Source organism: Barbatula barbatula, assembly GCF_947034865.1.
Source record: "Barbatula barbatula genome assembly, chromosome: 20".
Classification (NCBI taxonomy): Eukaryota; Metazoa; Chordata; class Actinopteri; order Cypriniformes; family Nemacheilidae; genus Barbatula; species Barbatula barbatula.
In genome coordinates this window covers 9,625,999-9,750,072 of record NC_136783.1, presented here as the reverse complement: position 1 = coordinate 9,750,072, position 124,074 = coordinate 9,625,999, and the positions used below count along the sequence as shown (strand labels likewise).

Here is a 124,074-nt window from a genome sequence, read left to right as displayed (position 1 = left end):
AGCTTATATACACACACACATTTGATGTTTTTTTATTGTTTGTTTTTAGACCTTAAATGCTAAGTCTGCTTATATAAGAGGGCACGAGAACTGTTTTGTACCTCAGAACAATACAAGTATTCACTAAAACAGCCCTTTTGAGTGTTAAATTGCTTTAAACTCTCAAATACTTTAACAAAAACTGCAAAAAGTTCATTTAGCTCCCAAGCTCTTGCCGGGTGCAGTGGCGCGCGCCTGTAATCCAAGCTACTGGGAGTCTGAGGCTGGTGAATCGTTTGAACTCAGGGGTTCTGGGCTGCAGTGGACTATGTCGATCGGGTGTCCGCACTAAGTTCGGTATCGATATGGTGCTCCTGGGGTAGCCTGGGACTACCAGGTCGTCTAAGGAGGGGTGAACCGGTCCAGGTCGGAAACGGAGCAGATCAAACCCCCTGTGCGGCTCAGTGGTGGGGTCGCGCCTGTGAATAGACACTGCACTACAGCCTGAGCAATAGAGTGAGACCCAGCCTTTTGTGCTTATTATACCAAAACATGTTTTTAAGACATAAATACTTTGTTTTTAATGAAGCTTATATACACACACACATTTGATGATTTTGTATTGTTTGTTTTTAGACCTTAAATGCTAAGTCTGCTCATGTAAGAGGGCACGAGAACTGTTTTGTACCTCACAACAATACAAGTATTCACTTAAACAGCCCTTTTGAGTGTTAAATTGCTTTAAACTCTCAAATACTTTAACAAAAACTGCAAAAAGTTCATTTAGCTCCCAAGCTCTTGCCGGGTGCAGTGGCGCGCGCCTGTAATCCAAGCTACTGGGAGTCTGAGGCTGGTGAATCGTTTGAACTCAGGGGTTCTGGGCTGCAGTGGACTATGTCGATCGGGTGTCTGCACTAAGTTCGGTGTCGATATGGTGCTCCTGGGGTAGCCTGGGACTACCAGGTCGTCTAAGGAGGGGTGAACCGGTCCAGGTCGGAAACGGAGCAGATCAAACCCCCTGTGCGGATCAGTGGTGGGGTCGCGCCTGTGAATAGACACTGCACTACAGCCTGAGCGATAGAGTAAGACCCAGCCTTTTGTGCTTATTATACCAAAACATGTTTTTAAGACATAAATACTTTGTTTTTAATGAAGCTTATATACACACACACATTTGATGTTTTTTTATTGTTTGTTTTTAGACCTTAAATGCTAAGTCTGCTCATGTAAGAGGGCACGAGAACTGTTTTGTACCTCACAACAATACAAGTATTCACTTAAACAGCCCTTTTGAGTGTTAAATTGCTTTAAACTCTCAAATACTTTAACAAAAACTGCAAAAAGTTCATTTAGCTCCCAAGCTCTTGCCGGGTGCAGTGGCGCGCGCCTGTAATCCAAGCTACTGGGAGTCTGAGGCTGGTGAATCGTTTGAACTCAGGGGTTCTGGGCTGCAGTGGACTATGTCGATCGGGTGTCTGCACTAAGTTCGGTGTCGATATGGTGCTCCTGGGGTAGCCTGGGACTACCAGGTCGTCTAAGGAGGGGTGAACCGGTCCAGGTCGGAAACGGAGCAGATCAAACCCCCTGTGCGGATCAGTGGTGGGGTCGCGCCTGTGAATAGACACTGCACTACAGCCTGAGCGATAGAGTAAGACCCAGCCTTTTGTGCTTATTATACCAAAACATGTTTTTAAGACATAAATACTTTGATTTTAATGAAGCTTATATACACACACACATTTGATGTTTTTTTATTGTTTGTTCTTAGACCTTGGATGCTAAGTCTGCTTATGTAAGAGGGCACGAGAACTGTTTTGTACCTCAGAACAATACAAGTATTCACTAAAATAGCCCTTTTGAGTGTTAAATTGCTTTAAACTCTCAAATACTTTAACAAAAACTGCAAAAAGTACATTTAGCTCCCAAGCTCTTGCCGGGTGCAGTGGCGCGCGCCTGTAATCCAAGCTACTGGGAGTCTGAGGCTGGTGAATCGTTTGAACTCAGGGGTTCTGGGCTGCAGTGGACTATGTCGATCGGGTGTCCGCACCAAGTTCGGTATCGATATGGTGTTCCTGGGGTAGCCTGGGACTACCAGGTCGTCTAAGGAGGGGTGAACCGGTCCAGGTCGGAAACGGAGCAGATCAAACCCCCTATGCGGATCAGTGGTGGGGTCGCGCCTGTGAATAGACACTGCACTACAGCCTGAGCGATAGAGTGAGACCCAGCCTTTTGTGCTTATTATACCAAAACATGTTTTTAAGACATAAATACTTTGTTTTTAATGAAGCTTATATACACACACACATTTGATGTTTTTTTATTGTTTGTTTTTAGACCTTAAATGCTAAGTCTGCTTATGTAAGAGGGCACGAGAACTGTTTTGTACCTCAGAACAATACAAGTATTCACTAAAACAGCCCTTTTGAGTGTTAAATTGCTTTAAACTCTCAAATACTTTAACAAAAACTGCAAAAAGTCCATTTAGCTCCCAAGCTCTTGCCGGGTGCAGTGGCGCGCGCCTGTAATCCAAGCTACTGGGAGTCTGAGGCTGGTGAATCGTTTGAACTCAGGGGTTCTGGGCTGCAGTGGACTATGTCGATCGGGTGTCTGCACCAAGTTCGGTATCGATATGGTGCTCCTGGGGTAGCCTGCGACTACCAGATCGTCTAAGGAGGGGTGAACCGGTCCAGGTCGGAAACGGAGCAGATCAAACCCCCTGTGCGGATTAGTGGTGGGGTCGCGCCTGTGAATAGACACTGCAATAGAGTGAGACCCAGCCTTTTGTGCTTATTATACCAAAACATGTTTTTAAGACATAAATACTTTGTTTTTAATGAAGCTTATATACACACACACATTTGATGTTTTTTTATTGTTTGTTTTTAGACCTTAAATGCTAAGTCTGCTTATGTAAGAGGGCACGAGAACTGTTTTGTACCTCAGAACAATACAAGTATTCACTAAAACAGCCCTTTTGAGTGTTAAATTGCTTTAAACTCTCAAATACTTTAACAAAAACTGCAAAAAGTTCATTTAGCTCCCAAGCTCTTGCCGGGTGCAGTGGCGCGCGCCTGTAATCCAAGCTACTGGGAGTCTGAGGCTGGTGAATCGTTTGAACTCAGGGGTTCTGGGCTGCAGTGGACTATGTCGATCGGGTGTCCGCACCAAGTTCGGTATCGATATGGTGCTCCTGGGGTAGCCTGGGACTACCAGGTCGTCTAAGGAGGGGTGAACCGGTCCAGGTCGGAAACGGAGCAGATCAAACCCCCTGTGCGGATCAGTGGTGGGGTCGCGCCTGTGAATAGACACTGCACTACAGCCTGAGCGATAGAGTGAGACCCAGCCTTTTGTGCTTATTATACCAAAACATGTTTTTAAGACATAAATACTTTGTTTTTAATGAAGCTTATATACACACACACATTTGATGTTTTTTTATTGTTTGTTTTTAGACCTTAAATGCTAAGTCTGCTTATATAAGAGGGCACGAGAACTGTTTTGTACCTCAGAACAATACAAGTATTCACTAAAACAGCCCTTTTGAGTGTTAAATTGCTTTAAACTCTCAAATACTTTAACAAAAACTGCAAAAAGTTCATTTAGCTCCCAAGCTCTTGCCGGGTGCAGTGGCGCGCGCCTGTAATCCAAACTACTGGGAGTCTGAGGCTGGTGAATCGTTTGAACTCAGGGGTTCTGGGCTGCAGTGGACTATGTCGATCGGGTGTCCGCACTACGTTCGGTATCGATATGGTGCTCCTGGGGTAGCCTGGGACTACCAGGTCGTCTAAGGAGGGGTGAACCGGTCCAGGTCGGAAACGGAGCAGATCAAACCCCCTGTGCGGATCAGTGGTGGGGTCGCGCCTGTGAATAGACACTGCACTACAGCCTGAGCGATAGAGTGAGACCCAGCCTTTTGTGCTTATTATACCAAAACATGTTTTTAAGACATAAATACTTTGTTTTTAATGAAGCTTATATACACACACACATTTGATGTTTTTTTATTGTTTGTTTTTAGACCTTAAATGCTAAGTCTGCTTATGTAAGAGGGCACGAGAACTGTTTTGTACCTCAGAACAATACAAGTATTCACTAAAACAGCCCTTTTGAGTGTTAAATTGCTTTAAACTCTCAAATACTTTAACAAAAACTGCAAAAAGTTCATTTAGCTCCCAAGCTCTTGCCGGGTGCAGTGGCGCGCGCCTGTAATCCAAGCTACTGGGAGTCTGAGGCTGGTGAATCGTTTGAACTCAGGGGTTCTGGGCTGCAGTGGACTATGTCGATCGGGTGTCCGCACCAAGTTCGGTATCGATATGGTGCTCCTGGGGTAGCCTGGGACTACCAGGTCGTCTAAGGAGGGGTGAACCGGTCCAGGTCGGAAACGGAGCAGATCAAACCCCCTGTGCGGCTCAGTGGTGGGGTCGCGCCTGTGAATAGACACTGCACTACAGCCTGAGCGATAGAGTGAGACCCAGCCTTTTGTGCTTATTATACCAAAACATGTTTTTAAGACATAAATACTTTGTTTTTAATGAAGCTTATATACACACACACATTTGATGTTTTTTTATTGTTTGTTTTTAGACCTTAAATGCTAAGTCTGCTTATGTAAGAGGGCACGAGAACTGTTTTGTACCTCAGAACAATACAAGTATTCACTAAAACAGCCCTTTTGAGTGTTAAATTGCTTTAAACTCTCAAATACTTTAACAAAAACTGCAAAAAGTTCATTTAGCTCCCAAGCTCTTGCCGGGTGCAGTGGCGCGCGCCTGTAATCCAAACTACTGGGAGTCTGAGGCTGGTGAATCGTTTGAACTCAGGGGTTCTGGGCTGCAGTGGACTATGTCGATCGGGTGTCCGCACTAAGTTCGGTATCGATATGGTGCTCCTGGGGTAGCCTGGGACTACCAGGTCGTCTAAGGAGGGGTGAACCGGTCCAGGTCGGAAACGGAGCAGATCAAACCCCCTGTGCGGATCAGTGGTGGGGTCGCGCCTGTGAATAGACACTGCACTACAGCCTGAGCGATAGAGTGAGACCCAGCCTTTTGTGCTTATTATACCAAAACATGTTTTTAAGACATAAATACTTTGTTTTTAATGAAGCTTATATACACACACACATTTGATGTTTTTTATTGTTTGTTTTTAGACCTTAAATGCTAAGTCTGCTTATATAAGAGGGCACGAGAACTGTTTTGTACCTCAGAACAATACAAGTATTCACTAAAACAGCCCTTTTGAGTGTTAAATTGCTTTAAACTCTCAAATACTTTAACAAAAACTGCAAAAAGTACATTTAGCTCCCAAGCTCTTGCCGGGTGCAGTGGCGCGCGCCTGTAATCCAAGCTACTGGGAGTCTGAGGCTGGTGAATCGTTTGAACTCAGGGGTTCTGGGCTGCAGTGGACTATGTCGATCGGGTGTCCGCACTAAGTTCGGTATCGATATGGTGCTCCTGGGGTAGCCTGGGACTACCAGGTCGTCTAAGGAGGGGTGAACCGGTCCAGGTCGGAAACGGAGCAGATCAAACCCCCTGTGCGGCTCAGTGGTGGGGTCGCGCCTGTGAATAGACACTGCACTACAGCCTGAGCAATAGAGTGAGACCCAGCCTTTTGTGCTTATTATACCAAAACATGTTTTTAAGACATAAATACTTTGTTTTTAATGAAGCTTATATACACACACACATTTGATGTTTTTTTATTGTTTGTTTTTAGACCTTAAATGCTAAGTCTGCTTATGTAAGAGGGCACGAGAACTGTTTTGTACCTCAGAACAATACAAGTATTCACTAAAACAGCCCTTTTGAGTGTTAAATTGCTTTAAACTCTCAAATACTTTAACAAAAACTGCAAAAAGTTCATTTAGCTCCCAAGCTCTTGCCGGGTGCAGTGGCGCGCGCCTGTAATCCAAGCTACTGGGAGTCTGAGGCTGGTGAATCGTTTGAACTCAGGGGTTCTGGGCTGCAGTGGACTATGTCGATCGGGTGTCCGCACCAAGTTCGGTATCGATATGGTGCTCCTGGGGTAGCCTGGGACTACCAGGTCGTCTAAGGAGGGGTGAACCGGTCCAGGTCGGAAACGGAGCAGATCAAACCCCCTGTGCGGATCAGTGGTGGGGTCGCGCCTGTGAATAGACACTGCACTACAGCCTGAGCGATAGAGTGAGACCCAGCCTTTTGTGCTTATTATACCAAAACATGTTTTTAAGACATAAATACTTTGTTTTTAATGAAGCTTATATACACACACACATTTGATGTTTTTTTATTGTTTGTTTTTAGACCTTAAATGCTAAGTCTGCTTATATAAGAGGTTACGAGAACTGTTTTGTACCTCAGAACAATACAAGTATTCACTAAAACAGCCCTTTTGAGTGTTAAATTGCTTTAAACTCTCAAATACTTTAACAAAAACTGCAAAAAGTTCATTTAGCTCCCAAGCTCTTGCCGGGTGCAGTGGCGCGCGCCTGTAATCCAAGCTACTGGGAGTCTGAGGCTGGTGAATCGTTTGAACTCAGGGGTTCTGGGCTGCAGTGGACTATGTCGATCGGGTGTCCGCACTAAGTTCGGTATCGATATGGTGCTCCTGGGGTAGCCTGGGACTACCAGGTCGTCTAAGGAGGGGTGAACCGGTCCAGGTCGGAAACGGAGCAGATCAAACCCCCTGTGCAGCTCAGTGGTGGGGTCGCGCCTGTGAATAGACACTGCACTACAGCCTGAGCGATAGAGTGAGACCCAGCCTTTTGTGCTTATTATACCAAAACATGTTTTTAAGACATAAATACTTTGTTTTTAATGAAGCTTATATACACACACACATTTGATGTTTTTTTATTGTTTGTTTTTAGACCTTAAATGCTAAGTCTGCTTATGTAAGAGGGCACGAGAACTGTTTTGTACCTCACAACAATACAAGTATTCACTTAAACAGCCCTTTTGAGTGTTAAATTGCTTTAAACTCTCAAATACTTTAACAAAAACTGCAAAAAGTTCATTTAGCTCCCAAGCTCTTGCCGGGTGCAGTGGCGCGCGCCTGTAATCCAAGCTACTGGGAGTCTGAGGCTGGTGAATCGTTTGAACTCAGGGGTTCTGGGCTGCAGTGGACTATGTCGATCGGGTGTCTGCACTAAGTTCGGTGTCGATATGGTGCTCCTGGGGTAGCCTGGGACTACCAGGTCGTCTAAGGAGGGGTGAACCGGTCCAGGTCGGAAACGGAGCAGATCAAACCCCCTATGCGGATCAGTGGTGGGGTCGCGCCTGTGAATAGACACTGCACTACAGCCTGAGCGATAGAGTGAGACCCAGCCTTTTGTGCTTATTATACCAAAACATGTTTTTAAGACATAAATACTTTGTTTTTAATGAAGCTTATATACACACACACATTTGATGTTTTTTTATTGTTTGTTTTTAGACCTTAAATGCTAAGTCTGCTTATGTAAGAGGGCACGAGAACTGTTTTGTACCTCAGAACAATACAAGTATTCACTAAAACAGCCCTTTTGAGTGTTAAATTGCTTTAAACTCTCAAATACTTTAACAAAAACTGCAAAAAGTCCATTTAGCTCCCAAGCTCTTGCCGGGTGCAGTGGCGCGCGCCTGTAATCCAAGCTACTGGGAGTCTGAGGCTGGTGAATCGTTTGAACTCAGGGGTTCTGGGCTGCAGTGGACTATGTCGATCGGGTGTCTGCACCAAGTTCGGTATCGATATGGTGCTCCTGGGGTAGCCTGCGACTACCAGATCGTCTAAGGAGGGGTGAACCGGTCCAGGTCGGAAACGGAGCAGATCAAACCCCCTGTGCGGATTAGTGGTGGGGTCGCGCCTGTGAATAGACACTGCAATAGAGTGAGACCCAGCCTTTTGTGCTTATTATACCAAAACATGTTTTTAAGACATAAATACTTTGTTTTTAATGAAGCTTATATACACACACACATTTGATGTTTTTTTATTGTTTGTTTTTAGACCTTAAATGCTAAGTCTGCTTATGTAAGAGGGCACGAGAACTGTTTTGTACCTCAGAACAATACAAGTATTCACTAAAACAGCCCTTTTGAGTGTTAAATTGCTTTAAACTCTCAAATACTTTAACAAAAACTGCAAAAAGTTCATTTAGCTCCCAAGCTCTTGCCGGGTGCAGTGGCGCGCGCCTGTAATCCAAGCTACTGGGAGTCTGAGGCTGGTGAATCGTTTGAACTCAGGGGTTCTGGGCTGCAGTGGACTATGTCGATCGGGTGTCCGCACCAAGTTCGGTATCGATATGGTGCTCCTGGGGTAGCCTGGGACTACCAGGTCGTCTAAGGAGGGGTGAACCGGTCCAGGTCGGAAACGGAGCAGATCAAACCCCCTGTGCGGATCAGTGGTGGGGTCGCGCCTGTGAATAGACACTGCACTACAGCCTGAGCGATAGAGTGAGACCCAGCCTTTTGTGCTTATTATACCAAAACATGTTTTTAAGACATAAATACTTTGTTTTTAATGAAGCTTATATACACACACACATTTGATGTTTTTTTATTGTTTGTTTTTAGACCTTAAATGCTAAGTCTGCTTATATAAGAGGGCACGAGAACTGTTTTGTACCTCAGAACAATACAAGTATTCACTAAAACAGCCCTTTTGAGTGTTAAATTGCTTTAAACTCTCAAATACTTTAACAAAAACTGCAAAAAGTTCATTTAGCTCCCAAGCTCTTGCCGGGTGCAGTGGCGCGCGCCTGTAATCCAAACTACTGGGAGTCTGAGGCTGGTGAATCGTTTGAACTCAGGGGTTCTGGGCTGCAGTGGACTATGTCGATCGGGTGTCCGCACTAAGTTCGGTATCGATATGGTGCTCCTGGGGTAGCCTGGGACTACCAGGTCGTCTAAGGAGGGGTGAACCGGTCCAGGTCGGAAACGGAGCAGATCAAACCCCCTGTGCGGATCAGTGGTGGGGTCGCGCCTGTGAATAGACACTGCACTACAGCCTGAGCGATAGAGTGAGACCCAGCCTTTTGTGCTTATTATACCAAAACATGTTTTTAAGACATAAATACTTTGTTTTTAATGAAGCTTATATACACACACACATTTGATGTTTTTTTATTGTTTGTTTTTAGACCTTAAATGCTAAGTCTGCTTATGTAAGAGGGCACGAGAACTGTTTTGTACCTCAGAACAATACAAGTATTCACTAAAACAGCCCTTTTGAGTGTTAAATTGCTTTAAACTCTCAAATACTTTAACAAAAACTGCAAAAAGTTCATTTAGCTCCCAAGCTCTTGCCGGGTGCAGTGGCGCGCGCCTGTAATCCAAGCTACTGGGAGTCTGAGGCTGGTGAATCGTTTGAACTCAGGGGTTCTGGGCTGCAGTGGACTATGTCGATCGGGTGTCCGCACCAAGTTCGGTATCGATATGGTGCTCCTGGGGTAGCCTGGGACTACCAGGTCGTCTAAGGAGGGGTGAACCGGTCCAGGTCGGAAACGGAGCAGATCAAACCCACTGTGCGGCTCAGTGGTGGGGTCGCGCCTGTGAATAGACACTGCACTACAGCCTGAGCGATAGAGTGAGACCCAGCCTTTTGTGCTTATTATACCAAAACATGTTTTTAAGACATAAATACTTTGTTTTTAATGAAGCTTATATACACACACACATTTGATGTTTTTTTATTGTTTGTTTTTAGACCTTAAATGCTAAGTCTGCTTATGTAAGAGGGCACGAGAACTGTTTTGTACCTCAGAACAATACAAGTATTCACTAAAACAGCCCTTTTGAGTGTTAAATTGCTTTAAACTCTCAAATACTTTAACAAAAACTGCAAAAAGTTCATTTAGCTCCCAAGCTCTTGCCGGGTGCAGTGGCGCGCGCCTGTAATCCAAACTACTGGGAGTCTGAGGCTGGTGAATCGTTTGAACTCAGGGGTTCTGGGCTGCAGTGGACTATGTCGATCGGGTGTCCGCACTAAGTTCGGTATCGATATGGTGCTCCTGGGGTAGCCTGGGACTACCAGGTCGTCTAAGGAGGGGTGAACCGGTCCAGGTCGGAAACGGAGCAGATCAAACCCCCTGTGCGGATCAGTGGTGGGGTCGCGCCTGTGAATAGACACTGCACTACAGCCTGAGCGATAGAGTGAGACCCAGCCTTTTGTGCTTATTATACCAAAACATGTTTTTAAGACATAAATACTTTGTTTTTAATGAAGCTTATATACACACACACATTTGATGTTTTTTTATTGTTTGTTTTTAGACCTTAAATGCTAAGTCTGCTTATATAAGAGGGCACGAGAACTGTTTTGTACCTCAGAACAATACAAGTATTCACTAAAACAGCCCTTTTGAGTGTTAAATTGCTTTAAACTCTCAAATACTTTAACAAAAACTGCAAAAAGTACATTTAGCTCCCAAGCTCTTGCCGGGTGCAGTGGCGCGCGCCTGTAATCCAAGCTACTGGGAGTCTGAGGCTGGTGAATCGTTTGAACTCAGGGGTTCTGGGCTGCAGTGGACTATGTCGATCGGGTGTCCGCACTAAGTTCGGTATCGATATGGTGCTCCTGGGGTAGCCTGGGACTACCAGGTCGTCTAAGGAGGGGTGAACCGGTCCAGGTCGGAAACGGAGCAGATCAAACCCCCTGTGCGGCTCAGTGGTGGGGTCGCGCCTGTGAATAGACACTGCACTACAGCCTGAGCAATAGAGTGAGACCCAGCCTTTTGTGCTTATTATACCAAAACATGTTTTTAAGACATAAATACTTTGTTTTTAATGAAGCTTATATACACACACACATTTGATGTTTTTTTATTGTTTGTTTTTAGACCTTAAATGCTAAGTCTGCTTATGTAAGAGGGCACGAGAACTGTTTTGTACCTCAGAACAATACAATTATTCACTAAAACAGCCCTTTTGAGTGTTAAATTGCTTTAAACTCTCAAATACTTTAACAAAAACTGCAAAAAGTACATTTAGCTCCCAAGCTCTTGCCGGGTGCAGTGGCGCGCGCCTGTAATCCAAGCTACTGGGAGTCTGAGGCTGGTGAATCGTTTGAACTCAGGGGTTCTGGGCTGCAGTGGACTATGTCAATCGGGTGTCCGCACCAAGTTCGGTATCGATATGGTGCTCCTGGGGTAGCCTGGGACTAACAGGTCGTCTAAGGAGGGGTGAACCGGTCCAGGTCGGAAACGGAGCAGATCAAACCCCCTATGCGGATCAGTGGTGGGGTCGCGCCTGTGAATAGACACTGCACTACAGCCTGAGCGATAGAGTGAGACCCAGCCTTTTGTGCTTATTATACCAAAACATGTTTTTAAGACATAAATACTTTGTTTTTAATGAAGCTTATATACACACACACATTTGATGTTTTTTTATTGTTTGTTTTTAGACCTTAAATGCTAAGTCTGCTTATGTAAGAGGGCACGAGAACTGTTTTGTACCTCAGAACAATACAAGTATTCACTAAAACAGCCCTTTTGAGTGTTAAATTGCTTTAAACTCTCAAATACTTTAACAAAAACTGCAAAAAGTTCATTTAGCTCCCAAGCTCTTGCCGGGTGCAGTGGCGCGCGCCTGTAATCCAAGCTACTGGGAGTCTGAGGCTGGTGAATCGTTTGAACTCAGGGGTTCTGGGCTGCAGTGGACTATGTCGATCGGGTGTCCGCACCAAGTTCGGTATCGATATGGTGCTCCTGGGGTAGCCTGGGACTACCAGGTCGTCTAAGGAGGGGTGAACCGGTCCAGGTCGGAAACGGAGCAGATCAAACCCCCTGTGCGGATCAGTGGTGGGGTCGCGCCTGTGAATAGACACTGCACTACAGCCTGAGCGATAGAGTGAGACCCAGCCTTTTGTGCTTATTATACCAAAACATGTTTTTAAGACATAAATACTTTGTTTTTAATGAAGCTTATATACACACACACATTTGATGTTTTTTTATTGTTTGTTTTTAGACCTTAAATGCTAAGTCTGCTTATATAAGAGGTTACGAGAACTGTTTTGTACCTCAGAACAATACAAGTATTCACTAAAACAGCCCTTTTGAGTGTTAAATTGCTTTAAACTCTCAAATACTTTAACAAAAACTGCAAAAAGTTCATTTAGCTCCCAGGCTCTTGTCGGGTGCAGTGGCGCGCGCCTGTAATCCAAGCTACTGGGAGTCTGAGGCTGGTGAATCGTTTGAACTCAGGGGTTCTGGGCTGCAGTGGACTATGTCGATCGGGTGTCCGCACTAAGTTCGGTATCGATATGGTGCTCCTGGGGTAGCCTGGGACTACCAGGTCGTCTAAGGAGGGGTGAACCGGTCCAGGTCGGAAACGGAGCAGATCAAACCCCCTGTGCGGCTCAGTGGTGGGGTCGCGCCTGTGAATAGACACTGCACTACAGCCTGAGCGATAGAGTGAGACCCAGCCTTTTGTGCTTATTATACCAAAACATGTTTTTAAGACATAAATACTTTGTTTTTAATGAAGCTTATATACACACACACATTTGATGTTTTTTTATTGTTTGTTTTTAGACCTTAAATGCTAAGTCTGCTTATGTAAGAGGGCACGAGAACTGTTTTGTACCTCACAACAATACAAGTATTCACTTAAACAGCCCTTTTGAGTGTTAAATTGCTTTAAACTCTCAAATACTTTAACAAAAACTGCAAAAAGTTCATTTAGCTCCCAAGCTCTTGCCGGGTGCAGTGGCGCGCGCCTGTAATCCAAGCTACTGGGAGTCTGAGGCTGGTGAATCGTTTGAACTCAGGGGTTCTGGGCTGCAGTGGACTATGTCGATCGGGTGTCTGCACTAAGTTCGGTGTCGATATGGTGCTCCTGGGGTAGCCTGGGACTACCAGGTCGTCTAAGGAGGGGTGAACCGGTCCAGGTCGGAAACGGAGCAGATCAAACCCCCTGTGCGGATCAGTGGTGGGGTCGCGCCTGTGAATAGACACTGCACTACAGCCTGAGCGATAGAGTAAGACCCAGCCTTTTGTGCTTATTATACCAAAACATGTTTTTAAGACATAAATACTTTGATTTTAATGAAGCTTATATACACACACACATTTGATGTTTATTTATTGTTTGTTCTTAGACCTTAAATGCTAAGTCTGCTTATGTAAGAGGGCACGAGAACTGTTTTGTACCTCAGAACAATACAAGTATTCACTAAAACAGCCCTTTTGAGTGTTAAATTGCTTTAAACTCTCAAATACTTTAACAAAAACTGCAAAAAGTTCATTTAGCTCCCAAGCTCTTGCCGGGTGCAGTGGCGCGCGCCTGTAATCCAAGCTACTGGGAGTCTGAGGCTGGTGAATCGTTTGAACTCAGGGGTTCTGGGCTGCAGTGGACTATGTCGATCGGGTGTCCGCACCAAGTTCGGTATCGATATGGTGCTCCTGGGGTAGCCTGGGACTACCAGGTCGTCTAAGGAGGGGTGAACCGGTCCAGGTCGGAAACGGAGCAGATCAAACCCCCTGTGCGGATCAGTGGTGGGGTCGCGCCTGTGAATAGACACTGCACTACAGCCTGAGCGATAGAGTGAGACCCAGCCTTTTGTGCTTATTATACCAAAACATGTTTTTAAGACATAAATACTTTGTTTTTAATGAAGCTTATATACACACACACATTTGATGTTTTTTTATTGTTTGTTTTTAGACCTTAAATGCTAAGTCTGCTAATGTAAGAGGGCACCAGAACTGTTTTGTACCTCAGAACAATACAAGTATTCACTAAAACAGCCCTTTTGAGTGTTAAATTGCTTTAAACTCTCAAATACTTTAACAAAAACTGCAAAAAGTTCATTTAGCTCCCAAGCTCTTGCCGGGTGCAGTGGCGCGCACCTGTAATCCAAGCTACTGGGAGTCTGAGGCTGGTGAATCGTTTGAACTCAGGGGTTCTGGGCTGCAGTGGACTATGTCGATCGGGTGTCCGCACCAAGTTCGGTATCGATATGGTGCTCCTGGGGTAGCCTGGGACTACCAGGTCGTCTAAGGAGGGGTGAACCGGTCCAGGTCGGAAACGGAGCAGATCAAACCCCCTGTGCGGATCAGTGGTGGGGTCGCGCCTGTGAATAGACACTGAACTACCGCCTGAGCAATAAAGTGAGACCCAGCTTTTTGTGCTTATTATACCAAAACATGTTTTTAAGACATAAATACTTTGTTTTTAATGAAGCTTATATACACACACACATTTGATGTTTTTTTATTGTTTGTTTTTAGACCTTAAATGCTAAGTCTGCTTATATAAGAGGGCACGAGAACTGTTTTGTACCTCAGAACAATACAAGTATTCACTAAAACAGCCCTTTTGAGTGTTAAATTGCTTTAAACTCTCAAATACTTTAACAAAAACTGCAAAAAGTTCATTTAGCTCCCAAGCTCTTGCCGGGTGCAGTGGCGCGCGCCTGTAATCCAAGCTACTGGGAGTCTGAGGCTGGTGAATCGTTTGAACTCAGGGGTTCTGGGCTGCAGTGGACTATGTCGATCGGGTGTCCGCACTAAGTTCGGTATCGATTTGGTGCTCCTGGGGTAGCCTGGGACTACCAGGTCGTCTAAGGAGGGGTGAACTGGTCCAGGTCGGAAACGGAGCAGATCAAACCCCCTGTGCGGCTCAGTGGTGGGGTCGCGCCTGTGAATAGACACTGCACTACAGCCTGAGCAATAGAGTGAGACCCAGCCTTTTGTGCTTATTATACCAAAACATGTTTTTAAGACATAAATACTTTGTTTTTAATGAAGCTTATATACACACACACATTTGATGTTTTTTTATTGTTTGTTTTTAGACCTTAAATGCTAAGTCTGCTTATGTAAGAGGGCACGAGAACTGTTTTGTACCTCAGAACAATACAAGTATTCACTAAAACAGCCCTTTTGAGTGTTAAATTGCTTTAAACTCTCAAATACTTTAACAAAAACTGCAAAAAGTACATTTAGCTCCCAAGCTCTTGCCGGGTGCAGTGGCGCGCGCCTGTAATCCAAGCTACTGGGAGTCTGAGGCTGGTGAATCGTTTGAACTCAGGGGTTCTGGGCTGCAGTGGACTATGTCGATCGGGTGTCCGCACCAAGTTCGGTATCGATATGGTGCTCCTGGGGTAGCCTGGGACTACCAGGTCGTCTAAGGAGGGGTGAACCGGTCCAGGTCGGAAACGGAGCAGATCAAACCCCCTATGCGGATCAGTGGTGGGGTCGCGCCTGTGAATAGACACTGCACTACAGCCTGAGCGATAGAGTGAGACCCAGCCTTTTGTGCTTATTATACCAAAACATGTTTTTAAGACATAAATACTTTGTTTTTAATGAAGCTTATATACACACACACATTTGATGTTTTTTTATTGTTTGTTTTTAGACCTTAAATGCTAAGTCTGCTTATGTAAGAGGGCACGAGAACTGTTTTGTACCTCACAACAATACAAGTATTCACTTAAACAGCCCTTTTGAGTGTTAAATTGCTTTAAACTCTCAAATACTTTAACAAAAACTGCAAAAAGTTCATTTAGCTCCCAAGCTCTTGCCGGGTGCAGTGGCGCGCGCCTGTAATCCAAGCTACTGGGAGTCTGAGGCTGGTGAATCGTTTGAACTCAGGGGTTCTGGGCTGCAGTGGACTATGTCGATCGGGTGTCTGCACTAAGTTTGGTGTCGATATGGTGCTCCTGGGGTAGCCTGGAACTACCAGGTCGTCTAAGGGGCGGTGAACCGGTCCAGGTCGGAAACGGAGCAGATCAAACCCCTTGTGCGGATCAGTGGTGGGGTCGCGCCTGTGAATAGACACTGCACTACAGCCTGAGCGATAGAGTGAGACCCAGCCTTTTGTGCTTATTATACCAAAACATGTTTTTAAGACATAAATACTTTGATTTTAATGAAGCTTATATACACACACACATTTGATGTTTTTTAATTGTTTGTTCTTAGACCTTGGATGCTAAGTCTGCTTATGTAAGAGGGCACGAGAACTGTTTTGTACCTCACAACAATACAAGTATTCACTAAAACAGCACTTTTGAGTGTTAAATTGCTTGAAACTCTGAAATACTTTAACAAAAACTGCAAAAAGTACATTTAGCTCCCAAGCTCTTGCCGGGTGCAGTGGCGCGTGCCTGTAATCTAAGCTACTGGGAGTCTGAGGCTGGTGAATCGTTTGAACTCAGGGGTTCTGGGTTGCAGTGGACTATGTCGATCGGGTGTCCGCACTAAGTTCGGTATCGATATGGTGCTCCTGGGGTAGCCTGGGACTACCAGGTCGTCTAAGGAGGGGTGAACCGGTCCAGGTCGGAAACGGAGCAAATCAAACCCCCTGTGCGGATCAGTGGTGGGGTCGCGCCTGTGAATAGACACTGCACTACAGCCTGAGCAATAGAGTGAGACCCAGCCTTTTGTGCTTATTATACCAAAACATGTTTTTAAGACATAAATACTTTGTTTTTAATGAAGCTTATATACACACACACATTTGATGTTTTTTAATTGTTTGTTCTTAGACCTTGGATGCTAAGTCTGCTTATGTAAGAGGGCACGAGAACTGTTTTGTACCTCACAACAATACAAGTATTCACTAAAACAGCACTTTTGAGTGTTAAATTGCTTGAAACTCTCAAATACTTTAACAAAAACTGCAAAAAGTTCATTTAGCTCCCAAGCTCTTGCCGGGTGCAGTGGCGCGTGCCTGTAATCCAAGCTACTGGGAGTCTGAGGCTGGTGAATCGTTTGAACTCAGGGGTTCTGGGTTGCAGTGGACTATGTCGATCGGGTGTCCGCACTAAGTTCGGTATCGATATGGTGCTCCTGGGGTAGCCTGGGACTACCAGGTCGTCTAAGGAGGGGTGAACCGGTCCAGGTCGGAAACGGAGCAGATCAAACCCCCTGTGCGGATCAGTGGTGGGGTCGCGCCTGTGAATAGACACTGCACTACAGCCTGAGCAATAAAGTGAGACCCAGCCTTTTGTGCCTATTATACCATAACATGTTTTTAAGACATAAATACTTTGTTTTTAATGAAGCTTATATACACACACACATTTGATGTTTTTTTATTGTTTGTTTTTAGACCTTAAATGCTAAGTCTGCTTATGTAAGAGGGCACGAGAACTGTTTTGTACCTCACAACAATACAAGTATTCACTAAAACAGCCCTTTTGAGTGTTAAATTGCTTTAAACTCTCAAATACTTTAACAAAAACTGCAAAAAGTCCATTTAGCTCCCAAGCTCTTGCCGGGTGCAGTGGCGCGCGCCTGTAATCCAAGCTACTGGGAGTCTGAGGCTGGTGAATCGTTTGAACTCAGGGGTTCTGGGCTGCAGTGGACTATGTCGATCGGGTGTCTGCACCAAGTTCGGTATCGATATGGTGCTCCTGGGGTAGCCTGGGACTACCAGGTCGTCTAAGGAGGGGTGAACCGGTCCAGGTCGGAAACGGAGCAGATCAAACCCCCTGTGCGGATTAAGGGTGGGGTCGCGCCTGTGAATAGACACTGCAATAGAGTGAGACCCAGCCTTTTGTGCTTATTATACCAAAACATGTTTTTAAGACATAAATACTTTGTTTTTAATGAAGCTTATATACACACACACATATGATGTTTTTTTATTGTTTGTTTTTAGACCTTAAATGCTAAGTCTGCTTATGTAAGAGGGCACGAGAACTGTTTTGTACCTCAGAACAATACAAGTATTCACTAAAACAGCCCTTTTGAGTGTTAAATTGCTTTAAACTCTCAAATACTTTAACAAAAACTGCAAAAAGTTCATTTAGCTCCCAAGCTCTTGCCGGGTGCAGTGGCGCGCGCCTGTAATCCAAGCTACTGGGAGTCTGAGGCTGGTGAATCGTTTGAACTCAGGGGTTCTGGGCTGCAGTGGACTATGTCGATCGGGTGTCCGCACCAAGTTCGGTATCGATATGGTGCTCCTGGGGTAGCCTGGGACTACCAGGTCGTCTAAGGAGGGGTGAACCGGTCCAGGTCGGAAACGGAGCAGATCAAACCCCCTGTGCGGATCAGTGGTGGGGTCGCGCCTGTGATTAGACACTGCACTACAGCCTGAGCGATAGAGTGAGACCCAGCCTTTTGTGCTTATTATACCAAAACATGTTTTTAAGACATAAATACTTTGTTTTTAATGAAGCTTATATACACACACACATTTGATGTTTTTTTATTGTTTGTTTTTAGACCTTAAATGCTAAGTCTGCTTATATAAGAGGGCACGAGAACTGTTTTGTACCTCAGAACAATACAAGTATTCACTAAAACAGCCCTTTTGAGTGTTAAATTGCTTTAAACTCTAAAATACTTTAACAAAAACTGCAAAAAGTTCATTTAGCTCCCAAGCTCTTGCCGGGTGCAGTGGCGCGCGCCTGTAATCCAAGCTACTGGGAGTCTGAGGCTGGTGAATCGCTTGAACTCAGGGGTTCTGGGCTGCAGAGGACTATGTCGATTGGGTGTCTGCACCAAGTTCGGTATCGATATGGTGCTCCTGGGGTAGCCTGGGACTACCAGGTCGTCTAAGGAGGGGTGAACCGGTCCAGGTCGGAAACGGAGCAGATCAAACCCCCTGTGCGGATCAGTGGTGGGGTCGCGCCTGTGAATAGACACTGCACTACAGCCTGAGCGATAGAGTGAGACCCAGCCTTTTGTGCTTATTATACCAAAACATGTTTTTAAGACATAAATACTTTGATTTTAATGAAGCTTATATACACACACACATTTGATGTTTTTTTATTGTTTGTTCTTAGACCTTGGATGCTAAGTCTGCTTATGTAAGAGGGCACGAGAACTCTTTTGTACCTCACAACAATACAAGTATTCACTAAAACAGCCCTTTTGAGTGTTAAATTGCTTGAAACTCTCAAATACTTTAACAAAAACTGCAAAAAGTACATTTAGCTCCCAAGCTCTTGCCGGGTGCAGTGGCGCGCGCCTGTAATCCAAGCTACTGGGAGTCTGAGGCTGGTGAATCGTTTGAACTCAGGGGTTCTGGGCTGCAGTGGACTATGTCGATTGGGTGTCTGCACCAAGTTCGGTATCGATATGGTGCTCCTGGGGTAGCCTGGGACTACCAGGTCGTCTAAGGAGGGGTGAACCGGTCCATGTCGGAAACGGAGCAGATCAAACCTCCTGTGCGGATCAGTGGTGGGGTCGCGCCTGTGAATAGACACTGCACTACAGCCTGAGCGATAGAGTGAGACCCAGCCTTTTGTGCTTATTATACCAAAACATGTTTTTAAGACATAAATACTTTGTTTTTAATGAAGCTTATATACACACACACATTTGATGTTTTTTTATTGTTTGTTTTTAGACCTTAAATGCTAAGTCTGCTTATGTAAGAGGGCACGAGAACTGTTTTGTACCTCAGAACAATACAAGTATTCACTAAAACAGCCCTTTTGAGTGTTAAATTGCTTTAAACTCTCAAATACTTTAACAAAAACTGCAAAAAGTCCATTTAGCTCCCAAGCTCTTGCCGGGTGCAGTGGCGCGCGCCTGTAATCCAAGCTACTGGGAGTCTGAGGCTGGTGAATCGTTTGAACTCAGGGGTTCTGGGCTGTAGTGGACTATGTAGATCGGGTGTCCGCACTAAGTTCGTTATCGATATGGTGCTCCTGGGGTAGTCTTGGACTACCAGGTCGTCTAAGGAGGGGTGAACCGGTCCAGGTTGGAAACGGAGCAGATCAAACCCCTTGTGCGGATCAGTGGTGGGGTCGCGCCTGTGAATAGACACTGCACTACAGCCTAAGCGATAGAGTGAGACCCAGCCTTTTGTGCTTATTATACCAAAACATGTTTTTAAGACATAAATACTTTGATTTTAATGAAGCTTATATACACACACACATTTGATGTTTTTTTATTGTTTGTTTTTAGAACTTAAATGCTAAGTCTGCTTATGTAAGAGGGCATGAGAACTGTTTTGTACCTCACAACAATACAAGTATTCACTAAAACAGCCCTTTTGAGTGTTAAATTGCTTTAAACTCTCAAATACTTTAACAAAAACTGCAAAAAGTTCATTTAGCTCCCAAGCTCTTGCCGGGTGCAGTGGCGCGCGCCTGTAATCCAAGCTACTGGGAGTCTGAGGCTGCTGAGTCGTTTGAACTCAGGGGTTCTGGGCTGCAGTGGACTATGTCGATCGGGTGTCTGCACTAAGTTCGGTGTCGATATGGTGCTCCTGGGGTAGCCTGGGACTACCAGGTCGTCTAAGGAGGGGTGAACCGGTCCAGGTCGGAAACGGAGCAGATCAAACCCCCTGTGCGGATCAGTGGTGGGGTCGCGCCTGTGAATAGACACTGCACTACAGCCTGAGCAATAGAGTGAGACCCAGCCTTTTGTGCTTATTATACCAAAACATGTTTTTAAGACATAAATACTTTGTTTTTAATGAAGCTTATATACACACACACATTTGATGTTTTTTATTGTTTGTTTTTAGACCTTAAATGCTAAGTCTGCTTGTGTAAGAGGGCACCAGAACTGTTTTGTACCTCACAACAATACAAGTATTCACTAAAACAGCCCTTTTAAGTGTTAAATTGCTTTAAACTCTCAAATACTTTAACAAAAACTGCAAAAAGTTCATTTAGCTCCCAAGCTCTTGCCGGGTGCAGTGGCGTGCGCCTGTAATCCAAGCTACTGGGAGTCTGAGGCTGGTAAATCGTTTGAACTCAGGGGTTCTGGGCTGCAGTGGACTATGTCGATCGGGTGTCCGCACCAAGTTCGGTATCGATATGGTGCTCCTGGGGTAGCCTGGGACTACCAGGTCATCTAAGGAGGGGTGAACCGGTCCAGGTCGGAAACGGAGCAGATCAAACCCCCTGTGCGGATCAGTGGTGGGGTCGCGCCTGTGAATAGACACTGCACTACAGCCTGAGCGATAGAGTGAGACCCAGCCTTTTGTGCTTATTATACCAAAACATGTTTTTAAGACATAAATACTTTTATTTTAATGAAGCTTATATACACAAACATTTGATATTTTTTTATTGTTTATTTTTAGACCTTTGATGCTAAGTCTGGTTATAAAAGGGGGCAGGAGAACCGGTCCAGGTCGGAAACGGAGCAGATCAAACCCCCTGTGCTGATAAGTAGAGGGATCACGCCTTAGACACTGCATTACAGCCTGAGCGATACAGCGAGACCCAGACTTTTGTATTCAGAAGCAAGCTTACATTCGCAATGATTTGCAGTGAAGCGAATTAGCATTACTTTCTTTGTGACACACCAGGTGTGTGGTATTAGTACTGATTGCTCTGAAAAATGTGTAGCATTTGTGGAACATTTTTCTTCATTATCAGTATCTGAATTTATTTACCAGCCAGGGGCGTCATCACACTATAAATAATGCTTTTCCTAAAGTCATGCCAGGCTGGCCTTTCTCAAAGTAAAAAAGCAGTCTGGGCAAGTTTCAGCACACAGAATACGTATTGTTGTTCATGTGCAGCATTGGTATCCTAGATGTGTCTCTAGGGAACTATATATTTAGGAAACATTCAACTACCATTATTCAAAGACAAAGCCAAGGTTGCATAACACTTTTACGAAGAGTTTTACAAGATTTCTTTAACTAAAAGCCTAAATTATGAAATGTGTACAATAGACATGCACATAGTTTAAGCTTAGGTTTGCATAATGCTTGTGAAAGATAATGTTAAAATATCATATGATATCACAGGGTATATACAGAAATCATGGAGCTAATTGTAATACTTTTTAAGACCTTTTTCAAGACTCTTTCCACACATTTTAAAACCTCTTCACCACTTCAAGTTTTAATCGGTTACATTGGCAACGCTTTAACTTACATTACTGATTATAACATAGCACGACTGAACCGTCTTAGTTTGTGATAATTTTTTAATAATGCAACTAATTAAGTGACTAACCCAATGCAAGTTTATTAGAAAGAGAAACAAGGCTACTCTAATAGCCTTCCAGCTCTAAAACTTGCATTTTCCCATTAGTCAACATGTTGTTTAACAACAGGTTGTAAATGGACCTATACTATTCACCTATGCAATGTTTAAATCTAGGCAAACTTTAGCCTATGACCTCTTTGGACAAATATGAAAAGATGATACAAAATGTAATACCTTGGAAAATGGCATTCAAGGGCCTTCATTTTCTCTAAATTTATTTATCAATATGTATTACTTTTTAGACCCGCAGACTATCTTGTAATTATTTAATGAAGCACCTTTATACAAGCTATTTACATAAACAGTCATTTATTAGGGGGGCTGTGAAAGAGAGAGAGGGAAATTAAATGCTTTAAATAATGATTTAAAGAGCTCACAAAAACATCTCTGCCAACATGCACATTCTTTCCTAAAAAGCATGATACAAATATTATCACTATTTTTGGAGGTCCAGTATTTAGCATTTTTCACATCATGTTGTGTAACTCAGATGAATTTATACACTGCTTTTGGTCCACACACACTACCTAAACACGGCATACAGGACAAACTTTTTTTTAAACTATAATAGCCAAATGCAATTGTGCATTCAAATATATTTCCAAGTATTGGAACACACATTTTCATAATAGATGTAGTGCTGCTCAGATGGAAACTGTATTTAATGTTTCTGATACGTTCTTCTTTTTCATTGTGAAATATTTGAAAACAGCTACACTTTTAAAAATAAAGGTGCTTTAAAGGTTCTTCACAGCGATGCCATAGAAAAACCATTTTGGTTCCACAATGGAATGGATGGTTTATAGAACCATCTCTATCTTACTTGTTTTATACTCTAAGAAACTTTTGTCACCACAAAGAACCTTTCGTGAAACAGAAACATTCTTCATGTGTTAAAGGTTCTTAATGGAACTTAGTGGCATCGAAGAACATTTTGAAGCAACTTTTTAAGAGTGTACATGAATATTGCAATATTGCAGTGTATGAGTGTATATAGACCATCAGTGTATGACAGTGTTTCGCAACCCGTTTCTCAACTCTTAACAAACTTCCATAATAACTCTAAATTATTTAAAATGAGACAAATAAAGCATTATAATTATCTATAGCAAGTTGGTGCTTGGTTATTTGTGTAACTAATACACTACTTTGCAGGTTGTATATAGACTAGAAAGTTGTTGAAATTGGCTCGAATATTTATTTGCGTAGAAATTGTGAGAGGGGCTTCAAACATTGTTCTGTATAAGGGTGATGGAAGTATTATATTCTATGAATTGCCTCCGGTGTTTGAGAAACTAAAAAGGTTGAGACCCACTGGTGAATGAGATTTCTAGAACCCTTGAGCTGTGTGGCGCCCTCTATGGCTCAAACTGCACATCGACAGTATTTTTCCTGTCCAGGGTCGATTACTTCAGTTGGTTGTCTTCGCTGTGTCCGTCACAGAGAGGGGCGGGTTGCAACGAGGACCATCTCCAACGGTTGTATGTTGTTTTCCATGAGTTGTCGGGTGTCTCTGTCACTCATACGGCTAGCCCTACCACGCAATCCGACTCCACTATCGAAGCCCGCGTCTCCGACTCTCCGAGCAAGCATACACATAATCCGCAGTTTTAATTCGGTTCACAGCGCATCGACATTATTCAGCATGCCCGAGCGGAGGCCCTTCGTGCGGTTGCCGACCGAAGTCTTCCCCGTCAACTACGGGCTGCGCCTCAAGCCCGACCTCATCGACTTCACCTTTGAGGGCAAACTGGAGGCAGCCGTGGAGGTAATATTGAACCGTATGTCATGTAACGTCACGTTAACTAGTCCCTCTGGACCGGGCCGCAATGTCGTGTCATGTTCACGTGAAGTCTGGGTTCTTCAATTTGGGTTTAGAAGGCGCTGATAACGATGTTGCTGCTAACGTTGACGAGTTCCCTGCTCGTGAACCGAACAGCGACTTCGCACTAGACGTCCTTAACCTTTACGAGTCTCCCGAGGTTTGAATTTGATCGCGTAGGGTTGAAATATATAAACCCTTGCGGACTTTAAAGTCGACTTTTCCCAATAAAGAGAAATGAGCGGTTTGTTGCCCCGCAAGCTAAAGCGCTAACTAGCGCCTCGATGCTAGCGTCGGCTAACTTAGCCTGCAGAGCAGCTGTCATAAACCACGTTTACAGTCTATTTCTAGTGTAAATGCACACAAATGTCGTTTGTTTTAACCTGGTTCGAGGTCATAGTTTTCACCTGCATGACCGAGACGTTGAATCAGTTCTGTCTGCAAGCCCCTGAGTCACTCCGAGCCCGTCCGACAGTTTAAATGTATACTTTATAGCTTACTATAATCACAGTGTGGTCTCGAGGAAGGTTCAGTGTGGACTTTGTGCTCGGACTCGGAAATAAAACAGTTCACCAACGCCTTCATTGTCAAAAGATCTAATTAAACCTAAGATGTGAAGGTCGTGCATCATTTTATGTGAGTTATATATTATTATACTTATTTAATATGATATGTGATTTGACTTTAGGAAGCAAATGTTTTTTTTTTTAAGTTTAGGCTGAAAGATCATCCCATACATTTTTATGTGTATGTATATGTCTAGGGTGGAGAGCACGCTCTTATAACTTACAACAGATACCTGGGTAAACAGACAAGAAAACCAGTGGTGTGGGGTAGATGTGATTATATCGAGGTCTGGCGTCTAGCAATGACCTTTACTCAACATTGTTTTTGTAGCCTTTAATAGACCAACACATGTGCACGTTAACTCATTTAAAACCTCACTGTAATGTAGACCTGTTGTGAAGTCACCTTGCTGTTGATGTTATCAAGACACCAAGGCTTATTAGAGCATGAGATTAACCACACGCACACACACACAATTCCATTAACCATTATGACCATCATATCCACTCTGATATGGCTCACGTTTATAAATGCAAACAGTGGCTGATAGACCTGTCTGAAGCTTCCCTTTTATAGCTTCGAGCCTAGCACAAAGCATATTGTCATCTAGCACAGGGGTTTCCAAACTGTATGATGCTGAGGACCCCCAAATAAGATGAACCTATTGTGAGAGACCCTTTTCTAAAATACATAACCATCTATACATTTTGTTTAAGGAAACAATAAACAATAAAATCATCATTTTCAGTTTGAAAGTCCCAGTTTGATAACCCCTGATCAATTGCTGTTAAACATATTTGGTGAGTTTTCGAAGGATTTATTAAGCAATTTTGGAATGCAAAGATCTAGTTGTATTTAAGCAGCATATGAAGACTTGAGTATGAAAGTTACCGACTGTCCCGGGAAAGTTTCAACGCTGCCTTATGCACTTAATGCGCTCTTAAACAGTCTTTTGCAATACAAGAGGCCATGGGAACTGTTGTTCTTTGTATTCATAATCTGATTATATATGCGCACGTCAGATTTTCTTAGCGGTAAGCAGCAGGGGATGGCCCTTGAGCCGCAGCAAAGCTTTGAGCACGGTTGTTTTTCCTGTGTGTTATATCCAGTCTCGATAGTAAAAGAGAGAAAGTGCATTATGAATGAAGATTAACAGGGCTGTTGAACATGTACTGTATACACATTGTCTATGGATTTACAGAGCTGTATTATTTCATTTATTTGTATGTTCTTGTTTAATTTCCTTTATATTCCTGTAGTTCAACTGGTGGACCACCACACTAGCAAAATCAAGGTCATGGGTTTAATTCCTAAGGAATGTACTGATAAAATATATACCTTGATGGTGGCTTCCGATGAACATCTCTGCTGAATACTTAAATGTAAATGTTTGATGCTTGTATCGGCTCTTTACTAATAAACCATCAACAAAACTTGATGATGTTATAAAGTCTTTTAAACTGAACTTCCGCCCTGATCAAACCTGAAGGTGTATGTGTGGCTGTAGTGAAACACTTGCTAATATTTACAGTAGCATCTTCCTGCAACATTGTTCTCTGCTGCATGTACGTAAAGAGTGCTTGTTCCTTTTTCACGGGTGTTATCTGATACAGTTTGAGACATAGGCAGTGTCAGAAAGCATTTATACAAGCTATCTGGTAACTATAAAAGACTGAAACTCTAGATCATAAAACAACTGGATGTATATAAATGATGAAAACATAACGGTGTGTCATTGTTCTTGGCAGGTTACACAAGGGACAAATCAAATTGTGATGAACTGTGCAGATATTGACATAATTACTGCTTCATTTGTGCTTGAAGGGGGAGAAGGTCAGTAAAAACCTCACCCGCATTCAATGGTTTTTTCTTCACTTTTGTCTGATTGCTGGTTTAACCTGCATTTAATGCTTCATAGTGGGTTTTTACTGTTTGGATTAACTGTGCTCATTCTCTCTCTATTCATTTAGAAATTAATGCCACAGGATTTAACTATCAAAACGAGGATGAGAAAGTGACCCTATGTTTTCCCAGCACTCTGCAGAAAGGTAAAGAACTCACGATGTGGCCTGAGAAAAAGCAAAGCAGCTGTCAGGCCAACAATCGTTGTGTAATTAGTTGCTATAGTCAGTTCGTTGTCATGAAAAAGGATTTATCCACTTCCTGTTAATGCATGAATGGGCCCTTATTGCTCTGGCCCCCTCTCTGTATTTGTTTTCACAGGCTTCTTGTTTTTCAGGATCGGGGTCTTTGAAAATAGACTTTGTCGGAGAGTTGAATGACAAAATGAAAGGCTTTTACAGGAGTAAATATACAAGTCCTTCTGGAGAAATTCGCTATGCAGCTGTTACACAGTTTGAGGTAAAGCCGAATCGGTGCGAACCAGAAGGACAGACATTCTTTGAAGCATCGTGATTCTTTTTGATGATTCTGAATCGATTCTCCGATTTATAGCTCAGCTTGGACCCGCAGAAAATCTGGTTTCCGTGCTACGGGTACTTAGACCAAGATACAGTGTATAAAGAGCATGTATATCTGCATAACAGTAATTGGAGTTATTGTCAACGAAATGAATATAATAAATTATTATTGTTTTTATTAATACATGGTTTTGGGATCAGATTGTGATTTAAATATTCAGATCACATTGTGAAGTTCTCAAGCATTCCCACCCCTAATTGATACTGGCAAAGAACAGGGAATCAGAGAGAAAAGACAATGTGTTTTTATGTTCATATATGTGTGTTTTTTTGTCTATGATGCTGTGTGGTTTTTCTTGCATATGGTTGAATCACGCAAATGCAGCTCCCACACTCACCCCGAGTTTTTCTCTCTCGCTCTCACACATCTCTCTGTCTCACACTTTCTTAGGCTACGGACGCACGTCGAGCTTTCCCTTGCTGGGATGAACCAGCTATCAAAGCCACTTTTGACATCACCCTCATTGTCCCTAAGGACAGAGTAGCTTTGTCAAATATGGTATGTGTCATATTCTTTTTTTAATCTCTCCCGCTGGAAGCAAACGTACCGAAATGACTTGATTGACATTACTGTTATTATCTCACCCTGGTTTAAGGCATTGTAGCCAGCGTGCACTATCTGTCTGAGTTATGACCCTTGGGGCTCATGTAGTTGAGGTAGATTTGAGTCTGGCCTGTAGCGTGTCCTTCATATCGGTTGGTTCTCTCTCTCCCCAGGGACTGGATCTTATCTAATAGCCAGTTATAAAAGTTTTACATTTCTTCAATGTTTCAAACCATTAAGGTAGTTTTTTGAAGTAATCATTTAAGATTTAAGAGCAAATGTGCTATACAAATATTTTTTAAAGCTTCCTCCCAAGGTCAAAGAGTCATTCATGAAAATCAGCTGTAAAGATTTGCATGTCATTGACACACACTAGACATTGAGAAACCCGTCCTGCTAAGTCATGATGAGGAAATGGGAAGATGCTTTGTTAGATGTTATTATTTCTGAACACCAGAGGAACTAACATTAACATAAAATATTATTTTCTAACAGCTACAATATATGTTGTTCCTGGCAGTGTGCAGAACTTTGAAATCTGCATATCCTGCAATGACAGATTGCAATGTTTGAAACAGGAAAATGTTATTTTAACAAGGTGTCCAATCATTTCAGTTTTCCTCAGGAGCGCAGCAGCAAAAACAAAGTTGTTTTTTGATGTTGTGAAAGAGAGAGGGTGGAAAATACTTCAAATATGAAGAGTAAACATTGTGATACGATCCATTTAAATGCTATTTTGGTTTAGTCATAGTTGACTCCTTAACAACAGGATTCTGAAGGGGAGATTTTGATTTGCAAATGTAGAAGAACTAGTGGCTGAATCAGCAAAACGTTTTTGTACTCTAAATATACCTGTTAATAACACTGGGTATTTTATTTGACAAGTATGCCAATCTTGTTTTTCTGTCGGTGCAGAATGTCATTGATCGAAAGCCATATCCAGAGGAACCAAATCTGGTGGAGGTGAAATTTGCAACTACTCCCATCATGTCCACCTACCTGGTGGCGTTCGTCATCGGAGAGTATGACTTTGTGGAAAGCCAGTCGTCGGATGGCGTGACGGTCCGTGTCTATACGCCTGTTGGAAAGGCAGAGCAGGGGAAATTTGCTCTGGAGGTACTGGAGCTACCCTGTCTGTGACTGTGGACCAGAGACACGGTGATCTGTGACTAGACAGGCATCAAAATTGTTTAGTTGTTTTCAGTGTAAACAGCAAAACAATCCCCCCCACATCTACATTTGAATTTCAGTCAAAACCTGAGTTTGGATTTTATTGCCATTTTATTAATATAATTTATTAAATTTATTTTTGTTTTGGTACACTAAAATAACCTTGGACATCCCTTATGTTTTCACTGTAACAGTTCTATGAATGAAAATGTAATGATAGACATGATAAAAAAGACACAAGGGGAGTTGTAGCAACAAAAGTAAAAGGTTGCTGTTTTAAGTTATCTTCACAATAGCTGGGTTTCCATTCAAAGTTTACTTCCAACTAGTCAACCGTCACTTTCTTATAAACTGCCACTAAATATCAGTAAGAGAATAAATTGAGAATTACATTTGTTTTTCATATATAATAATTACTTTCGCAACCAGATGAAACACAATAAATAGGGTGGTTTTGTGGATGCCTGCTATTTGGAAAACGCAGTTGTGACAGTAACAACAATTCAGATGCTTCAAATACGCTTCCATCTCCCATTATTCACATCAACCCTTTTTCGCAAAAAAACTTGATGTTTCGAATGCAAAACTTCAAAATGCGCATAAAACCAGAGCTATGGATACCATTATGGATGTCCCATAAGTTATTACTATAGTAACTAAAGTAAATATATCAGATATTGCTTACACTGCCTGCACAAACATACTATATTTGATTACAAAGTGATGTTAACTCAAACAAATTCACCTATTTTAGTTTTTTTCTTGTCTAGTTTTAGTCTTGTAAGAGTGATTATTTAATGCTGACTGTGGTTCTAATCTCCTTTAAAAGGTTAAGTGTTAACCTATGGGGAAACTAATACTTTTCTTGTATTTTTAGGTTGCTACAAAGACCCTTCCGTTCTACAAAGATTATTTCAATGTTCCTTATCCGTTGCCTAAAATTGATCTAATTGCTATTGCTGATTTTGCTGCCGGTTTGTATTATTGTTTTGTATCCAATTTTAAGTCTTTTTAGTTAATAGACTTTAGCCAGTTTTTAACTTTTTGTGTTTTGTAGGTGCCATGGAAAACTGGGGCCTTGTAACTTACAGGTGACATTTTCTATTAAACGTTTATAGCAAACCTAAAACCTGGTAAATCTTCATGGAAACGGAAGCATTTTCAAAGCAGCCATTCAGGAGATGTTCATAAATCATTAGTAGCACGTTGATGGCTTTGGGCACCTCAAAGATATGAGATGCATTCAATTCTTTTTGTTTGTTTATTTTCTGTTTTATAAACTGATATCTGCTTTCTTGCAGGGAGACTGCTCTTCTGATTGACCCAAAGAACTCGTGTGCATCGTCCCGCCAGTGGGTCGCCCTGGTAGTCGGCCATGAACTGGCACATCAGTGGTTTGGGAACCTGGTTACCATGGTGAGTGTGATGCATTCTTTTTGGGTTAAGACTGCGCGAGTGGCAGCTTTTTACCATGATGACATCAGGGTTCCCATTTGGAAAAACGTCCTGGAAACAACCTGCGGCATTTATGTTTGCAGGCCTGGAATTGTTTTGCTGTGCTATCAAATATTTAATTGGTTGTGTATTGCTCACCGGGGCACTTAAGCCGTTTAAAACTTTCCTGTTAGCCACATCACTTTGTCCATTTATCCAAAATCTAAGTAGAGTAAGAAGTATATAGATTAATCTATTAAAACATTAATTTTGTGATTCCAGAGATGGGTACCAAACATCATTGTCTTTAAATCTCTGTTAAATAATTAAATTATTTAAATCCTTATCAAAAATACTTGAAGAGTCATAGAAGAGTAGTAATTACTCTGAGACTGATGCAAAGATCTGTTTCTAAAACTGTAAGATACACACCAAAACAGGCCATTTTCTATTTTGTGTCTCATTTGCTATCATGAAATGAATGACAAACATTATGTTTTACTTTGGTTACACTGCTCTTTATATACCTGTAGCTGAAATACGGTAGTTTATTTATAGTACTGAGAGATTGTGTCTCTGTGCAGGAATGGTGGACTCATTTGTGGCTTAATGAAGGCTTTGCGTCTTGGATCGAGTACCTCTGTGTGGACCATTGTTTCCCTGAGTACGACATCTGGACCCAGTTTGTATCTGCAGACTATACCAGGGCTTTGGACCTGGATGCGTTAGATAACAGCCACCCTATTGAGGTCCGTATGATGTCTCCATTCATCTCTTTGCTGTTTGTTGCTTTTGGAGTGTTTGTGGGGGCAGCAGGAAGTTTTGATTTGCACTTTGTCAGTCTGTTTGTCTATTCAGCTGTATCATTTACAGCGTTTAAATTCCAGACCCTATTGATATGTTAATCTCCGAGTCATGTCTCAGAACACGTGTGTGTATTGTGACTGGCAGGTTGACGTTGGACATCCTTCTGAAGTGGACGAGATATTTGATGCCATATCGTACAGCAAAGGGGCGTCTGTCATTCGCATGCTGCATAACTACATCGGAGATGAGGTGAGAGGTCAAATGTCCTTGCAGGGCCTTGAAGTCTGGAGTGTGCAACACTCTAGATTTATTGAAACATTGTTAAAGTTTTGGATTAAAATTAGTTCTGCTTATCTTTTTATAGGATTTTAGAAAGGGAATGAATGCTTACCTTTTGAAGTTTCAGCACAAAAATGCATCTACCGGTGAGTCTTTTAGGTTTAGGCATTTCTTTCATATGAATCCACTTTTTGACAGATGATTCAACGCTGTTTTTTAAATGTATTTTAAACACTGCAAAACTTACAGTGTGTGACATAATTGTACAGAACAATAGGAATGTTGTAAAGTAAATATTTTGCACAAAAACAAACATAATTTATGTGATCTGGCCCGAGTGTTGCATTTATATTGCTAATTGTTGTGAAGTCCGGAAAAAAGGGTGTGTCACTGGCATTCATTCATTCATTCTTCCCAGAGGACCTGTGGGAATGTTTGGAGCAAGCAAGTGGAAAGCCTATTGCAGCGGTGATGAATTCCTGGACCAAACAAATGGGTTTCCCTATTATAGTTGTGGATCAAGAGCAGGTAGAATTTATAAAAAGGCTCGTTCTCATGAACAGTCACTGATCTTGTTTTTGTTTCATAAAACCTTTGTTTTCACATTGCATCTCTTAATAACAGGTGTTGTCTTGGCAATAACAGTGCTGAAAATAATTAATTTTCCTTTTTTTCCAGCACGGCAGTGACCGTGTTCTGAAAATCTCCCAGAAGAAGTTCTGTGCTAGTGGACCACACAATGGTACTTCCAAAAACTACGCCTTAAACTGCTGGCTTTGTGTTTGACAAATTATAGCCTATTTAGAGCTATACTCTATTCTTTTTTCTGTGTTTTAGGTGAGGACTGCCCCAGTTGGATGGTTCCCATCAGCATCTGTACCAGTGAGGACCCGAGCTGCACCAAGATAAAAGTTCTATTGGACCAGCCTGAAACCACGGTTATCATCCCTAATGTTGAGCCTGATCATTGGATTAAGGTCAGGCTGCAGTGTGTGTATTTTCATGGTTATGTCTGTGCTTTACATGTGCTGCATAACATAAAAAGTAGGGTGTACTCAAAAACAATGAGCCGTATTGTGGAAAAACTGGATTTTCTTGTTACTTTTGTACCTGTATTTGTACATATACTGAGACATGAAATTAGCATTTAGTAACGGCCCACCCTATTGAACAATACTGTGAACTATACACATAGAAGTGAGTCAAACAGTGTTTATTTTAAACATCTTAATGCAATGAATACAGCCTTAAGGGTTAGTAAAATGACACAGTGTGGAACCCATTTCAAGGATGTGTTTGATCTGTATGTTAAAAGCGTGCTCTCGTATGTGCAGATCAATCCTGGAACAGTGGGATTTTACAGGATCCAGTACAGCTCAGCCATGCTGGAGAGTGTGCTGCCTGGCATTCGAGACCTCACGCTGCTGCCTGTGGACCGTCTGGGTCTTCAAAACGACCTCTTCTCTCTGGTGAGTCGCCACGCATGCCTTCAAGTCATTGTTTAGCCAGAGTCAATGTGCAGGTATGTCTTTTAGTCTTGAGTCTCAAGTAACAACATCTTATGGAAGTTAAATTGTTAAATGCATTGATAATGTGTTCATTGTGTGTTTCACTTTATAATTTTCCATCTAGTCAAAAGCTTTTATATTGCTATTCTACAAATGGTCTACTGTATATCAACACCTTCTGTTTTTGTTAGTGTTGTCTCACACACCCCATGTCACTCTCTCACACCCTCAGGCTCGTGCAGGTATGATCAGTACTGTGGAGGTGTTGAAAGTGATGGAAGCATTTGTGAACGAGCCAAACTACACGGTGTGGAGTGATCTGAGCTGTAATCTGGGTGTTCTGTCCTCTCTGCTCTCACACACTGACTTCCATGAGGACATCCAGGAGTTCATCAGAGACCTCTTCACCCCTATCGGCCTGAAGCTGGGCTGGGATAGCAAGCCTGGAGAAGGTGAGTGAAAAGAGAAATATCCTTTCAACGTTCACGGGAATGTTTAGTTGTTTTTATAGCGAGACGCTCACTGACCTACTTTGTTCTGTCTCTTAGGGCACTTGGACGCCCTGTTGCGAGGTCTGGTGCTGGGGAAGCTGGGTAAAGCAGGGCATAAGGCCACACTGGAGGAGGCCCGGCGGAGATTTAAAGAGCATGCGGAGGGTAAACAGATCCTTTCTGCAGACCTCAGAAGTCCAGTGAGTTCTTCAGCGTCCCTCTGATACAACAGTTTGTAATACAGATATGTGTCCTAGATCTTAAGTGCACTTACACAAGCTTTTGCTGGATCTACATGTGCATGTAAATGCACAATGCTGATTTTTCGCCATCTTTCTAGGTGTATTTGACAGTTCTGAAGCACGGAGACAGCACAACACTTGACACTATGCTAAAGGTAATGATTACCTCAATTCTGAAGGTTTGTCTAATGGAATATCTGTGCATTGTGTGAGTTGAAATGTCAAAATTCTCTTATGTTGTCAGCTTCACAAGCAAGCAGACATGCAGGAGGAGAAGAACCGCATTGAGAGAGTGCTGGGAGCCATCCCTGCCCCTGACCTCATCCAGAGAGTGCTTAGCTTCGCCCTGTCGGTACGCACACACGCACCCTCACTCGAGTAAATAGGTCAGCTTGTGGGGAATTTTAAAGCATTAGTATGGGGTGTGAAATATTTGACCAGATCAAGGGAAATTGCAGGAGGCATTGAGGCAATAAAGCATTAGGTGGCGGCAGTCAGGACTTTTTCCAAGGTCAGTTAATCCACTATAACAACTGCTCAAAACTAACAATGCATGGTCATCAGGGTACGGCACGTCATTTTGACAGGTGCAGTTTAATATTACATATAAATTAAACTGAAAGCTACCTTTGTTATAACGTTACATATTCGTCTCATTTGGCTTGCCTTAAAACTGAAAGAGTTTCCCTGCAGAAGGTCTGCATTCGTTACAAATGAGGTAATATTTCAAATCAATATTTCATGTTCACTTACTTACTTATAGTATGAGATAAGTAGCCATGTAATAAGCGGGATAATGGATAGCTAGACAGTTGATATCATGGAATAGATGGCCATATCTCAGTTGAATTATTCTGTATGTGTAGCTTATTCTTTGCACATATACTGCAACAATATTTGCAGTGTATTTTTTGCATAATTTTCATTGTGATAAAGCAGTGTAACAAGATTCATAAAAAGAAGGAATGAGACGGGAACCAGCGGACATTTAAACAATAAAACTTTAATTAAACAAACAATAAACACGGAAGTAAAGACCGGCAGCCACCTCACGGTTGACTGCCGGCCATAAAACATAAACACAAACGTGACCTGTCCGGGCCCGGTCCTCTCTTGTCAACAGTCCTGCCGGTCGTCCTTTTAAGCTCCCGATCTCCTCCGTAAGATATGCGGGACCTGTGCGCGCACAGCTGATTGCAAATATCACTCACGCCACCGGCCCCGCCTCAGGGCTCTCGTCCCGCCTTCCTCACCACAAGCAGCTCTACAAGAAAACATATTGACTATAAGCAAAACATATAAGGTTATGCAAGTCAAAAAAGGTTAAAACACAGAAGGCAGACACAGATTCACACCCACATACAAAACACTCCACACACAAACGCACAGAGGCCATCACCTGCAACCACACACCCAAGATAAGGAGAGGGAAACACAGGTCAAATATGCAACGGACTATAAATTCCTATATGCAGTGTTAACTAAATAAGTCTTTAAAATTCTTTGTGACCTATTGCATCTATTACATTACTTGGTAACCTATTGCACAATAAAAAAGTACTTTCTGTTCCATTTTTCTTGTTGATTGATTAAGGCCCTATATTGCTTCTGTTCTTGTGATTTGTGTTTATTTGGACATTTATGCCCCAGGACAAAATGTAATTTTAATATAAAGGACATAATTTCTCTCATTGAATTCAAATTTCCCCCAAAAAACGAAGTCAAATCTGACATCGGTCAGAACTAAGGCCTAATCTGAGGCTGTTGAAAACATCCTCAGAAGTATGAACACTTGTGTTTATTTTTAGGAAGAGGTTCGGCCCCAGGACACCGTGTCAGTTATCGGTGGAGTTGCTGGAAGCAGCAAACATGGTCGCAAAGCTGCATGGAAATTTGTTAGGGACAACTGGGAAGAACTACATAACCGCTACCAGGGCGGCTTCCTCATATCAAGGCTCATCAAGGTGAGACAAATGCAGTATATGAACAGAGACGCAATAAAAAGACATATTAAAACTTATGTCACTTATATAATTGTAATTATTTCTATATTGTATATGTATAAATACAGCCGAGGAAAAAATGTAATGACCATTTCATTTATTTTTCTGAAATTCTATCTATAGGTGGGTCAAAGACGAAAAAGGAATTAAGCATAAAAACAATAAGTCTAATACTGCTTAATTTAATTGCATTTTGGTTTTTCTGAGCAAAAAATAAAAAGATTTCCCTGATGTACAGGAGATACCCACTAAAATGTCATTCAGTGTCACAATCTTGTCAGGCATATTTACAACAAAATCAATTCATGGCATATTAAAAGACTAATAACTTTTACCACAAATGCTAATTTGTTCTAATTAAAAAATATATATTTGCCATTATCCTAGTTTTTAGCCATTTGTCAATAAGAATTTCTTATTTAAAACACAATAAAATGTAATATACTCCCTTATTATTTTATATAAAATAATATGTCAGAATAAGAATGTTGTTTGATTTTGTGCATAAATATTGTGTTACACTGAATGACAATGTAACATTATTTCAACCAAATTGTGACATTTTATTCTCCAAAAACTTAAGTTGACATTTTACTCACATTTAATGTGCTGTTTTTAGACAAAAAAATCACTTTTGTAAATGTCTTTTGATGGGGACATCTTTGACCCAGGTATTTGTTTAGGTAAAATTAACAATATTTCTCCCAAAGCATTTATTTGTAGAAACGAAAACTGGAGAAGCAGGTCAAAATAACAGAAAAGATGCTCTGTATTTTTCAGACCTCAAATTCTTCAGTATATAGTTCATATTCACTTTCAAGCAAGACAACAGTAATATTTCTACATGTTTTTAATTTTAATAAAATTATTTTTTACGTGATAAGATCACTTTGTTACTCCTGAGGTTTGATTTTGTTGAAATTCAACAGACACTGGCCACAATATATCTAGAAATGCTGATGAAATGTACCTTTGGAACGATCTCTTAATTTTTTCCACGGCTGTATGTGCATTATTATCTGTATACATATATATGTATATGGTAGCAGTGTTGATGATTGATTGTTTTATGTCTCTTCACTGCAGTTGACAGTGGATGGATTTGCGATAGATAAAATGGCTGCTGAGGTTAAAGTGAGTCATTTGCTATTCAGTTGCTCTCTTGAAATGTTAAAACTTGCACATATTTACCTTTACATTCTCAAATATATTTTATAAATGATAAGAAGCTGTTAACCCCTGCAGGTGTTTGTTCTTAGTTAACAGAAATGTTGTGATGTTTTCAGAGCTTCTTTGAAAGTCATCACGCGCCGGCAGCCGAGCGTACGGTACAGCAGTGCTGCGAGAACATTCTCCTGAATGCTGCCTGGCTCAAGAAAGATGCAGACGACATCCACCACTACCTGCTGCAGCGGAAAGCGCCCCCCGTCTGACCTCTGAACTCTGACTTTCCCTGACCTGCTCACTCACTCCAAAATGAGCATCATCTGGCTAACTTAAGCAAAAACGGAAATGATTACAAAACTGCAACTCCATCTTAAGAATTACCCAAGAGTCGATAAAGAGTCCAGGAAGCGAGACTGTTACTCACTCACGAGTGTGGAATGGTTCCCCATTCTGCCAGCGGGAGGCACAAGTGCGCTCGAACAGAGCTGTGACTGAAACGTGATTCTCTGTGTGTTGTTTTTTGAGCTGGTAATGCATGTACATCATTTCTTCAATATGGCACCAATCTCTTACATTGGTATTATGACACAATCCTATATTTCCTGTTCACCAATAGAAAAAGCATGACGTTAATATACACTGTTTAAGTTTGTTTTTTATTCCGTACAAAAATGACCTCCTGTTTAATTAGTCTTGACTATATACACAATTTACCCAGAATCCTCGGCTGTGACTGGGCAGAATGGGGTTTAAAGGTTGGGATGCACTGATGATTGAATGGACTCTATGGTAACGGCTCTGAATCCCATCGTTAGGAATGGTTAGGACAGAAGACGCATAAGCATGGTACTGTGTGTATATTGTATACTGCAAGCATTAGTTCTGAGACCTTCAGTAATCTGAAATGTGATTATATATATATATATACATGCGTATGATCTCCGATCTTTACCCTCGTCTCCTGTACGTCTATACAAACTGTTCTACAGCACACCTGCAATGACTCATACCTTCAGAAACAGCAGAAAAAATCAATAAGGGGAAGATAAATTACACAAAAATACATACATGTCATTAGCATCTATCATGATGAAACAACGCTGTTAGAGAAACAATGATTTATTTAATGATTTAACGGTGGTGGCAATCACACTTGAAGAGCATGTGGGCCTCGGTTCCGAATTTAGGACCCACAAAATCATGATTCAACCTGTTAGCAAACCCTGAGGCCTTAAATTGGTTATTCTGATTGGCATAAGTGATTATTAAGGACATGGTCACAGCCGTATATGATGAGATGCAATGGGCTCGTGTTGAATGGTAGACACAGAGAATTAATTGTGACATGACTTAACGTGAGATCATGATTATCCAATTTTGTTTCTGAATCCTTCCCTGAAATGTGCTTTTGTTTAAAAATACAATTGATGTTCATTAAAGAAGATGAGAAAAGAAGATAAAAGATGGGCACAAATGTACTGTGAGAATGGAATTTGGTGAGGTGTGGCTATTATTACTTTATACTGTATTTGTGTGTTGTAGTCAGACGACTTTGCTCCCTATGCACGAAGAATTGCATCAAGATTCAAAAAAAGTCTCATTTTGAAGACACAATTTATGAATACAAATATCTATTATTTTAAATTGTGTGAAAAAAGATTAGATGATATTGGAATTATTTATCAGCCACTGAAGAGAAAGGAGAAGCGATAGATAATTATTTGAAAATGCATGTCTTTAAGTTGAATAATAGTGATATTTCACAAGATTTTAAATAACACTATTGCACAAAAAAAACACATGAAGACAGAATAGAAAGTAGGAAATAAAGAAATCATAATGCAAGAGAGAAATCTTGTGCAATGGACTATTTCTGTCTTTCCTGTAACTTTCATGACTTTACTGATGAAAAGTCACCGACTTGATTTGTTCGTCCCTTTCTCAATCTTGACTAAGAATTACAGTAAATAAATCAGCAGACCTTTCGTCTCACATTATCAAGATGTAGCCTGTGTATTCAGTGTATGCACATTACAAATGCCTTCCACTGAATGGACTCCATTCCCCTGAAAAATTACTCAAAATGCCTTCATGTACACGTTTTACTGCGATATGAGGGTGAATAAATGAAGAAAGGATTGCTATTTTTGGCTGAACTCAAGTCAAATACTGTAGTGCCTCTCCCCGGCTCCGGGGGCGCACCTAACAGATTGGCACGACCTTTCATTTGCTCACATACGCGAAGGAGTCAGGAAAAACATGGCGACGTCCATATGTAGGACATTGAAATCCCTACATTTAACAACATGTCATAATATTAAGGTATGTTATTTTTAAAATTTCTAGCGAGGGAGCTGTCTGAAATATACACAGTCTGTGTGTGTTGCGGGTGGATAATAGCATTAATTATTTTGTGGCAGTCTGAACATTTGTATTGGGTGTTCATGAATGATTCGCTGATTATTTTGTTCATATTAATTTTATTAGTTTCCCTTGTTGAGATCGAGAATGTGAGGAACCAACCGTGATTGTAAAATATACAATTAATCCTGTTGTAACGTTAAAATCGTTTCAGTATGTCGCGCCGCTGCTGGACGCGAGGTTGTCACGGCCGATGGTGGTTCCGATCCGCACCAAAAAGCGCCACTTCATTCCTCCGGCTGTGAACGTGAAACAGAAAACACAAGCCGATCAGGAAGCTCAAGCCCGGGCTGCGGGTTTGGTGGTCCGACAGGAGTACATGGAGAGAGCCATCAACATCGCGTGCACAGGTGAACATATAAACGTGCTTACATTGACATCAATGTAATGTGTGGACAAAGCACCATATTCAATATTGTTCTACAAATGTATGTGATTTTTCTCCCAGCGGGTATTTTTGATCCTTATGTTCCGCCTGAGGGAGATGCTCGTCTGTCCACACTGACTAAAGAAGGTTTGAAACAGCGCACAGAACAGTTGCGTCAGAGCGCAGCGTCACAGCTGGCGTAAGAAGCATCTCTCTGGCTCACTGCTTCACTGTAAACTGCTTTCATGCGTCTAATTTAACAGGATTAGGTTTCACTAATGTTGTTATGGCTTCCCTCTTAACAGGATTCGTAAAATAAAGGACCATGACCCTGAGTTCACCACGAAGGAGTTCCCAGTACGAGCTCGGGAGATTTTTATTGAGTCTCATGCAGCACTGGCACAGTAAGATTAAAAAAAAGAAGTGATTTACTCTCTTATGTACAGCATTGTTTGCTTGGTAACTTCACTGTTGTTGTGTATTTTTGTAGTAAATTGTAGGTTGTCATTAATGTTTTTTTAACATTCTTTACAGGTTTAACAAAGAAAAGCTTCATTCTTTGGTGACTGAGAGATGTTACCCTGTAAGTTTAGCAGCTTAGCTCATTGTTTGCCCATAATCTAAACCAGCCATTGACATTGTTTCACACTCCAGCGTTTTAGTTTATTCACCTGTGCATGTTTTGTAGGAGATGGTTCGGGGAAACCGTTATAAGACTCTGCGCTGGCGTTTCATAGAGTCATTGGAACCTCCGCGGGTGGTACATGCTCGATGCCCCGACATGATCAGTAAGGGCAACCTGTATGGTCAGGTGACCCTCCGCATGCACTCGAGACAGGTGCGCCAAGATGAATATTAACTGTGTGTAAAGTAAATGGGTGTATGTTTGTGTGATGCTCATCAGTTGACGTCTTCCGTCTGCTTTTGGCATCTTTCAGACATTAGCGATATATGATCGTTTTGGTCGACTGATGCTTGGGGATGAGGAAGAACCCAGAGATGTTTTGGAGTACTTGGTGCTGGAAAGGCATCTGGTCAACCCTTATGGACGGTGGAGACTTCACGGCAAGATTGTCCCAGCATGGGCTCCACCAAAAGATCCTATTATTAAGGTCAGTGAGATGCATTCTATAACTTGGATTTAAGCATGAAATTGTTCCCATGTAGCTTGGACGCTTCATGTTTGCTGTGGTCTTATTTATGTTAAATACCGCCTTTTTTAACAGACGGTCATGATTCCTGGGCCTAAACTCAAGCCCGAGGAGGATTTTGTGGATCTGAATTACCAGATACCAAAGCCGAAGGCAGTCCAGTGGTATAAGTAATTCTGAACGGTGTTGCCTTATTCCACCACAGCCCCTCTGTGTACATATTGATTTCTACTGTGCATCTTCCACAATAAATGTTATTGTATTTAAGAAAGCTAAAAATGTTGTTTGTGAAATCTTTTGAACTGCCTTTTTGAAATTGATTTATCTTTCAATAGACAGTGGTATAGAGGTAATGTTGACAAATCGAATTTGAAATGTCTACACATGCTGTTACTTTAATTGCTGATGAATTTGAAGTTAATGCTGATCTGTGCAGTTGAAAAGTTTATTTCCGGATGATCAATTCACAGATTTTGTAAGAATATAAAAATAAAGTGATGCATATTTTACATTGACAGAATTAAATGGAAACTTCATTCGATTACAGTTCAAATTGACTGAACAAAAGCACTGTATTAATGCTCCTGCTGTAAAAAGCTACTGTAACATTGTGGGTCGATGTAAAATGACAACCAAAAACATCAAATCATTTTCAGGAATTAAGTGCATTTGAATAGATATGTTAATATTTTTAGAAAGCTGCATTTAAGCAGTTTTAATAACCTTAACATGTTAACAGAACACTTTTCTAAACCCTTGTACACAAAGGGACGTAAAATACAAATTTTTCAAAACAAAAAGAACATTTATCAAATGTAATTATTACTCAGCTTAGAAAACATTTAAAATATTTAAGGATTTGGCTTCACTTGCATTTTAATTCTGTATAAATCAAGAGTAGACAGTAAATTTATCTTTTAATGTGAATGTTACTTGCATAAACAATCTACATAGCCTTACCAACACAAAGACACTGATAACATATTAAACAAAGGTTTTGTAAGGCAAAAGGGGAAATTGCGTTGTGGCGAGCTCTGCATTGATGATGTCTCTTACAAAGCCGAAAATGAAAGTCTTTATAGGTCAAACCCTCAAATTGGAATGATAGAGGGACGTTCTTCATCAGCCTGTTCAGATCATTGATTTATTTTTGAGTCACAATAAATGAAGCACAATAAAACTGCCCTCAGGTGTCACAAGTCTGGAGGGAAGATGAAGGCCTCTGCAGCACTTTCTGCATCACCATCATCTTCCTCTAGTATCGTCTCCTCCCAAGTAAACACATCCATATTATCATGCATTGGTATAGATTCTTGTCTGCCCCTTTCCATGTCCCAAGGGCACAATGCGTCAAAACGGGCCAGTTGAGGGTTAAACCTCATCTCATCTCTGGTATCTGTGCTTTCATCTCCAGGCTGAATCCCACATCTGTCTCCCATCTCTGTAGGAATCGGGGTGTCTTCTGGTGTTTTCATGTAATTTTCTTGAATGCTGTTTTGCCTTGTTGATGTGCTGGCATAAATGTGGCCTTCAGGTTCTTTGAGCGATTGTGTGGTGTCCCATGGACAGACATCTGAATACATGTTTTCTTTTTTCTGCAAGGCCTTGCTTGGCTCACCGGTTTCCCATGTATGGACATCTTCACGAACACTTTCTTGCTTCTGCAAGGTCTTGACTGGTTCATCTACTTCCCATGGACAAACTTCTGAGCGAACACTTTCTTGCTTCTGTAAGGTCTTGACTGGTTCATCTGCTTCCCATGGACAAACTTCTGTGTGAACACTTTCTTGCTTCTGTAAGGTCTTGACTGGTTCATCTGCTTCCCATCGACAAACTTCTGTGCGAACACTTTCTTGCTTCTGCAAGGTCTTGACTGGTTCATCTGCTTCCCATGGACAAACTTCTGAGCGAACACTTTCTTGCTTCTGCAAGGTCTTGACTGGTTCATCTGCTTCCCATGGACAAACTTCTGTGCGAACACTTTCTTGCTTCTGTAAGGTCTTGACTGGTTCATCTACGTCCCATGGACAAACTTCTGTACGAACACTTTCTTGCTTCTGCAAGGTCTTGACTGGTTCATCTGCTTCCCATGGACAAACTTCTGTGCGAACACTTTCTTGCTTCTGCAAGGTCTTGACTGGTTCATCTGCTTCCCATGGACAAACTTCTGTGCGAACACTTTCTTGCTTCTGCAAGGTCTTGACTGGTTCATCTACTTCCCATGGACAAACTTCTGTGCGAACACTTTCTTGCTTCAGCAAGGTCTTGACTGGTTCATCTACTTCCCATGGACAAACTTCTGTGCGAACACTTTCTTGCTTCTGCAAGGTCTTGACTGATTCAACTGCTTCCCATGGACAAATTTCAGTGGGGACACTTTCTTGCTTTTGCAAAGTCTTCCCTGGTTCACTTGTTTCCCATGGACAATCAACTTCATGGACACTTTCTTGTTCTTTGGCACATGCCATGTCTCCAAACTCATCCTCTCTCCATAGACATTCAGACACTTTTGTAGTCGCAGTCTCTTGTAAAGAGCTATTGTAAGTGTCTTTTGTATTTGACTCCCAAAGACTTGTGTCAGTTATGGGTGAAGGTGGTTTGGGGAAATCACATTCTTGTATCTGTGTTTCATGCGCTTCCGGGGAGCATGTACCACTCTCGGCTGTTTCGTGTTCTCCAGGACTGTTTTCTGCTTGAACATAAATTACCCTTTCACCTGGTTTTATTGTGTCACTTGGATTTTTGATGTATTCCTGTCTAACATCAGAGTCATTCATGTCGAGTACGAAAGAACGACATACTTCAGGCTTTACATTTGCCTGATTTTGAACAGAGTCATTACATGTATTGTCTTTAGCGTTACTTGATGGGATTGAATCCATTTCCCAAGGACAAACGTCGGTTTGTACGCTCTTGATTTGCAATTCTTCCACAACCTCCCAAGGACAGACTTCAGAAATGCTGGTTTGATGAAAAGGTTTCGGGACGTCCCACGGACACACCTCTGTATTTGGAACTGATAAGAAAGATTTAGGTTGGAACCCAGAAGGTTTGTAGCAGTCTTTGCTTAGTGTCCCAGAGAGTGCCTGCTTGTCACTATATTGTCTTTGTAAAACATCTTCATTCTGCTTTTTGACCTCCAAGATCACCTCCTCTGACTCCCATGGACAGATGTGAACAGGAGCGCTGTGTTTAGGACTCCTCTCAGTGGAATCTGTAGATGGTAATCTTACTGCTGCTTGTTTCACAAGGCAAGGTTTGGTTCCAATGGTTGTCATAGCCCGTCTCTGTGGCTGTGGGGTTCGCTTGTTTGAAGCTGCACTTCCCAGGGACCATCTCATGGATGTGGACAGGGATTTTTGTAGTGTTCCCTCTTTAACATCACTTTCTTGAAAGCTTTTCTCTCTACTCAAACTTCTTCCAGCCTCCCCTATGCCCTTTGCCACAAGGAGGCTCTGAGTTGCATTGCGAAAAGAAAACACTTGAAACTCTTTTGGCTTGCCGAAAACTGTACTTGGAGAACCTGGAGCACTACAGGAGATCAAAGGGGTAGGTTTTGTGGAATTAGCATCTGTCTGTATCCCATTTTCTGTCGCAGGGGAACTAGGAGGTGGCAGGAACTCCCATGGACAGACATATAATAGTGTTGGTGATGATGGAGCACCAGGTGATTTGGGTTCTTCTTGGTTTGCAAGAGAATATGTGACATGTTTTTGATTCTTGTTGGAGATTTGCTCTTCTGGAACCTCCCAGGGGCAGACCTCCGCCTTGTCAAATGACTCGGAGAGCAATGCACTTGAAGTCTGCTTCTGTATGTCGACGTTCACATTTTTCTGCCGCTTTTCTGCCGGAGCTGCTCTGGCACCAAATGACACATTTTCAATGCTTCTGCATGGAGTCAGAGACCGATGACCGTTGCGTTCTATGACGCTGAGAGACTTTTGAAACCTGGTGGGCTCTGGAAGTAGAAGGTTAGTGTCTGCGGTTAAATTATGTGCACTTGCGGACTTGCAGACCAGCAATGTCGTGTTAATTGATCCTGCATCAGAAAGTTGTGAAGCCCTCTTGTCTGCCGTGCTTTTTATAGGGGAGTTTAAAAGCGAGTCTCTCCTCGGGGCACATGTGCTATGGGACTTCCGCAGTTTTGGCGAGGGCTGCATTAACGATTCATTCGTCCTATTAATGCTTGTGTTATTAGGACTTTTGTAGTAAGATCCCGCTCGGCTTACAGTCCCAATTGCAGAATTGATATCCTTATCTTCACGGCTGCATTGCCTACTCAAGCTTTCTGGGATCTCAGTAATTCTTTTAATGAGCGAGCGTCCGATACTTAGGCGGGAGCTGCGCTTTTTTGGCAGATGGGGGTTGTTGTTTGTTATTCTCTTGGTCTTGTGGACCTCCAGCTGAGCATACAGTTTCTTCAGCTCATCCTGGTGCATAGGAGAAAAACGGTTTCAGATGGGGAGCGTTGAAGGGGAAAATACAGATGGACAGTGTTTTAATGGTGCATAGACAAAATGATGTTTAGAAAACGTACGGGTAAATATTTAAATCGAGGGCAAATGAAAGTGGATGAATAAGTGGAAAACGCGGTAATGTGATTATGATTAAAATTATTTAAACTTCAAAGTTACGTACTGTAATAAAAAAAATTAATCTGTTTATGAAGTGTTATTGAGAAGTTTTAATTAGTCAAGTCTTTATGAAAGCTCCTTATATTCTAAAGTGTTTAGGCTTTGTTTATATGGAAAAATATCAAAATGGACAACTTGGGAAGATTAAGGGTCTGTGTGTGTTAGTAGGGCTGCTGTGGGGCAAGGGAGTTTACCCGAATGTCATCAGGGTCCAGACTGTGGTCGCTGCAGCAGTTGGAGGTGAAACTGCTGTTAAGATACGAGCATGAGCGTCGCAGTTCCACCTCATCCTCATAAACCTCTGCAGCTATTTCCTCCCGGCCTGACCGTGACATGTAAAGAAACTGCAACACAAACACCACCTGATTATTTGTCCATTACTCAGATTAAAATGCAAATATCATTGAACACAGTAAACAATGATACTGACAGTACCTTAGGTATGAAGAGCAGGCCGAGTGTTACTGATATTGTTACATGCGTGTGAGTGAAGAACAACAAGAGCATCCAGTCAGGATGAAGTGATGGCTGGACAAATCTGAAGAGGAGAAGGGTGGATAAATAACAATAGGGTAGTGTTCTCTGCTTTAAATCCCCTTTAAAATACTCCACTCGCAAACCTGAGAAGATGAAATAGGGAAGAAAGCAGTAGCTCGTTGTGGATGGCGATGGTCATGTATCGTGGTTCGTGAAACGCTGAGGGAACAGTCTTTACTGCACTGCACAGGAAACTTCCCCAGCACAAAAACAACAGCTCCGCTGAGAGAAAGCCAAACAGAACTTTACAATTTCATTTAAGACGGGTCTTTAAATTGAATTGGCCATACACCACAGGGATGTAAACTGGATGACTGTAGAATTGACTAATTTGCTCCAATCTGCTCCTTAAATTAAAAGTTTACATTTTTTTACATTTTTTTTTAAAAGTAAAGACATTTCTCAAAATACATATACATTGATATACATTTGAACAAAATGAGTTTGACATTTTTTTGACAAACTTGTTCTTTTTGTGTAAACACATATTCAATATATATTTCTACATTTCAACTATAGTTTATAACTCATTTATTTGAATCAGGATTCAAAATCAACGTTATTCTGAAAAAGTCTGCAACCTTCCTAAAACCTACAAAAACATTTGTATTTTGTCTTTAAATGGCACATTTAGTGTGCAAGAACAGTTCAGCAAATCAGTTTTATCTCCTGGCATTTATCTCCGCCATTTCAGTTTAGGACATCATTTACTAATTTATTCCCTAGCAGCACAATTCCTATTATGATTTGTCATGCCATATTATTAGTATTGTAGGTGGTTGTTAATGCTAAATCATTTTCAATGTTTTTTAGTTTTCAAATCATCAGCTAAATGCTTAAAAGAACATTAAATTTTCCAGGACCATTCATCCTTTCATTTGTCTGATCTACTAATCTGCCCCAATTTCAATTAATCTCTCTGCCAGACACCCAAGAAAACCCATGGACAACATCACTCACCCACAGCCATCATGTAGTCCCACCGGTCCAGATCACACAGATTGAAACCTTGCCCTTCTGAGGTGGTAGATATGATCAGTAACGGAACATTCCGGTCTCGATTCTGAAGGACGCCTACTGTCCATGCACAGAGAAACCAGCTGACAGTAAGCACAATGACTCCCAGCATCCTCAGCACACCTGTGGTGGTGATGTACGGCACTCGCTGGGCTGTACGCGAGAGGAACACCTTCAGAACCCTGGTGACACGGAAATGCATTCATAGAATGTTATTCTCTTCTGATTGTTTTCCAAAATCATGTGAAGCAAATGGGAATTGTTTGCAGACATATCTAAGGCTATACACATTATATTATATGGGGTAGATTTAAAGAAATAGTGCACTCAAATCTTTATAATTGTCTAAATTTGTAAACATTTAGAAGCTTTTGCGGTAAAGAATGACCTGAAGTTAAATTTATTGCGAACACAAAGATATCTTATTTCCGAATTGTTTACTATGAATTTTCATTGTACCAAATAGTGATGCATACATTCGAAATTCTTATAACAGTTTTTTTCTTAATAGTCTTTCGTGTACAGCTTCTGTTGCAATTGCTGTTTAAGGACAGATCTGAATGTGAGGCGTTTAGTAGGGATGAAACATGTCAGAACTTAAGTGTTACAAACCGGTACATCTTGAGCATCACGGTTCCATAAACAATAGCAAAGCCAAGCAGACGGACCCAGCGGAGTAGAATACAACGAAACGTACTGGGTTTGAAACACAGAATGAAGACCTAAAAACAAGGTCAAGGACATCCATGAGTCTAATAGAAATTGTTTATTATTAGTTTTAGTTCATGAAAAGGAGATTTTTGTAGCACACTCACCGGGAAGTAAAGCAACAGAGAACCGCAAAGGATCATCTCAAGCAACAAAAAACCAGACGTTCGGATCCGCTGAGAGACGGAAAGATGGGGATAAAAAGAGGTGAGAAGTGGAGAGGACAGAAATTGCAGCTGTCTAAAAGCTAACAATCCTTGTGTTTGATATATTCCAATATATCAATGTCAATATTTATATCATTACTTATTTACATTACTTTACTATTACCTTATTTTAAATTATTCTACAATGCCGACCATCAAAAGAAAAATATAAAATTGTACAGCAATTATACAGTCTTTCAAAGTGTCAGAATATTATATGTGAGTATATATTTTGCATTATATATAAAAATGTTACCTTGGTTCTTCTGCACTGATACGCCACCAGCATGCTGATGAGAACGATGGCCATGAAGAGTCCCTGCACAGCCAGGACACCGGATCTCAGGAACCAGTCTTCCTGCACCCAACACGGGGCTCCATCCTCACACTGATCACAGCCAGGCCAACACGGCAGACACACAGGGATTTCTGGGTAACACTCTTGGGTACCATTCACACTGCTCCCCTCTCCCACTGCTCATACCATACACAAAAAGCCAAATGTCACTCATGCGAGATGAACATAAAATATGCTGAAGATAACGTTAATCCTACTCTCTACTGTAACTTTGTCCCTTGACCTATCGTTATTTCCGTTATAGCAATACATTTGTTGAATGTTTTTTAAACAGACAGCTGTATGCTTGTTTGAAAACTCTTACTTTTGCTTTGTATGTCTGGAACCGGGCTGTAATAGCCCTTTTTACATCTGCAGCAGTACTGACCCATCCGGAAGCCCTGTTGCGGGATTGGCACACACTGAGGAGAATACAGAGAATATGTAAACCACATGTCATTTATTTTACAATCTTTAGTAAAACCAAATTGCTCCTGGAAAAGAGACTTCTATGTTTTTGCTGGTTGTGTAGGAGTATGTGCGTGCGTGTGCATGCATGTGTGTGATTGTTTTCTACCATTAATTGCATGTGCGGTCTCTCATCAGCGATTTATCTTCGAGTCAGCTGACCCACACATCAGACTCACTCTGAGTTAATCTAACTTAAATCCTTAATGGAAGAGTAAAACCTCTATTGGCAGAGCTTGATGTTTTTTATTCAGGCACATTCAGTCGTTTTCACATGCATAAAGACATACAAAATATATATTCATATATTAATATTACATTTTTATTTATTGGGTAAAATTTATCAGTAAACCCAACCCTCTTTTTACTCATTACATTAAAATATGTAACTTTAGTGAAAGATTGTGCTAAAATGTTCAACATCATATCTCAATCTAATATATAGTACGTGTCAAATCATTTTTATGAACGCCATTGTTATGAAACAAAACTGTTCTTTTGTGTTGTTAATAACTCAATTCTCATTAAATTGGGTGGGACATTCTTAACACTGGCAGCAGTATAGATGCTGGTGGTGGGGGTCTGCCCTGTCGGATGAGAGTGTGAGCATCCCAGGATTATGATCCTAATCCTTCACATCATCCTGCGCTTACATCTTTAAATAGAAGGACTGTATGAAAGTAGGAGCTGGGTGATGAAAAACAGCGGGAAAAGGAGGTAAGCAGGTGATGTATTCATATACAACAAAAGACTTCTGTGTAATAATATGTAAAGGTATTAAATTGTCCGATTCTGAAGGCAACAGGGCATTATAATGATAGTGTAGTGTTAAAATGTCATAAAGTGTCCAAACAATATCAGTGAATACCTCAGATGATGATGTGAGGAAAGCCATAATCTAGTATGCTGTAATCTTTTCAGTTGACCTCAGTAGCAGTTATATCATGATGATAACTCAGACAAGCTCACAGACACACAGAGACACGAACAGAATCCCCTTACATCACTCCACTAAATGTCTACTTGACATTCAGTAACAGAGCATTTCAAATGGGTCTCTCTATGCGTTCTGGCACTGCTTGTCCTTGGTTAGTGGAATCCACCCATACGCAGTTTCTAAAATATTGTTGTGCCTCTAATGGGTAAAAGTCTTTAAATGGTCCCATTTGTCCCCAAACTATGTCACAAGGCTGTAAGACCTATGAACCTACAGTATACCAAGTGACATAATGATCTTTTAACATGATAGTTCACCCAAAAATAATTTCAAACCTGTATGACTTTCTTTCAGCAGAACACAAAAAGATATTTTGAAGAATGTTGGTAACGGGAACACATTCACTTGCATTGATTTTGTGTCCATAAAATAGAAGTGAATGGGGGCCAGTGCTGTTCGTTTACCAACTTTCATCTAAATATCTTCTTTTGTGTTCTGCGGAAGAAAGAATGTCATACATGTTGAAAATGACATGCAAATTAATAAATGATGACAGGATTTTCATTTTTAGGTGAACTATAACTTTCTATGGGAAATAATTGTATTTTAAACTATCTACCTATCACTTTTTATTTCAAATTATTATAAACTGGACACTATATCCTTTTGGAGGTGTGTACAATATATCCTACAGCAAGTCTTTCATAAAACGAATTTATTCTTAACCTATTAGGTCAGTTTACACTCACCTCCATGCTGGTACGATTACACTTGTGTGTGTTTGCAAACCAGAAGTCTCCACTGGCACACTGATCCACATTGAATTCCTGGATGTTCACGTCGACACGGATCACACCCCTACCATCAGAACAGACAGAGAACGACAAACACGCGGTAATAGCAACAAATGCAACAGTAATGATGAAAGACTTGGATGAAGTAAATAGACACAGCGAGACAAACATCTAGACAGCAAGCACCCAAATGAAAGTTTACAGACCTGAACTCGGGGCTGAGATCTGGCTTCAGCCCATAAAATGGCATCGATAGGCTGATCAACCATCCTGGTAAAAACCGACCATCCACACACTCGAGGAAAGGAGAACCTCCCCATTGAACCCCACTGCTATTCATCACATAACTATCGCCGCGGGCCCATTTAGGTGTGTCTAGGGTACTCAGATCATTTAAAAGAATTCGTTTAGATAAAGCGGGTGGGGGGCCAGATTTGAAGGAATTAAACCAGCTTTGGCCAGGAGCAGGAGGTAGAAGACTGCTCCAGACAGAGGTGAGGTCCTGCAGGAGGATGTTCTGTGTGGAATCCTTAGACGCTCGGAGCACCAGTTGGGGCTGTTGGATGGTGGGGTCAGCATCGAACGTCAGGAAAGCTCGTCTGACCAGGCCTGGCCTGTCTCCTTCGAGCAAGGCCCGGACCAGAGCGTGATACCATTCGATATCCTCTCGTACGCTTGTTTCTCTCAGCTCGCTGGCTTGGAATATCAAGTTGAGGAAGTTGGCAGCGTTGGTGAGAGATGCTATGGCTTGGTGCACATATGGAAAAAGCTCTCTGGGTGGAGATCCCTGCTGAACGTGTTGTAAAGTCTGCATGCAGGTAGATCCAGCCAGGGATGACGACTTGCCAGTGTAGAGATAAGTCTCCGCTGGAGACCGGTTCTCGTTCACTTTTACAGTCGGGCCTTGACCAGTAGGCAAGATGCTGGTGTACAAACTCTCTCCTGTTGTGCTGCTTGTATTTGGGACGGTAGGAAAAGGTGTTGAGGTGAGATCCAGGCTGGATGGGTCAGGCCCAGACAGAGTGCTGAGTTGAGCAGAAAGTAAGCAGGGAAGTGGAAACAGTAGCAGCAGGACTCCTCCCTGAGAGCCCATGATAGCAATGGTATCCTTCAACAAAGTTCAGAATCCTGCGATACCTTACATTCTAGGATGCCTTGAACTACTTTCATTTTATTTCTCTTTTTGTTGTGTGATTCTCTTTCTTCTCTTCTGTTTTAGAATCACAGGTTTGCCGCTGCACACGCCGCACGCACACTTCACCCTAAAGATGAAGTTCAAAGGAGGCGGCAACGTTTACATTCCACCCATCCTGCCCTCAGTCCATCACTTGGTTACTTCCACCCAGCATGAAACTCGCTGTTGAAAAGGATGAAGCTGTTGAAAAATCGAGACACAGATGCTCCCGTTGTACCGAGGACGCTGATCGCCAGCTTACCTTTTGACTTACTCTGCAGTCCTCCTGTAAACCTCTCTCACTGTTTCTCTCTCGCTCTCCCAATCTCTCGGCTGTGGCGGGAACTGAGAGAGGCACATCTGTTAATGTTGGATTGTTATGATGATGAGTTTATGTGTATGAGGATGGCTTGATGGATGAGAGGATGGGAGGGTAATCCTCTCTGTCAGAATATCACCGCTTTGTGGATTAACCCAACACTCTCCGGCTGAGTCAGTTATGAGTGGTCTTTTATGGACTCTGCGTGTGTGTGTAAGTATACGATTGACAAGCCTTCAGCAGTCTGCAAATGCAGTGACAATTTATTCTATAATAAACATTTGTAAATTGCGCAATAGTCAAGATAAAAATACTAAATGAGTGAGCATTTGTGTGTGTGTGATAGAGAAAGATGATTCATGTGATTCAGACAAATCCAGTCATACTGGGTGATGCAGGCAAACCTGTTTTTCGGTGCCATGGCAACAGGATTCTGAGATTCAACACTCATTCCTGTGGGGCCCCACCCCCACCCAGGACTGCAGAGGCTGTAGCATGTGTATCTATGCACACAATTCTCATAACCTAAAGTGTTAAAGTGAACATTATACTGCATTAAGATTTGTGTTTTCAGTTTATTTTCCCATTTTACACAGGATTGCATTCAAGTATGGTATTGCAAAAGCATATTCCTCAAATAAAACGAAAGCACACTGCTTATCTGTCTAACCCCCTAACTACAATAACGTCCACAAACTCCATGTTATGTGTCATGGTGGGTTTAAATGGCTCTTTGGGCTTGCCAATATTTGTAAATGTTTGTGAACAGCGACATCATTCGGCCTGTCAATGAAGCTGCATCACGAATGCAATAAATATTACGCACATTAAATTCCTTCACCACAGAACAATGAATGAATGTAAACAATAATAATTGGTGGAGTGATAATGTGTATAAATCCATAAAATCACGTGTTTAAATTTATCAGAGTTACTTTAATCAATATGTATGAATATCACACATAAGGGTATATTTTTTATTTTATTTATAGGTCTATTGAATGACGTATTTTGAGTAAGTGTGTTATGTTAGTATTTATTGTTAATATAATGAAAATCATACGTTCAAAATAGTCAAAAGCCTAGAGATTCCGCTCACAATGCCAAAATAATTTGCAAGAATTGTTTTTTGCGAGAATTTGCCGAAATAATTGTTGCGTCAAGTGCTGCACAGAAAAGGCGATGCCACAACCAATCATATACATCAGTTGACAGACGCATGGCATATTCCAGACAACAACGCGGTAAATGACATCTGTATGACCAGCAGGACAAAAAAAAAACATTACAGCACGGTGCACGTCACTAAAGGGGACAACACATAGCCTGCAGCCAAGTGGACAGCAATGGAACCGATAAGACCAAACGCGAAACGCATCGCATTTGCGGAAGTGAGCGGGCGGGTGGGGCCTCGGTGTGCGCCGTGGAGACGCTAGTGTGACTACAGACGCCTTTAGGATTTCGCGAAATGAAGCGTTATGTATGACCCTACAAAGACCCGTGGATGTTTTTGAGGTCGGACATTAAATGGCGCTGCCGTTCGGAAATATGCGGGGTCACCGCGCGTAATGTTGAAGGGACGCCTGACAGAGAGTTGATATTCTCTAATTGTCTAGCGGCCAGTGAGTGCGCTAACTAACAGCAAGAGGATTAGACTCCCGTTAACCGATATCATATGACTGGAGCAATGTGAAACGCCGATATCGCTCGTTCCTTCAGTATATTGAGGAATAATAATGAACAACGCGCAAGATATGTCTCCCGATTTTGTCTTGATGCGCCTGGTCTCCGCGGCCGAAGATGACCGCTTGGATGAGGAGAATGGAAATCTGTCGTCGGGAAGCGGACTGACAGTGCAGGAGGTCTTGGCTCATGGGGGTATTAAGGGTAACTTTGAATGCACGCAGAATCAAATGGCCCGACACGGCCACATTTCGGCGGTGAACAAAGCTCCGCAAGCCAGCGGAACGGATGCACCTGACACTGGAGTGATGGCGACTAGACCTTCGCTGTCTGTACCGCCTCCGACGCTTCACACAGCCGAGGCCCACGGGTACGATCTCACCCACAGAGGGGGAATGGGGCCTCAGCTGTTGGTGTTCAGAAACATCTCGAGAGACTCTGACGGATTTTCTGAAAATAATTCGGAAGATCAACGTACAGTCAGGGTTTTCGAGGACCAAGACTCCGAATCTAGCGGCAGCATCAATAACAACATGCTCGGTGCCGTGGACGCTCAGCATCCTTCTGCGTGGACGCTGCATCCGCAGCTCATACCGTCAGCGGTTGCTACAAACGCGGTCGCTACAAAAGCAGAGTTCTGCCACCGGCACCGTTTAATAACGGACAAAAAAGACTGGCCGCCTTTAGTGGATACAACCCACCCCGTTTCGATGACGGAGCCCGGCTGGGGCTGCACGACGGCACAGCGGCAGCTCCAGCTCCCCGAAGGTCCAGTGTTGGAGCTGGCCAGGAAATTCGGCGAGCTTGGGGTCGCTCCGTTACCCGAATTTTTGCTCAAGGACGGCGAGCTCCCGCACTGCTCGTGTCAGAGCGTTCTCGGTTCGGCGGTGGCGGGAATCAGGCAGGGGGAGGACCCGACCGAGACCAGCGATGCTCTCTTGGTGCTGGAGGGTCTCGGGTCAGAAGAGGTAAAAGGCTTGGGTATCAATACGTGTCAAAAGTCTGAATCGCAGAATGCGGGACAGGGGGACGTGGTGAACGCGATGCCGGGTGCGTTTACGCTCAAGTGTTTCCCGGCTGTGCTGACCGGACAAGCCATGGGGGTGTCCGGCGGACTTTGCTCTCCGGCCTGTGGTGAATCGCGGCTGTGTTGTTTGTTGCGAGATTCGGTAAACACCATGGCTCAGATTGATACCACAGACAAGCGGACTCCCGAGGTCCTGTCGCCACCAGTAACATCCCAGGCTGAACCCAACCAGCATACACCGTGTTCCAGCCAGGTGTCCACTCCAAAGGCCCGGCAGGACAGGAGCGCGTCCCGTGCGCATCTGTCCTGTGCGTCGAGCGGTGGAGAGAAGACGCTCAAAGTACCTGGAAAATCCAGGAAGGGGTCGCTTAAAATCCGCCTGAGTAAACTTTTCAGAACTAAAAGTTGTAGTGGGTCTAACAACCTTTTGGACAAGAGACCTTCAGTTACGTTTTCCATATCCTCAGCTGGCAGTTTAGTTGACATGTCAGGGGCAACCGGTGGAGAACAAGATGCAGGGGGGTGAGTTTTTATAAAATATGTAACAGTACCATTAAACAGCATACAGTTTATGTGATAATATTCATAATAAACTTGAAAGTAAAAGACATTGATACAGAACATAATCAAGACTGCATTACTCTCTGCTTTTCTGTTCTAAATGTCTTATTCTAAATAATTACCCTAATAATTGTCTTTCCACAGCCAACCTCGACTAACAAGGGCACAAAGTGCCTTCTCCGCAGCTTCTTTTACTCCTCTTTTCACAGGTAAAATTAGATTTTTTAGCAATGGAAGATTTAAGGGTGGAAGCTTAAGGAATCTTTGAAATATTAAATGAAGGCACGTCGATTAATACCGGCAAACCGCTAATGAGCTTACACCGTGCATGTGGAAATATAATAACACAGACACATGATTTGGATGAGATTATTCTCATTTTAGGCCAATCTTTGGAATTAAGCTAAATAATGTCATTAATGCCATCCTTATGACTCCAGTCATTAAGTTCTGTTCTCACCATCGGTCTGCTGTTAGGAGAGACTGTGTCTCTGGTGGATGTGGACATCTCTCAACGAGGGAGAAACTCCCCTCACCCTCCCACCCCTCCGCCTCCTCCTCGTCGGAGCCTCAGTCTGCTAGGTGAGCCCCGCTACAGATGTTCACACGCCTCCTTTGATCACCCTCATTTCTTTTTTTTTTCTTTTTTGGCTTTGACATCTCCATCGGTTGAACACTTTTCAAATATTCAAGTCATAACCTCCCCCCATACTCCCTGGTATACTCCCTTTACCCCTGATTCTCCCATTTGTATCGTCTGTATCGTCCTTGAATGACCCTGTTTACATATGGGGTTTGTTTCTACCTGTTCAATTGTCAGTAGTCGGAACGTTGGTTGTAAATAGTGTCCAGTGTTTTGAGAGCAAACCATTTAGAGGTTAGTAGGAAATGTATGTGAAGACAAGTATTGGGATGAAATAGGGTTATAAACTTTGGCAGTTTTGTGTCAGCTTATGCTTAGGAAACCACAAAAATTAATTCAACTTCTCCTGAAACAAAGAATGCACATCTTACAGAAACACATCTGACAGAGTATGCAGGAGTTAAACTAATATCAATATTATATAAATCAAATATGAAATAGCATTGAGATCAAAATTTGGAATTATAGTTGGAGACCAAAATTAGTTGTTTTCATTTGATTTAGCTATATACTCTAAATTTGCGGTTTTTCATGTTATGGAAAAAACTTTTTTTATTGAAATTTGTAAATGATTAAAAACTGAGTTGTCAAAGTGGAAAAGCTAATTGTTTTGTTTGCTAGATATTTGTAGAACCCAGTGACAAACATAAAGGATGAATATTACAAATATTTAGGGCAAACCGTAGTGCATTTAGGTCTCAAAAGGGTAGCATCAATATGAGATATATGATACTGTATTTTCAGAGATATCTTTCTACAAACATGCTTATTCCTTCATTTTTTTATTTTAACTAGCCAATTTCTTTCTTGTGTTTTCATGCATTCTGCAAGCATTAAAAATATTGATGCATCACTTTACATTATTATATAAGGATTTGTTGTGGATACCCATGTATGCGGTTTTATTTCGAGTGAAGCGTGTCAGGTGTAGGGTTTCTCCAGGATTGTACGTTTATTTTGTTTGTTTGCTAAGTGTAAAAGTGTAATTTTTAGGTTTGAAGTTAAATAATGTGGCTATGTTGACATTCCATCTGAATATTATGTGTGATGAAGCTGTTTGTGAAGTGGTGAAGATGATTTATTATATGTGATTATTCAGGCCACATTTCAAATTCATGCCATTTTGATATAAAAAAGTAAAGCTCGGATGGGAAAACTCTTAAAAGTAAATAATTTCAGACAGAGACACATTTCATCTCTAGTTTGCTGTTCACTATGTTACTGGCACCTTTATCTTTCATGCTTTAGAACAGCACATTGTTAATACATGCATGCATTCAACATGTATGTGTTTGTGCCCTGGTTTTCAATATATAATACCCATGTTTGTTCTGATTTGAAACTGGTTTTGCACAGTATGTAAATCGGAAATGTGCCTGCATTTGGTTATACATGCAAGGTAGAGTTTACTGAATAGCATTAGTTGAGAATTCAGTCATGTTCTGTGTCCTATTCATAGCTTTTGGTATCAGCATTCTTTTCAACTATACAACTTTGTAGACAAATTATTTATGTTAATAAATATTAGGAATTAATTTAAACCTTGTCTATTAATTTAACTATTTATTTATTTATGGTTAGAAGGTTCAACGTTATTTTAAGTGTATGTTTTTTTTTACATTTATTTGATGCCGATATATAGTATTTATGTTCTTAAAGGAACAGTTCCCCCAAAAATTGAAATTCTGTCATCATTTACTCATCCTCGATTGTTCCAGGTCTGTATAAATATGTTTGTTCTGATGAACACAGAGAAAGATATTTGGAAGAATGCTTATAACCAAACAGTTCTGAGTCACCATTGACTACCGTAGTAGGAAAAATGACAGTGGTACTGAAAAGTGCCCCAGAACTTTTTGCTTTCCTACATTATTCAAAATATCAAATTTTGCTTTCAACAGAACAAAGAATTGTATTATGCCATCTTTCCTACTATGTTAGTCAGTGAGGTCCAATAGCTGTTTAGTTACAAGCATGTTCCAAATATCTTTCTCTGTGTTCATCAGATCAAGACAGAATTTGAATTTTTTTGAGTGAACTATTTCTTTAAGGAAGTTTCCCGCAGAGCTTTGAAGATGTGCTTTAAGCATGCCACAACACACCATCGTTCGCGTTAAACATAGACACGTGTCACTCCTGTGTACCGCTCCATTTCTTTATCTATTCCATTTCCTTATTCTCCTGGCTCTGATCCCTCCCTCCTGCTCTCTTCCAGACGATATAGGTGGGCCGCAGCCCGGGCCTTTCCTAGTGAGTGTAATGGGGGCTTCCCTGCAGTCTCTCCCTCTGCCTCTTCCTCCTCCTCCCCCTCTCCACGCTACCATCCAGCATAGTCTCAGCCTCAATGGTAAGACTTGGGTGCGTTGGAGGGGGCTTGTGCTGGTGTTTTAGGGAGCCATTCTGGTTCTGAGAGCAGACTCCAACCCGCCTGCCTGTCTTTGCCCTCAGAAGCACTTTTACTCCATGAAACACTGGAATAAACTGTGAATGTGATGTTCTTGTGAAAGGCCACCTTGTTAAACGGAGGTTTCGGCCAACTGCACGGTTTCTTTTTTCAATTCCCTTTTGCAGTTTGGTGGTAGTGTGACAGGAAGTGTAAAAAGATGGTATCGCACTGCAGTACATAATCTATGCTCTAGTTTTAGATATTTTGTGTCAATGCAATTTAAGATATAAAGGACACCTAACTTAGACTGTTATTTTGTCTACAGGGAGACAATAACAGTAATTTACTACTATTCACAGTGACCCTAATAACAAATTAAACATCTGAAAAGATAGTTCACTCAAAATGAAAATTCTGCCATCATTTGGTTCCGTGTGGTTTAAACCAGAATGGGTTTGACAACTGACCTTGTACTGACGCTGTTAGTCACCCACATTTTGCCTAACATCTCCTTTTGTGTTTCATTAAAAAGAGGAAAGCCTTGCATGTGGGTAAGTGATGACAGAATATTCGTTTGTAGGTGAACTGTCACTTTAAACCTTAAAAATTTAATTACATTTTATATCAAACTGACATTTATATCAGGAAAATAGTAAGTGCAAAGTTTTTAATTGAAATAAGCGTTAGGTAAAGTATCACTTTTAACGTATTGCCCTAAAATTTCAAAACGCAAACCAGAATACAATTGGTTGTCAAACATTAGTCAAAAGTCCACATTGAACACTTTTTTAAGACAAAGTGTGATCATAAAAAATGTTTGCTGATATATATTATGGTCTATTTATGTCTTAGATGCTTTCTTCCGGGCACTTCCTCATTCGACCCCATCACCAATGGAGACTCCAGCCCCTGCCAGATTGGCCCCGCCCCCGGTTATGTGTCCGCTGAGAGGGACTGATTCCAGCAGCTTCACTGCCAGCCTGAGAGAGCTAGAGCGGGTACGAGGAGACAGAGCCACGTCCAAGACTACAAAATAAATTGTAGTTATATGATAGTAGTATCATTGGGCATGTTGCTTTATTTATGACCTTCTAAACAATGATTGTGCCTTTTATGGTTATCTTCATGGATTTATGGGTTTTATGTGGTTTCTCTATAAGCAGCTTTTCAACAATGTTGGAAGGTCATTGTGTGTTTGTGTATGTTTGCAGTGTGGCTGGTATTGGGGGCCAATGAACTGGGAGGATGCTGAAATGAAGCTGAGAGGAAAGCCAGATGGCTCATTTTTGGTGAGGGACAGTTCAGACCCGCGATACATCCTCAGCCTCAGCTTTCGCTCGCAGGGAGTCACGCACCACACGCGCATGGAGCACTACAGAGGTACGCATGTGCATTAGATCCAGCTAAAATGTATTTTAAACACATATACTGTATACCTTAAGTCTGCTGTTTGTTACATTGGAAATGTAAACAGTGTAATACACTTTATTTTTGCATACTTTTTTTGCATCTGATATTCACATGTTTATTTAGTGTATAGACAGTTTCATCAGGCACACACGCCTGGCCCGAAGTTAACTTCCTGTCTGTGTTTGTTGATCAGTCTGGCTAGTGGCCAATGATATAACTATTTATATTCAATCCATATTCATATTGTTTTATATGAATACTTTATGTTTAATAATTGTGTTAAATAATCAATTTGTTGAATAGTTTTTTTAATAAACAGTTTGTTGTGTAACTTTGTTGGATTTAAGTTTAGCCAAGTAACGGTTGTTCTACTGGTAACCCCAAAATAATACTGGCTAGACATACTTTTAACTTACTAGCTAATGTAAGTTACTTATTTATTTTGCTATCTACAGGGACTCTATTCTTTGCAGAAGTGTACCGGATGTTAAGTTTGGGCCACAAAAGCATGCATGCGCATTAACGTTTGATTATGTCGTTGCTTTGAAACCGTCTATAGTAAATAAGTGAAGAGTCAGTGGTTCAGAATACCGTACTGAATATGCATTAATGCGTAAAGTGTCATTTATGTCACTCTAAGTACAACAGAACAAATCTTCTATTTTCGTCCTCTCTTTCCACACTGACAGCAACTTTCTGTTGATGTATGAGGAAGTCTCATTGAAACTTGCTGATGCTTGTATTATTAATATACTGTATGTAGCTACCAATGAATATTAATCTGATTTGTGTATAAACCAGGCACCACATGGGGAATTCACACATGCACTTTTTTGTATCTCACTCTTTAGGAACCTTCAGTTTATGGTGTCACCCTAAATTTGAGGACCGCTGCCATTCTGTAGTTGAATTTATCGAGCGAGCCATCATGCACTCTAAAAATGGGAAATTCCTCTACTTCCTGCGTTCACGTGTACCCGGTAAGACTGCTCATTCAAATATCCTGCTCATCTGACACTGCATTGTATGAAAAAACTTTATTTATATTTTTAAATTAATGATGTATATATTTGTTACACTTAATTTACATTTAGCTGATTCTTTGATCCAAAGCTTAATCATTTACAGTAGTGAGCCAAAAATAAAGTGAATAATATAAATATAAAGTACACAGACATTCTTTTTGTAGAGAAAGGTTAGATGTGTGAATAATGAAATGTGTGGTGTCTATATCAGGGCTGCCCCCGACCCCTGTGCAGCTGCTCTATCCAGTATCACGCTTCAGCAATGTGAAATCCCTCCAACATCTGTGCCGTTTCTGCATCCGTCAACTCGTCCGCATAGACCACATCCAGGAGTTGCCCCTTCCCAAGTATGACTCACTCTTTCTTCACATAATTTTACTGATTTATAGGAGATATATAGAAGCTAATGGTGTGCTCCAAAATAAAACATGTAATGAAATGAATACATCTGAATACTCATACTAAAGAATACCATAGTCATATTAAATACGTATTTAATCATATAAAAATACTATACTAATACGATTGTTAATGATATAGTTATAATAATAAAGAAACTGTGTAAATGACAAAATGTAAATGAAGTCTAAGTCTTCTTTTCTGTCCTAGGCCACTCATCATCTACCTAAGGAAGTTTTATTACTATGATCCAGAAGAAGAGATGTACCTGTCAATCAAAGGCATGCGCCAGGCAGCAGGTGTGGAACAGGGAGCCGAATCTGAAACATAGCCAGATCTGTCTTGTTCACTGTAAGTACTATACGAAGTGAGATTGTTATGCATGCAACTTTATCAATGTTCTGTATTCCATGAGGCACATTTAAAATAAAACACATATAATTTTTTCAGGATTTCTGTGTGTGGATAATAGATGGACCAGCGCATGGACACCTCCTGGTGAACAGCTCTGCTCCAACTCCCTGCCAGTCTTCCAGCAGCAGCCAATCAACATCAGCGGACTGGCTCCTCCTCTTTGACCGAAACTTGGACAGGGGGAGTTCAGAGGAGTGCTGGAATACTGTCTATGTTGAGCAGGCAAATAAATCCAGAGACTGAAATGACTAAAAAGACTTGAAATGTCACTGGACGGCATACAGTGGACTTGAAAAAATAATAAGTTAAACAAAACGGTACAAGGACATTTGATTTGGGGTATAGCGAAAGCCTTCATCTGTCGGTAATATTACACTGGAGTTTTTAAACTGGCCAGTTTGTGAATCCGTCTCTTGTTTTTGTTCTTCTTACTTTCCTCATCAGGCCCTTGTCCCTGGGTGGAGTGTGTGACTCCTTTATTTGTCCTTTCTGTAACTCCTTCCGTATGATCAGGCCAGACAAACTGTATTTTGAGTAAAAGACAAAGTAAACATGAATTTAAGTGGTGGTACACTTCATGATTTTGTTATATTATTAATTTAAAACTGCAATTTATAGAACGTTATTTGTACTCTCCATTGGACACATAGCTATGTTCCCTAACAGCACAATGGGATATTAAGGTTTAACACCATTGTCTTTTGAACATGTACCATTGTATTTCCACTATATTTTTTAAAGTAACAATAAATTCAGGGTGTATGAATGGGGTAATGACCCAGAACAAGCGTAATTACCCTGACACACAATTTAAGAAAGAGAACAAGTAAGAAAATACTTTAACTTACTTTACCAAAATAATTATCACTAACAGGTATTCTATTTTGACTAGCAGCATAACTTCACTCGTCAAAATATTTTAAATCAGTTGGAGCAATAATTGTGTAATACAAAATATATTTGAAGAGTTTGTTTCCAAAATGCGAACTCATTTAAAAAAATTCATGTTTTTTATTGTCGATATGTTTTTATTGTGTAAGTTAGCTGTGTTCTTTAAGTTATTATGGTTCAAGACAAACCAACTTTGATTTATATTAAATGGGCTGCACGTGAGTTATCTCATTTTGGAACCATCTCGTCATATGATAATTTGTATAGGTGTGGGTTGCACTATAGGTTGCATAACTCGTTAGATAACATTTATATTCTGAAAATACCGAAACTGCATCATTACAGAACAAGAAACTAAAACACTCCGATCGATCGAAACAGCTGTCAATTACTTTTGATTGATATGTCTTATATTTTTCTAACTGGGCGAACTAAACGTCAGTGAAATTCAAGGCTCCGCGTAATTGGTTCAATTCATCAACGTGATTTTCTGGTAAAGCCCGCCTTTTCTCTGAAAATTCGACAACCTATTGGTCGAATATATATCCTTCAACTGTCATCGACTGCTAAACATATCTCACTGGTCGGAATAAACGTCAGTCAAACATACGTTTCACTCTGATTGGTCACGATTGTTATCTCGAGGTGATTGACGCGTAACCGGATTGGCCAGGGGTTCCGAGTGGGGCGGTATCTCGTGGGGGCTCTTCGAGGCTTTACGGACAGTGAATGTCGTCATGAGCGGTGGGTAGGAATTATAACGTTGGTGTTTATATTACTTGTTACTTTTTTTAAACCTTTCCTCCGGCGACTGAAGCGAATTGTATTTTATGCATATCTTCTACCTATGTGTTATACAAAGCAAGCGTAGTACTGCGTTTTTATCAAATGCACTTCCGTAATCCGGCTTGTTTTCCGCAGCGAAGAGTTTATCTGGCTAGTTAGCGCTTTAGCATGCTAAGCCAGCAGTTTCCTCTAGCGCACTACGACTGTCTCTCTGGTCGCTTATCCCTCACGCACACTCCCCCCGAAGCGTTTTGCATGTCCCCGGAAAAGCTCAAACACGTGGAAAGGTTATTAAAATGGGTTAATACCGAATTGCACATATTGTTCTAGCACTAATGTAGATTAGCTCAACCACTTGCAGGCGTCTGAGGGTTTAGCCTGCTAACGTTAGCAACTGTAGCTTTAATGTAATGTAACTGTTAGTTTGATTTTATGCAAGCTGAAAATTGTTCCAACCTTGAAATTTACCCGAAATGCTGCTTTAGCCAAACTCTTGTTCCGATGTGTGCTATTTTTTATTATTAATCTGGTAACGAGGGCAAGTTTCAAACCAGAGAAAGTTGCAAACTGTTGAATTTATTGTTAAAGTGATCACTGTAGGATATGTATATCTTATTTTAACTCTATACTTGCTACGTACCAATTTAATTCAATCTACCGCCACACGCAGTGCGTTTTGCTAGCTCTCTCAGCCAACTGGCAAACATCGTAACATCAAGTGTTTATTAGGGTTGGGATCTGAGGTTGTGTCAATGGGGGCAGTGCTGCGTGTTCATTACTTAAGTATATATAGTAGAGCATTTCAATGTATAGTGCTACAGTGTGCTATTGGTGGATATACTTTAAAGCCTGCCTGCGAATGTCCCACCCAGTGAATAACTCATCTCTGAGGTTTAGACTCGCACAGGTAACGCCTCCTCAGATGCGCTGACATACGTGCATGACGTTTCTAAATGATTCACCGTTGCTTAGACGTCTTGTGTATTTACGGTTCTGCAAGGTTTCTTTGGTAACTTAACTAAGGTCATTCCAGGCTTTCAAAGTGTGTTAAATGTGCAAAGAGTTCCAGTCATATGAATCGATTCACTTAACTTTCACAGATCAAAGGGACAGTATGGCCGCCACTGTCGCAGTCAGCCCAAGTGAATATCTGCAGCCCTCCACCACCACTTCTCAAGTAAGATCCCTTTGATCCTTTTAGACAAGTGTGAATCTAAAAGTTTAAGCTGCGGTTAAATCACTTTTTTTCATTCTATTATCTGGCGTGTTCTGTTATACTTTTTTGCAATGTATGTGAAATGAGGCTAAAAATGAACTTCGACATTGACAAAAATGTGTTTCTAATTATTAGGATTCTCAGCCTTCCCCATTGGCCCTTCTGGCAGCTACTTGCAGTAAAATCGGGCCCCCCGCTGCTCAAGCCCCGGTGAGCACACAGCCGGCTCAGCCAACCACACGCCGTCTGCACCCCATCAAGCCCGCACCTATTGCTCCGGCTCCACCCAAAAACCTTGGGTTCCTCTCTGCAAAAGGGAATGTTATCCAGCTGCCCGCGGGTCTTGGGTCCTCAGGAGCCAGCCCCATTGTTTTTACTATTCAGAGTCCTTCACGTCCAGCAGGCACATCCACTGCCAACATCCAGTACCAAGTGATCCCTCAGTTCCAGGGGTCTCAGACCATTCAGATGATGCCTCAGGGAGGACAGATCCAGATCATCCCTGGAACCAACCAGGCTATTATTACTTCACCCATGACCATTCAGGCTTCCACACCTGCCCAGCCACCTTTGGCACCGGTTCCCCAGCCGAAGAGTGTGGCGATCAAGCCATCCTCGCAAAAGCGTCGGCAGAATAACGCCAATGCAAATACCAACGTTGTACGACTTCCTAGCGGACTCACGCTGCCTCTCAATGTCACCACAAGTGATGTGGGAGGAGCTCATGTTGTTACAGAGCCTGTTGCGGCTCCAGTGAAGGGCAAGAGGGGGAGGAAGAGACAATTGGCTTTGGCCCTGCCCGCCCCTCAACCAGCCTCACCGTCACCTGTGGCTGAGCAGGTCGAAGCATTGGTAATCGAGACCACAGCTGACAATATAATTCAGGTATGAATTTTTGTAATTCTGCTGCTTTTGCTTTTTTAAAACCTTGTATAACAGTATAGGATCAAATTTCTTACACAGTGAGGTGCTGGGTTACTGGATATCTTAAAAACACCAAATTCGATCAGATGTGATTGCTTTATGTAGTGCAATTGCTGCACTCTCAGTGTAAAATGTATATCTAAATGGCTGCTGCTATTAAAACTGTTCTGGTATGTGGCTATTGTGGTATTTGGCTATTGAGGCATGTTATAAGCACAAAAGAAAATCTAAATCATATCTGTCTTTATATCATTTAGATAAAACTTTTTACCAAGAACCATTTGATCTCTTATTAGTTTCAAATCCTGTATGCAGTAAGAGTGAAACTCACAAAACTTCCTTATCATAAAATCAAAAGAAAGAACTGAGAAATGATGATGTTGTTTATAGAAGTAGTCTGTTTTTTAAAAAAACATTAAGAATACAAATCAGAAGAAATTGTTTATTTTCTTGCATATATTTGCGTTTGATAATAGGTAGCTCCGTTTGTTAATTCGGTTTGTTTGTCATCATTTCTGATTTCAGGCAGGAAACAATCTCCTGATCGTACAGAGTCCAGGAGGGAATCAGCCTGCTATGGTACAGTTGGTTCAGCAGAAATCGGATCAACAGGTTGTTCAGATTCCTGCACAGGCTCTAAAAGTGGTACAGGCTGCTTCTGCCACACTTCCCCCTGTACCACAGAAACCAACCGTCACACCCAGTGTGCAGGTGTCCTCCCAAGAACCCACACAGGTACTGCTGAAAACCTTATTTTATTCATATTTTATTCAGAGTGTAAATCGATAACCTGGGATTAATTTCTCTCTCTTCCAGGTGCTGATTAAAACGGCCTCAGGTGAGTGGCAGGCTGTACAGTTACAGGAGACAACAGTTACCACGCCGACCACACCTACAAACAACCCCATACCTACAGTGGGCACGAAGAAGGCTCAAACAGGGACACGGAAAGAGAGGACGCTCCCTAAGATTGCCCCGGCTGGAGGAGGTCTGATAACGTTGAATGCAGCTCAGCTAGCTTCTGCTGCTCAGGCTGTTCAGACCATTAATATTAATGGTGTCCAGGTCCAAGGTGTTCCTGTGACTATCACCAACGCTGGGGGTAAGTGTGTTAGTGCATGTACTTTACACATTTAGACAATCTGTCTTCAAATAAACCACAAACTATTGTCTCTGTCTATTAAAGGAAAACTCCACCCAACAGTAATGTTCTCATTTATCACTGCCATGTTTTTCCAAACCTGTATTACTTTCTTTTTCAATGGAACAAAAATTTGTGTCTGACATTGAGTGGCTCGTGCACCTTTAAGAAACTGAAAGCATGTGTGCACACATTGCTAAGAAAACACAGACATCAGTTTAAATTACCGCGTGCGGTTCATGTCCAGCATCTTTTAGCGCTGCCACCGCCGTTCCATCTATCTGTTTCAAATGATCTCCAAATCCAGCGTTACATCCACCGTTTATATAACATTCATCACCCTAATGCAGCAAACAAACAACACAGCTGAACTTCGCGAACATAGTGCTCTCTCGCTCTCATTCTCTCTCTCTCCTGCACGCAAGGGAAATTGACTTGTGCGCATCCTCCTCCCTCTCTCCGTGGTTGATGTATCGGTGTGCCGCATGCTTTTCCTGGAGAATTTTCAAATAAGGGACTAAGAAAAGTTTCATGTTCAAATTAAACTTTCCGAAACTTGTACGAACTCTGGGGGAGTGTATCTAGTGCACCGTTAAGCACAAGAAGACGTTTAACACTATAAAGTCAAAATGCATAACACACCGTTGTACCACCCTTTAAGGCTACATTTTATCTGCGAATACGTAAAAAAACCAAAAATGAAAATTCCGTCAGTATTTACTGACCCTCAGATTGTTCCAAACCTGTATAAATGTCTTTGTTCTGCTAAACACAAAGGAAGAATGTCAGTGAACAAACAGATCTCATCCTCTATTGACTCCGATAGTATTTATTATCCCTACCATGGCTGTCAATGCGGATGAGATCTGTTTGGTTTTGATTGACTTTGTTTTGTAGGCCAGCAGCATCTGACAGTGCAGACAGTTCCAGGTGGGGGTCTGCAGCTGGGAAGTGTTCAGACACAAACACAAACAATGCAGGTAGAGCCAACACAGACACTCGCACTGGAACTGCAGAGTCAGCCAGGGGAGAAGAAACGACGCATGGCCTGCACCTGTCCAAACTGCAAAGATGCAGAAAAGAGGTGGGAAATTCCACCAATACCTTTAGCAATGGACTGGAGTTTAACAATGACAATTTCTTTCATCACATTATCATAGTAATTATATACTGCATGTGTGTTGTCAAGAAAACATTAACATGTGGTCCTTTTGTGCTACAGGCCAGGCGAGGTGGGGAAAAGAAAACACATCTGCCACATTGCAGGCTGTGAAAAGACCTTTCGAAAGACCTCCCTGCTCCGAGCTCATGTCCGGCTGCACACAGGAGAAAGACCCTTCGTGTGCAGCTGGGTTTTCTGCGGAAAACGATTTACACGCAGCGATGAACTGCAGCGACACGCTAGGACACACACAGGTCTGTAAAATGTATCCACACTCAATTTATAACACCTTTTTGGTTATTGTATTGCATCCATGTTTCAATTTAAGATTAATTTTGAACTTGGTTGCTCTGATTGTTTTTGTAGAAATGTATTTTGAAATTGGTTGATTTTTCTGAATATGAAAATTTCACTTGAGTGTGATTTGTTGTGTCTGTTTTCAGGAGACAAACGTTTTGAGTGCAATAAGTGTCAGAAACGTTTCATGCGGAGTGACCACCTCACAAAGCATTACAAAACACACATCAACACAAAGAACATGTGAATAATGTGTTTCAAGAACTTTGGGGCATACTAAAGGAAAAAGCTCGTCCAAGGGCTTTGAAGGATAGAAGGTCAACCCCACTTCATGTGTACAATATGGCCCTGGATAGTCGCCTATTCGTACCAGCCTTTCAGGCTTGAGGACACTCCTGCTGTCCCTTTTAACTCATCCTCATTGTCAGAGGAGGGCTGGCAGGCCCAAAGGTTCAGTAAGACCTAAAGCGTGCTCATCTGAGATTTATTAACATGGTTATAAGCAGTTAGAGGATGTTTTTCAGGATGAATTTCACCACTAACAGGCACTCCAGTCAAATATGGGAGATTTTCTTCTGTTCCCTAATTACAATTTTTTTACATGTTCTTTTAAGAGATCATGCTCCCAACATGACGTGTAGCAGCTATTGGACAGGGTTTTTTGGCTTTTATTGTGTAAATGTTTGTTTTCATACATACAAACATACATGTACATACATCGGCACATTTGAATACAAAAGTAATGCTTTGGACATCCTCTAACCCATTCTCATGGAATTTCTATTGTTTAATGGCTTATAACAAGTCAGGTTTTACATGGAAAGCTTAATGTTTGCTTGGTTGCTAAAAGTTCAGTTTGTTATTTTAATATTGAAAATAGTGACGCTTTGAAAGTTAAAAAAAATGTTTTAGCTTTTACATTTCCATGGTTAGACAATCATGTGTGTACAGAGGAGATAAGATAAATATCAACAGGTGTTAAGATGGCCACCTGTTTATTAACTATATAAATTGAGGAATAAGTTATTAAGAGAAATACTTATTAAACCAATATGAGTGCACATATGCTGTGTAAAGATTGCTGATTTGTCATGCATAAATGTAGATAAACAATGTTTTCAGTTGTAAACTCAAAAGAGGAAGGCATTTCCATGGAGCTGAAGTTAACTAAAATGAGAACCAGTGAGGGTGTTTTTATTTAATCTTCAATACAGGTACGCCAGCTACAGACTGATCAATTCAATAGTTCTATGTAGTCATTCCATTTGTTTTGTCCAAGCTCTCTGAAAGAGGCCTTACAAAGAAAAAATATCTGTGCTCATGTATGTTTGTAAAGTATTGTGTTTTGAGTGTAAAATGTGGGATAATTGTTACACAAATGTGTATTGGCTGGTGTTGCCAAGCATAAGATGTGGACTGTGTACAGTGTAAATGAGAAGGAAAACAACATTGTATATTTTCATTTCTATAATACGCGAGACTAATAGATTACCCTTTTTATTGACTAAAAGTTGCCTTAGTCTGCAGCACGCCATATTTAAAGAGATTTGTCCTTTTCCAGAGAACTGCATTTGTAGACCTGCTTTTTTTTCGTGTCTAATTTATAAAGTGTTAAGAAATGCCAATTTATGTGCACTGACCAAATTCAGGGTTTTCACTGAATGTATAATTTAATTACTTGGTTCATGTACCTGCATTTGATTTGACCGAATTAAAGTTCTTTATCTGTCCTTGGTATACGTCGCATTTTAAGAGCCCCGGCTTTGAAAATTGGTAGATAAACCTGTGTTTGTACTTGTATTAAGGAGCTTAGACCCGAGAACTTGGTATCTTTTTCTACAGTCAGACCACCTCTTCCACTCACCTAATAAAGCGTAACACAAAACAGTCAGCAATCAGTGTTTCCTTCTTTTTGATGTGATCCAAACTGAACATTCTCTTTAGAAAGAGGAAAGCATGGACTATTGTTTTAAAAATTAAGCATGGTTTTTGTACAGTTAAACCATAGTAACCAGTTTGCAAGTTTGTTATAGCCTATAGACCACTTCCTAATACAAGAAATTCCTGTTTCAGTTTATTAACACCACACAACGTTTGAACAAAATGCAACTTATTCAATTTTATTTATATAGCGCTTTTCACAATGTGTATTGTTCCAAAGCAACGTTACAGGAGACAAGGTAAAACACAGTAGGCTACAGTGCATGGTGTTTAGAGAACGAGCAAGATCATTCTAATAAAGCGATGTTAACAAATTTACCGAAACTTTAAACTAATCTAATATAGCAGTCTCCCGGTGAGCGGTCCTGTAGTGAGGAACCCAAACTCCAACGATTAGTAAATGGAAATAAAAACCTCGGGAGAAAGTTGGGAGGACCAGGTCCCCTCTGACGTGTCATGACTGCACTCTAATACTGAGTAGATGTTTATGAATAATAGGCAGGACTTATTAGTTAGGATTTAGGAAATGAACAAAACATTTTAACTACATTAAAATGTAAAACAAATATCTTGTAGGTTTTAATTATATATGTGAGATTAAAAATAAAATAAATAAACCTAAAACAAAGTGTTTACATCTTTTGAAGTAGTCTATATCAGAATTAACTTTATTTGCAGAGTCACAAGGATTTTTGTGGGGTTTCAAGAGCATAGAGTATGCATATAAACACAAGTAAAGCCAAATTATAAATATGCCTAATTAAAAATAAAATGTAGGTAATATTAAAAAGTATGTAAGTGGAAAGCTATTCACAGATATATACATAGTAAGTACTGTAGCCTATATTATAACATTATACGTCATAAGAATATAAACATGTATTTACATAGCCCAATTATACATAAACCTTAATGCATAAACTAACCAATATTCAAAGGGAGTTGGTTGTATTACAAATGGTTCCCAAAGGGTACATTTGCTACCAGTTTTTTGCAAATTTTCATCACAGTTTGGATGTGCTACGAACCTCCTATTTTTGTGATACACCCACGAAAGAAGGGCAATTATTCATAGAAATTGTATTTAGGTGACACGCTTCTAAAAGTGTAGTTGACTGCCAGGGGACTTTTATTTTAAAACTGACAGCCGTCGGAAGTTCTTCGCTTCACAGCTCTCGCTGATCTGTCTGATGCCTGGAGAATAAATAAACATTTGCAGTCACTTACAGCAGGTAACGTTACTAAACGTTTATATGACTTAACTACTAAAAGCGTTAGCAGCGCTAAAGTCAGCGCTTATTTCTAGTCACAATGTCTCGTGTTAGTATCAGAAGTTTTACATTTACAAACACCTGCTGACACAATGTTTCTCTCCATATATAGATTGAAAATAAAAAATTGTGATAATATTCCCAACGTTCCTTAAGCTAAGAGATGTCAGATATTGGTTGTGTCGTCAAAGCATATAGGAAGTGTATAGCTAAAGCTCTTGTCTCTGCCATCGGCTGATACAAACCTTGACAATCGTGTTTGTCTTAGGGCTGCCTTTCAGTCCACAGATGTTCACAGAAGGTCATGGGAGGAAGCACAGGTGGATATGGACCTGCTGAGCTCATATCAGAGCTGTGTCACATTGATGTGGACAGTCCATTACCTGTGTGGCAGAATGGGACCATCAGTCCATGCCTGAACCAGCTGCTGTTTGGGTCACTCTCACATGCTGTTATTGCAGTCATCTGTGCCTGTTACATTAGTGTGCCCAGGTACGTGTACAATTATATGATCTACATAAAAATCATTATTCACGCTGTTAAATTTTTTTTTTTCATATAATATTTTTTTAAAACCCTTGTCTTATTTCCCCACAGACTTAGCCATATCGCATCCTCCCTTCCCATTGGCTGGGGCTTCAGGTCTGCATCCGCCCTCCTGTCGGCTCTTCTTTTTGTAGCAGACTTGGTCCTTGTTTTTGAGCTTCACGCCCCAGACATATACCTTGACGTTTTGGCCGATGGATGCGGCGTGTTGGCCTGGTTGGTCCATTGCGGTGCACTTTTGGCCTTACAAAGATCCATTTACAGAAGAACTCGAGGCCCAGCTGCTCTTCCTGTGCTTGTTGTTCTTTCAATCCCTAACCTTGCGTTCACCCTCGTTGTTTACATCCAAGAACACATTTACTTTGATATCTCAACGCCTCTGCAGGTTGTCCGGTTAGCGTTGACTGTAACCAGGGCTGTTCTGGTTCTAGTCTACCTGCTTGGCTATACCTTCCCCTGTTACAGAACTCAAAGGGACGTCTTCTCCTGTAATGCAGAGGATGTGGCTCCTTTGATTGTCTTAGAGGTGGATGAAAGCGTGAATGTAGCAGAAGACGGCTGCAGCTGGCTGTCCAGGTTACTGTATCTGTGGTTGAATCCCTTGCTGAGGCGAGGCAAACGTGGAAAGCTGGAGAGGCCGTCGGACGTCTTCCAGCTTCCCCATCGACAGCGTACCAAAGAGGTCATTATACGTTTCCAACAATGCTGGCAGAAGTGTCTGAAATCTAAAGGTTCGGAAAGATCTGCGAAATGGGATCGGCTTCTTAGAGGAAACCTACAAGACAATTCCTGGAGTGAGGCGCAGCCAGAAGGAGTATCTGAAGGAGTAGGACAACAGGAAGTCCGGCTGTTTCAAGTGTTACACAAGGCTTTCAGTCTGCGTTACTACCTCCTGGGTGTGTTGAAGTTAGTGGCCAGTATGCTGTCTTTTGCAGGGCCCCTGCTTTTAAGTACACTAGTAGGTTTTATGGAGAAAGAAGGAGCACCAGTGAGCCAGGGCATGTGGTGCGCTTTTGGACTTTTTGCCAGCACGTTTGTTGCTGCTGTCTTGAGAAACATCTTTGTTTATGAAGTCTCAAAGGTTGCACTGGAGGCTCGAGCCGCCGTGATATCCGCCATATACGGAAAAGCTCTGAAGGTCAGTGCATCCGCTCTGGCACGCTTCAACATGGGTGAGGTGGTCAACTTCATGAGCACTGACACAGACCGTCTGGTGAATTTCTTCAACAGCTTCCACGAGGTTTGGAGTCTTCCCTTCCAGTTTGTCCTCGCACTTTACCTGCTTTACCTTCAGGTTGGCGTGGCCTTTTTGGGAGGGGTGGGTGTTGCCCTACTGCTTGTGCCTTTGAATAAAGTCTTGGCATCACGGATTTTGGAAAACAACAAACGTATGTTGGTTCACAAGGATGCAAGAGTGAAGGTGTTACTTTTTTTTAAATCAACATTTCCCACTTATTTTATGATTTGTTAAGTGAACATAAAATCAATATGTATTGTTTGCTTTCTTAAAAACAGTCTGTGTGATAATAGACTGTTAACAATGTTGAACAGATACTTCATCTAAGAATGAATATTCATTTACTCACCTTCGAGTAACGTATCCCTTTAACCAACTATCAAACAACTGAAGCTTCTTGTTTTTATCCTAAGCTCATGACAGAGATCCTTTTAGGGATTCGGGTCCTGAAGTACTACAGCTGGGAGGAGCACTTCTCTCAGAAGATTGCTGAGGCTCGCAAAAAAGAGCTACACCATCTGAGAGTGCTGAAGTACCTGGATGCTGTGTGTGTCTACACCTGGGCTGCTTTACCTGTGGTCATCTCTATACTCACCTTCATCACATACGTCCTGCTGGGAAACAGTCTTACAGCTGCAAAGGTGTGTAGCTCCCTTCAGTTTTAATACAGTATTTCAGATTAAAGTGATAGTTCACCCAAAAATTCTGTCCGCATGTTTCAATTCTGCAATTCTTCAGAACATGAAAGAAGATATTTTTGAAGAACGCTGGTAACTAAACAGCGACGGTACTCATTCACTTCTATTGAATGGACACAAAGCCAGTGCCATGTCAATGGGTACCATCGGTTACCAAAATCTTTCAAAGTATCTTCCTGTGTGTACTGGAGAAGAAAGTCTAGTGAATTGCATGGCTTAATATTATAATAAATATAATAAATATTTTTGTTTTTCATAGGTATTTAGTACTCTAGCTCTAGTAGGGATGCTCATCTTACCACTTAATGCTTTCCCGTGGGTGTTGAATGGAACTTTGGAAGCTAAAGTGTCGTTGGACCGTATTCAGCGATTCCTTACACTACAAGACCAAGATCTCTCTGTCTACTACAGTCAAGGTAAATAACCTTTTTGATATATTTACTTTACATGGAACATTTGGTGTTTTGCTTGTGATTATTTAAAATATTTTAACGGTAAATTATGCCACTGCTGGTTTATGAATTACATTTCATATAAAAAATGTTTTAATAATATTACTCTTCAGTGTTCCCAGAAGACCCTTCCTCTGTAGTTCAGATGGACCAGGCAAGTTTTTCTTGGAAAAAATCAGAGGATTTGAATTCTGTTAGCGTATCTGATGGAAAAGTGGATGACGGGTCGTCTCCCAGGAGCTTTTACCTGCATTCACTCAACTTAAGCATCAAAAGGGTATGTGACCATCGCCAGCTGAATGGTTTATTCATATTATCCTGTTGATTTACAGGGTTTGTAAATGTCTCTGTCGCTCTATGTTCCAGGGCTCTCTGGTGGTTGTGGTGGGAAAGGTTGGCTGTGGAAAAAGTTCCCTGCTGGCTGCCATAACAGGAGAACTTGACAGGTACAAATTCATGGTATCCAGCATTATGAAAAACTTAATAAGCAGATGTTAATATTTACATTCATGATGAGTTAGAGGTTTTGTCTCCTGCAGGTGTGGAGGGGATGTGTATGTTGAGGGAAGAGAGCAGGGATTTGGATTGGCTGTCCAGGAGCCGTGGATCCAGCATGCAACAGTGCGGGACAACATTCTTTTCGGCAGAGAATTTGACAACACTTTCTATCAGACTGTGATTGATGCCTGTGCCCTTGCTGATGATCTCAATGTGGGTCTATATTTATCTCATTATTACATAAACGCAATTTTATCAATATTTTACTAAAAACGACTTTTATTAGTTACCTAGATTCCTAGAATAGGAATGCCACGATATTCTGGAATTGTCCATAATTTTGATATTGATAGCTATGATTGTTGATATTATGTTAATATTACACTTGATACCTGAATCTGGTTGACACTCGCATATACGGTGGTGAATCTGCCTTAAAGATGAATTTCATTACATTTATTTATTGGAAAAACAAAATCAAGAAATTGTGACAAGATGTTTTTATGAATTCATTTGGCCATAATGGGTTATCATGACAGCCTTGGTATAGAATGGACAGTAACGGAAAGCTTATTTTTTTAATGACAGGTCTTTAAATATTAGTTTTTTCCTGGTACAAATAAAACCCTGTATGTTTGCAGGCCTCGGCTATGAATTTTGTCATTGTGTCAATGCCATTGCAGTGTTATGAAACAGACTGAATTGTGGTGTGTTTCTTCAGGTCTTGCCTAATGGGGATCAGACAGAGGTTGGGGAGAATGGGGTTACTCTGAGCGGAGGACAGAAGAGCCGGCTTGCTCTAGCTCGAGCTGTTTATATGGTGCGTGCTTACCTAGAAATACCAAAGATGATGCTTTAATAGTTCAGATTGAAGGTTTTTAGTGGTCTGGGAAGAAATATGATGTAGATATTACAGAACATTCATTCTCATATTTCAGGAGAAAGAAATCTATCTGCTGGATGATCCTTTAGCAGCAGTGGATGCCGACGTTGCCCACCATCTCATGGAGAAATGCATCTTGGGAATTCTCAAGAACAAGACCACAATTGTTTGCACTCATCGGGTAGAGTTTGCGTATAAAGCGGATGTGGTGGTGCTGATGGACGATGGGAAGATTGTAAGAACAGGTACGGTCTTTCTGATGACTTTAATAGTATGTAAGTTAATATGCAAATACAGAAAGAGTCATAAGTTTGTTGATTTATGAAAGGAATAGATACATTCCTGACAATCATAACAAACCTTAACAGGGGTTTATTCTGTAATGGTGATTGGCCGACTCATGAAATCACTCTTTTTTTCTGTTAAGGGACACCAAATGAAGTTCTGTCTCTAGTTAAATCTGTCCCTAAAGACAGCAAGAACAACAGCAATGCTAAAGAAAAAGGTATTTCCTTTTCAATTTGAAGTGACTTTGCCAAAGGCACTCTGTGTTTTCATAATACACATATATTGTAATTATGCAAACAAACTTTCTCTCGCAAGATGGGTTAGGCGGAAAGGAAGAGGCATCCAATGAGCCAGAGCCAGAGGCGGAGTTGAATGTGCTTGGGGAGGAGCAGAAGCAAATGGGCCAGCTTTCCTGGGCTGTATACCGCTCCTATTGGAGAGCAGTGGGTGGATGTATGGCTGTGTCAGTCTTACTCTCCCTTTTGCTAATGCAAGGTACTAACAGTTACATCAATATCACCTGCATGTGAAATTATCTTATTAAAACAGTTCTATTACCCTGTTCTGTTCTGTACAGTGTCTAAAAACGTGTCTGACTGGTGGCTGTCTCATTGGATTTCACATATAAAGGACAATGTGACTCAGCTGGTTTATCTGTCAGCTGTTCCACTTTTAACACTGACCATAATCCCTCCTGAAAATCTCCTGTGAGTTTGAATTTTGAAATTTGTATGAATGTTTTATTTATATTTTTATAAATAAGGAAATGTAAATTTTGTCAGATTTCATGTACCTGATAGAGGATCAGAGACTTCGGGGAATGTGAGCTCTGAACTGAAGTTTTACATGACGGTGTATGGATCTCTGGCGGCTGCTAACACGCTCTTCACAGCTGCTCGTGCTTTTCTCTTCGCTTATGGAGCGATCTGTGCCGCTACTGTTGTTCATAAAAGAGCGTTGTCCAGTGTGCTTAAGGTACCATATTATTTACCAAAAATATGATTTACTTCATTACTTCAAAGTTATTGTTGATCATTTTTAAATATATATATATATATATTTAAAATGTAATATTTTTTATGTGTTTGTGCGCATTAATATCATTTATATGCTTCCATTCTAGGCCACAATGACGTTTTTTGACACTACACCTATGGGTCGCATCCTAAATCGATTCTCCTCGGATATTTACAGTGTGGATGACTCTCTCCCCTTTGTCTTAAACATTCTTCTTGCAAATGTGTTTGGGCTGCTCGGGATGCTGGTGGTCATGTGCTATGGTTTGCCTTGGGTGCTACTCCCCTTGGTTCCACTGGGGGCGCTGTATTACCAAACTCAGTGTTTCTATCGGCACTCGTCCCGTGAGCTCAAACGACTGTGCAGTCTGACTCTCTCACCTGTTTATTCACACTTCTCAGAGACTCTCTGTGGCCTGGCCACAGTGCGGGCCAGTGGACACACTGCAAGGTACTAAAGTTACCTGTGTTTGTCTTTACAGCCTCAGTGTAGATGTAATGCCGCAGGTCAGGGGTCCCCAAACTCATTCCTGGAGGGCAGTGTGGATGCAGAGTTTAGCTCCAACCTACCTCAACACACCTGTCATGAAGAAATGTCTTTAGTCAAAAATAATGCATTACAGACTGCATGTAGAAAATGAAGCCAATTTTAGGACTATTGAGAAATATTTTTGAAACAAAAAGACAATTTCATGCAATTTAAAAAATATTTAAGCACATTTCCTCATAAATATGAATTGATGATTTTAATATAATAATGTAAGGCACTTTTTAAATTAACAAATTAAAATATATATGATATAAATAACTAAAATGTATGTTTACAAAATATAGAAATATGGTAACTTTTCTAAGTTACATTCATTAAAATTAATATGAAATAAATAATCATTTCTTTTTTCTTCACATTATAATATATTTTTCTTTAAATATAAATATATATCTTATTTTTTTATATAATTTAATTTTAATTGCATGGACAGCATAAGTTTTATTTAGATTTTCATGAAAATATCACAATTCCAAACTTCTTTATGGTAGGCATTCATTTCTACATGCAAACTATTCATTGCGTTTCTGCCTCCCCCTTTTTAAATTATTTTAATTTATTTAGTAAAATATGCTTGTTTTTTCATTCTAGTGTAAATTATGACCCAGACTGCTTTTGTGATTTTCATCCCTTTATAGTTTCTTTCACGAATTGTGTTCAATATTGAAACAGACTAAGGTCTGTGCGGTTTTGTACAATTCATCTACTTATAATACTAATTAACATCTTTGACAGCAGCACTGAGAATACTTTTGATTGACTGACTGTAAATTTATTGTGTCTAGGTCTGTTTACAACTTAGTTTCTGTGTATTTGTGAACAGATTCGAGGAAGAGAACGAGAGACGTTTAGATCAAAATCAACGTTGTCTCTTCAACAGTAACGCTGCCATGCAATGGCTGGACATTCGGCTTCAGATGATTGGTGTCACCGTGGTAACCGGCATCAGTGTGATTGCGGTTATCCAGCATCAGATGAAATCCATCGACCCAGGTTGGTTTCTATTTTTGAGATTTTACAATTAGTACTTGCTCTTAACCAGAGCGACTTACAAAAAGTGTTTAAAAGCATCATTGCATCCACCTTGACTATCATTTGTCTCTTGCAAGAAGATTTAACAAGTGCTCTTTTTTTTTAAGGCCTGGTAGGTCTGTCTCTGTCCTACGCGCTGTCCATCACCAACCTGCTGTCAGGCCTGATCTTCAGCTTTGCGCAGACAGAGATGCAGCTGGTGAGCGTAGAGCGTACCGAAGAATATTCCACCAACATCCCACAGGAGCCTCAGCAAGCTAACACGGAGGTCAGAAATGTACTAAGATTCTGACCCACGACCAGTTTTAACTATTAAACCAGCGGTTCCTAAACTATTCAAACTGTCCTTAAAGTGCATAACCTGAAATTGTACATCTGCAGGTTTCAGACTTGTGGCCCGAACATGGCCGAATTCAGTTTGTGGGTGCTGTGTTGGCGTACAGGCCAGGCTTGCCCAATGCTCTGGATGAAGTCAACCTGGAAGTATTACCTGGTGAGAGGGTCGGCATTGTGGGTCGTACAGGCTCGGGGAAATCCTCATTGTTTCTTGCCCTATTTCGCATGGTGGAGCTGAACCAGGGTCAGATTCTGCTCGACGAAGTGGACATCAGCTCTGTTAGACTTAGTCGTCTGAGGTAAGAGTTATAGTCTCTGTAAGTTAGACCCCTGTCTATGTGATTTATTTAATTTCACTTAGCCTTTTGTCATTTGTTGTTAGTGATGTGATGAGGAGCACACTTATAAATCCTGATCTACTTTGTGATGCCCTCTACAGGTCAAAGCTGGCCATCATTCCTCAGGATCCCTTCTTGTTCTCCAGCTCAGTGCGAGAGAACCTCGATCCACACGCGCGTCATCCAGACTACCGGCTGCTGGATGCTCTCGAGCAGTGCCACCTGGGAGATGTAGTACAGAGAATTGGTTAGAGTTGTTTATCTTTGACTGGCATGCACAGTTTAAGTTCATCTGTACTGAAAGGATTTAGTGTTGAATTCAGGATTTGTTTTGTATGTTCATGGCAGGTGGCCTGGATTCTGAGGTTGGAGAGAGGGGAAAGTCTCTGTCTGTGGGTCAAAGGCAGCTGCTTTGTCTTGCTCGTGCTCTGCTCACTGAGGCTAATGTATGAGTTAAAATATAGAAAATAGAAAATAAACTTGGGCTCAACAAAGACTATTGTTTTAGAAACATTTTTATTTTGACTTTATATTAGGAAAAAGAAATATATATGTAAACAATATTTGTAGTTTGTTATTAAATGTTTTCCTTATAATTTTTTATAATTCCTAATCATTTTCTTATTATAGCTAAAAATCATCAGAATTCATGAAAACAATATTACAAACATCACAGAAAACCAAATGTTATTGCATAAGAACATAAGACTGTTGGAACACACGAACTCAATCATTAACCTGACCTCTTTCACACTGGCCCCAGGCTATCGAACATCTTGCGTGTTGCGCCCTGTAAACGAAAGCAAACAAACACCTCTCATCGTACCTTCTGTTTTTGTGGTTTATTTTTACTTCAATAGATTTTATGCATTGATGAGGCCACAGCCAGTGTAGACCAGAAGACCGACCTACTCTTGCAAAAAACTATCCGAGAGAAATTCAAGCATAAAACCGTCCTCACCATCGCCCACAGGTTCTGTTTTAATACTTTTTTAATATTTTTGTTTTGTCTACATGATTTAACAGCTTAAACATGTTATTTTATTGACACATATTTGTTCTAATACTTTTTTCATGACACATTTTGGTTGCTATAATAATAAGGGTTGGACTTTGCAGTCTGCAACATTCTTCAATGGGTAGTCATGTCATACCATACAAACCCAACCTGTCTTTATTATCCCACAGGCTGAATACAATCATGGACTCAGACAGAGTACTGGTGATGCATAATGGGCAGGTGGTGGAGTTTGACAGCCCGGGCGCTCTGTGTCAAAAAGAGGATTCAGTTTTCCTAAAACTCCTACGCGGAGGAGACGAGTGAGCATCTGCATTAGAACTGACTTGAAAAATCAGCATTTTAAGATTTTCATCAAAAAGAAGACTTTAATAAGGCATAGTTCTACCTTTCTGGTTATTCGTAGAATTTGATGCATGGCCATGAAATACTAGCATTTACCTGCAGTATCAATCATGTTATACTGTAAAACTCTTTTTGTGTTATAAATAGTTGTAAGAAGGAGATGTATGTTCTGATATAAAAATGGTGTTTTTACAGATTTGCATTGTTTATTCTTTATATCTGATGGACTTGAAAGTATTTTTTACCTTTTTGTAAAGTTTTTTTTTTCTTCCGTAAAGTAGGGCGTGAGAGTATTAAAATATTTTTAAGACTACGGTTTCTATACATTGTCTCGTCTGTAAATACTCACATTGCAAAATTAGTTCCATTAAAGGTGTGAACGGCAAATAAATGAATCTCCACCCAACCAACCCTTTCTGGTATGGTGAGAGGGACTACGCCTTGAACAGGTGGGAGTTTCCAAATTCAGAACATATGAGTCATACGGGAGTACATGTGCGCATAGTTTTCCTTTATTTTAACAACTTCTTTTGATATCCTCCTATCAATCTGGATTAAGGGAGTGGTTTGTTATGTAACCCTGCCTCCTGTGAACGAAAAAGCAATGATGCTAAAGCTTTGTGAGGTATGTACCCGGCTCTGAGCTGGAGGTTAAACCAGTTTATCTACTCTTGAGGTGTATTACTTGCTGCAATGAGAACTCCACAAACAGTATGAAGAGCACAGAGGTAAACACGGTCTTATCCTTCAGCGTTTGAAAACAACTTCTCAGCATGGCACATTGTCAGCACTTATATTTACTGAGGATTTAATACAGTCTCATAGGATACAAGGTAAGGACTGTCTTTACCAAGTTTATTTTACCAATGGTGTCTTACGTTTGCGTAAAACTAGAAAGTCTTTCTAATTCTGAAAATAAAGTTTGGTGGTTAGCAAGTGTACTTGTTCTGCTGTTTGTCTCATAAAACAATTTGCACAGCATGCTCTTTCGGTTTCATACATTTTGCACCACAACCTTTTTATGAGAAGTACTGTGCCATGAAAACAATGTTTTTGAACTGATCAGATGAACCTTTGACTACCTTTAAATATCCAAGAAAAGTGTCAAGCTTGTCATGCTTAAAGAAGGTTGTATAATTGCACACTATGTCTTTACGTTCCCAAAGACGATCACCTGAACATCAGCTAGCATTGCATTATGTGTTTAAAAAAGAAGGTGTGGTTATTAATGTGAGATGTGTTCACATTTTCCATTGTTTTGGCCTAACCTGTTTCTAACTCTGTTACTGTACCAGAATTCCTGAAATACTTGACAGTTTCGTCTGTGTTATTTTTCATGTGGGATTATTCGGACCTCAACAAAATGAGGAACAAAATTATAAAACATAAAAGTTTATCAAGATGCTTCTTCACAAAGAAGGAAAAATATGAATGTAAAACATTTTCACTTAACCAGACAGATTTATGACATTTGTTGAGTTAATGTTGTTGCATTTAGCTGGGATGCTGGCAATGTTTTGAAAGCTCCACCGTGTTTACACTTTAAACCTACAAATGATTTGCACTTGTCTTGACATACTAGACTGATAAATCTTGTACATGTACCCTTATATGATGTTAAAATACATTAGCACTGAAATAATTGGCTTTATAGTTGATATCAAGATGACAAGCCTGAATCATTTCTTTAACAGGTTTGAGTTGTGGAGCCATTTCTTCTCTATAAATATATACAAGCAAAATGGTATGTTATAACTTTATATTTCAGATATATTTTAAAACTTTATAGTTTGCCCTTTCTATGCATAAATTAATTTCATGAAAGAGTGCCATGATAGTGTCTTGGAATTTTCAGGCTGGCCTTCGAAGATGCCTCTCTGACAGCTTGCTGCTTGAAGATGATGATTTCTCTAGAGAGAGGTCGGAGTTCACAGACCATGACTTTTTTGAAGGTACTTAGTGTGCTTACAAAGCGCGAATACAAGGGAATATGATGTTTGCCCCCTTATGGAGAAAAGCAAAACATCATAAAGATGATTGTTGATAATAAGCTGCGTTTTACATTACATTGCTGTTTCAGATGACGATGGGGGTGCCAGCATTCACGTCAAACAACAGAAAAGAAGTGAAGCCGGTGACATTTTGAGAATGATTGATGATGATAACATGATAAGCAACCATGGAATGAAATCCAGCAAAAGTATGGGGAGTCTAGATCAGAACATCAAAGCTCCAAATGAGGTTTGTGCACATCCCATTTTTAGGTTCTTGTGACTCTAAAATATACAGAAATACAATTAATTAGTTTTGATACAAATGTGTCAACAGATGTGGAAGGATTCTTATGACAAGCTCTACAATTCTAAAGTCAAGAGATTCATGAAAGGAAATCAAACAAACAGACACGGCATTCACAGTATGACAACCCAGAGAGAAACACTTGCCACTGACAACAGTGAATCCCATTTAATGCATTTCCGAACTGCTAATTCGAAAAGAAAGGTAAATGTTGCAACATTCCTTCAAAATGCGGACCGCATGAGGCTCACAGATGTTAATTATGATGGAAGTATAAAGGGATCAAAAATGTCACCCTCTCAAGTGAGTGCAGGAATTAATGGACCGGATATAGACATACTTGGCCCAAATGTTGATTTAAAAGGTCCAAAGACAGATCTTTCGCTTCCAAACATGAACTTGCCTTCTGGAAAAAAGAAAACATTCAAGATGCCTGGTTTTGGTCTCTCAAAACCCAAAAAAAAGACCTCTGAAATGGATCTGTCAGCTCCGAGAATTAAATCAGAATTTGATTCCCCGGACTTCAATATCAGAGGTAATAAGCCAGATATCACAACACCTGACATGAATGTTGATATCCCGAAAGGTAATATTAAAGGACCAACTTTAAAGAAACCCAATCTTGATGTGAATACACCTGACATCGACATAAATGCCCCTTCAGGAAAATTGAAGCTGCCCAAATTCGGCCTCTCAGGTAGTAAGCTAAAAGGACCCAATCTCAAAATGAACTCCCCAGATTTTAATCTCGAAAGCCCTAACATTAAGGGAGGATTTGACACCCCAGATGTGCATTTGTCCCTCCCTCAAGGTGATTTTAAAAGTCCGAACTTAGACATTAAATCACCTGATATTGATGTTGATGCACCCTCTGGGAAATTCAGTATGCCAAAAATAAAGATGCCAAGTTTTGGACTGTCAGGTGTGAAGGGGCCACAAATGAATGTGGATGCTGACATTGATAAACCAGATCTTAATCTCAACACATCAACTCCTAAACTAAATGCTGGGATAAATGGTCCTGATATTGACCTTAATGGACCAAATGTTGATTTGAAAGGTGCAGATATGGGCATGCCTTCTGGAAAAATGAAAATGTCCACTCTAAAGATGCCTGATTTTGGTCTCTCAAAACCCAAAATAAAGACACCGGACTATGACCTGAAAACCCCTGAAATTGATCTTTCAGCTCCGAAGTTTAAAACAGACTTTGATTCCCCAGACTTCAACATCAGAGGACATAAACCAGATATCACAATTCCAGACATGAATCTTGATGTTCCTAGAGGTAAAATGAAAGGACCAACTTTGAAGAAACCTAATCTTGACGTGAATGCACCCGATTTTGACATGAATGCCCCTTCAGGTAAACTTAAGTTTCCAAAATTCGGCCTTTCAGGTAGCAAGCCAAAAGCACCTAATCTTAAAATAAACTCTCCAGACTTGAATCTCAAAAGTCCCAAAATAAAGGGAGGACTTGACACCCCAGACATGGATTTGTCTCTTCCTCAAGGTGATTTTAAAAGTCCGAACTTAGACATTAAATCACCTGATATTGATGTCGATGCACCCTCTGGTAAATTCAGTATGCCAAAGTTAAAGATGCCAAGTTTTGGACTGTCAGGTTTGAAGGGGCCACAAATGAATGTAAATGGGGACATTGATAAGCCAGACCTAAATATGTCAACACCCAAACTAAACGCTGGAATAAACAGTCCTGATATTGACATTCATGGACCAAACATTGATGTCAAAGGTCCAAAATCAAACCTTACTCTTCCGGACATGGACATGCCTTCTGGAAAATTCAAAATGCCAGATTTTGGTCTCTCCGGACCTAAAATGAAAACACCAGACTATGAACTGAAAACCCCTCAAATGGATCTGTCAGCTCCAAAGATAAAAGCAGACTTTGATTCACCAGACTTTAACATCAAAGGTCACAAACCAGATATCACAGTGCCAAACATGAAACTTGATGTTCCTAAGGGTACAATTAAAGGACCTACTCTGAAGAAACCAAATCTTGACGTGAATGCACCCGATTTTGACATGAATGCCCCTTCAGGTAAACTAAAGTTTCCAAAATTCGGCCTTTCAGGTAGCAAGCCAAAAGCACCTAATCTTAAAATAAATTCTCCAGACTTGAATCTCAAAAGTCCCAAAATAATGGGAGGACTTGACACCCCAGACATGGATTTGTCTCTTCCTCAAGGTGATTTTAAAAGTCCGAACTTAGACATTAAATCACCTGATATTGATGTCGATGCACCCTCTGGTAAATTCAGTATGCCAAAATTAAAGATGCCAAGTTTTGGACTGTCAGGTTTGAAGGGGCCACAAATGAATGTAAATGGGGACATTGATAAGCCAGACCTTAATATGTCAACACCCAAACTAAACGCTGGAATAAACAGTCCTGATATTGACATTCATGGACCAAACATTGATGTCAAAGGTCCAAAATCAAACCTTACTCTTCCGGACATGGACATGCCTTCTGGAAAATTCAAAATGCCAGATTTTGGTCTCTCCGGACCTAAAATAAAAACACCAGACTATGAACTGAAAACCCCTCAAATGGATCTGTCAGCTCCAAAGATAAAAGCAGACTTTGATTCACCAGACTTTAACATCAAAGGTCACAAACCAGATATCACAGTGCCAAACATGAAACTTGATGTTCCTAAGGGTACAATTAAAGGACCTACTCTGAAGAAACCAAATCTTGACGTGAATGCACCCGATTTTGACATGAATGCCCCTTCAGGTAAACTAAAGTTTCCAAAATTCGGCCTTTCAGGTAGCAAGCCAAAAGCACCTAACCTTAAAATAAATTCTCCAGACTTGAATCTCAAAAGTCCCAAAATAAAGGGAGGACTTGACACCCCAGACATGGATTTGTCTCTTCCTCAAGGTGATTTTAAAAGTCCGAACTTAGACATTAAATCACCTGATATTGATGTTGATGCACCCTCTGGTAAATTTAATATGCCAAAATTAAAGATGCCAAGTTTTGGTCTTTCTGGACCCAAAATAAAGACACCAGACTATGAACTGAAGACCCCTGAAATGGATCTGTCAGCTCCAAAGATTAATGCAGACTTTGATTCCCCAGACTTCAATATCAGAGGTCATAAACCAGATATCACAGTCCCAAACATGAATCTTGATACAGGTAAAATTAAAGGACCTACTTTGAAGAAGCCCAATCTTAATGTGAATGCACCTAATCTCGACATGAATGCCCCTTCAGGTAAACTGAAGTTTCCAAAATTTGGCTTCTCGACTGGCAAGCCAAAAGCACCCAATCTTAATATCAATTCTCCAAACCTGAATCTCAAAGGACTTGACACTCAACAAATGGATCTGTCTCTCCCTCAAGCTGATTTTAAAAGTCCAAACTTAAACATTAATTCACCTGATATTGATGTTGATGCACCCTCTGGTAAATTAAAAATGCCAAAGTTAAAGATGCCAAGCTTTGGTATGTCAGGTGTAAAGGGGCCACAAATGAACGTGGATGCTGACATTGATAAGCCAGACCTTAATCTGAATATGTCAACTCCCAAACTAAACGCTGGAATAAACAGTCCTGATATTGACATCCATGGGCCAAATGTTGATTTCAAAGGTCCAAAGACAGATCTTTCACTTCCAGATATAGACATGCCTTCTGGGAAAATGAAAATGCCTAAACTAAAGATGCCTGGTTTCAATATTTCCAAACCCAAAATAAAGACACCGGACTATGACCTGAAAACCCCTGAAATGGATCTGTCAGCTCCAAAGATTAATGCTGACTTTAATTCCCCAGACTTTAACATCAAAGGACATAAACCAGATATCACAGTTCCAGACATGAATCTTGCTTCAGGCAAAATTAAAGGGCCAACTTTAAAGAAACCCAATCTTGATGTGAATGCACCCGATCTCGACATAAATGCCCCTTCGGGTAAACTGAAGTTTCCAAAATTTGGCTTCTCGACTGGCAAGCCAAAAGCACCCAATCTTAATATCAATTCTCCAGACCTGAATATCAAAAGTCCCAAAATTAAGGGAAGACTTGACACCCCAGATGTGGATTTGTCTCTCCCTCAAGGTGACTGGAAAGGCCCAAACCTAGACATTAAATCACCTGATATTGATGTTGATGCACCCTCTGGTAAATTCAGTATGCCAAAATTAAAGATGCCAAGTTTTGGTCTGCCAGGTGTGAAGGGGCCACAAATGAATGTGGATGCTGACATTGATAAACCAGACCTTAATCTGAGCACATCAGCTCCCAAACTAAATGCTGGAATAAATAGTCCTGACATTGACTTTAATGGACCAGATGTTGCTTTCAAAGGTCCAGATATGGACATGCCTTCTGGAAAAATGAAAATGCCCACTTTGAGGATGCCTGATTTTGGTCTCTCTGGACCCAAAATAAAGACACCGGACTATGAACTGAAGACCCCTGAAATAGATCTGTCAGCTCCAAAGATGAATGCAGATCTTGATGGCCCAGACTTGAACATCAAAGGGCATAAACCAGATTTCTCAGCCCCAGACATGAATATTGATTTCCCTAAAGGTAAAATTAAAGGACCAACTTTAAAGAAACCTAACCTTGACATGAATGCCCCAAACTTAAACCTAAATGCCCCTTCAGGTAAACTGAAGTTTCCAAAATTTGGCTCTTCCAGTAGCAGGCCAATAGTGCCTGATGTTACATTTAGGTCTCAAAAGATGGATATGAAAACTCCCAAAATCAGGGGAGGACTTGATACCCCAGATATGTCTCTCCCTCAAACGAATTTAAAAGGCCCTAGCCTAGATATTAAATCACCTGATATTGATGTTAATGCCCCTTCAGGTAAATTCAATATGCCAAAGTTAAAGATGCCAAAGTTTGGCTCAGGTCTGAAAGGACCACAAATGAATCTGGATGCTGGCATTGATAAACCAGACCTTAATCTGAACATGTCAGCTCCTAAACTAAATGCTGGGATTAATGGTCCTGATATTGACATTCCTGGACCCAATGCTGATCTCCAAGCTCCGAAAACAGGGCTTACGATTCCAGACATGGACATGCCTTCTGGAAAAATGAAAATGCCAACTCTAAAGATGCCTAATTTCAATTTTTCCAAACCCAAAGTAAAGACACCTGACTATGAACTGAAAACCCCTGAACTGGATCTGTCAGCTCCAACGATTAATGCAGATCTTGATGCCCCAGACATGAACATCAAAGGGCATAGGCCAGATTTCACAGCCCCAGACATGAATCTCAATATCCCTAAAGGTAAAATTAAAGGACCAACTTTAAAAAATCCCAATATTGATGTGAATTCTCCTGACCTGAACATAAATTCCCCTTCAGGTAAACTAAAGCTGCCAAAGTTTGGCTTTTCAGGGAGCAAGCCAAAAGGACCTGATGTTAAATTGAAATCACCAAAGATGGATCTCAAAAGTCCCAAAATCAAGGGAGGACTCAATACCCCAGGAGTGGACTTGGCTCTCCCTGAAACTAACTTGAGAAGCCCAAGCCTAGACATCAAATCACCCGAAATTGATGTTAATGCACCCTCAGGTAAACTGAACATGCCAAAGTTAAAGATGCCAAGTTTTGGACTGTCAGGTGTGAAAGAGCCACAAATGAATGTCGATGCTGACTTTGACATTCATAGACCAAATGTTGATCTCAAAGGTCCAGACATGGACATGCCTTCTGGAAAAATGAAAATGCCAAATCTAAAGATGCCTGATTTTGGTCTTTCAAACCCCAAAATAAAGACACCGGACTATGAACTGAAAACCCCTGAAATGGATCTGTCAGCTCCAGAGTTTAAAGCAAACTTTGATTCCCCAGACTTTAATATCAGAGGACATAAGCCAGACATCACAGTCCCAAACATGAATCTTGATAAAGGTCAAATCAAAGGACCAACTTTAAAGAAACCTAATCTTGATGTGAATGCACCCGACCTTGACATAAATGCCCCTTCAGGTAAACTGAAGCTGCCCAAATTCGGCCTTTCAGGAAGCAAACCAAAAGGACCTGGTCTTACAATCAATTCTCCAGACCTGAATCTCAAAAGTCCCAAAATTAAAGGAGGCACCCCAGATATGGATATGTCTCTCCCTCAAACTGACTGGAAAAATCCAAACGTAGATTTTGAGTCACCTGACATTGATGTTGATGCACCCTCTGGGAAATTCAGTATGCCAAAGTTAAAGATGCCAAGTTTTGGACTGTCAGGTGTGAAGGGGCCACAATTGAATGTGGATGCTGACATTGATGAACCAGACCTCAATCTGAGCACATCAGCTCCCAAACTAAATGCTGGAATAAACAGTTCTGATATTGACATTCATGGACCTAATGCTGATTTCAAAAGTCCAAAAGCAAATCTTACTCTACCAGACATGGACATGCCTTCTGGAAAAATGAAAATGCCTACTTTCAAGATGCCTGATATTGGTTTCTCAGGACCCAAAACAACGCAACCAGACTATAAACTGAAAACCCCAGATATCGATTTGTCTCTCCCTGAATCTGTTTCGAAAAGTCCAAACATGAATTATGAGTCACCTGATATTGACTTTAATGGTCACTCAGGTAAACTGAACATGCCAAAGTTAAAGATGCCAAGTGTTGGACTGTCAGGCGGGAAAGGGCCACGAATGAATGCTAATGCAGACATCGATTATACAGACATTCATCTTAACACATCAGCTCCTAAACTAAATGCAGGCATACATGGCCCTGATATTGGGGATTTCAAAGGTCCGAAGACAAACCTTACACTTCCAGATATGGACATGCCTTCTGGAAAAATGAAAATACCTACTTTCAAGATGCCTGATATTGGTTTCTCAGGGCCCAAAATAAAAACACCAGACTATGAACTGAGGTCCCCTAAAATGGATCTTCCAGCACCAAAGGTTAAAGCAGACTTTGATTCCCCAGACTTCAACTATAGAGGACATAAGCCAGATTTCACAGCACCAGACATGAATTTTGATATTCCTAAGAGTCAAATTAAAGAACCAAATTTAAAGACACCCCATCTTGATATGAATGCACCAGACTTCGACATTGACACTCCTTCAGGCAATTTCAGACTTCCAAAATGGAGCCTCTCAGGTAGCAAACCAGAAAGACCAGATCTTACAATAAATTCTCCAAATGTCAATCTGAAATCCCCCAAATTGAAAGGAGGAATTGATCGCCCTGATTTTCAATACAAAGGATCGAATATTGACTTTGATACATTTACACCAATGCAAAGAAACAACGCGGCTGCACCACAGGGTAAATTTATAGCTGTGAGAACATACGATTATCATGCTCCCCCAGGAGACATTGGAATACAAACTCATCACAAATATGGTGCCTCAGATCTTAAGATGCAACAACCCTATATTGATGTAAGAAGAGACCAGAAAACTTCAAGAAACGGCCAGTGGCCTATAGTGCAAAAATATGTACCACACCAAGAGACCAGAATGTCTGGAATGGGTCCAACGTCATCAGATCTTTACAACAATGACATGCAAGGGCCACTCAGGTCAAGGGTGCGTAAAACAAAATCCAGTGGCTTTGAGTATGATGGAAACTGGAACACTGTATCAGTGCCAAGACCTCAAGCTTCAAGAAGCAGAGAGAATTTAGCTGTGAACCATTCAAACATGGGAAGGCCTACTATGCAAAGATCACCCTATATGGGACGCAATGAAGGTTATTATGAGAGCTCTCGCATGACTCCTAGGCGTAATTACACTACTGACGATATATGCTACACTTTCAAAGGGATGCCTAGGCTGCATGAATGGGGAAATAGGCAAAGTGACTATAGACAAGCATCAAGTGGCCATGGATACACAATGAAAGGTCAGAGATTCGATTCAATGGATCTGGATGTTCCAGAAAGCACTGTAAAAAGAGGAAGGTTGAACCTTATTAAACTAATATAAAAGCCAAATGAAAGGGTGGTTGATAAGAATAGAGTTGTGTTTATTTACAAATCTGATCGTTTTTAATGGGCTGGTTCATGTAGCATGTTTGTATTAAAAGGAAACTGTATTTGTCTTCACCGTTTCCTTATAACTCATTAAGAGGTTTTTAAAGATGTTAAAACATTTTACTTATCGTGCATTTTAAGAACAAAGTATTTTTTAAACTACCATTTGATATGTACAATGCAACATGCCTGACCTTGTAATCTTATATGCCTTATATTGTAAATCTTTAGATTCACGAATATATTTTGTAAATTATGTTAAACGGTACTGTGTTGTAGACAGTGTTTGTGAGTTACATGTTGTAAATAGCATGGAAATTGGTTTAGTTTGTTTTTGAAAAATGAGTTGTGCCATGTATATGATGTTGTATTCACTGCTGCATTGGGGTAAAACAGAGATTAAATGATAAAAACCCTTTTTATTTTAGCAAGAAACCGCACCATAGCACTTTTTAAAACATGTTTGTTGATAATCACATGCAGTGATAAGGTTTTTAAGGTAATTGCACAAATTACACGTTTTTCTTTCATCTGGGTGAATTAATAATGCTTCAATAAACATGTGAAATACATTCGTTTCAAATGATGTAGTTTTTCATGGCTGCCCACTGCTCCAGGTGTCTGCGTGTGTTCAATACTCGCTGCTCAGTGTGCGCACTTGAATGGGTTCAATGCAGAGCACAAATTAAGAGTATGATCCCATACTTGGCCACGTGCCACTTCACTCAAGTCATTTCAGCTTTTTTTATTTTTTTTATTCTTTGCTGCCTTTAATTTTTAAATTCAATCAAATTGCCTTTTCCAAAATAATTTCAGCTTTTTTAACATTATTCTGTACATCCTAATTTTAGTAAGTTGTTAATTAAGTTAATCATTTTTTTTACAATAACAATTTCAATTTATTTTCCAAACCCAATTTCAAGTAAATCACTACTGGCGAAAACTAAGTTGCATTGACTTGTGAAGCCAAGAAAAGTGCAGCAAACAAAGGTGAGCATGCAGCAACCAAAGCCATCGCAGAAGGAACTGTTTCTTGTCTCTGTGTAAAATCAGTGCTGTCATAGAATATGTAGGCTATTACAAATATATTTGTTCCTGAATGACAATATGCAACACAGAATTTACAGTCACGTGTCGCCACCTATTGGTTTTGCAATGTAACCTGCAGTAAAGGTAACTGAAAACAAACACCCCACAGCTCAGACACTGACACCTGATCCTAAAAGTAAAAAATGACCCAGCACAGTTCTCGGCCAATCACTTGGATTTAATAAAAGTGTTGTTTCTTCTCAGTAAAGAAGACAAAATACAACATTTTAAAAAACATGCTTAAATTATTTTAATCTAACCTGCAAGAAATGTTTTCTTGTCTTTTACTACCAGAACGCACCTAATCACAGAAATATGTTAGTCCCTGTTCTTCATTTGCACATTATGGCCCGGTTTCACAGATAGGGATTATCTAAAGCCAAGACTATGCTTTAGTTTAATTAGGATATTGAAGTCACATTATTTCAAAATGCTTTGGAAAATAAACATCACTGGTGTGCATATTGAGACAAAACAATTGCAAGCTCTAGTCTGGCACTAGTGTCTGTGAACCCAGCCCTATATATAACATACAATTACATTAAATAAAAAGGAACTTAACATATTTATAGTAATGCAGTATTTTTTGTAATGCACATTTTTGTAGTTTTAGAATAAAGTTGACCATGTTGGTAACCATCATTTTCATTTATATCGCCCAGTGTTAATTTCCATCAAATAAAAATTTTAATTACAAAAAGACTATTGATTTTACACCATTTAAAGGGACCGTTCCCCCAAAAATGAAAGATGAAAATTCTGTCACCAGAAGTATAGAAGAATGTCAGTAACCAACAGATCTCATTCCCGTTGACTCCACTGTATTTATTTTCCCTACTATGTCAGTAAATGGGTTTTACAGGTATGTAACCTCCTGAGGGTAATGATGACACAATATTTATTTCTGAGTGAACTAAGCCTTTAAAACTGAGTTATAAGAGGGGGTTCGCTTCAGTGAAAAACGCTTGCATTTGGCCAGATGCAAACGACCAAAGTTCATTCCTGTACGCTAAAGAGGTTTGGTCATGTAGTTACAGGTCTCTCTTTCCGGTTGTGATCGGAGTTTTTCGGCCGCTTGCCTCCATTTTGTGCCGTCTCCTGGATTTCCGGGATTTCGTAGTACTGGGTTCGCTCAAACCCAGTAAATCGGTCGAGTCATATCGCATTTAAATGACAGGACAGCGATGTTATTAGCAAGCAGGAATCCGATTCTTTGATTCTTGGCGTTTTTGCAACCGTTTCACGTTGTGACTATTTGGGATTCATTTATAGAGTTGGCAGATGTTGTCAGTATGACAGCGGACGACAGCAAGTTTTGTCCCGTTTAGTTTCCAGTTTTTATTCGGCGGCTGGACACAAAACAAGTAATCGGTGGAAGACTCATCGGTTACTTTTTAACATTACTGTTGTTTGGGACACAATCTTAAAGCGCGACAGACAGGTAAGCCATGACTTGCCAACACAGCCGGAAGAGAGGAACAACTTATGGTCTTTATTTGTTTGTTGCCGTTCTTATGTCTCATGTACACTCGTTTAACTATGTTTCTCGAGAGTTGTGTCAACGAATAGTAAACAACAACAACAACAACAAAAAAGAAAAATCTTTAAGAGTTAAGCTTTACGTTTTAGGCTCGTTTGGCTTCTTCTAAGACTTCCTTCGCGTTTTTCTTTCATTAAAGGCTGGTTTTTGTTCCAGTTGTGCCATCGACTAAGTTACATGTAAACGCTTAAACTTGTCAAACTTTTCACGACTGACTTATGATCTTGTATGACAGGTGGTCACTTCAGTCGTACAACAATCTCTGTCGACCCTCGCGTTCGTTTTCACGTTATTTCCTCGTCCTGAAATATTAAGTCGACCAACAAAAAGTTGAACATATTCACTTCCTTCCAAACTTTTAACACGGCCCTAGTTGACTCCAGTCATTTCTATGTCAGTGCTTTCATGTTAATTGTAATATGCACGAACTGTTGTCAGTTCCAGTGCAAGAACTGAAAGCTGGTTTTATTTCTCTTATCTCAGGCACTTGTATGCTGGTAATTATTCACAAACACATAATAAAAACCGAAATCCATGTTCTGGGTGTACTAAAGAAGGCCCAATGTGCATTTTATATGGGTGATCAGAGCCGAGACGTTCTGCCTGTATATGACAATGTCAAGAATGTTTCTTGAAGCCTGTTTTTCTGGAGCTCAGCAATGTTTCTGGCCATTTCACAGCATATTCAAAACTTATTCCGGCTGCTTGTTTTACTAGTTTGAAACTTTTTACGTGTCATGATTTCAGCACGAATGTAGTTCTGTTTATGAAGCCAGATATCCACGGGTTTGATTTCAACAGACCTTCTCAGTGGCATTGGTTGTTTTCAATTTTGTTTTGCATAGCAAGTAACATGCATTCATAGTCACATAGTCTAAATCAACTACGGGGTGTCAAACACGAAGATTGTTCGTGTATGCATTAAAGATGACCCTTTCTCTTTATACATAGGTTAAGGCTCAGTTCTGGTTCGGTTACTGTGCTTCCCCCGTTTCAAACTAACATTAGTCGTTGTGTCATCCCAGATCTTGCTGAACAACATTCCAGTTAGCCCTGCTAAAGCTTTGTATCACCCCACTTCATCGGAGCGATCACTTCTCTCAAAACTGTCAGGAAAAAGAAACTTCAATCAAAGTTTCTGGAGTGTCCCTCTGGAGCAAAGGCGAAAAGGTATTTTTAACCTTCTCAATACTTTTGATACCATTACCTTACGGGTTACAATAGCGAACTGTGCGGTGATTGTTGTCCTATGCAGAGTAGTTCCTGGAACTGGCATGCTTTGTGGGATAGTGTTTTGTTAATGACGCTACCTGATCCGAAATATAGAGTTGTGCTTATTGTTCTCTTTTCCTCAAGTACTTCTAAAGTATCTGTGCAACTGAAATGAAATAGGTTGTAATTCGCCTTGCAGAGCTGTTTTGTGGAATAGTCAACAAACGAAGATTGAAGTGACTGCGGAGGTCTTCAGAAATAAACCAACATGCCCATTCCTCCACCCCCTCCACCTGGACCCCCACCACCCCCCACCTTCAGCCAGGTCAGTGTAAAGCAGTGATGGTATCATATCTGTAAAACCATCACTGAGACAGAACAATTCATCCTCCTACTTGCTTCTAAATGATACTAACATGTCTATAATCTCTATATTGCCCTTTCAAAGCTATTGTTGAAGGACATATTACAAGTGCTGTCTGCATTTGGGTCAACGACGTGACATGTTTTTGTGTCCCTTTGATCTGATTACATTTAAAGGGTTAAAAAAAGCAAATGACTTGCATACATGACTTAAAGTCTGGTTTATATTCATTTTGAGAGAATAATTGGGGAATGATTGCAGAAATGTCTGTGTTGTAACCCTAAAAACATCCCAAAAATCCATGAGATGTCAAGGTGGTGTAATCACCATTCAAGGAGCAATTTTGTTAATTTTATGCAAGAAGACATGTGACGGGAAATGAAATCACTGAGAAGAGAACACCTGGTGATGTTAACTGCAGATAAAAACTCTTTTTAAATGTGAGATAATTTAACATTTCAGGGTTATGTTCGGGTGTTGCATGTCAAAAGTTCTGGAAGGTCACGTCTAGCTTGCATCAGCCGATCAGGTGCAACTAATAAACAATAGTCATATACAACACATGCTAGACTGAGATATACTAGATTTTGCTCATGTAACTCTGGTGCTATTTGTTGCAGGGTGTATGCTTCTCATGACAGATTTACCACTAGTTTAACAGAGTTGTCTGCATAATTATGCATTTTCTTAGAGCTGTTAGTGTTTTGACATGCTAATTTGTGCAAAAAATATTCCTCTCGCTTCTTAAATAAAGATTGAACCACTGTAGTTACATGGACTATTTATTCTTAGCTTTAAGTGTATGTTGTATTGCTGTCTTTGTGGGTCGTCAGAAATGTCTCTGATCTCATCAAACCTATCTTAATTTGTGTTCTGAAGACGAACAAAGGTCTCACGGTTGTGAAACGACTCGAGGATGAGTAATTCATGACAGAATTTTCTATTCTAACCCTGAACCCCATAACTGTAGTTACACCACGAGACATGATGATTTCTTGTTATCAGATGTTTTTTCAGCATTCTGAAAAATAAAACGACTTTAGCTTTACTTTGACCATCATGCTTGAATTTCAGTGTTAATGTATTCAACAAACAATCTTCTTTGGCTGTAGAAGCAACATGGTCAAGTGGCGTAACTGGTTAGTGTCAGTTGGTGTAGCCAGTATTTTTTTATAAAAATATAATTATATACACACTATGAAACTTTGCTGAAGTTTTGCAGCAGGTTTGCCAGTAACTTGCTGTAGATTTAATTTACAAATTTAAACATTAACTTTCTTATAGTTTTTCATGAAACAAGACCAAATATCGTAGTTCACACGTCTTATGTAAATGTATCGTAATTTAAGAAGTTTCAAATATTTTTTACCAAAAAACAAGACAAAATGCTTAGGAAGAATGTCTTTTTTGCAGTGTTGTTGTGGTAATGCCAGTAATGAGACCAGTCTCTTCTTGCTTATTTAAATCTCAAGTCAAAGTGTTTTAATTTTGGTTAAAGTAAAGCTTAACTCAAATTAAAAACCGTACTAATAGAAAAGTAATTAAATTTACACTAAGTTACTGGCAAACCTGCTGCAAAACTACAGCAAAGTTTTACAGTGCAGGAAATGTATGTGTAATGAAAGAGAAGCATCTAGTTAAGTGTATCGTGTTTTAAAATAAAAAAAAATTCATGAGTATGTTTACATTCCATCTAGGTGTCTAATTTCTTGGCAGTTAAGCCATTGGACATTGGCTGTTGTATGTTTTATTTATAACTGGTCATATATATTTTACGTTTTTATGTGAAAATACTTAAATTAGTGGTTGGATATCATTCTTGATACCTTTGAATTTGTTAACATTCAGGCAAACACCGCTGCTCCCAAACTCAATCGAGATGAAGCCAAGGGAAGGGGAGCTCTACTGACAGACATCTGCAAAGGTGCCAGACTAAAGAAAACCAATGCGGTCAATGACAGAAGTGCGCCTATAATTGAAAGTAGGTTATTGCGTTGGATTCATACTTTGTTGAAAATACACGTTTGAGAAGATCTATAGCTAAAAATGCAATATATTTCCTGACAGAACCTGGAGGTCGAGGCGGTGGCAGTGGGGGAGGAGGTGGAGGTGGAGGTGGAGTAGGTGGTGGTGGTGGAGGGTTTGGAGGTGGTTCTGGGCCGATGGCCATGGGTGGGCTGTTCAGCGGAGGAGTGCCCAAACTACGACCAGTTGGAGGTATGTGTTGGATGAATGTTTTTGTATAGACAATCTCCAAAAACATTAGAAAAATGTTGCAGAATTTATGTCTGTTATTTTAAAATAGCTTTTTATTAATGTGTCCTTACAGACAGTTCTGTAGGAAGGTCAGCTCTGCGACCACCCGGCTCTCGCAACCCAGTACCCCGTTTTGCGAGTCATTCCGAGCTTGACGGTTCTGGACGTAGTGGTGAAGGAGATCGCCCCTCAGCTCCTGAGCCATCACGAAACCATCGGCCATCACTGCCGGACGTCACCAAACCATCTGCTGTCACCAGTTCCACTAAACCATCTGCTGTCACCAGTTCCACTAAACCCAGCAGCTCAGCCCCTCCTCCACCTCCGCCATTCAATCGCGGCGGCAACCGTGGACCCCCATCAAACCATCATGCTTCTGGGTCATCATCTGGGAGTCGTGAGAAACCCCTTCCACCTCCACCTGTAAACAAAGGGCCTCCTCACCCACCATCTTCATCCCGTGATGGACCTCCTAGAAACCCCCCCATGTCATCACGCTCCTCTTCATCCTCTAGCTCCTCCAGTGCTCCCCCACCACCACCTCCCTATCGACAGCCACCTAATGTCTCCAATGGTGACCCAGCGCCCGAGTTACCAAAGAGGCGAAACTCGCTGAACAAGAGAGGCCATTCCAATGCTAACGTTCGCGGCCAGGCTCCCCTCCCCCCTTCCCAACAGAACCGACGACCCCCGCCACCGACACGTGACCCGGTGAGCCGTAGCACAGGTGTGTGTACTGTTTTGTAATCATTTACTGAATAAATGCATTTCTTTTTAAAACGTGGTATAGCCACTAAACGCTCCAATGAAATGGAGATGCCATTTAAAATAACTTGCTCATTCAGCTCCTCAGCCTCATCCTCCTGGGTCTCGCAACGGGGTTCGGGAAACGCCACCCCCTCCACCTCCTTACCGGTCACAGAATGAACCTCCTAGCCGGTCACAGAATGAACCTCCTAGCCGAGTGAAACCTCCTGCTCTCTCCTTAGCTGGACGTCAGGCTACAGCGCATGCACCTCCACCTCCTCCACCTGTCCGCAACGGTCACACACCGCTTCACTCCAAATATCTTTCTGGTAAGTCTGATACAAACATGAACAATAATTTTGTATCTGTGTTTTGTAAATTAATAGATTTAACACAGTAAACATTACATCATGTTTATTCTCTCTAATATTCAAGAGGTTTATCTGTTCATAGGTGACTAAAGATCAGAACATTAAATACTAGCTAGTTTGCTGCACTGGATCTATAGCCATCAGTGTTTTTTCAGCATTCGAAAATATCCCTGTAGTCAAATGACCTCTTAGTAATGCAAATATGGGCCCTTATTTCCTTATGCAAGGCAGCAAAGCTTTCTTAGAACAGCCGTGTATTGTCAAATGTCTTTAAACATGAGGTCAATGTCACCCTTCATTTACGCCAAACGGGAGGTCATGTATTTTTTTCTATGCTTCCTGCAGACAGCCAATAGATCACATTTTTAACCCTTGAGTGAATGAAGGACCTAAAGATGTAAACAACAGTGGCCAAGAAGTACTTCCTGTTTTAGTTTTACAAAAACATAACAAACTAAATACAACCAACAGGATATTTGGGCCAGGACCAAATTGAAATAATAATGAAAATTTGTAAAGGATCCGGTTTACTCTTGTCCGTGTCCGTCTCACACACACACGCGTCCGCACTGCTTCTTGAGCATATACTTATCATGGATTAAGTGCGGACATCCGAGTAAGATACATGTGCAGCACAATTGAATATGGTTGCTCAGATGAGTCGGTTCATTTACAGACCCACTGCAAATAAATGATAGAGGAAGTCATCCGCCATTGCAAACAATCCGAGCAAACAACAAGACAACAAAGAACAACAACCAAACAGTCTGGAGAAGAATATGCTTCTTAGCTTACTGTTTTTGGTTTCAGCACTTTTTTCTGCGACAACAACACACTGCACACTTTCTGTGTGTGTATTGACCCCTAGTGGACTAGTGCACTTTTCTTGCGCATGCGGTGTTGTACACATCACCACGGACCCTCCTGATGATGAAAATTACGTCATGCGGAAGGCCAGACCATACCAGGGTCCCTAGGATTTCCTGGACTGGGCTTAGATTTAAGGAAATGTTCACCCAAAATTCTTTGTAGAGAATTTTGGGTTCCAGTCTTCATTTACTCACCCTCAATTTGTTCCAAATCTGTATACATTTCTTTCCTCTGATAAACACAATGAAAGATATTTGCTTGTTTTGCTGGCAAACGATGGTGATGAAAGCTCCTGCACAGAGACAGTAAACAGACAGAGGGATAGCGCTGTTAAAACATGAAAAAATGCTAATATATATATATATATATATATATATATATGCATTAAATAGATTTGTCTTAAATGTTTATGTATGTTCATGAAATATGTTTAACTTTCTCAGATGATTTCGAATCCAAGTACACATTCCACCCTATAGAAGCCCTTCCCCCTCCAGAAGAATACAGACCATTCCAGAAGATCTATCCCAGCAGAGTCAACAATAGTAAAGATTTGTTCATAATTCATTAATTCATTCAGAAGTAAACTTACTCTGGTTATCTCTGATCACTGACAGCAATATTGTGGTTTAAATGTCATATGTATAATATTGTATTATAAATGTATATTACATGTAAATATAATATAACAACAAGTAATTTTATTGTTGTTCGTATAGCTGATTTGTTTAGGAAAATGGGGTGACTTAATTTATTTCTGTTTCTCATTTTTTATGCAGATATGGCTAGAGGTGCCCCTCCACTGCCTCCTGTTGTAAGATGAACATCCAGGGAAAAGGACCAAAAAGAGATGCCAAAACATACACACACACAACTATGTACATGGCGAATACTGTACATATTATTGTCACACAAACAACAGTTATTCATAACAAACATCTACTTGGAAAACACTCCTAGGATAACACTATATACCAGCATCATTTCTTATGCAAACTGCTCCAGAATGCTGTACCTCTAGACCTAAAAACACTGTGCAGTATCCCTGTCCTGCATAGAATATGCACCTTCTATTGTGCCCGATAACAGGGACACAGTTTAGCGACCAAGCCAGAGCACATGACTCCATTGACCATGGGTTGAATGTCCACATTCCACCTCTTCCTCAGACCGACCAAAGTTTTCGTTTTAATAAATGAGAAATGTGTAGCACTTATAACAATTACTGATGTCTATGCATATACGACGACATTCTTAAATGAGTCACGTCTGTATTTTACTGTACAATCGTTTTATTGCGTATCGATTTACGTTAGATGTTTGTTTATTGTGTTTTATACATTTTAAATCAAGAATAGTGTGTCCGGGAGGGCGTTACGTTTAAATTGATGAAAAAGGTGTGCGCGCGCATACACTACAAAAAGCTATGAATGGCGGTTTCTTTTTTCAAGCCAGTTTTCTATTTTCCTGGCCACATTCATTGAACATCTCAGTATGTGTGAATGAGAACACTTGTTTCACTGATCACTTTATTTGCTTCACCTCTGTAAAGGGAACTGTGTTTTGCTCAATAATGACCAAATATGAAGTGCCACAGGTTCTCCCAAATACTCCTGTATATATGCAGTTGTTTAGTGCCATCGTGTGGCTAATTTGCACCATTACTCCAACTGGGTACCATAACTTATACATTGTCTTTTATCGTTTTTGTTTCAAACTAAAGCTGAATTTCAGGAAATACATTTTGATAGATTTTGTATAAACACTATTTTAAATGCGTGACATTTGTCAGGATTAAAAGTTAAATAGCATAACACTTTTAACATTGTGTCACGTATCACGTTGCCTCAGTTGAGGCACTTTCGGGCTGTTATGAATTGTAAAAGTTATTTTGGGGGATTTGGTGTCATTATAATATGTGAATGCCATTTTAGCGCTGTTTTTAATGTGTTTAACGCCGTGATAATATGATGCATTTGAAATAAAGAAGGGCATGGGACAAATTGTCTGAGCTTCTGTTTACAGTTTCGTATTGTTTATTATTGTATTAAGTAGTGAGGATTTCTTAAGGTTTAGCGATAGTCAGACTAAATACAAATTGCTCTAACTGTCAAACAGCGTATATTTGAAGTACTGCATCAATACATGTGTCTCATGCTCTTAATGTGCAGAAAGCAACACTTACATTTCCCGGGAAATTGTGTCCGCCAAAACATCGACAAAGAAATATCCCGCCTATACAGTCAGTGGGGGAAGGGCCAAGAATCTCATTGGTTACTGGACAGCCGCTTAACTTTCACAACCAATGAAAAGCGATTTTATCAGCATACGTCAGAGATCCGGGTGTCAGCTGTTCAGTGTTTGGAGAGATTTGGCGCTAGTTTGACGGCGGGTCAGTCTGTGAGAGAAGGAAGTGAACCGGCGGCTTGTTCTTACAGCGATCATCGAAATAAATCAACAGTTTTGCGGATCAGGTAAGATATGTAGTATTATTATAGTATGGGATTTCTCATATGTTTGTCGCACGGACGGTTAGGATGCGTTTATTCACATTAATGGGTGACGTAAACAGTTTGGCGCCAAGTATCTCCAATGATGAGTAACCGAGACTATTTTACAGTTGTGTGATCATATATCGTCTGATTTATAAAGTGACCCTTGTGTGTGCGCGTTTGTCTTTTTTGTGAATATGTTCATGTGCTTTAAGGTTTGGGTTAAAGGAGTGAATGAGCTAAACCTATGTGTGCGCTTCCTAAAGTTATGCAAGATGTGTGTGAGAGAGAGAGATAATGCATGAAAATAAATAAAATCTCATTGTATTGCTAGATTACGTCATGTAAATTTCCCCCAAACAAGTTTTATTTCAGCGTCGCATTGTCAATGACAACACTCGCTTGCTAAATTCCACACGTGTGCTGAATAACACTATTGAATGCATCTAGACGTGACGCACAGTTTAAGCATCATTCCTTTGCACGATCACAACTTATAATTTTGTTTCTTAATCCGTATTTGTATTCTCAATAGATCTGTTTCCTAGTTTAAGACCGAAAATGCCCAGCACCCGCTCACAGAATCAGCCCACCCTACAGTTCCCGAGACGGAAGTCGTCCAGATTGGGTTCTCGACCTAAAGTCTCCTCTGAGAACACTGTGGGTGCACAGGCAACCCCACTGTCTCCTAGAAAGACGAATGTGCTGGATCCACGAAGCATCCCCCTTTCTCCTAGGAGCTCGGTGTTGAAAAACACCTCTCTGTCCCCGCGGCTGCCACTGAGTCCTCGCAAACGCACCGGTGAGTTTGTTTTATTTCAAATGCTGGCAAATTGCTTACAGTATTTAGTCTGGTTTATCTTGTACTTTTGAAACTCTTGGAAATGTGTTCATGTGGTCTCATCGACATTTCAGGTGATGAGAATGGATGTAACCTCCCGGCCTCTATGCTTGGCTCTCCCCCCAAGCAGAGTCGTCCTGCTTTATGCTCTCCCCGCAAACTGTCCTTCAACGAGAACACGCCCGTCCTCTCCTCCCCTCCGCGACCCGTCCCGTCCTCACCAAAAATCCTCCTATCTCCTGTTTCCCGTCCATCGCCGGAAAAGCCACAAGAGTTTGCACGTTCCAGTCTACACCCCGAGACCGAAGAAAAGATGCCTGTTGCTCGGCTCTTCACTTCGAAAAGTAAGTTTTGTTAAGTGGTAGTTACATTTAGTTTATTGCTTGCTAATGTGTAATAATGTTGACACTTGGGTCTTTCTTTGTCGCAGACTCAGGGTATCAAAGTGTAAAGCAGGCTCTGCACACCGCAGTACCAGAGCGTCTGCTCTCCCGTGTGACCGAGAGAGCAACCATTGTGTCTTTCTTGGAGAATCATGTGGTGGAAGCCAAACCTTCAAGTCTTTACATCTCTGGGGCTCCTGGCACGGGCAAGACGGCCTGTTTGAACTGTGTCCTCCAAGAGCAGAAGGTGAGTTCATGAAAAAATGAAAATGGGGTTTTGCACAAGAATTAAGATTGCATGACCCAAGTAAACACCATCCACGTCACATGACTTCTGCTTCATTTCTAGGCTCTGTTGAAAGGAATTCAGACGGTGGTCATCAACTGTATGAATCTGCGTAGCTCCCATGCAATCTTCCCCTTGTTGGGTGAAAAACTGGGCATCTCCAAGGGTCACAGTGAAGCTCGGCTAGCGAAATGTCTGACCGGCTCAGGGCCCACTGTGTAAGTTGAAAAACACAAGGTTCACAGATTTTTTTTCTTTAGGTAAAATTGTTGCATATAGTCTCATTATTTGTTTTTGTGTGCAACAGCCTTTTGGTTCTTGATGAGATGGATCAGTTGGACAGCAAGTCTCAAGAGGTGCTGTACACGATCTTTGAATGGCCTTATCTGCCCAAATCTCGCCTTTGTCTTATCGGTAAGCTTGTCTTCTGTACCGTATCAGATGCTGAATAAAACTTTATTGCCGACCAAGATATCTGCACTATTTAGATGTTTGTAATTTTTATATACACTGACAAGTGAACCTTGAAACCCCTTAGGGATTGCTAACGCATTGGACTTGACGGACCGCATTCTCCCTAGACTTCAGGGCAAACCGCATTGTCGGCCCAAACTGCTTAACTTTCCCCCATACAGTCGCGAGGAGCTCAACGCCATCGTCCAAGACCGAATCGCACAGGTTTGTATCTGTAAATATTTGTTCTGTCACTTGTTTACGTGGACGTGCTCAGAGGTAATAATGCATTTGCGTGTTTGTGCCCTCAGGTGTCAGGGGAAGGTCTTCTTGATACAGCAGCTATTCAGTTCTGTGCAAGGAAAGTCTCAGCAGTATCCGGAGACGCTCGCAAAGCTCTTGACATCTGCAGGTAGGAGAACCAGCTTTATGCTATCCAGATTGAATTACATTGACTAAAAGGTGTGATGTATGGTGAGGGTCTCATGAATTATATGTTTATCTATTAGGAGAGCAGTGGAGATTGTGGAAGCAAGCGACAGGTCTAAAGCAGCATCTGAACCTTCAACCAGCCCTAAAGGTAAGAATAACAATACAATTCTGACTTTGTAAAAGTTTTTGTCAACACTGCGAGAGTTAATGTAATGTACATAACTGTGCATAACAACGGATTTGTCTGAATTCAGCAGCATCACGGGTGAGCATTCCTCAGGTGGCCCGGGTTTTGTCTGAGGTGTACGGTGACCGCATGGCATCCAGCAGCGGCGAGGACGGTGAGAGTTTCCCTCTGCAGCAGAAACTACTGGTGTGCTGCCTGCTTCTAGTTATCCGTAACGGAAAAAGCAAAGAAGTCCAGTTGGGAAAAGTAAGTTTACCAATAATTTTTTTTGAATTATAGATAGTCATTACTTGCATACTTAACCCTGTTTATTTTCTCTCTGTAGCTGTGTGAAGTGTACAGTAAGTTGTGTAAACGGAGGCAGGTGGGTGGAGCTGGACAGACGGAGTGTTTGTCTCTCTGCAGTCTGCTGGAGAGCAGAGGAATCTTTACGCTCAAGAAGGCCAAAGAGGCTCGAATGACTAAAGTAAGAGTTTTTCCTGATGTTTCATTCTTCATCTCATTTTGTGGAATTCTACGAGAGGTCTAAAATGACACTGTCCTTTTCTAGATCTCTTTGAGGATTGAAGAGCGAGATGTGGAGAACGCGCTTAAGGATCGCACACTCCTGGGCAGCATTTTGGCCGCTGGTCTGCCATGATGATGCTACATGTAGTTTTTATTTAATTTTAAAACTAGTACATTGTATGTATATATTTTAACTTCATGAAAGTCTTGTTTAAATTATATTTTAACTTCTTCCTGAAAGTCTTGTTTAAAATGAGATTGTGCTAGTTTGGAACATGATTTGATCCGAAGGGGTTTTTCATTTAATGTTTGTCAAACGTTTTTTTGGCAAGCTTTAATTTTGTTGTTTTAAATCGCACGAGACAGAAGAAAGGGCCTTTTTTTGTTTTGGGCATCAAATGTTTTACTTTGACTTGAACAGTTGAGATGTACATTTTAATAAAGTGAAATTTCAAACATATCAACAATGTGGAATCGTGATTTTTTTTTTCTTTGTATAGTTATTGGATGGTGGAAACTCCTGTGCAATAATAACAGTTTTCCATCTCTAAACTGCTGTTTTGTGAAACTTAATATTTTCTGAAAACCTTTTATTATTCTGGATGTTCAATTTGTCATACATTGTAACAATATCATTATCTCACTACGATGATACCTCTGTATAATGCTCACGGTGCGATATTTATTGCAATACTTAAAATTATGACTTGTAAACATGCCATAAGCATTCTCTTTTCTCTATCCTCTAATCATAACTTGCTCTTAAGGTATGGGTTATAGTATCAGATGGGTCAAATGACTTAAAATTCCCTCTTGTGAAATTAAATAATTGCACCAGATGGACCTTTCCAAAGGTAACATCTATATATTTTTCTAACATTATTGTTTCATACAGTGACCACGATAATATTGAGACAATTTAGCTATTTCGATAATATTGTTACATCCCTATTAACACAACGAAAACACAGCCTTTGATAATATGATTTTATTTGTAATTTTTGGACAATGATGTAAAAATGCTACAAAGACAGCAATCCCCCTTCCTGGTTTATTTTGCATCCTAAAAGTTAAATATCCTGAAAGTTTTAGTAGCTTACGTTACGTGTTAGTCCTTTTTATTCAGCACAGCATTTATTCGTGAAGTAAATGTCAAACATTCTCCATACACTGTAAGAAATAAAATCAGTATTTTCTTGTCTACACATTAAGACAGACTGGAAATAAAACCTTAAGAGAAAACAGTGTATAAAAATGGTCAGACACACTTAAGAACGCTTCATTAGGTTTCGGAGAATAGCTACTGTATTGAGTGAAAAGAGCTGTAGAAAATCAACATGCCAGACATGTACACTCAAAGATATTGATGATAACCTTCATCTGATTAAAACCACTGTGAACAAAACTATAAAGCTCAGTTATAATATAGATCACAAGTCTAAATCGCTGACAGCATCCAAAATCTTAAAACTACAAAAAGCGTCTGATTATCATTATAAAATATTTTAATAAAATCTCTTTGGCATAGTTTACCAGTCCTGTTACCAACAACGTATTAATGCACCCATAAGAAACGCTAAAATATAACATTTTCTACATAAAAAGTGTAAAATGCATCGAGCTGTCCTCGTGTGAAAGCAGTGTGATGTGTTCACCTCTGCCTCTTCCAGCATAGTAAGAATTGCATATATTACAACAACAGTGTCAATGTGTGTTTGTTTACAGATTAACGGACCACAGGCACCCAGCAATGAAAAAACTGCCTATTCTGTAGTTGGACTTTATGCCTCTTCTGTAGTTTTCCTCATTCCTCATTCAATGGAACTGACGGCTGTGAAAAAGGAATCAGTTCAGTTATTACCTGTAGAACATGAGATCAAATTCAATTATGACAATTTCGTAGGTAACTGGTAGTCTTTGATAAATGAAGCATTGTTGTATTGGTGTAATAACCTTAGTAGCGATCGTAGCCTCTGGGCATAGAATCATAAGGCATGCCTTGTACATATTCGTCTTGTTCTAGAGTATTGCCATCCATGTGCATGACATCACCATAATATTGGCCTTGACCGAAGCCATCAAGCTCTGAAATGGACAAGGAGCAGGAAGCTTTAGTAGTGTGGTACAATCTTACCACATGATGCAATTTAATTTGTTGTTAAAAACACAAGTAACAGTCAGAGATATGAATAGTTGTAAAATCTGTGAGAAAATATACTAACCATCGCCTGCTAGGCCAGGATCCATCATGGCATTTTGGTGGGCCTACAAAGGCAACAGGAAATTAATAAAATTGAGTGTCAAAATATTTCCTTATTGCACGTCAGAGCCTCTAATACATCCTTTCAATACAATAACAAGAGGCCTGTCAAGGTTCGAATTAGCAGTTGTTTAATGGGGGAATAATACTGGGAACTAGAAAAGAAAGTGTAATCTTTTTTAACAATATGTAAAAAGTTTCCAAATTCCAAAGCTGCTAATACTTCAAACAATCGTTGGCAGTCTATCTACAAAATTCACCTCAGCTTAACTATACAAAGACTTCATTTCACAATCCAATGAATTTCCGATAGATTCAAATACTCCACTATTAAAGAAAATGAATTATTAATGTTGTTTCAGCCAATAACACATGTCAAACTCACCATCTCCCAAGCAGCGGGGTCGTGTTTGAAGAGGGAGTGTGTGAGCTCCACTGATACTCGTTTCTTATAGTCCTGGTTTTTGTCTTCAGAAATTCGGAAGAGTACAGCAGCGGCATAGGTGGCTGACCGACAAAAACAACAACATTTCATCACATCATATTTACTCAAACCTAATCTTGCTCAAACTCTCAATCTTTCTCTCACTCACCAATGCCTTCATTGCTGGAGTGCAGAAGCTCCATGAGAGGAGAATTGGCTCCTTCAAGTTCAATGATTTCAGCCGACTGTTTATCAAGAGCCAGTTCACACAGAACACCAGATGCCACACGCTTGACATTGTCCACTGGCGAATACAACAGCTGCAAAGAGAGAAAACAAAAGTCTGATACACCACAGTGTCAGCAGGACGGACCCCTGTACCAAAGCATGTGCCCAATCTGCAACCTAAGAAGGTTCTTGTCAGTTGTCACTCTGGCTCTCAACGTTATGTAGAATGTGTATGTAGAAAACAATCTTACCTGAACAAACAGTGGAATGGTTTCCATGCTCGAAATCATGTGTCGGTTTTGAGGATCTCTGGCCAGGATATGCAGAGCACCAGTGCAGCCCTCCACAATCTCCTCCATTCTCACTCCATCCTAAAATGATAAAAGAATTGTTATTTCATTTGAAAATTGAATCACAGCACATGCGAATTATATGAAGATTACGTGCCTGGTATGTTTGTTGAGCAGATGAACCGAATTTCTGTGCATCCTGGTGAGATTTCGTAAGCAAAGTGACCAGTTTGGTAAGGGCATCAGCGTCTCTCAAAGGAGCTTGGTTGTCGGGACACAGGGCCAGGTTACGGATAAGACCGACCACAGCCTAGAGAAGAGAAGATTCGGGATCACACATTGTAAGACAGCATCATTATCAGGGGCATTAACAGTGTCCACAGGGTTACCATGTCCAAAGTTTTACTGCAAAACTGGTCGACTTTTTAACTGTTGCAATGGTTGTTTTGCATTTTGCAAAAGTGGTTTGATATTGTTTATCAGCCATTATTCATTAAGTAAAAAAGAACGTGTTTATGTATAACGTGATTACTACTGAGTTATAACTATAATTATACAGAACGGGATAAATGGAAAATACATATTTGACATATTTTGAGTTCTGGAATTTCGTGTATTTCACCTTGGGGTCATTGGACTAAGTTTGGGCTACTTTTGGCCATTGGACTTTTTTGTTATGCAGATCTGGCAACCTGTGATAAAGGGGCCCACACTGGCCATAGGGGAATGGGACATTTTTTCCAGGCCCCGTGAATTTATGGGTCTGCTATAAAATGAATGAATGAACAAAAGAAGAGCTACACTCAGTGGCTTGAAAGAATGCCGTTTTATTTTACACAAGTCATATGGCGTTGATAACCAAAAGCTTATCAGCATAAATGACCACTGTTGTAGAAACCAGCAATACTAAATATGAAACAGTTTTGTACATTTCTAAAACTAAGACGGTTCTTCGCTCACCTTCACAACTGGCCAGTAATAAGGCTGATTCAGCAATTTGACGATTGCGGGAATGCCGTAATGTATTCGTACGGCGTGCTGTGCGCTTTCAGCATCCGGGTGCCGGCTGGTGAGGTGCCGCAGGGCGCAGACGGCTGGCTCGATGATATCTTGTTTGGAAGCAGCTCTGAGGATGGTGTGAATCAAAGCCTCCACTCCATTACTCTGGGTCACCTGCGTTTTGTTGCGCGTGTTGTTACAGGTGAGATTGGACAGGATGCCTGTGGAGCAGGTTAGCATGTTGATATCGTCTGTGGACAGCAGACCGACCAGAACCTGCAGCAGATTTTCCATTCCGTCCTGCAGAGGGCGAGAGGGAACACATGTTGGTGGCAGGTAACAGAACTCATTTGAGGTTTCATGGCTTTTGTATAGAGATGTGTAAACAGTCTATTTAAAGTGACAAGTGTAAATTGTGTCCCCCAGTCAATGACAAGCACTGTCTCAAGAGTCAGATATAAATATAGACCTGTTTGGTTGCCGAGTCTGACAAGTTCCTTAAGGTCCACAGGCAATTCTGCATTAGACGTTGACTAGAGCCATTCAGATGCATTCCAAGCGCTTGCATACCACCTGAGAATGAAAAACTGCCTTACATATCTGGATTGTATAGTTTTTGTAAATGTGACCCCTCAAGTCCCCTTCAAGTTTTTCTTAATTGACTATATATGGGTATGTGTTTAAGCAAAGTCACTACTACTAACAACATGTCTCTCAAAATCCAAATAACGTAATTGATTTTATTTGCAGAAAGAGAAACTGGACCGAAAACTAAAGTGGTCTTCAAATGTTTTTCCAGAGCAGTATGGTTCGGTACCCAACTTCACTGAAAGTCTATTGGACTGCTCAACGGAGTAACACCATAATACAAAAGAACAGTGATGTTTTCCTTTAAAAGCACCATTCATAAACCCAATGTATTACATTTGAGGCATTCAAATGTTCACTTTGACTTACCAGCATCAACAATAGCAGGCTTGTTACTGGGACAGACAGAGAGCACTTTGAGCACACGGCTGGTGGTCCACAGCAGCTTCTCATAGTTGTAGGTCCTCATGATGTGAACAAGACCCTCAGGGCCACCATTAGCCAGAATAATCAGCTGAGAAACAGTTAGACTGATGTCACCACGGGCAATAAACATATATCTTTGAAATAACCTACACATACGTGTATGACACTGATTTGTACAAACACTTTATTCTGATTGATGTGTTCAACAGTCAAACATGTTTTGCATTATGACCGCTAAACTTCATAATTGACAGCTCCAGGCTGTCACGGTTTCATTGTCTATTACAACATGATCAAAAGGTAAACATAAACACCTTGCTCTCCTGGTTCCCATAGGACAGTAGCTGAAGGCAGTCTGTGGTGATGGCCAGGAATTTAGGATTGCTCTTCTTTAGCAGGGGGACCATCCGCTGCAGGCCATCAGCCAGACGTACCGCCATCTTGGCTCCCTCCTGGTGTAAGATCAGGTTGTGCAGGGTGGTGATGGCATAGAAAACAACAGAATCCATTGGAGAGCTGCATAAAAGAAGAGAGATTGTATGGACAAATATTGAGTGATTTCATGAATGAACATGGTTTTTATTTGTTTTAGTACTTAAGTACTATTACATTGCATTGTATTTTGTTTCTCACCTCAGCATGCGCACCAAAGCGGGAATGCCTCCTGATTTAAAGATGGCGAGCAGCCCCTCGCGCTGGTGCGAGAGGTTGTGAAGGATGCTGGCTGTGGCGCGGGTGGTCTCCATGTCCGATGTGTTCTGCATGGCCCTCACGACTGCCGCCACCATCTGCGGGGACTGCATCAGAGCTCGCCGCGACGCATCCTTACGGGTCAGCTGGTTCACGATCATAGCTGCCTTATTCACCACGGCCTGAAGCAAAAAAAGCCAGAGGTCAGAAGAAGAAAGTAATGTGCTTGAGTCTTTTTTTTAAATGAAGATTTCACATTTTCTTTAAACAAGATAATACGAATACATTCCAGTGGTGAACTAAATCCACAGAAAATTCTGTATCTCAGTGTAACATACACTCAAACATCGCATGTTTAAACCGATCATTTAAGCACCTGGTCGTCGTCATTAAGGAGTTTGGTGAGTTCTGGAATGGCGCGTGTGGCGAGCTCGGCGTCGTCCTGGTAGTTGATGAGATGAACGATGGCGGCTTTGAGCTGCTGAGAGGGTTCGGCCAGCTTCTGTACGTTGGTCTGTTGGGATGGATCGATCTGTGTGGAGAGGATGGTGGTTCCCTCCGTAAACGTCTCTGGAAACATGGCCGCTCTCACCCGTTGGGTACGTGTCACAGCGTACTGAGAATCGAAATCTATTGTAGACATTGAAAGAGAGAGAAGCACTATTTATATAGTACAACAAATACAGACTTTATTCATACATAACTTAAATGTAACATATTACACCAATTGAATATTATCAGTATTGCTTTTATAGACGTTTCAATTAAGGAGAGTTTTAGGAAATAAAAGAAACGTGAATTCATAAGCAATTCAACAGCAATCTTGTTTACAGTCGTACTTCTAAGTGATTCTATGCTAAATGGTTTTCTTGCACAAAACACGAAAAACAATCTGATCATGAATAAAAAATGAGACCAATTGGATTATATGTTGGGTTTAAGGTTAATATGAGAATGACAATGAGGAGCAGTAATCTAACCCAGCACATGGAGAATCTATATTAAAGAGTATGAATACAGTGTATGTTAATGAGCTGTGTGTAGATGATGGGATTGTATTTCACCTGCAGGGTTTTCTGTGTATGTGGCTGTATAGGTTAGTTTCTTGCTATACTCTGTTCCCTCATCGTCTGTGCGAACCGTATTGGCTCCTGACTGGATGCCTGAATCTGTCCCGTAGAACGTGTTCCACTCTGTGACCTTCGTCATACCTGTGGGCTCTTTCACTGATACACAATCACATATGTGTTCCTTAACAACAGCATATGTAGACCAAAACACTTCATATTTATTGTTAAAAAGATGAAACAAGCACTGAAAACCATTTCAAAGACCAATTTTTCCCCATAAGGGAGGAAGACTGTAAATGTTAAAGGGATACTTCACCCAAAAAAGAACATTCTTGCCCCACATTGACTCCAAAAGCAGGAACATTTTGTTCTGTTGAACACTAAAGACGACATTTTGAAGAATGTAGGACAGCTAACTGTCCTGGGGCACTTTTCACTACGATCTTGTTTTTTCCTACTAACGGTATCAATGGGGGGGCAAAACCTGTCTGGTTATAAGCATTCTACCAAATATATTTCTCTGTGTTCACCAGAACAAAGACATTTATACATATTTAGAACAACTAGAAGGTGAGTAAATGATGACAGATTTTTCATTTTTGGGTGAAGTATCCCTTTAAAGCTAACAGACAAACGTCAGTTCCAAAATGTCTTTATAAAAAACAAGAAATAACATGTACAGTCGGTTTAATAATTTATTAATGAATTCAAACTGTTGAAATGACATTGACTTACTGTGAATTTCCATTTTGGCCTCCTGGACTCAAACCAAACAGTCCAAAAATAAAACCTGTACAAAAAAGAGAAAAACGATGGATTAAAGAAATATTCTAATTTCAACTAAACCAGCATGGCAGATTATAATCTGAAATTCAAACAACATTGGGCAATCAAAACGGGTGCAAAGGATCATGGGACAAGTGGAGATCCAGGAAGTGAGAGGGGCTATGACGGGCTAGCGTCAAAGTTTTGACCCTTGCCTTTCCAAGCAAGGTGTGTTAGTACAACCACAACAACCTCACAAAACCCGTTCTGCGTGTTTTGACATTTACACACCTATACACACCAAACCCCTCCCCGATCAAAAACTCTCTCTCTCTCATACTAACACGCACACTCAACACATTTCAGGCCAAGCTCAGACTAGTACTGTTTCTAATAAACATTCATGATACAATTCAAGACACCAATAAAACCTTGTTATCAGTAACTAAAAGCAACGAAGAGTCAAGAAGAACCTGCTCAACGGCACAGCACAGCCATTTTGTTTTTCACTTTCGTCCCGATATAAAATCCACGTTTCTTTTTTGCAAGTTATTCATTTTTTCTCTCATTCAGGTCATCTAAACTCTCTTAGTGCCTTGCGTTTCTACAGAAGATGCAATCCATACTATATAGCAGATGCAATACAAGATTCAAGGATTCAGGGATTGGCCGAGTTTAAAAAATGTGGGTAGGTTTAAGATAAGAATACTTACTTCTAGCCTTGGGGAACTGGAAAACACAACAACCAATTAGAATCAGCTAAAAAAGTGCAAAAAGTGAGCAAAAAGTGTATAAACCGTCAATATCTAAGCTTCTGGATGCACGGCAAAGCGGTTCGTCACATTCAACCAACAATGCCGTTTTCAAAATGCACTGCTGAACATAAAGGTGGAATGTATTTAGAGGGTTTCAAACTAGCAGGAAACCAGTAGGAATCTGACGCCCAGCAACAGCCTGTGTTCACAAAAACCTAACAAAAAAGTAAGAGAATGAAAGGAAAGATGTGACCTTTATGGACTTCACAATAATAACATAACCAGAGGCATTCCTGTTGAACAAACAAATTGCTTTCAATATCAAGATATTTTGTTCGATTCCCATGAAAGGCATAAATTGATATATAGCCTGTAAGTTGGATGAAAGTGTTTGCCAAATATAAATGAAAAAACAATCACTGCCCTTACTTTGTGAAGATGTGCGTTGTCTTTACTGAACTTTACTTTAATGAATACTGAACGCAGAACATCGGGGCGCAGGCTGAACACATATTTTGGATGCCTTACATGTTGACACACGAAGAGAGTGTGAACACACATGCATGTGGTCTGTGCGGTTGACCAATAAGAACAGAGCATCGTGGAGAATGTCATTTTAAAAGCATATAGCGGATACCAATGCTAAAAAGATGTTTGCAACAAATTGGGTGTTTGGGTTGGGTTATGTGTCACCAGAATTGTAGTTTTGCTTAATGAGAACCAGCGTCGTTAAACATATTGTTTACAATGTTGATTTGCATATCGTCGCCGTCGTCGGCAGAAACTTTGGATCTTTACATTTTTGATTTAAGTTTTTTGTCATAAATCAATATTATTAGTCATACTTTATGCTTATCACTGGGCTTTGCAAAAATCGAACCAATAAAAAAGTATTTTAAAAATACAGTGCTTTTCCGTTTCCTAAAAAAACAGCAAATCTGGACATATGAGGTTTCGTAATGACAGTGACGGTATTCCCTTTCTCTGGAAAATGTCATGACAACACACCTATCTGGGTGTAGCCCAACCACAAGCATGTGGGAACATGCAAGCGGTGACTCCTGTACTATCAGCCCTGCAGGTGAACGAGGGAAAGCGTCTGTATGATCTTTTAAGGCGTGGTTCTCTCAAGCTTGCATTCTACACACCCATTCTGAATTACACGGTTTACACACTGTCCTACAATTTGCACAATGTAGCAAATTATGCGAGTATGGAGACCACTTCAAGATATCACCCAAGATCAGCTTTACATCTTTCTGATTTTGGTCCCAGAACAAGTTAGTAAGTCTAAGTAGTGCAATATTTCTACATGTAATTTTATATGAAGCGTTATTAAGGGTGTGGAAAATTACAGTGACACACCCAACATAAACAAAATTCTTTCTTTTCCTACTTTCTCACAGCATTATACACAAGTGGCAGGTGGCAGATTTACTAACAGCACTATTACAAGTAATAGTTCACCCAAAAATGAAAATTCTGTTCTTTCAAGTTGTTCCAAATCTGTATAAATGTATTTGTTGTGATGCACACGGAAAAAAAATATTTGGAAGAATGCGTGTAACCAAACAGTTCTTGAGAAGATATTTTGAAGAATGTAGGAAAGCACACCTTTCTGGGGTACTTTTTTACCGCCGTTGTCATTTTCCCTACTATGGTGGTCAAAAACTAAGTATTATACTGTTAAGCATTCTTCCAAATATCTTTCTCTGTGTTCATGGGGCAATGAAATGTATACAGATTTGGAACAACTCAAAGGTAATTTTGGGGGTTCTTTAACCCTCGCAATAAAACTCAATTTGTAACTTTCTTAAGTAAAAATAAAAAAATCAGTTATTGATTCTACATAATAAGTCAGAGTTCAAAACTGTCTTATCTTACCCTGTTGTGCAACATCATTTAAAAACATTTCAAAGGTATTATAACATCAAATATACTGCATAAATTATAAGATGAGCAGTCTGGTACAATTTCACAGAAGATAAAAAGAACACTAAACTCTCATAAAAAACAAGTAACTCAGAGTTATGTTTCAAACAGAGATGGCAATAGAGAGGCCAAAGTAAATAATATACAAATTAATACAAAAATAAAAGTTTTCATTAAAATAAAGAATGCACATTTATGTCAGAATGTTTTGCTTTAATGTTCATGTTACAACATAAATAAAATCTGCGGTCTTTGCTATCATAATAACAAATGTAGCTTCTTTATATTTGTATATATTCCTAAATAATACTTAGATGTTTGTATTTATATATTTCATGTTATTTTTATATTTTCTTTTTATGAATATTTTTACTGTGGTCTCTGAGGTGTGTACTGCCTCTACTTTGAACTTAACAAATAACTGTGACGATGATCTGTTAATGAGTAACAGTTTATTACTGTACGTTCACTTTCACATGGAGAAAACCGGAGCAAATAAAACGTCCCACGCCCTTAAGAATCATCTCCCACCCCCAGCTGACTGACTCCACCCACTCATCCCTGCCCAATGGATCCAGGCATCAGCTTGGGCGACTCTGAAACGAGGCTGATATTTGTGTGACTAACGCTGTGAGAGTCACAACGGGCAGTAGACCGATGACCAATCCCATGGCAGATTCCCAAAACTGTAATCCTGGTGTGACATTCTACACCAGACCATGGTGTGCTACCGCTCTCACACGGTCTCTCTCACCCTGTCTGTCCTTCCATCACAGAAATATACACAAATAAAATGTCCCCCGACAGACTTATTAACCCATATATATATATATATTTTTTTTTTAAATACAATCGTTGATTTGAGACGAAAAAGAAGAATGTACAAAGACTATCATTTGTGTTAAAAGCATGACGTATACATTTAAACAGTTCTATATAATTGTATAAATATAGAGAAATTCACATTTAACCACACAGCTGTGGTTTGTCCGCTTTAGTATATAAAATCTGTTTGTTTCCCTCAACCACAATCACTTCCGGCGTCCGCTCTCCCGTGACCCAAACAGACGTGCTGATGTTGCGCATTTACAGAACAATGGTCAACACTCACAGTATAGTCACTATAAGCTCACTGCCCTGCCCCCAGGACAGACAGGGAGTGCCACTGACGTGACTCAGGTGTAACCTACCGTGACTGCGTGCGTCTATGTGTACTGGCAGCGTGAATTACTCCGAAAACAAAAGCCTCCTGGTTTCTGCAGACTTTCAGTACTGATAACAATCAAAAGTGTAATTTCCTTTTAAGTGAAAGAGAAGTTTAAAAAGACCCTTTTAAACATCCTCTTTTGGTTGAACAAGTTCCTCCCGCAGAACCACAAAAAACTCTTCACCCAAAAAGTTGACAATACACCCAAAAATGAAAACAATAGTGCTTAAAGCACTTACAGTGATTCTTTACTAGTAATCATAGGGGAACCTCTTTTAGAGCTATATAGCACCTTATATTGGTTCTTCAGTGGTTCTTCAGGATGACTGAGGTGCTATAAAGAACCGCTGAAGTAACCATATGGTGCTATTTAGCACATCGGTAACCCCAAAGAACCTCTGAAGCACCAAGTAATGGTGCTATATAGCACTGAAAGTGGTTCTCCTATGATTACGAGCAAAGAACCACTTTTAGCATCATTTTTTAAGAGTGTACTATGGGAGTCAATGGGGACATTCTTCCAAATATCTTTCTCTATGTTCATCAGAACAAATAAATATATAGAGATTTGGAACGACTCGAAGGTGAGTAAATGATAACAGAATTTTTGGGTGTACACAGTATTTGGACACATTATTTATTTTAAAGTATCAAAATTATGAACACCCTTATGAAAATGAACCATTGTTTAACTAGAGTAACCAAACTAAACTTAAACAACGGTATTTGTAGTTGTAAAAAAACTGAAACTTACTATGATCTCACCACAATAACCATGGTTTAAACGTGGTGTTTGTTGCGAAATAAAAACGTCACTTTTACTAAAATAAAACCATTTTTTCAAAGAGCATATACATCCATTGTTTTCTAATCTCAGACCTAATAATAGAAGAGGAATATTTTGTTATGTGGTGCCCTGTATACCTTAATGCTGATTGGCTACAAGGTTGTTTTGGTACTCGGCTCGACTTTGTCTAAATAAGCGTGATTCAGAAATCAGACACCCCACCTTTGAGACAATTTAGAAGTGTTGCATTTTATGTTTTGGGTTCAATGTATCACAGCCCATTCAGGATGTCTGTGTTTTTACAGTTGCCCTAATTGCGCCATTAATGCATTTACATCTGAATTACAGCCAATAAGCAGCCATTTTGATTTCAGAGTCAGTCTCCAGAGATTATACAGCTGCTGTGTCTCATAGCTCTCATTCAGTAGTATGAAATCCAAAGCCACCCACACAAACTGTTAATGACATTGTGACCTGGCAGTTACCAGCTGAGGCCATAATGCTGAGAGCCCGCTGAGTCCGAGTTTTCCCCAGACACTCGGCTTGCTTCCGCTGTAGACAGCCAGTGGGCGAGCTTGTGGTCAGCAGCACAGGGTCGGACCCGCGGGTTTCTTTAACCCCTGTCTAAATGCACATGAGGGCCTCCGAACATGCAGATCTATCAAGCAGCATATCCAATTACAAAGTTATCATTGCGTGTTACCAGAACACTAGATGTGTTCAGAAGAGTGTACTACATAGCTGCCTACATCTGCAGGCATCCCGAGTATTTCCTGAAACTACAAATCAAAACAACAAGGCTATGGATCTATTCACACAGGGGGCAAAGAAAAATGATTTTTGCTAATAGTCACCACTCAGATGTAAGTTTGTGCGTCACATGGTCAGATTCACTACGTCACACTGCATTGCAATTGGTATTGGTAACAAAAGTATTTCGTTCAATGGCTGTTTTCAAACTTTCTAGACAATTCCAGAGTTATGGAGGTTATATTTTCAGTCGATATTTTGAATTAAAATACTCTGAATATGTATTTTATATCAATATATTGAAACACATGTTCATATTTGACTAAACCCCTGATGAGAGATTCCAGACATCAGAAAAACATCAGTCTATGCACAAGTTTCGTATTTTAATAAAGAGAAATATAAATGGGTTATGGATGTGACAAAAAAGGATGCACTTCGTAGGATTTCTGTGAATTAAAAGATGCAAACCATAGGAAATGACACCCAATGGAGGTATGGGTCTTACTCTTACTTGACCACAAAATCGTTTTATTTTCATTTTCATGAGGAATATGTCCCGTTACGTGACAAATCCGTTATGGATGTGACAACTCACTTACCGGACTATGGGAACACATAAAACATGCTTTAAAAGACTTCACATAAGTATTTAAACCACCAAATATTAAAATCTGACCTATCAGTATGATTAAACCTTTGGTAAAAACTTTGATTTCTATCATCTTCAGGTTGACACTTACTTGGAATTGCCCTTTCTTCCTCTAATAAGAAAACCTGTAGAACCTTTCACAACATTGGGACCCATCCTTATATTTCCCACTGCAATAACAATGTTTCTACACCTGTTCATTTTTAAATTCTTAATAAGAAAACTGCGTAAGATGGGTCTGGCTTTTCAGAAAAAGTGCGTCAGTAAACTTGATTATTTTCTTGTGGATACTCAGCACAAAAACATGCAATTCCAGCTCATTCTAGTGTTATTGCACAACTCTATTGCGTTAGAACGCCCCCAAGTTCAACCCCCTCTGAATGCAGCTGATGTAGAATTTCACAGCAGTGAGATCTTCAGGCATGTGAGGACAAGCTGTGTTATATCATCCTCTAGCTAAACAATTACAACCATTACAAGCACATAGAAAATAAATGTTCTATTACTGCCAACAGTACATACACTAAAGAAATGTGTTATATAGCACTAAAAGTGGTTCTAGCTCGTGATCATGGGGGAACCACTCTTATTGCTATAGAACCATATTTTGGTGCTTCGGAGGTTCTTCAGGATGCCTGAGGTGCTATATAGAACTGCTGAAAAACCATACAGGTTTTTTATACAGAAATGTTGCTGTGTAGCAGGGGCTCCCAAACATTTCAGCCCATGACCCCCAAAAAGCAGTACCAGACATTACAAACATTGCACACACGCACTTATTAGTTCTATCCTAAACCTGCATAATGACAACACAGAAGAACACAGTCTTATTTGCTCATTACTTCACTTGTTGTCATACATAAACTATGAACTATTACTACAGATGGTGGAACTTCATCTAATTGATTGGACTGCTGAGATGTACTCTTTATGCAAACCTTTGCCTCTTTTCTTACGTGAGGATGATGGCCTTTCTGACGGCGGCACTTCTCCTCCCTCCTCCGATGGCCCCCCCACTTTGTCTTTGGTCGATATTAACCAATGTTTCATTTCGACAAATACAAATATCCTAAACTTAAAGCCTGAAATATATTTTGGCAGGGACGGTTTAACATCCCTAACCTAATGCGGTTGCTAAAGTTGTTAATGTGACAATGAAATTAGGGGTCACGAACGAGGGGGAGGAAATTCCAAAGGCTGATGGCTTTTTATTTTGTATGTACTTATAAAAAAGTTAGTTAAAAATATTAGTTATTTTATTACAGTTATTGATTTAATATGCTATTTCTAATAGTGAAAAAAAAGATTTCTGGAAATCATCTTGCGATCCCGCCCTCGCAACCTTGCCGTGACTCCTACTTTGGGGATCCCCTGCTATTGCACCTCGGTCACCCCAAAGAACCACTGAAGCACATATAGCCCCATTTTTAGCATATAGCATAGAGTGTACATTGCTTACAGCTACTTCAAGAACAGTTTTATCATTTCAACAATAACGTTTAACAACAAACTAATCTGTTTATCTGTGTTAGTACAGTTGGTCACACAATCCATACTTCAGTGTAAACACTTATTAAAAGTGGACCGAAGCTAAATTACAAGCATTTGGTCATGGGTGTCACTTGCAGTAAGTGCATAGATGAACCCAGACAGGAAGAGAGCGCATAAGTCATTGCAGTCTGTCTGCTCAATGCACCCTTGTGTCTCCTTTCATTGTTCAATGCGACTGATTCACAGTTAGCACGGACTAAGAACAGAGCCGGCTGAGATCAGTCTCTGGATTCACGCAAATATTCAAACATCAACCATCCCATAATCCCTCTTCTGTTTCAGTCCAGTTGAGAGAGGTCTTTCCATTTCAATGGAACACTTGACTAAATGTAGACGCTATGTGACGGAATATGGCTAATGGACGATCAGACACAATTCACGTTATTGTAAGACGTTTCTCGTATGAGTCATTAGCCGAGGCACTTATTGTAAGTGGGGCGTTCTCTGAGATTTCTGACACTCTGACACCAACATTCGTGTTAAAATGATTTTTTTGTTTTGAAGGAAACCATTTCAGACGCGTCTTGGTGTCTGCGGCGCTCCGCTACAAAATGTCCAAATTTAGTCTGCCGAGCCAAGGCAGGTACTTCATCATCGCTATGCATGAGCTCGCCGGGCAAAACTGAGTCAACGTGACAGTCGTTGAATATTTCATCAGTCTGAGATAACCTAAGGGAAACTTATTCGGCATAAATCTGAAGGCATTAGGAAGAACAGCACACTGTTGACAATTCGGTTTATTTCGGACTGAAAAAAAACTGTCTGGGCGACTGTATTATACAGAACAGGAGTAAAACCAGAGCATGCAGTTTAAATAGCTCATGAAAGCTGGATAATATAGTTAAATGTGTTTGTGTTCCACACCGTTAACCAAATTCTTACTCATGTTCCCTCTTTGGAGCCCTGAGTCACTGGTACAGTACAGATATCTACAGTGATCTAGTGAACAAACATGTAGGTGTGTCCTTGAAAAGTTAGTCGCAGTGATATGAAGTGTTAGATAAAACCTCTCGTGGGTCAATAAGGAACAAATACTCTTATATACGACTATGGGAATGTTCTCTGCCATTCAAAAGGAGGCCTCTTTGGCACGATTATTCATTATTGTGAGATGGTGTCTCTAGTGTGAGTCTCTATTCCCTGAATGGCCCCTTTCTCCACCTCTCCTTGGTTACTCTACACCTCCCGAACACTTCCAGTATGGCTGAATTAAGGCGTGGAGATGTTCAGTCTTGATGATACATGCCCAAATCCTCCCACAGACGTTTTTCACTCTTCACTTCTGTCACACTGGCTCTGAAATGTACAGTGGTCCTCATACCATTACAATAACACTTATGATATCACACTTGATTTCTAAATCTGAGGTTGCATCATAGGTGTGAGTTACTTCTAGTCAAGCTACTTGCTCATCATTTAACAATAAAAATGACTTTGTTGTTGCTTAAGTGAACTTATTCAAGTACACACTATGCAATCTAGATCACATTACCCATTAAGAACGGGATGTAATTTAAAGCAATACTTTGCAACAAGATTTTTCCCTCCTTCGAACTTCTCGCAGTTGATTCAATTATTGATGTTAAAGGAAGTTAGTTTTCTCATTCCGTCTTGATATGAGAGTTTAAAGGTAAGTTTTATATTAGAAGTGGAATATGAGGAGACTAGCGGGTTAGACCGCCTGCTGGGTTCCTTTGTGACTGCTGAGTATTAATTTGGTGGGCCTGACCTGCTGTTGGGACTGTTTATTGACATCCGAGGAGGGCTTTGTCAATAATTAATAAGAGTAGAGCTGACCAAATGTCGGAAGCACAGGGTGTATAGGTCTCACTAGAAGAGGTAGGAAACAAACAGTGTGGAAAAACCTACTAGGTAAAGAAGAAATAATTCGAATAAAATCTACAGAAAAAGCCAGTGTGATTCATGTGGATTATTATTGCAAGAAACGCATTTCACATTTATAAAGCAATCAACCGGTAAAGTCTTAAAGAGCAAATGACTTAATCCTGAATAGATTATGAGGCTATATAAATCCATATTTCCATCTCAAAGCAAGTTGGGCATTCGCTATAGATTACATGCTCCATATTTGTAATTCCAATTGCGCCGCGAGTCGACCTGGACTACAGCCATCTCAAGAGGTTTGTACTGTATAAAGTGCTTTAGATATAAATTATGAACAAGAAAGAGCCAGTGAGAAACCGTTGGAGGGAAACAGATCTAAAAAGGTTCCTAAAAAGCGAAAGTAACCAAAAAGCAAACAAAGAGTAATGAACAATCTACACATCATGTAAACCTAATGGTGCCCCATCAGAAAGTGTAATCACGAAGGGGGATCACACTTCCCATTGCTGTCCTAATGTAGGACAATATCAGGGATTTGTGCTTGTATGAGGATTAACAGCTATGTGCGAGCCCAGATGCCATAAATCTCAGCCAAAACCCAACGCCAGTCTCACAAACGCCTACATAGAGCAAAAAACACATCCTGTCTGTGTTACTGTGTACAGCACCTGACCCATACAGATATATAAATAGACCGTCATACGTCACTCGCGTTTATTTAACATTTTGGAGAGCGTGCACTTAACAATTATCCTCTCTTTCTGTGCCAGTACGGCCATCCAAAATCCAAACCGTTGAGCACATCAGTACAGAACTGCTTAGACTTGCTGGTTAAATCCATGTCATTAAAGTCTGCAGAATCGAGTCGGTCCAAATCACTGACAGAGGATGTGCTCTTGCTTCCCTGCTAACCAGACAAACAGGAAAGGGTGTATCTTAAGGAGCTTTGTTCCCCTCCATGCAGATTATTAAAATGAGTCCTTTGACACTCAAAGACTACTTAACTATAAACTTCATTACCACTGAACCGTGAGGAAACCTTGATTGTATCAAACTGTTTATGATGAAAGTGTTCCGAGTAAATAGAACACAGCCCCACCCAGACAAACCTATAAGACCCTAACAACGTAAAGACGTCATTTCTGTATACAAAATGTATAACTTTAAATGTTCTATTTATTTCCCAACTATAGACGACACCTAGATTCGTGATGTTAAGGGACACTTTGAAACTAGGGTGTCACAGGTGAGGCAACAGTCCAACATGCAAGTCCAATCGAAATTACAGTAAATCAACGTCCACATCATTACAATCAAACACAAAACGACACTAGAAAATATTTCGTGTTAAATGTCTTTACACGTATTACTTCCATGCATCTACTCCATATGTTTAACGTCAACAGCTGACTGGGGGTAGCGCGAGGAGGAGGCTGTTGCTTGCTCGTGTCCGAAAAAGGGAAAGATCCGTCGGTTCTTTGTTTTGTATTCCCGGCGTCCACCTTCTTTGTGCATGAACACAACTGCGTCTAAATCACACACAACTGTGCGTTCATTCAAACTGCGTTAGTTGGAAACAACGTAGAGACTGTTTGCGAAGTAAACGCGTTTAAAGTTCCTATCAGTTGGAACGCGACACGCGGAAGTGGGAGCGTACAGGTAAACCAACACCGACAACCCAGATCACCACGATACGATCGTTTCCCACTAGATGTACCGCGACTAAAGCTTGCTTTATAGACATCGATGTTTAATGCTTCTTTAAAGGGACTTTACAAACGGTTTCTCTAACAAACCCCGGTTTAAAAGCAAAAACGCAGGTTTGAACGCGTCTAAAATCAGCTGTAACTTACCTTTAAACACTCCGGAACTGCTGCTGCCAGTGATTTAAGAGCCGTTTAGTTTCCCCACTACACAGACTTCCAGTTAGTGCGACACTTTCTCTTGCATTCAGATGAGGGTGAACAATGTTCCCTCAACAGAGAGCAAAGTCTCTTCCAAAGCTCCGCCCCCCGATACTATACGAGCAAACCACACCCAAACCCACACCCCTGCACTCTCTTAACAACACGGTCACATAAGGACCTCAATAGCATAGACACAATATAGCATAACTTTCAACATACAAACATATAGACGTTATAACATCTATGATTACTCTATTTTATTTATGTGCATGCAATGGTTTCAACAAGTCAAGTGTAATATGTATGTTCCCATGAGCAGAGATCTCCTACCTGTAGGGCACAATCCCTCAGAGACCGCACCTTTGTTTCAACATACAAGTGATGAGTCATGCAACTCTCAGACACTGTGTAGTCAATTCATGTGACATTAAATTCCAATATGCTTTGATTTAAAATATGTCACGGTTCCAAAACCAAAAGGGAAAATGTCCTATTAATGTTTGTTTATTCAGCTCTTGTGTTATTGTTGGGGTTTTAATATATATGCAATAATAAACTCATTTGAACCGACCGACCATTTTATTTGTAAGATGAGTTTGTATTTTCGAATACACCAAAACAATGACCGCTCACTTAGTTTGAATTAGCTCAACACTTTGTTAAAGCGTAACGCATTCTTCAGAGTGACTGATGTTGAATAGCAGTGCATTTGGAAATAATTCAATTCTTATTGGCATAGTTCA

At 40.6% G+C, this 124,074-nt stretch overlaps 10 protein-coding genes across 23 annotated transcripts; 8 read left to right on the top strand and 2 right to left on the bottom strand.

Moving 5' to 3' along the window:
• The first annotated feature begins 23,064 nt into the window (after positions 1-23,064).
• On the top strand, positions 23,065-38,377 carry npepps (aminopeptidase puromycin sensitive). The gene is made up of 23 exons (XM_079482391.1): positions 23,065-23,632; positions 26,002-26,086; positions 26,224-26,301; positions 26,493-26,614; positions 27,125-27,232; positions 28,193-28,393; positions 29,325-29,421; positions 29,505-29,538; positions 29,749-29,863; positions 30,466-30,630; positions 30,833-30,937; positions 31,053-31,113; positions 31,386-31,495; positions 31,646-31,709; positions 31,805-31,944; positions 32,302-32,436; positions 32,708-32,927; positions 33,024-33,166; positions 33,307-33,363; positions 33,453-33,560; positions 35,017-35,172; positions 36,298-36,345; positions 36,498-38,377. Exons 1-23 carry the CDS (start codon positions 23,186-23,188, stop codon positions 36,642-36,644), a joined length of 2,946 nt encoding a protein of 981 aa, XP_079338517.1. The 5' UTR covers positions 23,065-23,185; the 3' UTR covers positions 36,645-38,377.
• Positions 38,378-38,531: 154 nt separating this feature from the next.
• Positions 38,532-40,835, top strand: mrpl45 (mitochondrial ribosomal protein L45). Its single transcript, XM_079482423.1, has 8 exons — positions 38,532-38,700; positions 38,954-39,149; positions 39,248-39,365; positions 39,472-39,570; positions 39,701-39,749; positions 39,855-40,004; positions 40,105-40,278; positions 40,393-40,835. Exons 1-8 carry the CDS (start codon positions 38,638-38,640, stop codon positions 40,489-40,491), a joined length of 948 nt encoding a protein of 315 aa, XP_079338549.1. The 5' UTR covers positions 38,532-38,637; the 3' UTR covers positions 40,492-40,835.
• Positions 40,836-41,217: 382 nt separating this feature from the next.
• Positions 41,218-51,510, bottom strand: gpr179 (G protein-coupled receptor 179). The gene is made up of 11 exons (XM_079482389.1): positions 50,162-51,510; positions 49,911-50,019; positions 48,082-48,178; positions 47,676-47,893; positions 47,321-47,389; positions 47,118-47,227; positions 46,449-46,687; positions 45,572-45,710; positions 45,387-45,489; positions 45,146-45,295; positions 41,218-44,747 (listed from the first exon to the last, which is right to left on the bottom strand). Exons 1-11 carry the CDS (start codon positions 51,046-51,048, stop codon positions 41,511-41,513), a joined length of 5,358 nt encoding a protein of 1,785 aa, XP_079338515.1. The 5' UTR covers positions 51,049-51,510; the 3' UTR covers positions 41,218-41,510.
• Positions 51,511-52,796: 1,286 nt separating this feature from the next.
• On the top strand, positions 52,797-62,124 carry socs7 (suppressor of cytokine signaling 7). 4 transcript variants are annotated; one of them, XM_079482392.1, is made up of 10 exons: positions 52,846-54,680; positions 54,864-54,928; positions 55,197-55,301; positions 57,578-57,709; positions 58,601-58,746; positions 58,960-59,128; positions 60,010-60,138; positions 60,395-60,530; positions 60,793-60,933; positions 61,033-62,123. In XM_079482392.1, exons 1-9 carry the CDS (start codon positions 53,185-53,187, stop codon positions 60,911-60,913), a joined length of 2,499 nt encoding a protein of 832 aa, XP_079338518.1. In that variant the 5' UTR covers positions 52,846-53,184; the 3' UTR covers positions 60,914-60,933; positions 61,033-62,123. The 4 variants fall into 4 exon arrangements, with proteins under 4 accessions (XP_079338520.1, XP_079338521.1, XP_079338518.1 ...); XM_079482393.1 differs by having other exon boundaries at positions 52,850-54,680; positions 60,793-60,949; positions 61,033-61,572; XM_079482394.1 differs by lacking the exon at positions 57,578-57,709 and having other exon boundaries at positions 52,797-54,680; positions 61,033-62,124.
• A 387-nt stretch (positions 62,125-62,511) lies between these two features.
• sp2 (sp2 transcription factor) lies at positions 62,512-69,306 on the top strand. Of its 5 annotated transcripts, none has more exons than XM_079482404.1 (8): positions 62,512-62,631; positions 63,774-63,850; positions 64,025-64,774; positions 65,339-65,548; positions 65,630-65,915; positions 66,852-67,038; positions 67,177-67,370; positions 67,560-69,306. In XM_079482404.1, exons 1-8 carry the CDS (start codon positions 62,625-62,627, stop codon positions 67,658-67,660), a joined length of 1,812 nt encoding a protein of 603 aa, XP_079338530.1. In that variant the 5' UTR covers positions 62,512-62,624; the 3' UTR covers positions 67,661-69,306. The 5 variants fall into 5 exon arrangements, with proteins under 5 accessions (XP_079338530.1, XP_079338532.1, XP_079338533.1 ...); XM_079482406.1 differs by having other exon boundaries at positions 62,619-62,649; XM_079482407.1 differs by having other exon boundaries at positions 62,622-62,960.
• A 1,161-nt stretch (positions 69,307-70,467) lies between these two features.
• abcc10 (ATP-binding cassette, sub-family C (CFTR/MRP), member 10) lies at positions 70,468-80,266 on the top strand. Its single transcript, XM_079482390.1, has 22 exons — positions 70,468-70,586; positions 70,894-71,117; positions 71,223-72,591; positions 72,822-73,049; positions 73,366-73,522; positions 73,672-73,835; positions 73,925-74,004; positions 74,098-74,269; positions 74,778-74,876; positions 74,995-75,184; positions 75,367-75,444; positions 75,543-75,722; positions 75,805-75,934; positions 76,010-76,202; positions 76,351-76,694; positions 77,617-77,786; positions 77,933-78,093; positions 78,207-78,460; positions 78,601-78,746; positions 78,848-78,945; positions 79,360-79,472; positions 79,688-80,266. The coding sequence occupies exons 2-22, from the start codon at positions 70,930-70,932 to the stop codon at positions 79,821-79,823; spliced, it is 4,650 nt and encodes a 1,549-aa protein (XP_079338516.1). The 5' UTR covers positions 70,468-70,586; positions 70,894-70,929; the 3' UTR covers positions 79,824-80,266.
• Positions 80,267-80,468: 202 nt separating this feature from the next.
• On the top strand, positions 80,469-90,749 carry LOC306909044 (uncharacterized protein). 2 transcript variants are annotated; one of them, XM_079482388.1, is made up of 5 exons: positions 80,469-80,695; positions 81,557-81,606; positions 81,718-81,814; positions 81,943-82,103; positions 82,191-90,749. In XM_079482388.1, exons 2-5 carry the CDS (start codon positions 81,604-81,606, stop codon positions 90,126-90,128), a joined length of 8,199 nt encoding a protein of 2,732 aa, XP_079338514.1. In that variant the 5' UTR covers positions 80,469-80,695; positions 81,557-81,603; the 3' UTR covers positions 90,129-90,749. The 2 variants fall into 2 exon arrangements, with proteins under 2 accessions (XP_079338514.1, XP_079338513.1); XM_079482387.1 differs by lacking the exon at positions 80,469-80,695 and having other exon boundaries at positions 81,604-81,814.
• Positions 90,750-92,193: 1,444 nt separating this feature from the next.
• On the top strand, positions 92,194-100,651 carry wipf2a (WAS/WASL interacting protein family, member 2a). Its single transcript, XM_079482420.1, has 9 exons — positions 92,194-92,705; positions 93,830-93,974; positions 94,216-94,341; positions 96,229-96,361; positions 96,448-96,597; positions 96,710-97,363; positions 97,482-97,712; positions 99,068-99,169; positions 99,404-100,651. Exons 3-9 carry the CDS (start codon positions 94,285-94,287, stop codon positions 99,445-99,447), a joined length of 1,371 nt encoding a protein of 456 aa, XP_079338546.1. The 5' UTR covers positions 92,194-92,705; positions 93,830-93,974; positions 94,216-94,284; the 3' UTR covers positions 99,448-100,651.
• cdc6 (cell division cycle 6 homolog) lies at positions 100,643-104,924 on the top strand. 5 transcript variants are annotated; one of them, XM_079482410.1, is made up of 12 exons: positions 100,643-101,098; positions 101,652-101,918; positions 102,032-102,301; positions 102,388-102,587; positions 102,690-102,844; positions 102,934-103,040; positions 103,165-103,304; positions 103,391-103,491; positions 103,589-103,659; positions 103,766-103,944; positions 104,024-104,164; positions 104,249-104,924. In XM_079482410.1, exons 2-12 carry the CDS (start codon positions 101,678-101,680, stop codon positions 104,336-104,338), a joined length of 1,695 nt encoding a protein of 564 aa, XP_079338536.1. In that variant the 5' UTR covers positions 100,643-101,098; positions 101,652-101,677; the 3' UTR covers positions 104,339-104,924. The 5 variants fall into 5 exon arrangements, with proteins under 5 accessions (XP_079338536.1, XP_079338539.1, XP_079338538.1 ...); XM_079482413.1 differs by having other exon boundaries at positions 100,961-101,098; positions 103,769-103,944; XM_079482412.1 differs by having other exon boundaries at positions 100,967-101,098; positions 101,665-101,918; positions 104,249-104,667.
• A 256-nt stretch (positions 104,925-105,180) lies between these two features.
• jupa (junction plakoglobin a) lies at positions 105,181-123,501 on the bottom strand. 2 transcript variants are annotated; one of them, XM_079482401.1, is made up of 16 exons: positions 123,278-123,501; positions 111,916-111,970; positions 111,175-111,336; positions 110,487-110,740; positions 110,054-110,292; positions 109,735-109,936; positions 109,364-109,508; positions 108,876-108,979; positions 108,368-108,706; positions 107,565-107,717; positions 107,369-107,488; positions 107,059-107,209; positions 106,851-106,972; positions 106,428-106,470; positions 106,159-106,290; positions 105,181-106,036 (listed from the first exon to the last, which is right to left on the bottom strand). In XM_079482401.1, the coding sequence occupies exons 2-15, from the start codon at positions 111,926-111,928 to the stop codon at positions 106,160-106,162; spliced, it is 2,178 nt and encodes a 725-aa protein (XP_079338527.1). In that variant the 5' UTR covers positions 111,929-111,970; positions 123,278-123,501; the 3' UTR covers positions 105,181-106,036; position 106,159. The 2 variants fall into 2 exon arrangements, with proteins under 2 accessions (XP_079338527.1, XP_079338528.1); XM_079482402.1 differs by having other exon boundaries at positions 105,182-106,066; positions 123,278-123,477.
• Positions 123,502-124,074: the final 573 nt, after the last annotated feature.

What these genes read in the sequence shown, in the direction of transcription:
- npepps (XM_079482391.1), top strand. Translation starts at nt 23,186, where the DNA reads ATGAGATTTCTAGAACCCTTGAGCTGTGTGGCGCCCTCTATGGCTCAA. An exon ending in TGGGGCCTTGTAACTTACAG is followed by an intron (nt 29,539 to 29,748) that starts GTGACATTTTCT and finishes GCTTTCTTGCAG; the next exon opens with GGAGACTGCTCTTCTGATTG. An exon ending in CTGCAGACCTCAGAAGTCCA is followed by an intron (nt 33,167 to 33,306) that starts GTGAGTTCTTCA and finishes CCATCTTTCTAG; the next exon opens with GTGTATTTGACAGTTCTGAA.
- LOC306909044 (XM_079482387.1), top strand. Translation starts at nt 81,694, where the DNA reads ATGATAGTGTCTTGGAATTTTCAGGCTGGCCTTCGAAGATGCCTCTCT. An exon ending in AGACCATGACTTTTTTGAAG is followed by an intron (nt 81,815 to 81,942) that starts GTACTTAGTGTG and finishes TTGCTGTTTCAG; the next exon opens with ATGACGATGGGGGTGCCAGC. An exon ending in ACATCAAAGCTCCAAATGAG is followed by an intron (nt 82,104 to 82,190) that starts GTTTGTGCACAT and finishes ATGTGTCAACAG; the next exon opens with ATGTGGAAGGATTCTTATGA.
- cdc6 (XM_079482409.1), top strand. An exon ending in GTGTCCTCCAAGAGCAGAAG is followed by an intron (nt 102,588 to 102,689) that starts GTGAGTTCATGA and finishes CTTCATTTCTAG; the next exon opens with GCTCTGTTGAAAGGAATTCA. An exon ending in TCCAAGACCGAATCGCACAG is followed by an intron (nt 103,305 to 103,390) that starts GTTTGTATCTGT and finishes TTGTGCCCTCAG; the next exon opens with GTGTCAGGGGAAGGTCTTCT.
- jupa (XM_079482401.1), bottom strand. An exon ending in ATTACTGGCCAGTTGTGAAG is followed by an intron (nt 107,718 to 108,367) that starts GTGAGCGAAGAA and finishes TCTCTTCTCTAG; the next exon opens with GCTGTGGTCGGTCTTATCCG. An exon ending in CTCCAGCAATGAAGGCATTG is followed by an intron (nt 106,973 to 107,058) that starts GTGAGTGAGAGA and finishes TTTGTCGGTCAG; the next exon opens with CCACCTATGCCGCTGCTGTA.
- gpr179 (XM_079482389.1), bottom strand. Translation starts at nt 51,048, where the DNA reads ATGGGCTCTCAGGGAGGAGTCCTGCTGCTACTGTTTCCACTTCCCTGC. An exon ending in GTGATGCTCAAGATGTACCG is followed by an intron (nt 46,688 to 47,117) that starts GTTTGTAACACT and finishes CCGTGTCACCAG; the next exon opens with GGTTCTGAAGGTGTTCCTCT. An exon ending in TGGACCCTGATGACATTCGG is followed by an intron (nt 44,748 to 45,145) that starts GTAAACTCCCTT and finishes CCTATGCACCAG; the next exon opens with GATGAGCTGAAGAAACTGTA.
- socs7 (XM_079482392.1), top strand. Translation starts at nt 53,185, where the DNA reads ATGAACAACGCGCAAGATATGTCTCCCGATTTTGTCTTGATGCGCCTG. An exon ending in GGAGAACAAGATGCAGGGGG is followed by an intron (nt 54,681 to 54,863) that starts GTGAGTTTTTAT and finishes GTCTTTCCACAG; the next exon opens with CCAACCTCGACTAACAAGGG. An exon ending in GCGCATGGAGCACTACAGAG is followed by an intron (nt 59,129 to 60,009) that starts GTACGCATGTGC and finishes CTCACTCTTTAG; the next exon opens with GAACCTTCAGTTTATGGTGT.
- wipf2a (XM_079482420.1), top strand. Translation starts at nt 94,285, where the DNA reads ATGCCCATTCCTCCACCCCCTCCACCTGGACCCCCACCACCCCCCACC. An exon ending in CCCGGTGAGCCGTAGCACAG is followed by an intron (nt 97,364 to 97,481) that starts GTGTGTGTACTG and finishes TTGCTCATTCAG; the next exon opens with CTCCTCAGCCTCATCCTCCT. An exon ending in TCCCAGCAGAGTCAACAATA is followed by an intron (nt 99,170 to 99,403) that starts GTAAAGATTTGT and finishes TTTTTTATGCAG; the next exon opens with ATATGGCTAGAGGTGCCCCT.
- sp2 (XM_079482403.1), top strand. Translation starts at nt 63,725, where the DNA reads ATGTGCAAAGAGTTCCAGTCATATGAATCGATTCACTTAACTTTCACA. An exon ending in CCTCCACCACCACTTCTCAA is followed by an intron (nt 63,851 to 64,024) that starts GTAAGATCCCTT and finishes TCTAATTATTAG; the next exon opens with GATTCTCAGCCTTCCCCATT. An exon ending in CCTCCCAAGAACCCACACAG is followed by an intron (nt 65,549 to 65,629) that starts GTACTGCTGAAA and finishes TCTCTCTTCCAG; the next exon opens with GTGCTGATTAAAACGGCCTC.
- abcc10 (XM_079482390.1), top strand. Translation starts at nt 70,930, where the DNA reads ATGGGAGGAAGCACAGGTGGATATGGACCTGCTGAGCTCATATCAGAG. An exon ending in ACAGTCTTACAGCTGCAAAG is followed by an intron (nt 73,050 to 73,365) that starts GTGTGTAGCTCC and finishes TGTTTTTCATAG; the next exon opens with GTATTTAGTACTCTAGCTCT. An exon ending in CTCTGTCTACTACAGTCAAG is followed by an intron (nt 73,523 to 73,671) that starts GTAAATAACCTT and finishes ATTACTCTTCAG; the next exon opens with TGTTCCCAGAAGACCCTTCC.
- mrpl45 (XM_079482423.1), top strand. Translation starts at nt 38,638, where the DNA reads ATGGCGACGTCCATATGTAGGACATTGAAATCCCTACATTTAACAACA. An exon ending in CAACATGTCATAATATTAAG is followed by an intron (nt 38,701 to 38,953) that starts GTATGTTATTTT and finishes AAATCGTTTCAG; the next exon opens with TATGTCGCGCCGCTGCTGGA. An exon ending in CATCAACATCGCGTGCACAG is followed by an intron (nt 39,150 to 39,247) that starts GTGAACATATAA and finishes TTTTTCTCCCAG; the next exon opens with CGGGTATTTTTGATCCTTAT.